We start from the raw sequence: 121896 nt of genomic DNA on the forward strand, positions 1-121896 counted from the left end.
ATAGAGTGCCGAAGGTGTATCGCGTGGAACCTAAACCGTAAAATGTGCTTTTATCGTCATGGTCTACCTGCCCACACTTCTAAACATTCGTTCTGTTGCACGTTCATAACTAGCACCCTTTAGATGTGCCAATATGTATACCTATATATACATATTAAAAGCGCTCGTATTTCTAAAAGCACTCGCCATCTGAGCCGGAGCAAAGCTGAAATGTAAATTCAAGCGAATATGGAAAAAAAGAAAATATTATTTTCCTTCCGTCGCAGTCGTCAGTACGAAACACCGTTCAAGACAAGAAACACACATCTTTCACGGATGAAAGAATGGAGCAGGACTCGACAAAGAGTCCCAGCCACTCACAGTTGAAAGTTTAGAAGGCGACCCGATTAAACAGCACACTCGAAGCAGGTTGCCGTTTGGGTTATGAAGGGAAGAACTTTTGCACAAATTGCAACGATACTGCCCTAGATAAAAAGCATACGGGAGTTAAAAAATTGAAGTATTATTCCTTGTCACGATCACGTGAGAAAAAAAAGTACACTACACGGAATATGAAAAAGATATGGACCCAGAAAGGTGCATTGCGCTTATTGTGAGCAGAAGGAATATGGGTATGCTGTTGCTAAATCTGGACGGGGATAACAGGACGTGTAGAGCTGATAGACCTGATGGTAGATAAAAGTGACGCACAAAAATGTAGTTAAATTTTTCGGTGCTACTGAATTGCTATTAGTTTTTTTATATCTTCTTATGGAATAATTTAGCAAAAATAGAATCTGTTATTACAATTTAGTTGAGTTGGGTGAGTAGCAGCATTGCTGATAGCTACTCGTCTTAACGCGCATTCCAACTGCATCAAAAACTGTACATTTTTGCATCAAAAACTGTACATTGAAAACTGAGCTGAGTAAATAATTATTAGAACGTGACCAAAAATTATTAGAATAGAAATAGAATTGCTATAAAAACTGTTTCTATGATAAATTCCTCCATGCCTAACTTGCAAATTTACATATACAAGTAAAACAATCCCTAACTAGTCCGAAAAGGCTATGACTAATTATACAATAAATTCCAGCACTAACAAGATAACCATGCCGACATTCATAAATATGGAAAATAAATCCAAATACGATACTGAACATTGGCGAAGGATCAACACAACCATATCTGTAGGAGAAGATGTGGTAATCAACGTCCAGACGCTAAAGTACAATATTCTTGATTCATTTCTTCCGCCAGTCCAATGTTTGTTTTTGTTTCTTGTTACTCCATCTTCCACTAAACCATTCCGTCCTAGCAAACGAGGGATCATTCGTTACCAAAGAGCACGTACCAATAAAACCACACAAACACCACGCACCAGGGATACCTCCTACCTAAATAGTATTGAACTCCAATCCAGCAGAGGAAAAGCAAAAGCCATTATCCAGATCCGCTCTAGTGCCACTGAAATATTAATCCTCATTTTGCTGCTGTTCGCTCTGCAATGTATTTTAGATACATTTCTCCACCCGGACGAAACGGGCGGACCACGGGCAGATCACAGTGAGCGGGTGCTAAATGAAATATGAAAACACGACCCACCCTCGAATGGGTTGGGAATACATAAATCGATATTTTGCGTCAGAATCTATTCATGGTGGTTTCGATTCAATAGGGTTGTGGTTTGATTGCGCTCAAAAGCACTCAGGCTAGCCACTGTTTGAGCAGCTAAGGATGTGCAAAACCAAGGAATCTTGGCCGATCGAATACAGTCCAACACATACACCCAATTGCCTGATGTCGATAGAGCTCGTTTTGTAGTATCGAGCTCTATCAGCATCAAGCAAGCAATACTGAGGCTCTAGCAATGATTATACAGCGGCTTTTAGAGCAGAATGTTCTGAAAATACTCGCTTTTTGTTGTGAAATACAAAATGTTTCTAATTTTTTGCCTATATAATTGAAGAAAGGCTATTCAAACCATAATAAAACTTTGATAATCAGTGGCGTAGCCAGAAATTTGGTTTGGAGGGGGTTTTGACGAAAATCTTAGATTTTTTTAAAAATGTTGGCGGGTCTATTGATGACATTTAATCTGTAGGCGGCGATCGACTGGGTACTACCGTGTTCTGCAGTAATAGCGAAATAGGATGGTGTGAGCGGGTATGGGCGCTATAACCCTACCGTAGGCTGAACTAAATACCTGTCGCAGGTGTCAGTTATATTGAGTGGCGGACTACGAGACAGGTTAGGTCAAGTTCAACGAGTGGCCCAAAAATACGACTTTACTAACAATCAAGCAGGAAAGGATGAGCTGAAAACTCGCAACTTCTAAACCGTAGCATTGGAGGAGCTTTGGTAGACGGGGCAGAAGGTGTGGAAACGCGGGGATCAAGCGACGGCACAAGAGCTGGGCAAAATGCGCCAACGCGTGATCAAGTGGCAGGCGATCAGCGAAAGGATGTGTGTAGTGTGGATCAAAGGCCATTTCTTCGACTAGAGAACTATCAATGTACACTGACCTCACGAAGCCGAGCAAGATGCATTTTATACGCAGCTGGAGCATGTCTATGATAGCTGTGATACGTCAGGGACCTTTTCTACGCTTTGTTCCAGGTACGGAGTTTAATCGGGTGAGATGGACCAAGAACTTCTCTTATTTCAGATGGCGAATCCGTTCCGTTGCAGATATATGCAAACACAGTAAGTTCACAGAACCGAACAGGTGGGCGAAATAAAACAATTTTATTATAAATTAATCTAACACAGAGTAGCTTATGAACCAACCGCCTATGGCGGTGGTCGCGATTTGACTTAAACTACAACTCAATACATCAACATAAAATCTTATATATATATAAAATATTACAATACTGATGGCAGCCCGGTTGATCACATTTGATTATCTATCTCACTTTCCTTTATGGTTTCTCACGACATGTGATGATCGAACGATGTGGAAAATAGAATACAATTAGAGGGAGCTTCCAAAAATGTTGCTATGCCGCAACAAGCTGCCTATGGCGGAATGTTAAACTCGTCATCGGTGACATAAACATCCTGATAGGCCGGGGGCATTGCATAAACCGGTTATCGCACAGGATAGTCTGTACACCTTATAAATAATGTGCAGAAATTCTCACGATTGATAAGTATATTATGACGAAAACCTAATTAGCGAAGCAGTAGACGACAAGAGTATTGCAAGAATCAGCTTGGAGACGCGCGCAATCGATGACAGATTACGGATCTACCTAAGATTCATGAAAAAGTAGGACGTTTGAACCGCTGGCAATGATCAACTGTCATGTGAGCTACTCAAACACAGAGTAGAGGAATTGGCTAGAGCACTCCACTGGGTGCTTTTGAAGATCTGGAAGGAGGAGATTTCACCGAAGTATAGGAGGTAGGAAGAAGTATGTCCCATCTATAAAAATGGTGTTAAGCGAGATTTTTGCAATAATTACCGATTAATCATATTACTGAACTGCCCTTGTATACAAGGTGATGCCATCGAGTACATTTTTCAGGAAATCAATTTTCAAATCTTGCATGGTGCGGGTAAAAGCATGCTTTCGCCACTTTGCTTTTCGGATTTCAACAGGTTATTTTTTTTTATTTGAGATTGCGCTGAAAGATGCGAATTTTCGCAGTGAACTTAAAAATACGAAAAAGTTAAATTTGACCAAAGTGGCTTTGAAGTCACTTTTGCATACTAGGATAGTAAACGTCATCTACAAGGTGTTCTCCCAAATTATTTGTTGCCGCCTATAACCGTTAGTAAGGGAATTCCTAGTGCATTATGGCCTATAATGCACAAATACGGGCTGCATTCATATCTTCAACCAAGCTATTTGCCATAACATTCTTGAAAACTTTGCTGAAGACACTAAGTCTCGACAAAATCTGATTGAAATTAGTAATGCATCCATCTGGAAAAATTAATCAACAAAATTATGCTGCCAAATACTAAACCTCCAAAAGCTGATGGTTTCTAAATTATCGAATCTTGGCGCCGTTCAATTCTATACCCAAATGTACATCATAAATAGCGAAAAACGTGAAAAATTTTCAATATTTTTTTATTACCAATCTTAGCTAGTGGCACATTATATAAGTGATAACCCAAAAAAATCAAATGCACATAAAAACCGATTCTGACATGTTAAAGACAAGTGTAAAACGCCATTTTTCATCAGTTTCTATGTAGGCGTTTTCATTGAGCTATTTTGTTTGATATTTACATGATTTATCAACTATAGGATCCTCACTAAAATATTAGTGACAAGTTTGTGAGAATGGTCACAATTTACAAAAAGTCCCCATAACGTTTAAAACATTAGGTTCTCAATGTAATGAACAGATAATAAATTTCCATAATTATTATTTGAATATTTAATAAATTAGTCAGCATCAAACTTTTTTTTCTTCAATTCAAATATTTTGGCTTGGAGGGGGTTTTAACCCCCAAAAACCCCCCTTGGCTACGCCACTGATAATACATAGTACATACGAGTGGTGGAATTGGATACGCGACGATATGCATTATTTACAAAAGGCTTAAGGATGCAGACCATGCAACTTTCAAAACAGTCGAATTCTTTTCATTAAACTAGTAATTTGCTCAAATCCTACAGAATATGAAAAAGGTAGGCCTTGCGGCAGGTAACAATCTCTTACCGGTTTATTTACGACAGTTTGTGGTGTCGTCACCTGCCGCTGCAAGTTGTAAATGTATACACTCAAGTTTTTTTTACGCGGTTTTTTTTGCGCGGTATTTTTTTACGCGGTTTTTTTTACGCGGATTTTGAAATTTACGCGGTTTTCATTTACGCGGATTTTGAAATTTACGCGGTTTTCATTTACGCGGATTTTGAAATTTACGCGGTTTTCATTTACGCGGATTTTGGAATTTACGCGGTATCCATCAATGAGGTTCCCTTTATCGCGGATTCTTAAATTTAAGTGGTCTTCATTTACGCGGATTTTGAAATTTACGCGGTTTTCATTTACGCGGATTTTGAAATTTACGCGGTTTTCATTTACGCGGTTTTCATTTACGCGGTTCGTATCCCCCGCGTAAAAAAAACCTGAGTGTATTTGTTTTAAACACCATTTCTCAAATCCGACCAGATAGTGGCTACAGTTCTTTATCGATTGCTTACAAATCTAGAGGGCTTTGATAATTCGGCAAACTATAAGGCTTATACTACGTTCACACTACGAGTTAAAACATGTTTTAACGCTATCTTGATGACATATTTCTTGTTGCTAATTATTATAACATGTTTTAACTCTGTAGTGTGAACGTAGTATTAAAATAAGTCTCAAACCACACTGGTTTTGACGGTTCCAAAAACCGAACGAGAAAAAATCCAACGTGATCTCTGACCATACTCACATAACAGTCCCATATGCATTTTCATCATTTTTAGTAAGCTATATTTACTACACTTCGAAAAATCACTACAAAAAATCACTACAAAATTCGTGGTTGTTACTCCGTGATTGACCAGAACAAGCGAAATTGCACAGAGAATCAACGTATGGGGCCTGGGAGTAGCTATCCATTCTCAATGTGCACGTTTCGAGAGCTCTATATTTTGAAATGCCAATAACGGCGCCGGTCACGTCCTTACAGTCATCGGGGAATGAAAGGAATGTTAGTGTAACAAACTTTGTTATGGAAACCGTGTATAGCTCTGCATCTCCACGTTTGTGGCGGGAAACAGTTTTTGTTAGTAGGATGGGGTAAAGAGTTACATAAATCTGGATTCACCTTGATAAGTGAAACGATCTATGCAACTATCAGAAGTATTATCATGTGTTCATTGCTCCGGATTGCCGACAGTCGGGAGTGTTGCTTATGTTTAATTGAACCAAACGGCATGTGAATGATTTTATTATTCCGACGAAACACGACATTCCAAAAACAATACAAAGTCATTAAAAACGATTACCTTTAGCGTCTCGAGACATCTGTCGAAAGAGATATCGTAATACCTATGTAATTGAAGATTTCGCAATACAAGTATTATTTATCGTGTATAAACGTTGGTATTTTAGAGCAAATAAAACTACAATTATGTATTGGTTTCTTTCTCCGTAAACAATTGAATAAGGGGTCGATTGTTTTGTTATTTGCGCGCGTTTCTAAGCTAACCAAAGCGTATTTTAAACGCACTACCGAAATACCTGAAACGACTAGCGTATGTATGTCCAATATACAACCGATGACGCTGATTTTTACACTAATTACTAGAGCTAGTAACTGGCTCATACATGATTCAACAATCATCACTTCACTCATCCAAGACCATGCGTATTCCCCACACACATAAAATGCGCAATGGATTAGTTTCCTAGTTGGTCAAATAAACACTAAACAAACAAAGAAATTAGTTTGATCAGTCCAAAGAAATGTCAGCTCGATTGACATCAACCGGCGGATACGTGTTCCCTTACAATGCCATCAAATCAAAGAATATTTAAAATTACATGCGACAAAATACGTGCAATTCTGAATATGACAAAATGAAAACTGCTTACTTATTTGCAATAAAATGGGGTCGGAAAAATTAGTTTCTTAACCAGGGATTATTCTCAAACATAGCACTGATGATGAATCACCTTATAAAACAGGTGGTAAGGGACACGGACGAAAATAGCTGACCACCGCCTACCAAACCAAATATAAGTCCCATATGATATTTACCAAGAAGTTGAAGGTTTTTCCTCCGCCATGATGTTTTTAGTGTAGCATAGTTATTTTTACTTCATCTGGATGTTACCGTACGGTAAAAGAACAATTTTCTCTTTCCAGAGTTTTCCTACCGGAGCTGTAGAGCTTCGATCTCGGAAGGGCTCCCCGTCAGAATCACTCACTAGAAATGTAAACGAGACGGGAAATGTCACCCACTAAAACACTGCTCAAAGGGTAACACCACTGTAGAGTATTAAAAAATATATTTTCAGGAATTTCTCTAGACGCAATACGAGATCTTGTCAAATGGGATTTATACTAATACTGATTACATTTCAAAGCAATTAAAAATCATTTGTTCGAGTTACGTTTCCGGCCAACTCGAAAAATATCAAAACTTCCAGTACGCTCGGGGTATACGTATGAGGCGCCGCAGCAGAATTGAAAATGTGAACATTTAGCAATCATTGTCGCCTGCGGTTTTTTAGGACCATAAAGCACATTTCAGACTAATAAAAATATTCGATTTTTTAACAATTTTACAGCGGTGTAACCCCTTAAGGCCAAATGCTGTCGGCCGTGATTCTGAATGTTATATTCATTGCACTGTTCAGATATGTGCGGGCGTAGGGACTTCGCGATCGCGTATATCATCGCGAAGGGCTCGAGCGTTTGCACGTTAACGTGTTCGATCGCGTGTGCGTTCGTATGTCGTGTGTGCGTTTGTATGTCGCGTGTGCTAACGTGTATGTAACTTCGCGTGTACAAATTCTTTTTTATAACCATGTGCCCTTTGATACATAATTTTTAGTTTAAAGTTCAGATGCTAGAAGAGAGTAAATTTCTCCATTTCACTAGAGTTCTCGGTCATATCGCCATGGAACGTGTCTACTAGATACGAGCGTTATGTTTTGATTGGTCCATCTGAATGTATAGCGTAAATTGCTAGGACGGAGGACGTAACCGATTCTTGATCGCGCAAGTTTGTGGGTTCGCGTTTGTAAGTTCGTAAGTACTAAAACGTTCGTATTTAACGTGTTTGTCGCGTATATGTGACTTTACGTGCATAAACTCGATTTTATAACCCTGTGGTCATTCGCATATTCGCGAATGCTCTTGGATGGTCGCGCAGACCGTCATTCTCATATTTAGTTTTCGGTGTACGGAACAGATTCTGACATGGAGTGAATTACACTATATCACTAGAGTTCCCGGACATGTCGCCATAGAACGTGTTGTCCAGTGGATATGAGAACTTTCTTTTTTAGAATTGGTCCAACTGAAGGCTTGGGCCAAAACTACTGGTACCAAGGATAGAGACTTGCGCAATTTATGATCGCGTGAGCGCTGGAGTTTGTAGGTTCAAGCTTGAGACATCGTTTGAAAATTTATAAATGCTGGGACGTTCACCTTTTCACCGGAGTGTTATCATGTTTGCGAGATCGCGGGTGTAGTTTGCGTGGATGATTGCGAAGGGCGCAAACATTTGTATGTTAACGTGCTAGAAGAGAGTGAGTTCTCTTATATCTCGAGCGTGTGTATGTTAACGTTTTTGTCTCGGGCGCTAGCCTGTATGTAACTTTGCGCGCAAAAATTTTATTTTATAACCATGCCATTCGCATATTCGCGTGTATTCTTGAATGTTCGCGCGTGAACCGTAATGTGATATATACCGATGATCTGAAAATTTATCGTTTGCTGCCAGTTCTTCAATAGCGTTTTTACCTTTACGACTTTATTATAAGTAGAGAATTGTTCAAATTCAAAATAGGTTTAAATTAGAATAGTATTTTAGTCTATATATTTATATATGATCAGAAATAATCGCCTTAATGCGAACCCTGAAATAGGCATTACTGATATGACCATAATTTGAATCCCACGATTTACAAAGAAACAACGTCTACTGTGTAAGAAATTCGCTTAACACAGCAAGGCTAATACCAGCGACACTCTGTGCGCGACTGGCATATTTTAATCATGCCAGCCATTCAGTTCTCGTCATGGACAAAACACTTAGACTCAAGAACTCCTGTTTTCAGTCGCCTCTTACGACATGGCATATGGAACCAAGTGGATCAATTCTTGGCTGAAATACCTCGAGAGATTTCAGACCGCCGGATATCATACGGCAGGGCATGGAAAGGTTTGTGGATAACACACGGCAGGGCATGGTTGTTTTGTGGATAAGAACGTCATTTTTTACTAGTCTAACTGAAGGGATGAACCCATACTTCTAAGCCCGAGGGTAGGGGCTTTCGGACGTGACCGATTCTTGATCGCACGAACAAATGTGTTTGTAGGTCCACGCTTGAGACCGCATTTGTCACATTATAAGTGCAAAAACGTTCACTTAATTACCGGGATGTTTTCATGTTTGCGAAATCGCGGACGTACTTTGCATGAATTAAGCACAAGCGTTTGTATGTTAACGTGTTTGTTGCGTCTACTAGCGTGTATATAACTACGCGTGGATGAATTGGATTTTATAACCGTGTGGCCATAAACATATTCTGGTGTGTTCATGAATTATCGCGCTGACCATTCAATGCTAAATTTTTAGCGATCGGTCAAATACGTTGTCTAGCGGATATGAGGGAAAATTTTATTTTTGGGTTGGTCCAACTGAAGCCATGAATCGAGGCTGGCAACCGAGGGTAGAGGCTTCCGGACGCGACTGATTCATGATCGTGTGAATGGTGGGTTAAATCTTTCACTTAATTACAGTAGTGTTTTAATGTTGGCGAGATTGCGAACATAAGTATGTGAGTATAATTAGAACTGCATGTTCGCCTTTGTGACCAGGTTTATTTTATCGTGAAGATCACGAGCGTGTGTACGTTTGGGATGAGAGAGATTGTGAGTGTATATAAGAGAATATGCAATTGATTGTGATAATGAGTGTTGGTATGAATTTAATTTGAGATATAGTAAAAAACAAGTTTTCTCATTAATCCAAACTACACGGAAAAAAATTGTTCCCAAAATCGTGAATAAACTGTCATGAATCCTGGAACAATCACGTTTTTACGTTATGAAAACAGCAACATGAACAAAAATCGTGTGTTTCATAATTATGTTCAATTTGTTTCAGTAACGCCCGCATAACGCGTATTTTAGTGGAACTATTTGTTTTTTTGTGAACTTCAAGTTTCCGCCAAGTCATTTCTAATGCAATTTTCAGTACGCGAACTAGTTCACAACTTTATGAACATTATTCATAAAACCAAAGGGATTGATGAGGGAAGTTGGTTTAGGGAAGGATGGTGTGTGATATGGGGATAGACCGGAATTAGGTTGACGATGTTCAGATTGATTGCATAACCTTTCTATATGAGAAAAACAAAAAAGTAAGGTGAACTTATAAATATGGGACATGACTTTTTTCACTTAAACTGCCATAATAAACGAACAAAACGCACCAGGACTTCTAAATTTCGAGTAACATCGTTGATTAAGCTTCGAAACAAGCGCTATAAAATTGCAGTTTGCTTGAATAGAAAAGTTTGTTTGAATAGAAAAAAGTTATTCTGAGAAATTAGGGTGAACGTATAAATGTGGGACGCACTGTATTGTCCCATGAAACCAATGTCAAAAACTACAAGCAAAGTGGGCGGAGGTCTAAAATTGACCAAATGATGTAAAATTTGGCATCTGAGCTTACTTTGCTACTTGTCACAATAGGAGGCCTTTTAGATTTCAAAAATGAATGCTTTTTTTGCAAATCCCTAATGCGGGTGCAAGGGTGGCCAAAGAGGGGGGAGGGTTGATGAAAGGTGGAGGTGTTAGGGAAAGTGGTCATCTCCTAGTAACCGATGCGCAATTGTTGGTCACACACAGACATACACACATACGAATACACACGTTTTCCGAACTCATCGAAGTGAGTAGAATGGTATAAGAGTGTCGGCCAACAATGTCAAGCAATTTGTAACTCGTTTTAATTATTTTTGCATCATTTAAACATATATTGATTACCATACTTCAACCCGTAACACAGGAACCAGAGCTCTGATTCAAAGGAAATTTAATAACATTCAATGGCAATATTTTAGCTATCATTTGAGACTGATTTTGTGAAAATTGAGTCAGACATTTCTATGAGCCAGATGTGAATTCAACCAAGGAACATAACCACTTTCCCGAAGCTTCCAGTTCCGCCGAAGTTGTCCAATGTGGTCAACGTGGGTTTGATTGGGCATCAGTGAACTTAAACTATAAATTCAAACATTTTCGAACACATTTTATGAAGTTTTGCACCTTTTTGGTACCATGCTGATTCCGATTTATATGGGAATTTCATGCGTGACCCCACTCTTCAACCTGTAACTCCGGAACCGGATGTCGAAATTAAATGAAATTCAATAGCAGCCTATGGGAACGTGGTACCTTTCATTTGAGTTTGGTAAAATCGGTTCAGCCATTCCTGAGTAACCTATGTGCTTATTTTTGGTCACATACATACATACACACGCACACACACATACGCACACACGCACAGACATTTGCCTAACTCGACGAACTGAGTCGAATGGTATGGCCTCTGTTAAAAAGTCGGTTTTCAGAGTCATTGCATAGCCTTTCTATAGGAGAAAGGCAAAAAAACGAAAAATAACATGCCGAATAAAGATAAAAAGATGGAACGAGATTAAGTAGAAGCGCATAAATTGACCGATATTGATTCAGTATACATGAGTATCGGAAAAGCAAACTAATGTCTTCAGCTAATTTGCTTAAAATGTGTTGTTCTACAATTTCGTTGAATGCATTCAATTAGAACTGCTCTAGCTTCTATTAAAACGAATAGAAGGGCCTTGCAAAGCAAAGTACATTAACTTTTAAGCAGATTATAAGGCTGATATTTAATTTTAGTGAAAAGTTAAAATTCCAGTTAAATTAACATTCTGGACCACTACACATCGTAATATAGCATCAACATCTTCTTGGAGAGTACAGTAACCGGGCGGACACATGATGGTACGGAACACCTTTAAATCGTCTGTGTATAGTAGTTTTTAGAGTCAATGGTGTTGCAAATGTTGTTAACGAATAATATGAATACCAAGGGTTCAATATAGCTTCCATGCGAGACACCGGATGAAATTTCGAATAGGCTACAGTATCAGCTCTGAGCATACGCAACCTCTAGTAGCGAACTAACATTCCCGTTCTACTTTAGTGGCGTGCGGTCAAACCATGCTGACATCGGAATTGACTATTGAAATTAGAATCCGAACCAATAAAATAAACTGTAAATTTTCTGTCGTTTGGTCATTCCTTCAAACATTCCAACTCAATTCACCGAACGAATCGCTAATTTGCAAAGTACATACTACAAAGGAACCGTTTCAAATGCAATTGGCCCGGTAATTATTGTCTGTAAGCTTCCAAAACATGCTCAGACTTCATAGTGATTAGCTTGCCGTTCGTTATTCGAGACGGCTAACAAACGACCCTCAAATCGCTGGCAGCATGGCACCTACTCCGATTTAGAGCATGCGTAGCCTCACAAGGCCGTTACCACCACGTGCCGGAGATGATATTATTGTTATCCTTAAAAGCATTCATTCGTTGCATGCACCACTTCCCACGTACATAATACATATATCGAATCGGGAAAGACGCCTTGCATTTGGATTCCATCGTAACTAGCCAGAGTTATGTTTGCAGTGCAGCACAATGCAGCGAGCGAAAAGGAAGGAAACCAGCTGAAATAATTCGTTTCGCTCTCAAACCCTCACCCTCCTAATCGACGATGACACTTGAATGGCTCAAAACTCGATTGTTCAAAATTCCTTTTGCTGCCGCATTCTCAACTTTTGCTCGCAATGGATTACTCAAGAATGAACAGAAACGGATGAGTAGGGGAGAGAAGAAAAAAAATATCCTACCCATAAGGCAGCTGACGCTCGTCAGACAGCGCAAAGTTGTGAAAGTCGTTAAAAGTTTAATCAAGTCATTAGCTAAATTCAAGACCGAATTGTGTTCGGTAAACCTCCATAGACTTCTTTCTTGTTCATCGAAGCTCCACATCTTCCTTCCACACCAATCAGACAATCGATATCCGTGTGGATAAGAGTACGAACTTGGAGTTGGATTTCTGATTCGTTCTCCGGCATCACACACCGAAGTGGTCAAAAGTTGGCAACCAAAAAATCTGCCAACATTTGTGCTTGCCACCGACATAATTTAAAACTTTTGACCAACAGTGTTGCGGTCCTTGCGGAGAAAGTCGACCGAAACAAAGAGAACCGTTGTGTGTGAGTCTGGTGTCCTGTTTCCCTTCCACGGCATTTCACTTTTCCACCCATAGATAATCGTTTTCTTGCGATGGATCTTCTGTTCAACAACTTTTCTCCGTCTTCCTGAGTTCCGTTCGCTCGTCCTGGCTTCCTTTGTCCTACCGTACCACAAGCACAATAACGCCCCATAATGGATTGAGTCCAATAGGAAACTTTGCTTTCCGCTCCAAAAGTGCATCAAGCCAACTAAGAAGCTTAGCTGTTAAATGCATCGTCGAGCCATACTCTCTCGCGCGGCAGTGCTGGCAATCCTGCGAATTTTCAACCTAGCACCAGGACAAAATCATTGCTCTTCTAACGATTTTTAAAGCCAGCCATTGCGGCCAGCTTAGCACGAGAACATACTAATCTATCTCTTTCACACCCCGGCAGCAGTGGACGGCATTGTTTTACGGTGTTCTCCTTCCACTCAGCAGTCTCAGCTCAGCACTGCCGTTCCCTGATGATGGTCTCATATATTTTAGAGAAACCGCAGCAGTTTGATTGATTTATAACATCTTTCTTCGTTTCTTGTTGCTTTTTTTGCACGCTCTCACCCTCTCCTCCTGTTGGATTGTTTTTCTTAACATTTCAAGTGGAATAAACATTTTAACAGCCGGACCACCCCTCACCGGAAGGGCATTGGGGCCCGCAATTTTGCAGCGAGGTTTTTCACTGATTGAAGAGTAAGAAAGTGGTCCGGTGGGAAGAAGTTTAAAGCGATGTGCTATAGCCGGGGTAGCTATATAGCGTTCTGGACAAGTTTATAACCTGGCCGTGCACACTGCATTTCAGGGTTTACCGGAGGAACAGAGTTAGCAGATAGATCCGAATGATCTGAAAGTAAGTGAAGGAAACAATACTTTCCGAAAAGTTCATATTTTTCTATGTTAAACGCGGAAGAATTGTTCGAAACTAAGAAAAAAAATTGAAAATAAAATCGTCGAGAATTGCTTTTTGTTTTTGTCGATTAACTAAGCACACCCAGATCTCCTTAATGGGGACGGGTTTGTGGAAACAAGAAGAACAAATCTCAAACTATGCTCTAATACAGAGGTTTTCAACTTTTTTCGTACACGGATCTCTTAGAAATCACCCTGTGTTGCTGCGGACCCCCAAAGTTAAACACCGATTTTGTATGCTATAGCTTTCAAGCTGTTAGGAAACAAGACTTGCAATTTCAATATCCACCAGAAAAAAAACATTGTTCCTCGCGAACCCTCAGCAACGACTTCACGGCCCCCTATGGGTCCACGGACCCCAGGCTGAGAATTACTGCTCTAATATGCTCAAATTGCACTTATTCGTTGCAATACTCAACCATACCATTGGTGATTTGAAAATCTCTACTTACTAATTCGACTTTTGAGCAAAAATCCCAGTGAATGAATTGGTATTTCTTTGAAATTAAGGCCAAATTCCGCCAAAGTAATTGAGAGAAGTTTTTAATTTTATCAATTAATTTTAGTAAATTAATTATGATTGGATTGATGAACAGAAAGTTCATTTTCAATTTCATAAAATAAGTTGACAATTTTCAGATAATTTTTTTTAATTCGTTTATTTGGCACGGCTCAAGGTGTTAGCTTCACGGAGCCGTGGGTCTTTTATATATTTACATGATGTAAACAATAAAAATAACAAACAATTAATGCTAAGATCGATCCCGTACGCGCGACTTGCCATTGCGCGCGGAGATCCGTTTTCGTGTCGGGGAAATCCTTGCATTCACGTCAACTATATCAAGGGGGTCATTTTTATCTTTGTCGTCTTCGCACATGTCCGGGTCATCATCGGGGTTACTGCCTTGGTGTTCGCGATCAGGTGTTGTTCCTAACTTCTTTCCCTTTCGGGTCACGACCGTGAACCCTCCGTCATTGCTAGTAGCTCCCTTGTTGCTAGAATTAGCTGTTGAGTTTGTGGTTTGTGGTTTCTCACCACAAAAACACCATTTGAAATACCTGGAAAGTAGTTCCTCCACGTATCCTCCGTGATTGATACCACTTCTCCGAAATACGATGTTGGAACTGGCAGCCCTTCCTACACCACTACAGTGAATGTAGTGGAAGTCAATCGCATCTGTCAACCTAGCAATGCTACACGAGCGCCAGAATAGCACGCGGTTTCTATTGAGGGAGAGTGAACGTGAGCCTATCTCTATACTTTAGTTCCTTTTGAATTTTCTTTGAATTGTACTTATGTTCTACGACAGTTTGGTTGAGGTAAAATTACAATTAATTAAGCCTAACTTAAACCTAACTTAAACCTAACTATACTTAAAATGAACTCTTACAGAACTAAATTCTAACCTAAAAAGCAATTGTTCGAGATGGAATGAAAAAACGATGAATCACTGAATTTGTAAGCCTTAAATCTAAAATATTGTAAAATGATCCCTAAAAATAAATTCTATATTTACAGCTTAAAGCATTACGCTGACAAGACTGGTGAATTATTATTCCGTTTCCGAACAAACTTTAAGAAATTCATTGCACCATGTCTGAGCAGCATGGAACACCGAATAACAGTAATAGCTATAGTTGTGTTGCGTGTCAAAGACCGGACTCCGACGATAACCTTGTCGCTTGTGACAAATGCTCTAACTGGTGGCATTTCTCGTGTGCCGGCGTTACAGACTCCGTCAAATTAGTTAAATGGATGTGCCGACATTGCTTGCCAAAACCAGCCAAATCAGTTTCCGTCGCCTCGTCAGTTTCTTCCCGAAGGGCTCGTCTTGAGCTAAACATGAAGCGTCTGGAGGAACAAAGAGCGCTAGATAAGAAACAAATGGAGCTAGAGTTAGAGAAAAAATATCTGAAAGAGAAGTATCAGCTGTTGGAGGAAACTTTGCAAGAAGAGGTCGAAACTCGAGGTGTTAGATACCGGGTTGACGAGATTGAGTCTCGTGCGAAGCAAACATCGCAATGGATAGAGGATCAAGCGGCAGTAGAATCGGTTGGCAACAAACAAGATGCTCCTGCAGTAGGAGTACCGAATCTAGAAGAGGGTGTTTCCCTAGATCCCCCGGCTCCAGTTTTTCAAAGCGGTACGGAAGAAGGAGCAGTAGGAGGAATCGATGGCGAGATTAGAGATCCGCAAATGCCTCCTGAAAACAGTGCTTACAGAAGGCTCCAGCAAACGTTGCAAAATTACGAGCAAGATGGTCAACCAACCTTCCAGCAACTACAGCAGTTGCAAGAGCAGCTGCAACTGTGCCAGCTCCAACTGCTGCACCAATCGACGCCTGTCTCTTCTCGATTTCCAGGCGTTTCAAGGGGAGCCGTTCCCAAATCGAATCGCCACCAAATCGCCACCGAGGATCATATGCTACGTACGGCCATACCTGATTCCATCCCGTTAGAGGCACCCGATAGACGAGCCCCACACAATCAAGTTCTGCTCCAGAATTTAAATCAGATCGGAAACATTGTTCCACCACGTCATGGAATTAATGGACCAATCCCTATGACTAGTTCGTCGCTCGTCCGTCAAGGTCCATCACCCGAGCAGCTTGCCGCCAGACAAGTTATGCCCCGTGATTTGCCAGAATTCACCGGCGATCCAGAGGAATGGCCGATGTTTCTGAGTAGCTACAATAATACGACGAATGCTTGCGGATACAACAATGCTGAGAATCTTTCCAGACTTCAGCGATGCCTTAAAGGTTCTGCACTCAAGTCAGTCAGGTATTACTTAATGTCACCGGAATCGGTTCCTGACGTTATTAGAACGCTGGAAACGCTTTATGGTCGGCCCGAAATGATAATCAATAAGCTCATTAAGAACGTTCGTGAAACTCCACCACCGAAGTCGGAAAAGTTAGAAACGCTGATTGAATTTGGGATGGCCATTCGAAATTTGACTCAGCACCTCATTGTCGCTGGTCAACAATCGCATCTTGCCAACCCAATTCTCTTGCAGGAAATAGTGGACAAACTTCCAGCTGGCGTCAAGTTGCAATGGGCTCAACACCTACAACACCACCCTGTTGCATCTTTGCAAATTTTCAGCCAGTTTATGACTACTGTTGTGGAAGCAGTTAGCAAGGTAGTGGTGTACGTAGGTGAACCAATGTCCAAAAGTGAAAAACCAAGAAGTCGTGAGAAAGGATTTCTTCATGCTCATGCCGAGGTACGTGGAACCGGTGAAACACGATACGTGCCGAAACGTTGCCCAGTGTGCGCTAAGGATGATCATCGAGTGGCAGATTGCGCCACGTTCAAAGGAAGCAGCGTGGAGAATAGATGGAAAAGCGTCACTTCCCTAAAACTGTGTCGATGTTGCTTGAACTTCCATGGCCGTCGAGCCTGTAGGAACACCAGCCGGTGCGGAGTCAATGGATGTGAATTTCGTCACCATCCAATGTTGCATACGTCACTCCCTCGGCAGGGAAATACCAGCAATAATCGGTGCACTAACACATCCATCGAAAACCATTCTCATCATCACTGTGGACAGTCGGTATTGTTTCGGATCATTCCCGTTATTCTTCACGGACCTACCAAATCTATTAAAGTGTTTGCCTTTCTTGATGAGGGTTCTTCGGCGACTCTCATCGAGCACGAACTTGCTGAGCAATTAGGAGCGCAAGGACAAACTTCTCCAATGTGTCTGACTTGGACGGCAAATATGTCTCGGTTGGAATCCAAATCGCAAGTAGTTTCATTGGATGTTTCTGGAATAGGTCAGCAGAATCGTTATCATCTTTCGAATATCAGAACTGTTGAAGCTCTAAACCTTCCTCGTCAGACTTTACGTTTTGAACAATTGCAAAGGCACTTCTGTCACCTGGCGGGTCTTGCTGTTGAAAGCTATGAGCATGCAGACCCTCGTCTTTTGTTAGGACTTCACAACCTTCGGTTTGCAGTTCCGTTAGAGACGAGAGAAGGCGACTATGGACCGATAGCGACTAAAACACGTTTGGGTTGGTGTGTATATGGAAGTGTCGATTCCCAACACGGACCCGAACACGTCAGTCTTCATATCTGCGAATGCAACAAAAATGAAAATCTCGAGACAATGATGAGAGAGTACTTCAATGCGGATTACATGGGAGTAGCACCGAGTGAACCACTGATGTCTGAAGAGAACAAACGAGCTCAAAGGATTCTTGAAAGCACAACGACTAGGATTGGAAACCGATTCCAAACCGGTTTAATTTGGCGCTACGACGAAATAAACCTACCGGACAGCTTCCCTATGGCAGTACAACGGCTAAAATGTCTGGAGCGACGAATGCAGAAGGACGCAGTATTGAGGGATAATCTTCATCGTCAGATCCGCGAGTATCAAGAGAAGGGATATGCTCATCAACTTACGAACGAAGAACAACTCACGGTCGATGCTAAACGCGTGTGGTATCTACCCATCAGCGCAGTGACGAACCCCAACAAACCGGGAAAAGTGCGCCTCGTGTGGGATGCTGCGGCCCAAGTGGCCGGAATCTCATTGAATAGCCTTCTTCTACCGGGACCAGATTTGTTAACCCCATTGCCTCACGTGTTGTTCCGCTTCCGTCAATATCCAGTTGCTGTCTCTGGTGACATCAAGGAAATGTACCATCAGATTGGTATCATTCAAGCTGATCGCCATTCCCAGCGTTTTTTATGGCGTGATAATCCTGACCAATCTCCACAAATCTTCGCGATGGATGTTGCAATATTTGGCGCTACTTGCTCGCCATCATCCGCGCAATATGTTAAAAATTTAAATGCAAAGGAGTTTGCGTCACAGTATCCCGAGGCAGTGAACGACATAGTAAAGTGTCACTATGTGGACGATTACCTGGGTAGCTATGAGACGGTCGAAGATGCGAAAAGAATTGCTGAGGACGTGAAGGTGGTGCATTCTAAAGGCGGATTTGAGATTCGAGATTGGGCATCGAATAGTGAAGCTGTATTGGAGCATCTGGGCGGAGCAAAGGTGAAAGGTGTGAAGGAGTTGACTTCGACTGGAAACGCCAGTACAGAGCGTGTGCTGGGAATGATTTGGCAGTCAGATACAGACGAATTGCGGTTTTCAGCGACGTTTCGTACAGAAATCGCTAAACTCATCGATGTTGAGGCCAGGCCAACGAAACGACAGATCCTGAAATGCATCATGACCCTGTTTGACCCGCTTGGGTTGCTGGCATCCTTTTTGGTACATGGCAAGATTATGATGCAGGATGTATGGAGGGCGAAAATTCAATGGGATGAACGCATCAACGACCAAATTTACGAACGTTGGAAGAGATGGATTTCTTTGTTTCACAAAATTCGTGAGCTAAAAATACCGCGCTGCTACTTTCAAAACTCTAACACAAGTACGTACTCATCAACTCAGCTACATATTTTTGTTGACGCTAGTGAGGATGCATACTCTGCTGTAGCATATTTCCGTGTGGAGATTCAGAAGGAAATCTTTCAATGCGCTTTAGTGGCAGCAAAAACAAAGGTTGCGCCTATACAACACGTCACTATCCCTAGGTTGGAGTTAATGGCAGCAGTGTTGGGTGTACGATTGGCGAATTTCGTTGTAGCTGGACATTCGATATCAATCAGCAAAACAATCTTCTGGTCCGACTCAAGAACCGTGCTGGCATGGATTAGTTCAGAACATCGCCGCTATCGACAATTTGTCGCCTGTAGGGTTGGCGAGATATTGTTGTCAACAAATGCAAACGATTGGAGATGGGTGCCGAGCAAACTTAATGTAGCAGACGAAGCCACTAAATGGGGTAAAGGTCCCTGTTTTGACCTTTTTAGTCGCTGGTACCAAGGACCTGAATTTTTATACCACGATGAACAGTCGTGGCCGCAACCAGCTGAGCAAAACATTACTACTGAGGAGGAACTACGTTCATGCTACATCCACCAAGAGGGCGCGATACCACTAATTCGTTTTGATCGTTTCTCTAATTGGAATCGTTTGTTACGGGCGGTAGCTTATGTGAGACGTTTCGTTAATGCGTGCAGACATCGTATCCAGGGAAATTTTTCCAGGAGAATACTGACGCAGCCGGAACTGCTGAACGCTGAAGTCCTATTATGGAGAATCGTGCAAAAGGACCAATATGCGGAGGAGATTGCTATCATCAGGAAAAACGAAGAATTGCCTGTCAAGAAACGAGTTCCACTAGAGAAAAACAGTGTTTTGCACAAACTGACTCCGATCCTAGATGCACAGGATGTTCTTCGCGTTGAGGGCCGCATAGGATCTCTACAAACAGTTTCTGTTGATATGAAGTGTCCGATCATCCTTCCCAGACATCATCGAGTCACGTACCTGCTTGTCGATAGCTATCACCGCAAGTATCTTCACGCCAACTCGGAGACTATTGTTAACGAGTTGCGACAACGTTTTTACATATCAAGACTGCGCGTACTTGTGAAAACTATTACTAACCGCTGTCAAATATGTAAAATTAAGAAAGCAAGACCATTTGTTCCGAGAATGGCACCTCTACCTCCAGCGAGATTATCACCCTTTGTTCGCCCATTTAGCTATGTCGGGTTGGACTATTTTGGCCCTATTACCGTGAAGGTCGGTCGATCGACAGCAAAAAGATGGATCGCGCTTTTTACGTGTCTCACAGTTCGCGCTGTACACGTAGAGGTTGCCTTCGACTTGTCTACGCACTGCTGCATTTCTTCCATTCGAAGGTTCGTCGCTCGACGGGGTGCCCCAAAGGAGATTTACTCCGATAACGGACGAAATTTTGTAGGGGCTGAACGAATTTTAAAACAGCAAATCGCGAGCATCTATGAGAACGCGGCTATTACCTTTACTAACGCTCATACCAAATGGGTGTTCATACCGCCATACGCCCCGAATATGGGAGGCTCCTGGGAGCGCTTAGTTCGGTCTATTAAAATTGCAATGACTAACCTTCCACAGGAGCGTAAAATGGACGATGACGCATTACATACCGCAGTCGTGGAGGCAGAGGCGATTGTTAACACACGGCCGTTGACTTATTTGCCTCTAGATTCGGCAGAACAGGAAGCGATCACCCCAAACCATTTTCTGCTGGGATCTTCTACTGGCGTAACTCAGCCCACTGTTGACTTAGCAGATGCCACTAAAGCAGTTCGGGGCACATGGCACTTGATCCAGTATAATCTTGACCACTTCTGGCGCCGTTGGATTCGTGAATATTTACCCACGTTAACTAGAAGAACCAAGTGGTTTGGCGATTCAAGGGCTGTGCAAAAGGGAGATTTGGTCGTGGTAATCGATGATACAAAGCGAAATGGATGGATTCGAGGTAAGGTATTGGAGGTCATCCCAGGGAGAGATGGCAGAATAAGACAAGCAGTAGTTCAGACATCTACTGGAGCATTTCGGAGGCCTGTGTCCAAGCTGGCGATTCTCGAGGTGAACCAGACAGATAAAGATGAGTCCAATACCCATCTTTACGGGGAGGGGACTGTTGGAACTGGCAGCCCTTCCTACACCACTACAGTGAATGTAGTGGAAGTCAATCGCATCTGTCAACCTAGCAATGCTACACGAGCGCCAGAATAGCACGCGGTTTCTATTGAGGGAGAGTGAACGTGAGCCTATCTCTATACTTTAGTTCCTTTTGAATTTTCTTTGAATTGTACTTATGTTCTACGACAGTTTGGTTGAGGTAAAATTACAATTAATTAAGCCTAACTTAAACCTAACTTAAACCTAACTATACTTAAAATGAACTCTTACAGAACTAAATTCTAACCTAAAAAGCAATTGTTCGAGATGGAATGAAAAAACGATGAATCACTGAATTTGTAAGCCTTAAATCTAAAATATTGTAAAATGATCCCTAAAAATAAATTCTATATTTACAGCTTAAAGCATTACGCTGACAAGACTGGTGAATTATTATTCCGTTTCCGAACATACGACATGAATCTTTTAATGGCCACTTTGCAAGTACGTTGTGCCAAATCATGTAATTTAACTTCCACGTTTCCGTTATCCATATACACAGGGATCTTGATTTTTGCGGTGTCACAATCCAAAACGTGTTTCAAGTTGTTTTGCGAAATGATTTTTTTTGCCTGGGTGAATTTATTGAACGTTATCAGCACCGCGTGTCTGACGTGCTCCAACTGAATGAAACTGACGTCTGAAAACCGAAGCTGCATTTTCTCATTCAGCAAATGTTCCACATCACCAATACTCGGTCTTATGCGGAAAGACCGGAAGTCAATGGCCACCGTGTTGGCCCGAAGAATCACATTTTGTTGTCAAGACTCAGTCATCTTGATAGAATAATAGTAACGGTTCCCTTTGTTCTTCAGACAAAGCACACAAGAAAAAAGCAAAGGCACAAATCCCCGACTATGTACGGGGAACGTGCCATTTGAGCCAATATATTCTGATTCCTGATTGGTGGTTGAGAATAGACTGTGATTTCCAGATAATTAGATAATGTTATCTGGAAACAGAATCATCACTAAAACGCCTGAAATTATACTCGCCAACGAAAAAACAAATAATTCATGATATGATGCACAGAATTCATGGTGTATTTTTATAACATGAAAAACACTATATTCCGAAAATCATGAGGTTTTCTTGAGGAACGGATTTGTATCTTGCCCATTTTTGCACCGAAATTTTTGTATCGATGTTTTTTGTAAATACCCATATGAAAACGTCCTGTAGCTCATAAATCTTCCTACAAATTGGTTGCCTGTTCAACATCATATTGCTAAAAAAATTGCGATTTTTACTAGTTTTGTCAACAATTTCTGCCATCCGATATGACTGCCTACTATTATTAACGTGTATATTATTAATTTAACGATCGACGCCTTCAAATGGCTTACATAAGAATAGTCGGAAAAAGAATTATTGAATTTCAAAATTGAATTTTTTTTTATAATTTTGTCACAGCTATGTATGGCTGTGGAGGGGTACCACTGTGCGCAGGCACAGTAAAAATTGGTCAACTTGTCAAGTCATCGGAACGAGAATACATTGTGACGACATTACCATGAAGAATGGAACGGCATTTATTTAGTGTTAACCGAAACTGCAAGGGAACAATTATGTGTATGCTTACGAGTATTATTTGAGCTATTTCAATAATCGCTAGACGCGCTGAATTTTCTGAAACCCACCATTTTTATTCAAAACATAAATCACTATCCCTTACCTTTGCATGATGCATAACGTATAATAAATTCACTGCCATCATCTCGAACCATAAAAATAAAATAAAATAAAAACCTCATGATGGATGAACAATCTGCTGTTGCCCGTCGGCATCTGTTCAGGGGCAAAATTAATTCGTACATAGGTCAAAGCAAACTCCAATTAGCCGCCCCAATGTTACCTTCAATGAAGCAAAAAGCAGCACAAAATAAAATCACAACCCCGAGCTAGTTTCCATTAGGTTTTTTTTCATATTCCGGAGATCATCAACCTGCATTCGACGAAAACCTTCCCTCACAAAAGATTCTGTTACGCACGGAGCCTCAGAATGCAACGCGACGCTGGACGGATGCGTCCTTGAAATGACTTGGCGAATGGCAAATCCGCATTGCTTTCATGCGCTGGAACTATGCTTCCCCCATTGGCCCCCACCGAGCCTTCTTCATTCCATCCTGTTTCAATATTGAAGGTGACATTAATCCAGCGCACCAGAAGCACCCACATCATTCAGAACTGTCCGGTATCGTGTCTCCGTCAAGCGAGACTATGTTGCGATACGACACGATACCCGGCGAGATTGCGCCACCAACCATGTGGTAACAAATCAAGCCAAACCCAGGCACGGCAGAATCATTCACAACACCGTATGGTTAACGAGTCCCATGGTGGCAGCATACTTTCCTTTGTCATGTCATATAAACCCCCTTAAGCGACATGCCAGAACAAAATGAATCTGCTGACTCGAACGGTGGAGATATGAAATGTGTTTTTTCGTCTTCTTCTTTTAGTTGTTTTTGTTGTTGTTGCTGTTGTTGTCTGCCGTCGCAGCCTCCCTACACAAAGATGACAGCTGAGTTATTATTGCTGGGCCCTGAGTGAAATCCGAGATTAGCTCTTTCTGTGTGATATGAAAATAATATTCACAACTAAATGTCGAACTACGGGGTAACACTTTCAATTAAATGGTTAGTGATACGTGACTAGCTATTTCGTTGATTGCAAAATCTTGAACCGCTGTCTATTCATTGACGGAGATACAAGCTTCAACAAAAGATTGTCTTTGTGTTCTTTTCTTGTGTCATGTATTATTCTCGATTGTTATAATTTTGCACATTATCCCTCAACAGGGAGTGATTTTTATTTTTGTAAAATGCACTATAATCCACATCGCCACCTTTCATGGAAACAATAAAAGTGAAGAAGCCAAATACATTTGTTTACATAATCATTCAGCTAACCAATAATATTACTTCTGTACCAAAATAGGTCAACTCTCCAAACGCTCCAGAATTTTGCCCTATCGAGAATCGTTGGTCTTCGCCATCATGATGCCCAATCTTCATGAAACCCAATAAGTGATTTAAAAATCAACTTGAAACAAATAAAATGTGGTTATAAGTTTCAAAACAAATTAGTCCTTACATTGTCCAAAATTTATAAAGTAATATACCCTTGATCTCGCCAAAATTTAGTATTGTATCATTTCCAAAGGTGGGTAAGAAAACGAACCGGTACGTACATTCACTGGTATGGTTCCCAAAATCTCAACACGTGTAAACGAGTGATGCGCATTGTATTCGGTTTGGATTTCGTTCACACGGTAAACGAAGGAAAAACCTCCACCGAGTCTTAGTTTCTAAAACCAAACCAAGCCACTCAGCACCGTTTACATGTGTGTACGAATTTCAACTTGTGTTGATGTATTCTCAGCAGCGGTTTCGGTTTGGCTTTAGAAAACCGAGCCTGGTTTTTTTCTGTACACGGTGCTTCGGTTGAAAGAAGAAGCAGTAAATTCGTCTGCAGTGCTGCCGAATAGACAACTGAATTGAGTTCAATTAGTTGTTGAGAGTCAATGGGGTAATATCGAAATGGCTGGTTCTGAGCAGTTGTTAAAAGTTCAACAATTGATGTTTGTTTCAATGCTGAACCATAAAATGTAGATATGTTTGATTTGACAAAGTTGTCTAGAGCATACAAAGTGATGTTAATGTCAAAATATTTAAATTGAAATTAAAGAAAACAATGAAATCAGCGATGTTAATAAAATAACAAAAACAATAAAATCAATTAAATTATGAAATCAATAAAATTAATGAAATCAATTAAACATGGAATCAGGAATCAGAACATATTGGCTCAAATGGCACGTTCCCCGTACATAGTCGGGGATTTGTGCCTCACGGCAGCCCTAAGTTTGCGCCGCTAAAACAACAAAAATGATCCATAAAAATTGAAAAACGATCCATAAAAAAGTTGTCCATGTTCCATAAAACAAAACTGAAAATCCATAAAAAAGTGTGAATGATCCATAAAAAAGGGTGATTTGATCCATAGATTATGTAAAATTGAACCATAAAATAATCGCAAAAGAGCACTAAAATAGTAATAAAAGAGCAATTAAAATGAACCAATGCCCCATAAAAATATTGGAAATGCTCCATAAAATGATACATTTTGCGCCATAAATTAACTGACATTGATCCATAGAATATTAACAATTTACATTAAAACACGTCGATATGTTCCATAATATCGACAAAAATGTTCCACGGTATTACAAAATGGAGCAATAAAATGTCAGAAAAAGTTCCATAAATTTGATGAAAATGTTTGCTAAATAATTTTTCTTGGTCCATAGAAGATGTAAAAATGAACATTAGAAATGATTCATATATCGAACGTTAAATTATGGTTCATGGATATTTACAAAACGATCCATAAAAAAATAAAATGTTAAACGATCCATTAATATGTGCTTATGCACCAGAAAAATTAAATTTAATGAATTCATGCGAAATTTTTGCTATTCGAACTAATAATAAAGTTTACTACATTTGGTTGTAATGTCAAACTACAACAAACAATGCATACATTATAGTTAAACTTCAGCTTCCGTACCCAACTAGTCAGCTAACTGACCTTAGCTAACCTGAAATCATTATGGCAACTCTTTAAACGTCAGGGTATTTATGATATTAGAGCGCTGAGTGTTATTAGACCACCTATGCAGGCTGGCATGAGTCGCAAATACTATCTGAATAACTATCTGAAGCGAAAACGGACACTTTATACACGAACACTGACTAATGTGGCTACGCCACATCGCTTCATCGTTCATTTTAATTGCTCTTTTATTACTATTTTAGTGCTCTTTTGATACCATTTTATGGTTCAATTCTACATAATCTATGGATCAAATCACCCTTTTTTATGGATCATTCACACAGTTTTATGGATTTTCAGTTTTGTTTTATGGAACATTGACAACTTTTTATGGATCGTTTTACAATTCTTTATGGATTATTTTAAATATTTTATATGCAAAAGTACATTTTCCCCATTAACACTCAATCCATTCAAAGTGGCCTGTATTTATATCACCAATAGTCGTATCAATGAGGTCTAATCCACGTCTGATTGCGCTGGTTAGACGATTCTCGAATAATCTCGAGCACACACTCGCATTTTGTATACATATACCCTAATTATTATTGCTACGGCGCATCGTATTGATGCATCTATCCTTGCACAGAGGCAATTGCGTGTATACGTGTGTTATTCACATATGGTAAGTAACTCAGACGCAAGTGGGGGGAAACTCACGATTATTTACTCACCTTATTTACTGAGTGCTGGTAATACGTATTTCTGTTATTTTTGCTGTTACTGTACATCGTTTTGAAACATCTAGAAGGTTTGGTCGCGGACATTCAAGATTAGAGAAAACTACCACTAAATTATTCAATTACAAAAAAAACTTAATTCATTGAGAACAGCAACCAGCTAACGAATACAACAAAAACACTTTCATTTTATAGACCGCCGTTAAAAACTAAGTTTCTTTAAGGAATAAATATTTCCTGCGATACCAGTCGATGTGTGAATGTAAATCTACTGCAGAACAATTAAATTTTTAAAAAATGTTGCGCAATAATTTGAATAAAAAAGAAATTGTTCACATTGTGTCCAATCACGAAGTTGTCTGTCTCATTACAACAAAACATGTAAAACGACCTACAATCATTAATGTGGATATTGGTCCACAATGTAACCATTGCTAGTTGTTAAATCATCATGAATAGGCCGCCATTTTGAATTTCTAATTTACGACGCAATTCAAGTTGCGTTTCCTTGTAAATATATACCTATTTAAATATGCATGCTTTTAAATGCTAAATCTTCGTGAAAATAACACCATATTGGAATGCAAAATCACGACGAATAACAATTATTAATCTCTACACGACTTTTCGATATCAAAAATACCCTTGTTTCATGATATTTTTTACCATTAAAACGTTATTGAATACCAGTAGTATTAAATATAGCTCGCCATTTCAGATTTTAAATGACGGCAGGCATCAATTTGCGATCTTTTGACATATTTCTTATATTTAAAATGTCCATGTCGCGTGATTCTAGATGACAGAATTTCTTGAATATACCGCCATCTTATATTTTGATCTGCTATCATAGGTATAAAAATAGCGGAGGCTATTAAATTTCCTTTTACTTTCGATTTTTGGGCAGTTTCCCATACCAAACATACCCATATTGCAAACTTCCTGATGATAAATCATTATGAAAATGTCGCAATATTGAGTTAAGGAACGAATACCTTATATTATACCCAAAAGAAACTAGCAGCACTAGCATAGCCGATAAACGTCAACCCGAATACACAACCGCAACACAACCGAAGTTTGGTTTCGTTATTCTCGTGTTTCTTTCCCATACTCGTGCACCGGTAAACGAAAATCAAAACCAAACCGCGGTGCTGTGTAAACGAAACTCGGTTTGGTTTTCGTGTCTCGTATAAACACAACCAGCGATAAGACCGCACACAATGTAAAGGAAATATAAACACTTGTGGAAATTTGGTTTACCGTACCGGTACTCAACCGGTATTTTCCCACCTCTGCATTTCTTAAATGGAAGGTATAATATGCGGTTGGATGTTGAACTTCCATCAACCTCTCCCCCTCCCCCTCCCTTCCCCTTACATCACAACCCCATCTCACACCGCGCATTTCCATAACCCTTCCCGCATACCAAAATATGTTAACAAGACAACGTTGAATGCATGCTGATTAAGCTAAATATTATATTTTTTTGTTACAAGTGTGTTAGTATCGACATGTTGCTCATCAGGTTCGTGGAAGTCGTGCACTTTTATATACGTGCCAAGTTCAATGTAATAGACATTACCATAATTATTAGCGATTAAATCATAGTTTGGACAAATGAGAAAGGCAAAACGACATACTTTGGCATGAACCATTGTAGGTAGGGTCCTATATTGAATTTTTTTTTCTGTCATCTAGTCTGATCAAAAGTAAACCGCTGCAAATAATGATCGGAAAAATCTGTTTCCCGAGATTTCCCGAGGTAAGTTCCAACTTGTAGCACTAGTATAGATTCGTAAATTTCAAAGAAATCCTACTGATACTAAGGTATCAAAGTTCTTCGAATTGTCTCAGGAGTCTGTTCCTCATCGTTACGAGATTATATGACGATTTGACCTCGGAATGATCACTTACGGAAAATACCCTGCTAGGATTCCATTAAGATTCATAAATAGTATCCCGGTACTGGAACATTCCTCCGAGCTTCTCGGGAAACAAATGAAATCATACGATTGTTTTTCAAGGATTCTAAAAATTTAATCCAAAACATTCAAAATGCTCAAATCGGTTATAATTTTGAATTATCAATAGGTACCCAAATAGCCCATTTAGGATTTTGAACTACTATTGAAAATTTCGAAACATTCTGGTCGGAGGAAATTTTAATATCGCAAACTGTTTTGTTCGTTTCCCTATACTAGTCAGCGACCCAGAGGTTCTGTGTTAACAGGGACATAATTGGGTACCAGCCAGTTGCTTTAAACGTTCACACATGTTGCGTGACCTGTTTGGATTTAGTGTCAAACGGACGCCAATTTGGTGTTAATTTTGATACATAGTCTAACTGACAGCAAGTTGGTGTCAGTTACTGACGAGTGGAACACGAAACATTAAAATCCAACTTTACAAAAATGACATTTGACCGAATTCCGTCACTCCAAAATTCTTATTCTCATAGGATTCTGATGACATGCTTCTCAGCATTTTGCCGGAAACCAGCATCCTATGGAATCCTTACTCGTAATTCTACGTAATTCTGGACAGATGAATTTCGTCTCAGGATTCTGTTAAGGTTCATCTCAAGATTATTGTGGAAAGATTCGGATGATATGCTGCTCAGGACTGCGATAGTATCTTTAGCAGGATGCTGGAAAAATTCTTTCCAGAGTTCTGGTGCACCCTTCTCAAGAAAGAAAACTACTGAAAATTATGATTTATTCAACACACCTTACTCATTTTCGCCTTCTTCCCCACGGAACTACATTGCACCTCTGCTCTATCTCGGAGTATCACTTGGTCCATGAAATGGCTCGTCCTTTGAGCTTTGATTTAACTCTCGGCTCTTCTATTGCTTTTCGTTTCCATCTATTACATCGTCATTGTGATTTCGTCCCAGTGAGTTGCTTAGTAACTGATTCCATGAGCCATTTAGCTCCTGTTTTCGTATGTCATTTAGCTCCCAGATCTACTCGGATAGTCCCCGGCGGCGAATTCACCCTACTCTGACTGAGAGTTTCCCGACGGAGGAATTACTCCCGGCATCGATACCCGCTTCTTGGAGCCATTTAGCTCCCAGCTTTAGCGAGCTTTACTCGAATATTATCCGGCAGCAAAATTTCTCTCGATACCGAGAGCTCCCATAAACGTCACAATATAGTCAGATAGTTCACGGTTGTGAATTTACCCTACTGTGAATTCCCCGGCGGTATATTTCTCCCGATACTGATGTTCGTTTCCGTGAGCCATTTAGCGCCCAACTTCGTCCCGATCTACTCGATCTAGTCCCCGGCGTTGAAACTAGCCTACTCAACGGGCCAGCCAGTAGGTGCTGATATATGTCCATCGATACCGCAGCGCAGAGTTCCCCGGTAGCGAAATTTCTCCCGTAACTCGATTTGTGGTTTCACGGCGGCTTTCTAGCCGATGGCGCTACTTTATTGGTCTTTTCGTCACTTACTCTGCAGCTCGAAGATGCTATAAGTATGCTCGTAACCACTCTGTTGACACCGTCTCAGACATGCTTGTAGAGGCACATCCGACACCGGACTAAGTCGCAAAACATCAAAAAATAAGATAATGATAACACTGGGTAAAGAATTTCTTCAGCTACATTCGACTTTTGCCAGATTTGAAATATGTAACCATAAGCAAGAATTATGGCAAAAAAATCCAATTATAACGTCGAGGATAGCTTTCAAACTTTAAAACCGTTTTTCTCGAAATCAATATTTTGTCACTTAACACCGACCATCTGTTCGACGATATTGTCAACTGTCACATCAGGCATACCCCTTCGAACTTCTTCGAACCTAAGACATTCAAGTCACTTGTCCCGGTGTCTCTTGCACGTACACACACTCCGGGCAAAGGGGTGATGAAGTGCGTCCAAACCGATGCAGGTACTTCCGGAAGCATCCGTGCCTGGATAAAAACTGCATCAAATGGAAGTTCACCTCTCCATGCTTCCTATGCACGCAAGCAGACACACTTCCTATGCACCCAAGCAGACACTTTTGGGATGAGTCGGATCCACCTTCCTTTCTCTGCGTTGTCCCACTCTTGCTGCCACTTAGCCAACGCGTCCGCTTGTACCAGTCTCCTTGCATTTCGCGCATTTCTCCGCTGGCAGTATTTCACGTCCTCAACAGAGGCGGATCATAGCGGCAATTACGCATACCGCCTCCGACGAAATCGTTCTGTACACACTCGCGACACAAATAGACATTAGGCGAAACGTGCTTGTCAACTTCGTCCGGTTTCGTGTTGAGTTCAGCGCAGCAGCCCAGGTCGGTACGCTACAGCTCAGTATTGAGTATGAGACACCCATCAGAAGACGTCTCGTGCTGTATCTTGCTTCTCCGTTATTCGGCATGATCATTAGTTGTCCTCGTAGCTTTCTCACATACATAGTCGACATGACTGTTGTAATTTAACCGATCGTCGACCATCACACCCAGTTAATTCAGCGCACGCATCGATGAAATGGATTGTCGCCCGACGCTGATCACGAAACGGATTTTTCTGCGGTTGCTGACCAGCATTACCTGCATCTTGTGGTGAGCCAGCTGCAACTTGACGTCAGCCATACAGGTTTCCACGAGTGTTAACACTCCGTTGTACATCATATTCCAGAGCGTTGGGCCGAGTATGGAGGCCTGAGGTACTACCGCCGTGACTCTAACCGATCTAAGTCCCTTGCTCATTTCGTAGACTAGTACTCGGTTCTGAAAGTAACTTTTCAGAACCTTGCACAGATAGTCCAGAACCCACATGCTGTGCAGCACTAAGGCGATCGCCACTCAGTTTGCACTGTTGAATGCGTTCTTCACGTTGATCGTTACCACGGTGCAGTAGCGATTACCACTTCTCTTTTGCTTCGATGATTTCTCCGCGCTTGCGATGATTGTGCGGATGGCGCCCGCCGTCGATATCCCTCTCCAGAGCCTGAACTGTGTCTGCGATAATCCGCCTCACTTTCAGCGTAGGTCGTCAGCCTGTTGAGGATTACCCGTTCCAGAAGTTTACCAAGTGTATCCAGCAGGCATATAGGCCGATACGATGCTAGATCTCCTGGTAGTTTCCCTGGTTTTGGCAGTAACACCAGCTTCTGGGTCTTTGTGTTTTATTTCGTGTGTGTGTGTGTGTGTAGTGTGTGCACCATTACAGACCTGAATAATTGGGTATCAAACATGCGGGGAAAATACGTATTACTATTTCTGGACCGAGCTCCACCCGGAATTGCTAAACAGACCTCAGCACCTATTTGCTGGCCCATTGAGTAGGTTTGTTCGAACGCCGGGGACTAGATCGAGTAGATCGGGATGGAGCGGGGAGCCAAATGGCTCACGTAAACGAACATCGGATTCGCGAGAAATATACCGCTGTGGCATTCACAGTTGTGTAGATTCACCGTCGTGGACTATCCGATTATATTGTGACAAAAATGGGAACCAATTGGCTCTCGAAGTAGGCATCGATACCGAGAGAAATTCCGCTGCCAGGATACTTTTAAACAGAGTAGGGTAGTTCACCGCCAGATGATATCCAAGTAGATCTGGATCAAACTGGAAGCTAAATGGCTCAAGGAAGCGGGTATCGGTGTCAGGAGAAATTCCTTCGTCGGGGAACTCTCAGTCAGAGTAAGGTGAGTTCACCGCCGGAGACTTTTCGAGTAGATCGTGATAAGGGTGGGAGCTGAATGACTCACGGAAACAGGAGCTTAATGGCTCATGGAAGCAGCAACTAAACAACTCACTAGGACGAGATCACCATGGCAACGTAATAGATGGAGGCAAAAAGTAAGAGAAGAGTCGAGAGCTAAATCAAAGCTCAAAGGACGAGCCATATCATGGACCAAGTGAGGCTCCGAGATAGAGCAGAAGAAAATGGTGCGACGAAAGCATAACGAGCCCCCTCACGAAGTAATACCATTTTCTAATAGGTAATATTTAGGTAAATGAAAATTAACGGATCCGTATTTTTGAAACTGAATAATGGTTATCTTTGCGTTCCAGTTACTATGAGGATTAATATCCCCACTTTTAAAATGACCATCCAAACACTCCGAAAGCTGTAATTTTCCCAGTGAGCTTCCCCACTGCCGGATGTTTAATGACCCCAAATGTTCTACTGTCTATAGCTGTGAATATTCCGAAAACTCAATTCGATGTTTAGTCGTTAGTAATCTAGAATCCTAGAATAAAAATCTCATATGTGCTAAAAACTTTATCTTCCCAACCTTTTGTGCCATTTTCAATGTATGAGTTAATAGTGACCAATTCATTCTTATATTACACATCCATGATTACCAAGTTAGAATGTGATGGATTTATATATGACATGCAAACTTTAGATTTAACCAATGTTTAATTCCGAACTATATCATTGTAATACCACATCAAACTCAAATCATTTAATTGATTTCTCCAAGCCCCTGTCAACAGCATTATTTATATCCAGCTCTTCTGAATTCAACAGAAACGATATATCCACAACAATTCTTCCTACGGATCCGCGCACTGCACTGGGGAATCAAATGGCGAAACCTTACCGAATGTCAAACATATATTGAAAAAGTTTTCACGAAAACAATGAAACTGTACCGAATGTCCTTCCAGCAAATTCTTCCGCTCAGGTGAAACGGAGTGTCTGTCAAATTGGACATTTCATTCGAATTGTCTCTCGCGGGACCCATTCCGTTAGGTCCGATGTGTTCCATTCGTATATAAGGATAATTTACGACGCAAGAAGGAACCGGCCGGTGACGATGCTTTTTCTTCTCTCTCTCTCGTTTGGCAGGACTTACCGGTGCCAACGACAAAAAAAAATACATTAGAACCCACGACGGGCGGGTTTACGGAACAATAAATTTCGGGGAGATCTTTTGTACAATATATGCGCGGCCGGAGGTTGAGCTATTATGCAAAATGAAAGCATTGAAGCATTCAAATGATATGAATTTGCATGATAATGGCTTGCTGGGCATGTTGGACACAATGGTTTGTGGGATGCAGCAGCCGTTGATATTGATCTACAATAAGTCACAGTTTGTTTGAAATGGCTTATTGGTGCATCGAACGCAGTATCGGATCACAGCGGTGGAGCACAACGTACATAGCCAATTAATCTGGGACTAAAACGTCAGTCTAGTTAACTTATTTGATAAATTATAATAGTTACTGTAGGTACATTTTCTTCGTTGGCTTATCAATAATTCGATGCTATTGTTCTGACATAACATCACTATATCTACTGAACTATTAAGCCCTAAATTTAACTTAAGCTTCTCAACTGTTCAAGAAGCTAATTAGATTTTCCCCTCGAAACAAGCCCTCAGCAAAGAAGCACCTGAAAGGTCGAAATCCATACTGGGTTGGTTACTCAACGGAAAAGCCGATTCAAGCACAGCAAGCCAAAGCCAAATTATCGTAAATTAAAACCAGATACTAATACATTAATTTAGTCTTAAGTATATTGCTTCAATAATCATCCCATCATACCGTTAAGCCCGGACTAGGTTTCAGTCCGCCCTACCTTCTCTCACAACAGCATGTTGTTCAAATAGTCTTGTCGGGATGATAACGCTGATGTTAGCTGAATTCTATCGACCGAAGTCGGGGGAAAACTTTACCGGAAACGCTCTACACAGGCATGGAAAGTGTAGTCTCGCTCAGTTTCCTTCTTTTCCCAGTAGCCAGGTGTGGCGGAAAGACGTTCATTGTTATTCTGGCTGCACCAAAACGGCGACTTGTTCGGCATAAATCTCACCTTTGCGCTCGCTGCTCCACGCTGCTGCCGTGTGGAAAAACCAGCATCCGTTTGTGTTATGCCATATCCATACGGTTTCGAGGGGCCAAGTTATATTTGTGTTGATTCCATTTTCTTGGGTGTTGAGCCAACTGATTACATAGTCAAAATTAATAAACTAACTTCTGTTGAAGAGAGTAGCCCTAATAATACAAGAAATACATATGTTACGAAATTGTACGTCCATGCCATGATCCAGAGAAAGTATATATTATGTTCTCGTTTTAAACTTTTGAACTTTCCAATGAAACGGACATGCTAGATTGTATAGTAGTCAAATTCGATAAAACTCATTGTGAAATGATTCATAAAATGAGTTATTAAAGAGCCTCAATCGTGATAATATGACTATGAGACTATGTATCTATCTGTTGGTTTTAATAGACATAGGACATTTAATAGGAGTTCTCTATGATATACCCCTGAAAATCACATTTTCAAAATAAATTTTCTTGGAATTTTTTTAGAATTTCAAAATGTTTTAACATTTTGTCCGGTATGAGAAAATACACCATTTTTGTTATGCAAGTTTACGTCCATCTCGTATATGTTTATAGTTTAGTGTAAAAAAGCAAAGTTTTGGTATGAAATAACATTTCAATCAGCAAATTTCTGCAGACAAAGCCATATTCTTTTAAATCTATAAGGCAAACGCTATCAAATCCAGGGATAACAATTTGTCGCATGCTGTCTCTTTCATGCATATGTTCAAAAAACGACTATAAAACTCTGTTATTAGACAATTCAAAAATTACATCACATATTCAAGGGTAAAAGGAGGAAGTATGAAGCATGTTTTACATGGCGGAGGGGGGGTAGGGGAGATTTAACATAGCTTACCATTTAGAAAAAGGAACTAAACATTAGAAATAAACCAATTCTATTTTTCAGATCTAATATCTTTTAGTTTGGATTGAAATTATAATAAAATGTCTTCGTCTCCACTTGTGACGTTATCAGCGACTTTGTTGTCATACGTTCCGAACAAAAAGTTCTTCGCATCCTCCGACATTATGCTTTTGCGGAAATCATATGATTGATGAAATGGGGGGATCAGATGTCGCCAGCAATCGGTGTACTATATCTGTATTGGGTTCTACCCTGGAGAACCTTCGAGTATGATCCTCTCTGTAATTTTGAATGTCTTTGATCCTAGATTCCTAGATTTGGAAAACCAAAATCATGTTGTGAATTAGGATTTTATGGATCGACGCCGGCATTGGGTACCATTCATATAAGTCAATGACAATTTGCGCAGTTTTAAACGCATATTCATCGATTTTTTATTGTCAATTTCACATTCTGAAAATAATAATATGTCTTCTTAGTATTAACACAAGGAGTGAAAACATATCTTTGCTAGAGGCTAATGTTTCAAGGATTATTTTGCGTGTGGAATGTTTTTTTTTTAATTTCCTGATTCATTAGGAAAAAATAACACACTTAAGTTGCCATAAAAAAGCTCGTGGTTGCCACCAAGGCTTAGCGTAGTAGCTATGTTTTGTTTAATTCATTTTTCCAACAGCAAAAAATAGATAATATATGTTAAATCTTCCTGTCTGTGGAATAGCGCGGATTGAAATGTTCTTTCATACCAAAATGTTGGATTTTCAATTCCAAAATTTTTGATGATTCCTTAGATATAAAAGAAATGTAAATAAACTTGAACAACAAAAATAGAGTATTTTCTTATGCCGGACAAAATCTTCAAGAAAATTTATTTTGAAAAAAGTGATTTTCAGGGGTACATCATAAAAAACTCCACAAATGTGTATTAAAATTAAAATTATTATGAATTAGATAGATACAAGGTCTCATCAACAAACTTGTTTATGTCTACATTCCCTACAACTTTGCTGAAAACAGTTTTTTTTTAATTTTCATAAATGATCAAAAAAAATTTGCTTCTCAGTTTTAGGAGAATCACCAAGCTAAAACATTTATAAAATGGGAAATATTTTATAAACAACCTTTGTAGAAGGTACTATAGCTCAAAAATCAATTTAGTGGTCAAAACAATTTCGATCACGTTTTGGCCTATTTGGAAACACTGTGCGCCGGTCATAACATGGTGCTACAAAATACAAAAAATTGAATGCACTTTTAATGTGGTCTATTAAAGGTTGTAGATCTCGTCAAATACAACACAAAACCACGTTTGATCAATTTAATATACCCTCAAACTCTTGATTTATAGCAAAAAAAACATTTTTCAGGATTTTCAGCACCGATAATTTTTCTGCGCTATCATTTATCTACATATTTTAAATTCTCTAAGTGTTTTGGAAAGAAGAAGAAATGATCTTTCCAACGGTATGCTAGGCTATGTATTTTTGTTAAAATTACTATGCGGTTTTGGGACAACAATATGAAAGTACCCATTATTTTGCGATTTTTTCATTGAAAATATTTTATTAGCCAGCACCTTTATTCAAATAAAAATTTAGAAAGAACATTTCATTCCGCATCCAACGACCTATTTATGATCCAAATCGGTTGAAAAATGGCAGAGTTATGAATTGTAAATTAGTAGCTTGCTCGCATGATCTTTTAAAGGGACAGTAGAGTGATAGAAAAAAACCTGTTTTAATCCACCTAGCGGTGCAATTGTGCCTTTCTCATTTCTCTAAACTATGGCACGGAGGCTTTTTATGTTCAACATACTTGTGGAAATGTCCATTACATTCTTAGTACACTTTGCACTTATACACAATGGAATGCCAGCCACGAACTTGATGAGCTACGTGTCGACGGTGAAACACTTGAAACAAAAAAATATCATACTCCATTAGCCTAATCAGCATTAGATCAATGTTATCTGCTTGCTAATTCATTTTGTTATGCGGGGGTGGGTATGTGAGGAGGACGAAAGTCCCATGAACGAACGACTCTCCAGCTTAAATTGGTATGCTTTGTGATATAGTGGTGGTTTAAAGATGATGGGGTTGAAAGGGAGGGGTATGAGGGCTGGATGGGGTGGTGGTCTGAGGGCTGATTTAAGGAGATTTTTAAAGGAGGGGAGTGAACAGTAGAGGGAGGGGGGTGCAACCCCTCTCCGTAAACCATCAACTAAGCCCCTGTTAAAATCCAGAAACCTTATGCGAGTCGAAAAAAAATTTGGCCCTCCGGGATTAGGTTGAGGTTTTTCAGAGTGATTGCATAACCTTTCTGTATGAGAAAGGCAAAAATGTGCCAAAATTCAAAAAAGTGAATCGTCGTCAAATTTTTTTTCGAGTTTGCATCAAATCTGGACGTTTCATGCACCTTGAACACATTTAGCATCAAAAATAAAAATTCTTTTTTTAAATTTTTCCTATAGTTTATATGAGAAATTTCTGTGTGGCCGCGCTCTGAAACCCGTAATTCTGGAACCAGAATTCCGATCGATCTAAAATTCAATAGCAGCCGATGGGAAGGTTGCACCTTTCATTTGAGACTAAGTTTGGGCAAATCGGTCCAGCCATCTCTGAGAAAAATGAGTGACATTATTTGACACATACGCACATACATACACACACACATACACACACATACACACACATACATACACACACACATACAGACTTTTTCCGATCTCGACGAACTGAGTCGAATGGGATATGACACTCGGCCCTCCGGGCCGAGATTAGGTTGACGTTTTTCAGAGTGATTGCATAACCTTTCTATATGAGAAAGGCAAAAATTACCTCTATCGGCCCACCTCTATCGGCCCACCCCACTAGTCGATTCCTAGTCCCACCAGGAGTACTTGCACCAAATTTGAAGCAAATCGGACAAGTCTAGCTACCGGACCAACGTGCCTGAAATTTGTATGGGATTTTTCAACAATTTACATGGGGAAACCACATTAGCTCGCATCTTCGCCGCTAGGTGGCACTAAATGCATTGTATTAGCACTGTAAGTGAATATAAGAAAGATAATTTAATTGTGTACAACTTTGTCGAAGACTGCTAGTCAATCCGGCTTCGTTAAAAGAAGTTATTAAACTTTAAACGAAGTGATGTCTGAGCCAGTTTTGCATGGGGCCTAACAGTACATGGTTGAGTATCAGTACTCGATTCGTACGAACTAAACATATTTGTGAAATAATCATTAGGTTTGACTCAATGGTATGTTCAGAAGAATTATAGTAAATAATACGAGTCATGTTTTGATTAGAAAATTTTAGTTCCAGTTGTTATAGAACAGGCAGTTTTCAGTATTTCTTCTGAACATCTTGATACTCTATCTCTCTTCTATAAAAAGTTAGTGTTGGCGCCCTCTATACGGTCACAGGTGGAACTAAAATTTTCTAACCAAAACATAACTCGTACTATTTATTACAATTCATCTAAACATACTATTCAGCTAAATCTTACCATTATTTTACAAAAATGTATAGTTCGCGGGACTCGAGTACTAATACACAACCATATGCAATTGCTTGCCTTGCTAATTAGGATATCACAAAGATAACACGGTGAGTAATAAATATCAACATAAGATATAAATTTGATAGCTTTCTGTTATGTCGTTCTGATCGGGATGCCCTGCTAGGCCCCATGCAAAACTGACTCAGACATCACTTCGTTACAAGTTTATTAACTTCTTTTAACAAAGCTGGATTGACTAGCAGTCTTCGACAAAGTTGTAGACAATTAAATTATCTTTCTTATACTCACTTACAATGATAGTACGATGCATATAGTGCCACCTAGCGGCGAAATTACGAACTAGTGGGTTTCTCCATGTAAAATGTTGAGAAATCCAATACAAATTTCAGGCACATTGGTCCGGTAGTTAGACTTATCCGATTTGCTTCAAATTTGGTGCAAGTACTCCTGGTGGGACTAGGATTCGACTCAAGGATGGGCCGATTGAGCTTTCAAAAATTTATTATTTTTCTGGGCAGTCTAGAGGACAGTCTCATAAATTTTATTCAAAAAAAAGATTATTTTGCTTGATTACGTATACATTCAAAAGTATGTGTGTAAACTTTGAGCTTGAAATTGGAAAAAACAACGTAAGATATAATTATAGCATCTTATAGTGCGAGACAATACCTCACTAACCCGTTAAGAGTTCATGCGAGATTGTTCCTAATTTGGGAAAAAATTGATAACTCTGCCATTTTCAACCGATTTTTTGATAAATAGGTCGTTGGATGCGAAATTTAATACTCTCTTTAAAATTTTACTGAAACAAAGACACTATTTTAGAAGAATGTTAAGTAATGTTCACAATTTTCGTGAAAAAATCTCAAAATTAAAGTTGTTTTCATATTGTTGACCCAAAACCGCAAAGTATCTTTGACAAAAAACATAACATAGCATACCGTTGGAAAGGTCATTTCTTCTTCTCTCTAGAACACTCAAATTTAAAATCGGTTTAAAAATGACCGCGCAGAAGATTGTTTAATGCGGAAAGTCTCGAAAAATAGTTTTGTTGCCACAAAGCAAGATTTTGAGGGTATACAACATTCAACATTGTCTTGTGTTGCATTTAGCGAGATCTACAACCTATACTAGGTCACTTGAAAAGTGCAAAATTACTGTAGCGCCGAGTAATTGACGGCCAGAACGAGAATCTGTTAACAAATCGTACAGGAGTAACTGCCAGGTAGAAGGAGCACTTTGCGTTGCTATTGAACGAACAAGCGAGTAGAGAAGAAACATAGATGAAGATTGAGGATAATGACAAGCTCTGAATACACCCATACTAGGCGAAGTGCGAAAAGCTATTCGGGGGCCGTTAGGAAGGACACAACTTCTGACAGACGGGAGTGACCGGCTATACAAAGCAATCCACTAAGTGATCGGGATGATCTTGGCTGATAAATAAAATGTCTTCGGATTGGATGGCCTCATATGCCCTATCTTCAAGAAGCGCCACAAACTCGAGTTTAATAGCCTTTGAAGTATAACGATCCTTAGTGCCGCTTAATGGGATCTCTCATGTTCTGTTTAAAAGACTGCGCCCATTGACCGATCATAGCATACAGTTCGAAAGGTCATTTCTCCTGCTTTCTAGGACACTCAAGAAACTAAAAATTGACGGTGTAAAAAAAATTTAGTGCCAAAAGTTCTGTAAAATAGTTTTTTGCAATAAATGAAGATTTTATGGGTATATTAAATTGATCAAACATGGTTTTGTGTTGTATTTGACCAGATCTACAACCTTAAACAGATCACTTGAAAAGTACAATATTTTTTTTATTTTGTTGCACAGTGTTATTTTTGAAAATTCTACATCCTTCTATTGGATGCTTTTCCAAACATTAATTCTTGTAGCAATAAAACTATTAATATTGATATAACAATAATTGACTCAATCACCATAATAAGTTATTTCTATTGAAACGTTCCCAAATTAGCACAGTTAAAAATAGTATTAAGAACTATATAAACATATCGACAAATAGCTTGTTTGACCAACTGCTTTTTCAGCATAGTTGTGCAAAATAATATCCCTTATACTTATAATACAGTTCTGTTTCTTTACAATTTTCAAGGTGCATGAGCTTCAGATAAAATAAACTTTGGGGTTAGGTACTTTTCAAATAGAATCGGTTAAATAGTTGTTGAATGACAGGTAACACCGCAAATCGTTTTTTTTGCTGATACGTTCTACAAAAAGCATCATCCCTTGTGGACATTTTCGCATGAAAAAATTACAGAATGTTATTGAAATGATACATTATAACACAAAAAATTTTTGGTCAATTCGCTTTACTCGAAGTTTGAAAAAAATTCACGAAAAAGTGATTTTTTTCTTGCTGAAACCCTTCCCCCCCCTCCCCACCATAACTTTGATATTTGAAAACACAGTCGAATTTTACAAAAAAAGAGATTGAGCATTAGACCAGCCAGAAAAAAACCAATTTTTCAATACCCAACCGGCCCACCACTGAGACGATTCCCAGTCTCACCAGGAACATCTATTCTTAGCTTAGTAGCTTAGTCGTAGCACTAAGTTAATGTCAGATTCTGATGAGACGTAGTCGAAACGCAAATTCCATAACTAATTTAAATTTTCACAGTCAAGATCATATAATTTTGAAACTACCAACTTTGGAGGCTAGGTATTCTCGGAGAAATTTTATAACATAATACAGCGCATATTTTGAAAAAAAAAAACCTTGGTGATTAATCCACCTGGAAGTAATTATGAAGCATCTACTCTTCAACAAATATCAGCTAGAGAGTTCATGTCTTCAGTAAAGTTTTTGAGAATGATATTAGGCACAGGTTTGTTGTAGACGTGAGAGCTCTATGTGTGCAACATGTTGAGATATAGAAAAATATTTCTGTAATTTTATTGAAACCAAACTTGGCGGGGAAAGATGCACAGAAGTTTTTCAAAACGATCAATAACATGAGCTAGAAATAGTTAACGCCCAGAGCAGAAATCAATCTCACCAGCAACATCTATTCCAAATTTCAACCAAATCGGACAAGTCTTGCTACCGGAACAATGTACTTGAAGTTTGCATGGAATTTTTCAACAATTTAGCTCACAATTTCACCGCTAGGCCGCATGGTATACATTAGTTTATCACTACAAATACAAAATAAAGAGAATAAGTTTATTGCTTACAACTTTGTCAAAGGCTGCGAATAAATCCAGCTTTAGTAGGGAAGTTATTAAAATTTCAACGAAATCAGTTTCGCATGGAGAAAAATGTAAGGTTAGCACAATTTTTTCTTCACTTTTCTTATGGGATATCACACAGGACTAGAAGTTTGCTCAAAAACACAAATAGTGTATTAGTTTTTTGGAGCTAGCGTCAATTCGACGCTTGCGTGGACCTGACACTAATCTTGGTTGTGATTTTTTCCTGTTTGACAACATGATGAGATAAATAGCAGAGAGTGCTTCCTCATCTTGTCATAAATACTGTTCAACTAGCTACGACTGTATCTAGTGGTTGAAAAGCAATAACTACCATAACAAAAAAAACGGTTTTACGACATAAATCCGCGAACCGGAAAATTTATTTTTGTGAATTGGGACATTAAATATTTTTTTTTATTTATGTTTCTTTGGCAACACATCCAATTGAATACTTGTTTTGTTTTCAAATATCAATTTCAGCATCCCAATGAAAGTTTAATTTACTCACACTGATAGTAGAAAAAAGTGCCATGTTTGATGTCGTTGAGTATTTTTTATTATTAATCGAAAGTTCCCTGAGAGTAGGAAAAATTCTTTGAGAATTACAGGTTTTTCCATGTTTTTAAGAATGTTCAGTTAACGGAAATTTTTTGGATAGTAGAATTTTACGTCATCTCTATTCAATTCCATCATTTATGAATCTTATAATAAAATAGAAGATTTTTTCAAATAAATCATACAATAAATAGGTTCTTTTGGCTTTCAAATGTCTCGAATTGTATTTCCTTGTCCTGACAAAAGACCAATCCTTCAAGTTTTTGTTATATTAATAAATTACATATTACAAAAATCATAGAACCAAAAAAGATATACCCCCAGGACTACAGCAACTCTTTCTAAACATCTCCTTTAACAGTTGTATTTAGAAAGGAGACTGTAAAGATTCAATTCCCAATATTTTGCTATGAAAATTTAGAAAAATATTATTCAAATGTTACGAACTTCCTGTGTCTATCATCGAATTAAACTTTTTATGAGTGGGGGTGGGATGATTACAATTCAATAAAGCTATAGAAAAACAAATATGAAATAACAATTTCCACAGAAAAATCTATAATCAATCGTTTACCTTCTCGACCTGGTGCTGGACAATAAATCAACAAACTTTCGTAGATGCAACTTTACCAGAAACACTTGTTAACGGTTCCAAAAAATCAGGAAGAATAGTAACTCTTCTGCTAAGTACTTCCTCAGCTAGCCCGTGAGCAGTGAGCTTTCCTGTAACTCAATCACACACAAAATTCGAAAATACAGCAAGGCATTAATTACCTTCGATCACATTCACTTTTTTTCAACAAATTTGCCCTTCGTCGGGCTCTCGGAATCAGCTTACTTCGTTTGAGCTGCTGCTCCCAACATGGGCTTTCACTATCATTAATCACAGAATTTTTGTCGCATTCTTTCCTTCCTTTCCTCCTCTTCGCCTAACAATCAAACTACCTTATCTTTTTCCGAGGGCTTCTTTCACCGCACAATCTATTCTGTTTTGTTATCTCTCACACTTTCCACTTTTGATCTCTCTGCTTTCTGTGGCTGCTCGACTAACAAACCTACACACACACGCGCACAGACCCTCTTTTTTGCTCTACCGTAGTAAATATTGATTTTCTTGTTTTTTCTTCTCTTCGATATTTACATTCTTTCCACTTACTAGAGAGTGCACTGACTGGATGGGATTCTGTGGGAATTCTAATTCGACTATCCACTGCACTAGGCCATTCTGGCACTGGCTGGTATCACACTTCAGGCTGGGACCGATTATGCTTTTCATGCAAATCAGGATTCTAAGCAAACTGGTACAGATTCAACCGGACCCCGAACTCTCAAGCAAATGCGATCGATTCGCCGAAGATGGAAAAATGCGATTTTCCTAAATTAAAAACCTCTTCGCCGGACCGGAAATCGTTACCACACGAAGCAGAGGAAGCTATTTTTACGCAATCTCCGGTGAAAAATAGGCTCTGCCTGAAGGGTTTTCCATTTTCGCACCCCTTTTTTGGTGGCTCTTTCTTGTCACTTTCCAAATTTTGATTTGAAAATGGTTTTCTTCGATGGTGCACAGCGGACGTTCTATGCACGGGGGTACCAGAATTTTTCCAGTCAACCCAGGATCTAGCTTCTGGACAAACTTCACACGGAACACACAGAAAAACCTAAAAATCCACCGAACACACTAAAAACGGAGACCACGATTGCGACGGACACAAACGGAGGACGCGGCGAAATCGATTCGTGCTGTTTGCGAAACCCGACTAGAACTGAACGCACCGAAATCAGTCTGGCCAACGCAATCAACCGGCTGCGGAATGGCTGGATATTTTCCGTTCCCTCGGTCAGTCCTCCGCACGGGTAGACATTTTGAATATCACACAAAATCCGCAGTACAAGACGACGACGACGACGATGAAGGCGAGGAGCGCAATAACATTGTACTTCGGATGATGCTTCTCTCTCACTATATGGCGTTGGGATTCTGATATCTCGTCTACCGCTACGGCTTGCCGTGCTAGAGACGGACCAGACCAGGCCTGCTCGCTCTCCCGATGTTGCGCTTTCGGGAAAATCAATAATTTTATGCTCTCTTCCCTAGCGGACATCAAACAGCATAACATACAACATGCGTTCGATCGCTCTCTACCCCGGTAGTTATGCTCATTTCATTCATCTATAATGAATTCTGACAGTTCTCTCACCCTCCCTTGGTTACGTTCTCGCTCATTCTTATGTTCAGTCCCGTTAGTCGATAGTTCTTTTTTGTTGATGCTTTCCGTGCTTGCTGCCGCAAGAGTTTGCGTGTTTTGATGCTTTTGCCTTTGCCTCTCTCTCTCTCTGTAATTTCTCTCGACGTACTGTTTCGTTTGTAGTAGTAACTGACAAAGCAAACAGTTAAACGATATAATTTGACAGTTCACTTAAATACCCAAACGATATGTATGAATTTGAACCAAAAGTGTTCGCTTTACACGAGAAATTTGTTATACAAACTAGGAGAGTATATGTAATCATATAACTGAGGCCCTTGAAATTTTCCTATTCGTGAACAGAATATTTCATATAGAAAAGCAAGGAGATGACTTCACGTTTAACTTTTCGCAACAAAGAAACATTCGATCTCAATTTTCACGGTATAATATACAATGATATTTTCGCGCCTAAAAGAGCTGCAAAATAACTAATGTTTCGGCTGAAAATCCCGCAAAAGAGTACATACTGATTCGTAGGAGAAAACGTGTGCTGAGCAGTTGTAAAAAAATAATCGGCATAATTTAATATTTTGTTTTTATTTTTGTGTTTCCTGCACTTAGTTTATCACGAAGTTTATCTGCAAACTTATCTCGCTTCAATTTTGCATTTATAGCAACTTTTCGTAAATTCTTGAATGGTAGTAAGTTATACTTTAAAAGAAAAAAAATGTTTTTAGAGGAACACAAAACATTTAATTTACTTCTAACGATTAATTTCATTCTTTCAAACTATATTAATGCATTTAACCCTTTCATGCCCACTTTTTTCTACTGCATGTACGGCTTCAAAACTATTTTTATTTTAAAACGGTGGGATCAAGCAACACGAAAAGCTCTTTTTCATAAAGATAGGTGCTTCCCTCGCTCAATTTTTTCCTTCCAATGCTCAATACAATTCTCCTAGAATATTTACAATAGTCCACTTGCGTGGAAAACGTAACCAAAGGCACTATAAATTGATAAGTTTTTTCAGTTTTCAATAATATTGCAACACAACGAAGATATATGAAAAATTCATTTTTCGTCGTCAACGTAAACTGTCCGAGCAAATCTTGCCTCAATCAAAAGTTATAGCAGTTTAAAAACGTTGTTGTCCACAAACAACTTGGGCATGAATGGGTTAATATGTTTCTTTATGTTGCTTTGTTGTATGCTATGCTTTTTATGACTCATAAGTGCATTACACAAAATAACGATCAGTTTATCAATTTAAGCTATCAAATTAGTCAAACAGTAACAAATTGCCCCGACATACCTATTTGACTCCGTGAAGGCTTCTCTGTAAATATATTGATATGGCATTCTCTCAGACTCTATGTAGTAGTAATATTCACATAAATTGTTTTGAGAATTTTTTGGAATGACGTATTTTTAAAAAGTACGGTATTGTTAAAAAGTACGGACAGTACTGTTAAATAGTACATGCGAAAGTTAAGAAAAAGCTGAAACAAGTATATTAAATAATTTTTGCTTGCCATCTAGTATTAATTTAGCCATCGACGACACATTTTTCTATCTGCCTCTCTTTTCTTCTTCTGTAAATGTTATGCATTGAACATATTCGATCTGTCCTATCATTAAATAGGTACTTACTAGAAGTACATACTAGAAAGTACACAAAAATCACAACAGAATAATTGACGGAAATAAAAAAAAACATGCAAACTCTGTATATTTTTGTTTCTCAGTGTATACCTGGTATAATATCACTACGGCTTACATACACGGAAAACCGATTCATTACAATTTCAATCCAAAAAGTAGTTGATGTTTTAATTTCGTCTAGTTGATATTTGGGCGAACTGACTTTGTGTTGAAAACAATTATCTAGCACTATTGTCAGCCATAGTCTATATACGAACGTTTCAACCTCAGTACAAAACTAGATAACTTTACCTGGGCTAAAGCATAAAAAGCTTGTCTCCGCTTGTAACGTTTGTTTCAGCCTGGACACAAACGCATATGTCGTTACGCTACCAGTTCAGACACAAACAACTGAAATTTTCTGATCACATTGCTGATTTAAACTAGTTCATCGTAAAATACAACATATTTCAACACGATAACAAATTTTGATTGATAAAAATACTCCGGAGGATAGTTATTGCGTACGAAAATTGAATATTGAATTAATTTTTCTCATGATGTTATCTCTTTGGGAGTGTGATCTCAAAAGAGACGAAATGGTAAAAGGTAATTAAAGATTGTTTGTAACTGATTAATGAAATTAATTTTGGTTATAATTTTTATTCTATTCTATTTAATCAGCCAGCACTTCAAAAAAACTTATTCCGCATCTAGTTTGGCATCTCAAAAGATGAAAGATAATGATCATTTTGCTTATTACAAAATTCGTTCACGATTTAAATTTTATGATATATTCTGACAATTTTCGATAATACTTTCAACCTATATGTTGAAACAAAAGGTCAAGGAAAATCATCTCTTATTTTCAAATATGTTTAATGATAAACTAGTCAAAACCGACAAAAAGGTCAGTAGACGTTCTGTTGTTTATGTAAATTAGCGTTTAGTTCAAAAGATTTCAATATCCTTTGAATACTTGGCAGGACAATTTTCTGTTAAGTTTATTCTGAATTGATTGTATTAACTTGATTTGGTCATCAGCTCATTTTACCCACAATTTCTCTACTCGCATTGCGTCGATTTGAGCATTGATTTTATGAAACTGTTATAAAAATCATTTGTGAAGCCTAAGTTTCAGTGGCGTAGCCTAAAATTTGGGGGGTATGCTTCAATATAATGTAATTTTTATAAAATATTGAAAGTTCAGAAAAAAACAGTTCAGCAGTTACCATTCCATTCTACAAATGAGAAAAAAATAAAGAATACCTTTCATATCTTCATAGATAAGTTTATACTCTTTTAAAGTGGAATATATATTCGACAACTTTTCTTACGGTCAACATCACATAATTTCGAAAACATCAATTTCGAAGGTTGGTCGTCAAATGGTGAATACTTCCCAGTGTTCACAAGCTCCTATCTCATGCTTCCCCATGCGTCTATTGATGACATTTAATCTGTAGGCCGGCATTGACTGGGTACTACCGTCTTCTGCAGTTGAAGGGAAATGAGAAAGTGCGAGTGGGCATGGCCGCTATAACCTTACCGTAGACAGAACTGAATACGTGAGCTGGCAAAGAAACACCGCGCGGCTGTCCTTCGGCGAGACAGGAGGTTGGGTCAAACCCAACATGCCTCCCAGAAAACACCACGTCACGAAGAATCAGGAAGAAATGGCTGAATGGAACAATCGGCTAAAGTCCAGGTAACGAAAAAAAGAGCTACGATCAATACATATAAAAACTGACACAATTTTTCCAAATTAAAGATCCCTATTGAAAACTTGGCATATCGAACTGAAAGTTACTTTGGTTTCTTGGGTTCGAACGAATCCTACACGATGAGCTGAAAACTCGCAACATCAAAGCTGTAGCATTATAGGAACTTTGCTTGGCGGGACAGAATGAGTGGAAAAGCGGGCATCTAGCGGTTACATTCCATTAGAGCGATGGCACAACATATCAGTTGGGAATCAGCTTCGTAATGCTGAGCAAGATGCGCCAACGCATAATCAAGTAGCAGACGATCAGCGAAAGGATGTGTGTGGATCAAAGGACATTTCTACAACTACAGCATTCAACGTGCACTGCCCTCACGAAGCGAGAGCCGAGAACGAGAAAAATGCATTTTACGTGCATTTGAAGCCCGCGGCAGAATATGAAACTTCTCGTCAGCGACATGAACGCCACTCTGATTAACAAACTGAGAACCAAATCGACTACGTTCTAATGAACGAAATTTCTTCTCCGGCATCACACATGTTCGCACCTTCCGCAGTGCGAATATAGATTCGGAAGATCGGGATACCGAAGCGATGGAGCATCTGTACAGAGTTACGAAAATTCTACGAGTAGGTAAATAGCTCGAGCAAAGGCTATGTGCCATAGGACGACATATGAAGAGATACTAATGGAGACCTTCTCACGACCAAGTGTGAACTGATCGATAAGTGTATTATGAAGAACATCGAAATAGCAGTAGACGAAGAAAGGAATTGCAGCAACCGAACAATAACATTGCTGAAGGTGTTCTCCCAAATTCTTTGTCTCTTTGTTTTTTTTTTTGAAAATTGGCATATAATGCCCAAATACGGATTTCCAGACAAACGACAAAAGATGGTTATAGCAAAGCGAATTGAACTGAGTAAGAAGTTACGTCCCCCACCGAGTATATCGGTCGATGGCGGTGATATTGAGCTGGTTGATGAGTTCGTGTATTTAGGCTCACTAATGACCGCCAATAACAACACCAACAGAAAAATTTAGAAAAGTATTCTAGCAGGTGAACATTGTTACTCCGGAATTCGAAAAACCCTTCGATCGAAGAATGTACGACACCACACCACCGGTTGTCCTCTACGGTCAAGAAACCTGGAGTATGCTGATGGGAGCCTAACGCGCTCTTAGTGTTTTCGAATGGAACGTGTTGAGAACGATCTACGATAATATGCAAATTAAAAACGGAATGTTAAGACGGCATATGAATCACGAATTGCAACAGTTGCTTGGACAACCGCCCATTGTTCGCTCAGCGAAATTTGGGCGGCTGCGGTGGGCTGGGCATGTCGTCAGAATGGTGAACGGCAGGTACAATAGTTCTAGAAACTGATCCGACAGCTACACGGAGGAGAGATCGACTAAGATAAAGGAGACCTGAGCAGTCTTCTTGTCCTGCGAGGCGACAAACAGCCATGGACAGAATGAACTGGAGATACAGCAAAAGGCAAGATGGCCTTAGACTGATTGGTAAGTAAGGTGTTTCAGTGAAAGTTTAGCAGCAAGCTTCCTAACATAAAAAACATCTTCTAATATAATCATTTTAGTGATAAATCCTCCTAGAAATAATCAAATAATCATCTTTATTGAAGATGTGAAAGCTCTCTGTATGTAGCATATCGAGATATAAAACGACATTTACGAAATTATTCTTAAATACAGTTTTGTTCAATATTACTATAAGCTTCAGAGACAAATAGCTTGGATAATACATATATTTTATTGTTCATTAACAGCAGAAGAGATAAACCATATACAGTAATATCAGAGTAACTTATTTTGAAGGTTCATTTTCGCAAATAGCCCAATATATCTCGCCACCCTCAATGTATGGAGTATTCATGTCTTCAGCCACGTCATTAGTAATAAAATTTTCGAAAAATTTTCTGAAGACGCCAAGTTTTTCAAAACTAAATTTGTTTGAAGAATTAATGCATCCATCTGGGAGGATAATTCACCAAAATTATTTTATCAGAAGATGTTTTACGTGGCGAAATTTTTCGAAAATGCTAAACCTCCAAAGCTAACGGTTTCGAAGCAATGTGATATTGACCATAAAAACTGCTCTCGAGCATTTTTTCACTTTTCTTCGCTATTAAAGTTCATAACAAAAGAACGAATCCCCGTATACGAAATTGTATTACGCCATTTAATTCAGTATTCAAATGTACAACATAAATAGCCACTAACTTGGTAATATTTTTAATTTTATTAATTTCGAACCCTACTTAGTGGGCATTCAAATAATTGACAGTACAAAAGATAATTAAATGCTCATAAAAACTTATCCTGACTTACTAGAGGCCAACGGAAAACGTCACTTTTCATCAGTTCCTATGTGGATGTTTTCATGCAGGTATTTTTTTGATGTTCACATGATTTATCAACTATAAGATTTTCACTAAGAGATCAGTTACAGGATCCTATTCCCACAATTTACCAAAAGTCCCATGGTGTTTAAAACATTAAGTTCTCAATGTAATGATCAGATAATAAACTTCCAAAAAATATTATTTAAATATTATTTTTTTTTCAAATTAAACATCCGATAAAAAAATTTTCAATTCAATTAATTTTGGTTAGGGGGAGGGAGTTTAACCTCCAGACCCCCCCCCCCCCCCCTCACTGGCTACGGCACTGCTCAGTTTGATTCTGGTTTGCTTCTGAAACAGCTCATTTGGCACAATAGCAATATCGTCAAAAGCAAACGTGTGCGCATAATAGTGTTTGTTCTGGCATTCTGGTCATAATAATGTCATACGATTACGCACCTCTTGCGGTGAGCACAAAAAGTAAAGGGCATGATGAATTAAGGGAGTCTTCTGGTTGTGCGGTTTCAAAGAATGGATTTTTACATTTTTGGAATATCTATGAATCTATGGAATACCTATAGCGCTTACACAACTGCTTATATCGTAATTTTTATTATTCATATTTTATTTAAACTTTTATCTTTAAATGCGTTTTCCAAAAGTCGCTTTATCGTTAGTGTTGACAAGCTCCTGTTCAAAATATTTAGTATACCGGGTGTTTATGAGTTTTCATTTATTTATCGGAAATGTCGCTATTGCCTGACACGAGATTTCTGGGATTTTTTTTGTCAGAAAAATGGCAAAAAAAATTTTTTTCTTCGAGCTTTTATAATTTTGCGTAATATTTATTTTTTACAAAAAACTCGCTAATGGAATTATGAGTATAAAAATATTTTTTTTTTTTCAGTTTCAACCATTCAAACCGTAAAAAGTACTTTTATGTGGAGTTGTTGTTACAGGCTCATCAAAATTAAGATTGTACATAAATAAATACTTTAAATCTCAAAAATATAAGAATAAGAGATGGCTAAGAATACAACAAATGCATCTAAATATCGTGAGTATTTTTTGCATCCATTCTATGCATCCAACTACGCTCAAAATTCGAAGTCACATCCAGTAGACCCTATTAACGTTTGAAAAGGTCGTTTACTTTGGTAACTTTGAATGTCATATCTGGTGGGTCAATGATTACAATGTGATTTTTATTAACTACAGACAATATTTCCATAAGTCGGAAAATAGGAGTACTGTTGAGGAGTAACACAATCAAATGGCGAATATAAAGTGATGGTTCCGTAGTTTAAGTTGCCAGTGAATGTATAATGCAAAATAAATTACTTACTCTATGCAAAAAATAAGATTTTTTAGTTGAATTTGCTTGTTAATTCCAAAATTGTCATAGTACTATTTGACTATTGTACTAAATATTACAAACTAAAATAGCGCAAAAAGGAGGAAATAGATAATATCCAATACAATAAACATGAATTACAATATTTTCCGATTATTTTATCGAGATAACATTTTTTAATTCGCAGAATATGAAAATATTTTCAAGTGACCAGCACTGAAAACCATTCGATGAAGAAAATAACAAAACCAATCCTTGTTTTCCTAATTAGTTGATTTCAACAGAAAAATGATAAACGTAACTAAATTTTCTCTGAATTTTGCGAGATTCTCAAATAATAGCTATTGAAAATTATTATTGATTTTGATTCAAGACGCATATCATACGAAATGACAGCAAAGTAGTCAAGATTCACACCTTACTGAAATACATCAAGGCAGCGACAGTAGCTATGTTCATACACGCTGGACATAACGGTTATGCACATAGGTAGTTGTCTCAGCTTGGAAAGCTTGTTTTAGCCTGGACGCAACTACCTGAACCAATACACAAAAAAAACAGAAGTTCAACTGACCTCATTTTGGTTTTACTTAGTTTTTCTTTAAAATCTTTTCAATAAAGGGATGGTTTGATTGACATTTTTTTCAATACACGTATACTGAAATTGAAAGCATTGTCGAAAATCGTCAAAATCATTCTATTTCGGATTTAGTCGATTATATAGTAAAATTTCAATTATTAACAAATGTAATATGCAATATGATTCATCTTTTGAGATTCCAAACTAGATGTGGAATAAGTATGATGTTTTCTGAATTGCTGGTTGACTAAATAGAAAAAAACTACAAGGGGCAGCCCTATGGGGTTGCACGAACTGTAGACGTAGGACTATACTACTTAATGTAAAATATTTATTTTCTTAGTACATTAAGAGTAATAATAAATCAAATATATTTCTTACAAATAGTTTAGGCACAACCAATGAACATTGAATGTTACATATTGAATCAAACCTTCTTGTTTATCAAGTTATTTCATTTGTAGTAGGCGATCGAATCCAATTAAACTTATTTGAGAAGATCTGACGAAAGAAAACCGCGACCGAACTAATATCTGAAACTAAATCTTTATAGCACAAGATCCGCTTTTAAAAATTGTAAAAACTTTTCGATTTTACGTGGTGAAAAACCCGGACAGGTGAAGAAAAATCAAATTTTAGACAATATAATCGCATTTCATGTATAGACCAAGCTTTCCAGTTTTATTTTGTCATCATTTTAACTTTCCTTGTAAGTAGGGGTTTGCCCACTACTCGGGTTCTTGTTTGCCCGGCGTACCCTTCTTTTCAGGGCGGCCTAGGTGCTCCAACCGGAATTTCGGATTTTCGTATAATAACAAACGAAAAGAGGAAAAAACAAATAAATTCTAACTTTACCGTTTATTCTCCCGAAACTCTCCTCTGCTGGTCGTTCCTTACGGTCTGCTGCTGATGACGGCGGGAAGGCGACGGTTTTTTCCGACCGGCCGGGACTCCAACGGCCGAGTTCTCCTGCTGGTATCGTTGGCTGCTCCGGCAGCGGTCCTTTGCAATTAGCCAGGGAGGTGAGCAAGGCTCTTTTGTTGGAACCTCCCTAGCGACGGGGCGAATAATCGCCGGGTCCACTCACTCCCCGTGAATGGCCCAGGTAGGTTCCGCAGAAACCTACCTCAGGGGGAACCTTTGTCCGCCCTGCTTCGTTCTCCTTTACGATTAACTGTGGAGGAGAGCTAGGCTCGTTCGGCTAATCCTCCACAGTGAGAACGGCACTGTGTTACCTGGGTCCTTTTTGTTTAGCCGAGGAAGCGAGTGGCTCCTTGGTAGTTAGCTTCCTGTTTCGGCGACCGTACACCAGGACTTTTCCGAATGCCCGGACCACAAACCGATTCACTGACGGCTTTAATTTGCCGTCGCACGCGCGCACTGCACTTTTATTATGGTGGCGGGAAACTGTCCCGAAAAAAAGAAATAAGTTTTTCGAACGTCTGTTCGTGGCTGTGGTCCGTCACTATCTCCCTCTTCTCACACGATGGCCGCCTTCCACCTCGACCGAAAACACCAACACAAAAAAAACCGTACCGCTGCATAGCTATCATCACCTATGTGCAGCATAGCCAGTACACGTATTTCAGCAGTAGGAGAGCGGTGGCCTATCTAAGCCCTATGTTAACTATGTACAATTGTCAAACAAAAATTACTACACCTATCTAAACGCACAAAACCGTTCACAAACGCGAAACTATATAAAAATTTACAAGAAAAAGTGAACGATATCGAAACAGCGGTGAGCATAAATTTTCGTAAACAATACACTCTACGGAGAGAGTACGTACGAAAGGGTATATTTCCACCCAGTGCTAAATTGTTACCCTGACGGGTTACATCCTAAAGTACGTATACAAATGTAGCGAATGCAGTGGTCTCAATCATATATCTGTGCGTTCCATCGATCCTCGTAAATTTGTTGCTAAGAAAGTTTTCGTCTTTGCGCAATGAAAGCACAGATTACTTATCATGCAGGTTACGCATGCATCCGTTAACAAACAGGGATGCCACATTTATAATGTGTGTTTCGGTCAAAAATATCATTTTACCATCCGTGATAATTGAAACAGGAAAAAAAATCTGTGATAAATTTCCGAAAAATCTGTGAAAAATCACAATATTTCCAAAAATCTATCAAATTTTCACCAAAATGTCAAAAATCTACCATATGTGATCAAAAATTGTAAAAAAAAATTCTGACATTACAGAAAAATCTGTAAATATAGCAACCCTGCCAACAAATTAGATATACCTATCTTCGCCTCAAACATTGAACCCAAGCGAACAAAGCCAAATGAGTCAACGCTGATGATGATGGGTAGAGCGAAAGAGACAACTAGTACCGCTACACTATATTTACCGTGTTTGCAAATGGAGCTCGAATGTACAAGCGATTTTTTCTCACTCAGCTGAAAACACAGTAATCTGCTCCGCCTGCCGTTCAACAGGCAACTGAACTTATCCGGCTAAATCCGTTCTTTAAATAGTCAATGATGACGTCATTCATAGAAGCGTAGCGCGCTGGGTACACAAATCTGTCGTACCGGGCTTGGGAAGCGCTATCTTCTGTGTGCAATTGTGCGATATTTTGACAAGGTTGTATATTATTTAAATTTTTAATGCCATGATATCAAAAATCTTTGGGTTTATCTATTGCAATCTATTCTTAAAAGTATTTCGGGGCGATTCGTGCAAAAAAATCGAAAATTTATCGTGAGATGGCTGAATTATATGCGTTTGAAATTGGACCACTTCTCGTTACATACCATTTTTGGAGAATTTGCATAGTGCACCCCCATATCGAAAACAAAGACGTAGTCCTACGTCAAAAATTATACATTTCATCTAAAATTGAAATCATCAATCAAGTACCAACAATCCTTAAATACCTATGGCTATTTTGTCTCATTTGAGAGTGCAGTTTATAAAAAGATTACATTATGAGAAATATAACTCTATATTATATTTACGTGTGAATTACTGGCATACGGAGTATTTCAACAATTCAATTCCATACCTTCATCCGTCGATCGATGAAACAAAACGTTTGAAATATCCTATGTTGTATTTTACGATGAAGCAGTTTAATTCAACGATGAGATTAGTTGAACTCCAACCGTTTGTGTCTTGGCTGAAAAGGTAGTATAATGACATATGCAATTGTGTCTGGACTAAAACAAGCGTTACAAGCTGAGACAAGCGTTTCAAGCTTTAGCTCAGGTAGGCTTTTAAAGTTTTGTGCTAGGCTGAAACGTTCGTGTCCAGACTGAAACTGACAGCATCAAACCAACAGCGTTGGATTATTGTTTTCAACAAAAAATTAGTTCGCCCAAATATTAGCTAGACGAAACCAAAAACTCAACTAATTTTTTAGTTGAAATTGTGATGAATCGGTTTTCCGTGAGTGGTTTCGGTTGAAATTTTAGCTCGAATTCAAAGTGGACTACATTAGACGAATTTAATGAAATTGGGACTAACGGAAATAGACGAATTGGGTTGTTCCAATAGAAAGGTACTTTCTCGATAGCAGATATAAATCAAACCATATTAATTTTTAGATTTCAGCCTTAAATTTTTTACTTTATTGTAATTCTGGCACAAGATACTAAAATTCTACGGGTTAGTTTCAGTTGAACAAGTTTAAAATATCAAGTTAAAATATATACAACTGTTACAATGTTAGCTATGAACAATTGAATTTAAGAACTCTTCAGATATAGTGTAAACACCCCCACCATAATGGGATGCCCTTAAGTAGCATCACATCATTACAGACTACAATTTAATACTGTCTTTTGATTTAAGTTTTTCCTTCTCCTTCAAATTAGCTGATGAGCTTCCTCTAATCAGTTGCAGATTGAGCGGTGGCAGAGCCGTACGCATGTTCTTCAAACGCTTACTTATCTCCACGCGCCTGTTCGGAGTGGTTATGATCGAGTTGCTGGAAGTAGCCAGGGCTGCCTCGTCCCGGTTACTCTGATCGCCACGATTGACGAAGAGGTCCGATTTACGATAATATCTTGGCATTGTGTAGTCAGCCCTAGATGAATTCACGCTAGCAGTTTGAATCGAGTACAGGCTAACCGATTCGCGGTACTTATCCACCGTAGGGGTCTCCAAGTAATTTTGAGGAAGATTTGAAAACGAGACTGCGGGAACTTCCGGAGTCATGCTGATAGCATTGTAGGTGCTCGGAGAGGAAATTGTAAAGATGTCATTCTCACTGGCGGGACGGACGGTAAAATAGGGCAGCGTAGCCTGCAGTTGGGAGTGATTTTTATTGATGGTCAAGGCGGAACTGGAGAACGAAGCAGACGCTTCGGCCAAGGTTCGTGGTGGCCGCAGAACAATTTCATCGTCGTTGTTCTCTTCGACGATCTCTGGAATGACGAGGTGATTTTTTCGAATGTCCTGTTGAGAGCCTAGAAACGAAAAAAAGATTTATCATTAGTTTCAGTGCATGTCAGATATAATACACAGGCGAATGCATGTGTTAGATTCATGAAAAATGAAGTTGAGTTATCATATAGCGGATGACGGACATAAAAGAACTTTCATTTAAAATTCTTCAGTACTAATGAGCCTGCTGTAGATAATGTTTATTTCACTTAAAAATAACCACAAGGCCTCTTTCAAATGCTGCTTTTGATAAATAATTTATCATAAACGGATACCTTTTGTTATACCTCGATTGAAAGTTTGAAAATCAGAGAAAATATCCTGAAATCGTCCGTGATGGGCAATCGTGTAGTATTCATCACTACATGTACATTTGCATATGTATTTAGATGATATTATTAGTAGTGGCATAAATATAATTCCTTTAACTTCGTGCAACTTGAGTCTAATATTCAGGATTTTATGAAAAAATGTGTGCTAGAAGAACCAACAAATTTACAAATATATGAACAAAAAGTTTTCGTTAGCTACAAAGTGTGAACATTGTGAAAATATGGACAGTTTACAACTGGACAATATTGACCGCCATTATGATACGTAAAAACCTGAATAAAATGAGCATACATAAAAACTATCAAGTTTTAATGGTAATTCATGTTTTGTTAGGTGAAAGGTGAATTGAGAACATTGATTCTAGTTATGTACGGAATGCAAACTAGTTTCAATGGCGGGACCAAGACATGTTGTCTTCAGTTATATACATTTCGAACAACATCAGACTTGTTCCACGCTGTTCTCAACTCCTATACGACAGATTTAACGACGCAACCCGCGTTGCGGCTTGGTAAGGTCAAACTGGTGTCAATTGTGGTTGTTTGTTGTTTACATGTTGGTAGATGTGACCGATGCGTTGGCATTTCGACTAAAAATCGGTAGATTACCTCAATTGATAATTAGAATAGAATATTCATAAAAATGAGGAATCAATTTCATAATCACTTTAGGATGCTGAAAATTGTGCCCTTCTTAGAACGGTAAATCATTGGTCTACCTCTAAATCAAATGCTCGAGGACACATAATCATAGAACCCATCATTACATTATATATGAAAATCAAATAAATACACCAAATATGCACATAAATCACCCCAAACCCACACCTCATTTTCATTCCTATACGATCGTTTGTTTATTCGTGAACTATGTCACGAAATACGGAATATTATTCATGATTCATTTCAATCATCATGAACAAATTCATGTATCCTAACAATATTAGTAACGCTTCGGTATCCGTGCTCGTGAAATAGTTCACAAAATTATAAATTATTTATATTCCTTGTTTTGACGCGAATCAGTTTTTGTTTTGTTTTTTGATGGATTTTGGGAACGTGTCCAATAGGAAATAGACAGTGAAAGAATGACCGAACGGTGAGTATTAAGATACGGCGAAAATTCACCTTTTTATTGCACACACTGAGAAAAGACATGTCCTCAAGCAGAAATCGAACCTGCGATCTCCCAGTCTCTAGTTGGGTGCGTTAACCACTTCGTAAACGAGGAGCTGTGAAGAAGCTTCTATTTCCCATTGAACACTTTCCTAAAAACCATAAAATATTATTCATGGCTTCGGGAATTGGTTCATGATTCCTAGTTGAAGATTCACGATCTATCTTAATTGCTTGTGATATTTAGAACATATCCCTAATCATTGCCAAATTCGTGCAAATCATCACTTGGTCATGAAATTTTCACGTTAACTATTTCACAAAATTTGGGTTTTTATATATATTTATGACCAGTTGATAGCGACTAGTAATAGGTGTGAGCAGCAGACATAAAAAATCTATTAGAACCTTGAATATCGCCACTCATTGAATGAGGTTCAATATGTTGTCCGGACAGAAAACGAAAACTGCGCGGAGTACCAAATGTGTATGTGGAAAAAAATGTCACCTCTGTTTCTCAGAGATGGCTGGACCAATTTGCACAAACTTAGTATCAAATGAAAGGTACAACCTTCCCATCGGCTGCTATTGGATTTTGTATTGATTGGACTTCCGGTTCCGGAGTTACGGGTTGAAGAGTGCGACCACACAGCAAATTCCCATATAAACTGAAATGAAAAATTCTCAAAGGGGCGAGTAAGGGAAAATTTCAAAATCGAATTTGCATTTTTGATGCCAAATGACTTTAAAATGCATGAAACGTTGAGATCTGATGAAATCTCGAAAAAAAAAAATTTGACAAAAATTTACTTTTTTGGACTTTGGCATATTTTTGCCCTGGAAAGGTTATGCAATCACTCTAAAAACCGTCAACCTAATCCCGGCGGAGGGCCAAAATTTTTTTGACCTATACAGGCTTAGGTAGGAGTATGCAATGAGGGGTTGCTACTTTAAATTTAAAACTAGTTTAAAATTTCTTAACAACTTGAAAATTTTCGGCACGGTCCGGACAACCGGATCTTCCTCATTGATCCGCCGCAGGTTTCAAGTGATGTTTCAGTATCGACACATAGTATCTCAAGATCTTGCCTGTCGATCCATTGTATGTATGTTCAAATCGTACTGAATATGTAATAAACATTTTCACCATTGTATTGAACATAACCAGCCATCGGATCGTAGTTTGGACAAATGAGAAAGGCACAATTGCACCACTAGGTGGATTAAAACAGGTTTTGTCTCTAAAATGGAGATAATGCATCAAACATTCGAATAAAATTCAGAGATGTTGCCAATAGACATGAAAGGGCAGATCATACCAAGTGTTCTATTTTGCAGGATCTACCTACATCAAAGCAGTAAAAAATGAAAACTAAAAACACTGCCAACTAGCCCCGGTCTCCCCTACCGAAGCTCTAACTTTTCTAGTTAGAAATTTATATATACTTTTTAGTAAAAATAAACTAAATATTGCAACATATAAAAAATATCCCATTTGCCATTTTCTGGTGATCTATACTACAAAGCATGCTATTCATATGAAATAGCAATGGTATTCAATGTTGAGGCTGTAATCGAAGATAATGTGTTTGAAAAAGTTATATATATTTTTTACATTTTAACGACATTCAATTAGCTGGACTAGAGTGATTCGTAGTTATGCTGCCTAAGCTCGAGCCCCATCAGCAGAAGACAAAAGCTAATCCCGTAAGATATTAAGCCTGTTCTAATGACCCTGCTACTTCTAGTTTTCCTATCTGTATACTTCATATCCTTGCTCTCACTTGAGTACTATGGCTCTGACTTTTTACAACTTTCCCTACCCAATAATCACTAGCAAATTGAATACCGTTAAAATGTAGAAAAGAAAATGTGACTACATATAGTGCATATAGCAAATTATGCGCCTTAAAATAATCATCAAGTTGTCCAAAGATTACTACTAAAGTAAACTAAAACTACAAAAGTAATAGAAATAAAACCGTTTTTTAAGGAACACCCTAAAGCTTACATTTAGATTCCTCGTGCAATGGAAAGTATAAAAGCTAGGGCTCGCGTGTTTCAGCAAATTTGTATAAAATGTGTTGTTCTACAACTTCATCGAAGATAGTCAAGTTAAAATTCTTGCTAAATTTACATTCTGGACTACTGTGCGGTGTTAGCCGTATAGTAGAAATGCGACCATGAAGTTTGGTAGGTCAAGAAAACAGACCATCGAGAGCTCCATCGAACGAGGATTCAGTAGGTCAGATTCAAAATTTGGTGCAAACATTCCTAATATGAACGGAATCGCATCAGGTGTGTACCGACGGGGATCAAGTTTTATGTGTCACTCTTGGCACCAGAGTTCGATCCCAGCAATAACCGTACTAACGAACAGTACTTCAATCTAAAAAATAACAATTCGCGCAGCTCTGTTGCTATTAGAAACATGAAGCCCAATAAGTTATATAATAACAATGAGTATTATACTGCATTTAATGTCATAATTGAGTCATTTTTAGTCATTCGCACCAAAATGTATTAAAATAACGCATAGATTACAATATTTTAAGTGTTGATCTACATATAAATTGAAACGTTTTTTATTTCGATTATAGGGGTCTTTTTTCGGATAAGAAATATCTCTAACCCATTGGGTTTGTGTTGGATATTGGACCGAGATGAGCTGCGCACAAGGCAATAAATTTACCAAATATACTATGCCCGCTTCAAAATTGATACTTGTTTTGAAAAATAATGGTTAATTTTGGCCACAAATGCAGAAATTCTTGCACTGTAATGATAGTAACTACTAGTTAACTGTAACCGTGGAGCATGAAATTTGCTACCCAGTTCTGTTTTCCACATCGGTAGCACTGGGCGAGGATATCCTAAAGTCAATAAGAGTGCTATATGTATATGGATACGAATATGCATGGCGACAAATGACAGTGTAACATTGAACATCTTCCGAACTCCCTTCTCAGGCGAGTATTTTGCTTTACATGACAGTTCGCTTTCAGAAAACCTCTTGGTTCATAGCATTCCGTTGCGTACCTATCCGTCTACTACCAGAACGTTCGTGGAATGAGAACAAAAACGCAGACTTTCTTGCTTGAGCACACTTTCTGCGACTACGACATTATCGTTCTCACCGAAACCTGGTTACGTGATGATATATTAAACACCGAGCTAACGACAAACTACGCAATCTACCGATGCGATCGCAACTCTTCTACCAGTCATCTACGTCGCGGAGGTGGTGTTCTCGTAGCGATAAAGAAACATCTAACTGGGACTATACTAAAAATGCCTGGATGTGAATGTTTGGAGCAAGTTGTCGTACGTACGTCGTTTCACTGCCAGGTCGATCGCTATATATTTGCTGCATTTATCTAAGGCCGAACAGTGATCCTGACTTGTACAACGTTCACTCCTCTGCAGTCCAAAGCATCCTGGACAACTGTAATAGGCGCGACAATGTACTTGTTGTAGGTGATTATAATCTTCCTAATCTTCGGTGGATTTTCGATGACGATTATAAGTGCTACCTTCCTGAAAATGCAACCACGGAACAAAAGGCGGCCATCACAGAAACGTTAGTGGCTTGTATCAAATCTGCTCTCTTAGCAACGTGAATGGACGGCCCCTCGATTTAGCTTTCGTTAATGGCACGGACGTGCTCGAATTGATTGAGCCTTCCACATCTATACTGAAGGTTGACCCTCATTATAAACCCTTCGTTTTAAGATTTGATATGCGATCTGATGACGGTGAAGCTTTTGATACAATTAACGACGACTTCAACTTTGATTTTACTCGATGCAACTTCGATGAAGTCTTGATTGGTGCACTCAATTGGCGTGAGATGCTGGTTGGAAATGACTTAGATCAGGCAGTTGTGGCGTTTTATGAGGCCATATATGCGATTCTTCGTCGTAATGTTCCTAAAAAACGTGTCAGCAGAAAAGCAGAATATAAATTTCCGTGGTGGAACGCTGAGCTTGGTCGCCTACGCAACGTACTCCGGAAACAACGAAAGCTATATTGCATCATAGGACCGACGACAGCAAAACTATTCTTCGTCAAACTGAACTGAAATATGAAACAGCCCGGAACAGTGCATTCGGTGAATATCTGAACCAAGTTCAGCGCAGCCTTCGAAATAATCCTTCGACATTCTGGACATTCATAAACAGCAGAAAACGTTCCGGGGGTGTATCAGAAAATATCTTCGAGACAAAAATTCACAGTGCGCTGCCGAGTCAGTGAACCTTTATGCAGATCACTTCCGAGATGTATTTACCAGCCCTCCTGTCTATCCATCCAGTACCTTGAAACAGTGCCTACGCATAATATTAACCTTCCTCTTCCTAACGTAAATGATTCTGATGTAGCGAGCGCTCTGTCCAGCGTTGATCTTTTGAAAGGGCCTGGTCCGGATTGCTTGCCTCCTGTGTTTATAAAGCATTGTGCCCAAGTGCTTTCTACACCAATAAGTATTATTTTTCAGCGTTCAATCTCGGAAAATATTTTCCAAATTGCATGGAAGGAAACTGAAATATTTCCTATTCATAAGGCTAGAGATAGGCACAATGTTGAAAACTACAGAGGAACCTCGCTGCTGAACTGTCTAGCTAAAGTTCTGGAAAAGTTTGCGTACAATGCGATGTACGCTGCTTCTTCCAACAAAATCGACGAACGACAACACGGATTTATGAAAAAAAGTTCCGCCACTTCAAACTTGATGACGTACGAGCTATCTAGTTCCAGCTGTAGAGAAGCGTCAACAAGTGGACGCTATATTTGGATTTCGCAAAAGCATTCGACAAGGTGCCCCACAAAAATGCTGTTTTGAAGCTGGAGCGACTAGGTTTTCCTGAGTGGGTTACCAGATGACTGCATTCTTACCTCTCACAACGATAAGCCTTCGTTAGAATTAGCGCTACACGCTCAAGCGCATTCGTAACGCCAACCGGTGTGCCTCAAGGAAGTCACCTAGGGCCACTGATCTTTCTCTTATTCATCAACGACCTCGGCACCCGCATAAACTCTGAAGAACTACTCTATGCTGATGATCTGAAAATCTTTCGTTCAATTGCTTCAGCACTCGACTCTGCTGTGCTCTAAGACGATATAGGCAATATAGAGGAATGGTGCTTGCTGAACGGTATGCAGATCAACATTGATAAATGTAAGATGATAAGTTTCGGACGCTCGGCAAATATAAGGCGTTGTGAACATACTCTTCAAGCCTGTGCGAGTGGATTCTATCCGTGACCTGGGGGAGTTATTCGACAGAAAACTTTGTTTCGCCAACCACATCACGGCAACAACGGCGAAGGCTTTTGCAACATTGGGTTTCCTAAAACGGAACACAGTCGATTTTGTGGATTTCTACGCACTGAAATTTTTATACTGTGCACTGGTCCAGAGCACTTTGGAGTATGCTGTACAAGTATGGGCGCCATACAACGCCGTTCAAAGTAACCGACTGGAGCGCGTGCAGAGAAGTTTTGTACGATTTGCTCTCAGAAAATTGTCTTGGAACGACCCTATCCGTAATAAATGATAAATGCATGTTGCTAGATTTGCCAATGCTGGAGTCTCGCCGCACATTCTTGCAAAGAATGTTCATTTTCGATATGTTGTCGAACAATATTGACTGTCCCGACATTCTCTCACGGATTCATTTATTTGTGCCCCCTCGTGATATAAGGAATCGTCTGCTACTGTGGATTCCCAGGCACCGTACAGCATATGGCCAGAGCAATCCAGACAGATGTTGTAGCAGATTCAACGAAACCGTTTTAGTTTATGACTTCCATACCACTAAATCTAATTATACTTTAGCAATTAGAATTTTTTAACATTGACACTAGTAATAGCATTAAGTGTTATCTGTACGATATATATCGAAGATGTAATAATAAATAAACATAATTCAGTTCTTATCATAAAATAAGTTAGAGTTAGCAAATCTAACAGACATAGGAACTCTGATGATCAGCTGATTTTATTTCACCATACCAAATATATTCCTTTGCATATAAAAAATGAAGAAAACTTTGGAAAATGATCTATAAAACATACTCTTAATATCTATAAAATGAAACTGACAATATTATATTAGAATTTATGGATCATTTGTTCAATTTCATGGATAGTTTCCTATTCTTTAAAAATCTTTTTAAAATATCGTGCGGACCTGGTACTTCAGTGGCTAAGGCGATGGTCTCAAAAGCCACTCGTCGTAAGTTCAAGCCCAAGCCAGGAAGGACGCTTAATGGTTAGAAAGATCGTAGCACTAGCTCTGTAATTATTCTGTACACAAAGAATCAGCCACACAATTTGTCGAAATAGAAGGTTATGTTCCGTTGTTATCCGTTTGCTTTTTTCCGTTTGAATATTAAGGATCATTTAGTCGATTTTTCGAAACGTTATCCATGTTTTATGCAACATTTGAGCTTTTCATCATCATCTTTTGAGATTATTTTCAATTTTGATGAAACATTTAAATTTTTGTATGGGTCATGTTATCAATTTACTCAAAATTTATGATGTAACCCATACAAGAGTTAAAATCAATGCTTTGATGGATCTTTTAAATTTTTTAAATGAGCCATTATTTGGAAGTCTAATTTGAACTTTTTTCTGCTATTTTATACATTTTAAGGATCCTTTGGTCAATATGGATGGTCTAGTTTATATAGGGGTCAATCGTTAAAATGTTCCGTTGTTATATATTTTTAGATCCAGCAAAAAACTTAGCGGATATTTTAAATGGAATTATGGGATATTTTCTATGTTTACTGTAATGCTGTACATGTGGCCTGCGTTAAGCCACAACGAACTGAGCGCCATAATTTTTTTCTTGTATTTTTCGTGCCAAAATTCATTTTGCGCTAACTTTGCATTCACATAAAAGTTAAAGAACACTTACTTGCTTTCGTTAGCTATTTGAGTTCCCAAAAAATAATAGATATTGAAGTTCCTAGTGTTACATTGGATTCTATAGCGATTTTAGAGCATACACCTCAAAATGGCTCTTGGTTCTCTTTGGCTTAACACAGGCCATGTATAGGTTAGTTTAAGGAGTTGAATGAATGGACAACTTTTAAAATTTCTTAGTTAATTTTGTGAATTTAAATGCTACTTTTTCATTATTTTGGCGAACTATATTGATATTTCTGTATAATGGAGACCTACTCATACTTCTAAATTGATCATAATCAATTTAGAAGGTTTTATTAGATTCATTTTATGGAACATGAGTGCATTGAGTGTGGAACATATGCCGTTTTCTTATGGATCGCTTTATAGTTTTAACAGCACAAACCATTATTATCGAAGTATACCTAGTGCGTACAGCCTTATTTTTTTGTCAAATGGTGAAAGTTTCACAAAGATGACTAAGCAACACAAAAAACAACAGTATCACTCACCTTGTTAGTGTAATTTTGAAGACATTAGTTGAAACATCCAATTCGTTACTTTGAAACGTTTTTATTTCAAACAACATACCTTACTGTTCATAGTAAAGTTACTTATCTTTGTTTGTATCAATATGATAAAAAAAAACCTTTCCTTAACATATACAAATGATTAATTTATACAATGACAGCTATCCTCATGTCCAGGTGCCCATGCATATTAATCCTAATGTCTTGTATTTTTTGATGAAACCAAATTCGAATATTGCTCATACGTGGTGGTCGGCATCTGCATGAGTGTGTTGTGGTGATTGTAGTAGTAGTAGTAGTAATAGTAGTTTTATTAGTAGTAGCAATAGTAGTAAAAGGAATGCTTGCAACCACCGGTGAGTGTAGATTTTTTGTTCAATTTTGCATGCAGTACTAGTTGCAAACGTTACCTTCGAGACGCTTCAAAAGCTTATCGGAGTCATCCTCCCGCTTCGCATCAAAACTAGCTGTATCTGGTTTGGCCAACGGTGGAGACACGCTCGTGTCCAGCGATGATGAATCCGGTGATATGGCAAACTTCACCGATGCTGGACTCTTCAGGGACGTTTTCGATGGAGCTTGCTCCTGAAAAATTTGCGAATTGGCGAAAACGGCCATAACCTCCGGCGCCAGCATTGGGACGTTGGTTTGAATCTCGCGACGCAAATCATCCTCATGAATCTTCGAGCTGAAATAAATTTCGTAGCGATAAACGAAAAGGAAGAAAATTAAAACATAACAGGAAAACGAATTTAGAGACAATAAAATTATGCAGGATTCTGAGTAGAAGAATGTGGGGAAAACGAATTCTCAGGTTGCCTATATTCAGATCAGGCACCGAAAGTCAGACAACCCTTTTCTTTCAAGCGCCCACCTGCAAATATAAAAAGCACAATGTAGCGCCAACGTCGACGGAAAAAAAGTCCTCGAGTACGGTTTGGGATGCGATGTGTGCATTCGGTAGACGCTTCCGGCATCAGACCTTGGTGAAAAAAGAAGTCCCAGAATAAATATGAAACAATAACGAAATTTGCTAGTTATTTTCCCTTTAACTGCGTAATAACGCTTGGCTCGGTACGATGTATGGGAACGAACGGTTTTATATTTTATACTGCTTTGAAGCACACAAAATTATAGATTTATTCCAAGTCAATGCATTTTACTCCAATCATAGAAAACGGCTGGCAAGTGTGTAAATATTATTTAATTCGATATAGCGGCAAGAAACGCGTAGTTTAACATGTGTGCGATCCCTATGAATGACTGCGATGTAGATTTTGCATTTAGAGTAGCGAAGACGTAATGGTTGAGTATCGCGTCATGAAACAATTAATGAAAATTCCCACGGTAGATCCGCTGAAAGTAAGTTTGCCGACACATTTGGAACTCTGATGACATACACGTCCAGCATTGTCTCTACTCACCTCATAGATATATTTCGCGCCAAACTCCCAGGCTGTCGACAGATTGGTGCATTGTTGTTTTCCATCGACTCTTCTGAGTTATAAAATCCATTTTTGGCATTTTTTTCAGTAATATATTCATCTTCATCAGGGTCATAGTTTGCTGTAAATAAAAAATAAATTAAAAATCGAATCCACACTCCGACATTGGATACAACTAAAACAGTAATCAACTAACAATAAAACATTACAAAAGGACCAACAACAGATCCTTTTGTAAGGCTTTATTTATAGTTAGAAATAAGAATTACAACTCTGATATTTAATGCAAATGGTTTCTATAGAGGTAGTGCATTGGAAACGGAGTAAGATGGATAAGCCTTCATTCATATTACATGTACCCGTACAATAAAGCCTTCCGAGAAAAAAAAATCGTTTTTCATAATATACTGAGTGTTATCCAATAGAAAAATGAATCGTACCTATTGTTTCATCGTAGCAAAACCGTTCCTCTATGCAGCTCCAGTAAAAATCCTCCCAACAACTGTAAAAATAGAATGAACATAATTAATTCAGCTTAGGTTACAGGTGTAAACAGTTCATAAATTTAAATAGGGGTTTACCCACACGGTCGGATTTGCCCCAACTTAGCAAATCCGACCGTGTGGGTAAACCCGACCCCCCTCTGTTACCGAAAATCGGAACCACTACGCAAACTAATATCAGTGTCGTCGTGTAGAGCATCGAAAATAATCATAATGGTGGTGTGACAGCATTTTAATGGTCAACATTGAAATGCTCAAACGACAAGTGTTTTTTTACAACTTTTGGTTTGATTTTTGTGCATAATTGGCTACAGGATATTACGTGATCACATTAAAAAGGTAGAGAATTTAGATTCTTTGATTAAAGCTTAACTTAGCTTAGCTTAGTTGACCGACCGTGAGTTTCCCGTGATTGATCAAAGCCCGACGAAATTGCATATTGAACCAACTGCATGATACTTGGGAGTAATACATCATACTCCACGTGCAACCTAAAGAGACTAAGATTATGATATGATCATCAACGTAAATGGCCACACCCATGCAGGTCAATTTTGGGATGGGAAGGAATATTAGTTCAACACTTGTGACTATTATGACCGAGGAATTCTCTGCATCATCCACAAGTGTCGCTGGATAGGATTGGCGCTTGTCTTTTCCTTTTAGATCAAAGTTTTCAGGTATGCGACCTATAGTAGAAATACGAATGCCGTTCTATTAGGCATTTTAATAATTATTCTTCTACGGGGCGTTACACGAAAGGATAAAGCCGCGTGAAATATAATAACTCTGAATGGGCCGTAACGTGGTCCTCTGATACCTTTATTGAAGTCTTAGTTACGCGTCCCCTTGTTGTTTGCATTAGTGTTTTTTTTCAGTTCGACTTTCGAACAATAATATAGTGTGAACCTGGAAATGGCACACTTATCCCGACTTCTTTTATAAAGCAGATCAAAATTTCAGCGCGAATCGTTTGTTTTGCACGCAAAAGAACTTTATGCTGGACTACTGCACGACAAAACCCTACAGCTATAAGATAGGAGGACATGGAGAGACTTTACCAGGTTTTCAGCTAAACTTGCGTAAATCTGTAAAAAGTTTTCAATCCATCAAATGTCATTGAGATGTAGTGTGCAGATGTTGTGTGAAAGTGAACTTTTTTTGGTCAAGTCTCCCCACTGCGCGTAGACTTTCCCAAGGCTTGGAGAGACTTGACCAAGAGAATCAGAAGAAAAAATAATTGCGTAAAATATACTTTAATCATTTTTTCCACATTGTCAAGATCCTTAGATAGCATTAAAAAATATAAACGGTTTGCTTTTCATAAATTTCGATTTTTTAAAACTCATTTCTTTTTAAAGATTAAGTGTCAGCTATTTTCGTCCGCGTCCCTTATCACCTTATTATTTTATAAGGTTGTTCATCAACATTGCACAGTGGTCCAGATCGCTAATTTAGGAGGAATTTTTACTTTCTGACAAACCTGTATAACTTAGCCGTATCATGTCTTAGGATGAATTTGTGTACTTTAGAAGATGCTTCTTTTTATTGGAATAGTTATTAGGGTGGTTCTAATTTATCTAAAATACGAAAATAAACTTTTTACTGATGAAAGATAGAGCTCCACAGTCTTCCACAAAGTTGTAAAGTAACTTATTTTGAATAAATTTGTTGAACATATTAAAGCTCTATCTCTTTTAGTTTTTGTTATACAAGAAATTTAAAAAAAAAGATTAGGGTGTTCCTGAAAAAAACGTTTTTTTAGTATAACTTTCGTATCTTTTACTTTTTGTTAACACAACCTTTGGACAGCTTATTGAAAACTTCAAGCCGAGTATTTTTCTCCAAGACACCGAAGGTCTAACTTTTTTCTTTAAAAAGTTATGGACACTTTTCGTTAAAAAAATAGCCTATTTCAAGGCTCAATATCGCTGATGCGGGCACCTAAAATTGAATTCTGTTTCCACCACATGAAAGACCATACTTATTAGTATATTTGAGCAAAAATTGGCGAATACGATATTTTTTTTAAATTTGCAATTTAGATTTAAAGTTTGTAGTTTTGCAGGTTCAACGCATTAAAGCATTTACACACATATCGTTGTATTATGAAAAAAGCCACTTTCAAATATCATTCTCTCATCGCAGCAAGCTTTGCATAAGTGAAACGACTGTCAAAAAAGGTTTCTGATTTTATTCGTTTTAAATAAAACTAGTAAATATGGATATTAGTCGAAAAGAGTTGGCGAATTTGCTTATTGCTGGTAAAAAGACAGATGAACTGCTTAAGTTCATTACAAGTAGTAATCCAAATGTAAAATTGAGACTTGTTAATGTTCGAAAGAAATTTTATATTTTGTTAAAACAACCTTTGAACAGCTTTTAGAAAACTTCAATCCACGTTTTTTCATAACTCTGAAAGTCTAACTTTATACTTTCAAAAGTTATGGAAACTTTTCGCTCATAAATAGCCCTTTTTCAAATGTCATTATCTCTGATTGGGGCAAATAAAAGTAAGTTCGGATTGAACCTTAGAAAAGAACATACTTTTAAGTATATTTGAGCAAAAATTGGAAAATATTATTTTTTTTAAGCATGTAATTTTAAATTTACTAACCAAAGTTTTAAATTTTATCGCATAGCGACATAAAAGAAATTGCCTAAAGCCTTTGTATTTCCTTTTCTGTTTTGCTTACATATCAACAATACAGAATGTGTTCATTAAAAATAATTTGGCTATGACAACAATTTATGATTTATATAAGGAGAATTTATTCAATGCCAATTAATTCAAAAGTAGATGCATTGCATTTTCAGGTATATCCAGCGGTGCTCGTTGAATTCGACGTTTACATTTAAGAGAAATTATAGGATCTGATGAAACAAGAAGTCTCTTGAAAACGTCATCAAGATTGACGAGTCGATCGAATTTGCGTGCGTGGAATTCTCGGAATCTGCGAATACTTTTATTCCTGGTTTCTTGAACTTCTTCACTGCACATACCTACTGGCAGCATGTTATGTTGAATAATGCTTCCTCCATGGACCAGGAGTTTATGCACGGTTGGTGAGAGAGCGTACCAACCATACAGGCGTACATAAAGCAATCGTGTATCTTCGGCGTAACTCCGGTAAGCATCCGCGTTAATTCCCAATTTGCTGTTGATGATTGTTAATAGCACATACATACGTTCTAGCAACAGCTCAAACCGAATTTGCGTGCGCTTACTCCGAATCCACAACCTTCTAAATTCCAACATGAAGATTTTTATTTTCTTCCGAGCACTAACAAGTCTCAATTTTACATTTGGATTACTACTTGTAATGAACTTAAGCAGTTCATCTGTCTTTTTACCAGAAATAAGCAAATTCGCCAACTCTCTTCGACTAATATACATATTTACTAGTTTTATTTAAAACGAATAAAATCAGAAACCTTTTTTGACAGTCGTTTCACTTATGCAAAGCTTGCTGCGATGAGAGAATGATATTTGAAAGTGGCTTTTTTCATAATACAACGATATGTGTGTAAATGCTTTAATGCGTTGAACCTGCAAAACTACAAACTTTAAATCTAAATTGCAAATTTTAAAAAAATATCGTATTCGCCAATTTTTGCTCAAATATACTAATAAGTATGGTCTTTCATGTGGTGGAAACAGAATTCAATTTTAGGTGCCCGCATCAGCGATATTGAGCCTTGAAATAGGCTATTTTTTTAACGAAAAGTGTCCATAACTTTTTAAAGAAAAAAGTTAGACCTTCGGTGTCTTGGAGAAAAATACTCGGCTTGAAGTTTTCAATAAGCTGTTCAAAGGTTGTGTTAACAAAAAGTAAAAGATACGAAAGTTATACTAAAAAAACGTTTTTTTCAGGAACACCCTAATCTTTTTTTTTAATTTCTTGTATAACAAAAACTAAAAGAGATAGAGCTTTAATATATTCAACAAATTTATTCAAAATAAGTTACTTTACAACTTTGTGGAAGACTGTGGAGCTCTATCTTTCATCAGTAAAAAGTTTATTATCGTATTTTAGATAAATTAGAACCACCCTAATAACTATTCCAATAAAAAGAAGCATCTTCTAAAGTACACAAATTCATCCTAAGACATGATACGGCTAAATTATACAGGTTTGTCAGAAAGTAAAAATTCCTCCTAAATTAGCGATCTGGACCACTGTGCATTGCTATCTTTGAGAATGATCCTTGGTTAAGCAACAAATTTTGCCGACCCTATTTTATTGCAAATAATGAAGTAGTTTTCATTTTGTTATATTCAGAATTGCACATATTGTGTCATATGTCATTTTAAATATTCTTTGATTTGATGGCATTGTAAGGGAACACGTATCCGCTGGTTGATGCCAATCGTGCTGACATTTCTTTGGACTGTTCAAACTAATTTCTTTGTTTGTTTAGTGTCTATTTGATCAACTAGGAAACTGGGCATTTTATGTGCGTGGGGTTTACGCATGGTCTTATCTGAGTGAAGTGATAACTGTTGAATCATGTATGAGCCAGTTACTAGTTCTAGTAATTAGTGTGAAAATTAGCGTCATCGGTTGTATATTCGACATACAACGCTAGTCGTTTCAGGTATATCGGTAGTGCTTATTTTAAACCGTTTGAAATACGCTTTAGTTAGCTTAGAAACGCGCGCAAATAACAAAACAGCCCCTTCTTCAATCGTTCGCGGAGAAAGATACCAAGACACAATCTAATTTTATTTGCTCTAAAATACCAACGTTTATACACGATAAATAATATTTGTATTACGAAATCTTCAATTGCAAAGGAATTACGATATCTATTTCGATAAATGTCTCTAAACGCTAAATGTAATCGCTTTTTATGATATTGTATTGTTTTTGGAATGTCGTTTTTCGTCGGAATAATACAATCGTTCACATACCGTTTGATTCAATAAAACATAAGCAACACTCCCGACTGTCGGCAATCCGGAGCTGAAGTGGCTTTTTTCGCAAACCGAGCATTTCCAAATTCATTCATTAAACTATCTATCGAAAATTCTCGGCAGCCGGCTACCCAGAGTAGTGAACACATAATACTTCTGAGAGCTACATAGATCGTATCACTTATCAAGGTGAATCCAGCTTTATGTAACTCTTTACTCCATCCTACTAACAAAAACTCCTTCCCGTGACAAACGTGGAGATGCAGAGGTATACACGGTTTCCATAACAACGTATGTTACACTAACATTCCTTGCCTTTCCCGATGACTGTAAGGACGTGGCTGGCGCCGTTATTGGCATTTCAAAATATAGAACTCTCCAAACGTGCACATGGATAGCTACTCCCAAGCCCCATTCGTTGATTCTCTGTGTAGCAACTACGATTTGTACGGTCATCATGCTCATGCTTATGCTCATGCTCATGCTCATTAACTGTACTGCTTATATTGCACACGTCACGAAATAAGTCATATTACTGCTAATTTTAGTTTGCTGGTACTAAAAAATATAGACTGATGATTGAGGTGGAATATTGTTGTGACGTGATTAACATTATTAGTTGGTACTACAAGATAGTAAAGATTATTTCTATCTTTCTTCAGCTTGTTGCCATTTGGTCAAGTCTCCCCATAAATTCTTGGTCAAGTCTCCACAACATTAGTTATTGTGTTAAGGAAATTATTTTTCGCTGTTGTAACTTATAGCAAGTGTGATCGAAGAAATCAAAGGGGGTTCACTGATTTTCATGAAACCACGCACAAAAGTCAAGTTTTACAGAAATCATTTATTTATCGACATCGCCTAATCCCAATACGCGTTCACTCTGATCAAACTGACGCTAATAGAACCAAAGAACGTGCGTATCAGAGTGACTCATGAATCTCTTTACACCATGGAAAGGGAGAGTCTAAAGATAAAATAACGTATGCGGAATGAAATTTGGACAACGCTTCCAGCATTAAAACAAAAATGCAACCCTGTGCAAGATACCATACTAAACGTCATGCTCTAGGCACACTTATTTTAAACATTCAGTGTTAATTTCGACCCGCTAGGAGATACCATGTGACCAAAATGGCAGCGAACGCCTAATCTGGCACCTAGCTATTATGCCAAAAAGAAGTTTTGGCGCATTGGAGGATTATGGCATACTTTTTGTACAAAAGGCTGATAACCCTGAGGATTTGTGGAATAATTTGAAGCAGAGAGTATATGCCAATAATTTTCGACATAAAACTAACAAACATGATAGTCAAAATTAAGAAAGAAATTAAGAATATGCCAACATCAATTTTTTCAACTCCCTTGCAAAAAGATCCTGCAAACTGTCATAAACCTTTTCGAATGGGCTCAAATTTTTTTCTACATTAAGTTAATAAGCTGACAAATGTTTTCATATAGAGAGAACATTCAATAAAGAGTTTTCTACAAAAAAATTGCCTTTTGGACTTTGTCCAAATTTTATTCCGCATACGTTAATGCAAAAAGCCCTTCGGATGGACAAGGTTAGGTATATTAACTAGTCAACAAAGTAATAATGCTCTTTAGCAAGTGCGCGGAATACGAGTTTTTGAAAGTCTGTCTAAATTGTTGGTTTCATCGAAAACGATACTATCGAGGCTCAAATCTTTAATGCGGAGTGGTAGAGTGTAGATACATAAAAAGGGCTCTGTGCAAGAACGGCCCAACTGCAAAAAACTTGTTCTGAGGTATAACGGAAAATGAATAACAGAATTTGTTTTTACGTTTTATTTGTGGCCCTTTTTCCCTGCATTTTCTTTTCATAAGGCTAAATGGTATAATGCCAGGATAGTTTTGAATACAAATTCAATGTTTTTAGTTTCGTTTATAAACAAATTAAAATCACTTGAGCCGTAGCGTAGACGAAAAACGAAATTCCCAAAACGTGAACTTAGGCCATTAATTATTATCGAGAAACTTATCAACATCGTTATCATCCGCTGTAGTACATGCCCTCAAATTTTTGTAGAAACTGTGCATAACGAATACGGTACATATGGTCGCAGCTGCTGCAGGTCATTGTATTTTTGTGATCTATTGGGCGCCCGGCAGGATACAGAGACCTTAATGAAATTTCATTCAAGTTATGTGAACGCCGAGTTTTCTCCCTATCTACATTAACCGAACTAAATTAAACTAAACTACACATTCTCGGTGAATTTTCAACGATTGGCTGAAATTAAGTTGTAATTGAAAATCCGGAATATAGTTGGATTTGAATCTTTTGGAGTATGAACGAATTTTCATCTTGAATATTACGGCATTCAGAAACTTCCAAGGCCAAATTAAAATCAGAACTTTCCGAAGAATCAATGGGGTGGAGAGGAGAGAGGTCAAGAGAAAGTCCGTGCTTGTCCACGGAGACGGGGGAAAGGGAATGTGAAATGTTCACCGGGACTTTGCATTTCATTTTCGTCTTATGTAAGAAAGTGAAACAAATTTACATTTGAATTTTGAAAAATTTTGAAATAGCCAAAGTGCTTATAATTGCAGAGTGTGTGAATGTGCAGGCATTTATTTATATTGAAAACATTTGAACATTTATAGATTTGAAAGCTTGTTAAGGTTCAAGTTACCTTTTTTAAGCATGTGTTAGAATTGAACGCTTGGTAGTGTTGGTAGGAAAATTTGTGTTCAGCTTTGCCACCGGATTATCCATTTAAACCTTTTTAAAACTCTAAAAGAAGAATATCAGTCGATTTTTGAGATCACAACGATTCAAATCATGCAAAATACCTGCTGGAAAAACCATCGGCTTAGCTGGATGGTGCTTTTGAAAAAGTGGCTGGGGTTTTTTTATTGCGCAGTTGTGTTGCGTACCCCAGCTCGGTGTGGTAGTGTGACAAAAAATCACAGCCACTTTTTCAAAAGCACCATCCAGCTAAGTCGATGGTTTTTCCAGCAGGTATTTTGCATGAATTGAATCGTGATGATCTAATAAATCGACTGATATTCTTCTTTTAGAGGTTTGAAAAGGTTTAAATGGATAATCTGGTGGCAAAGCTGAACACAATTTTTCTTACGCATACTACCAAGCCTTGAGGTAACTTGAGCCTTAAAATTACGAGCCAACTCAATAATCTGACCATATCAACTTTGTGCTATTATGATGACTCCTCAAAACGTAAATCCTGTAGATTACAATGTCGTTCAGAAATGAACCCTTTTTAATGGAAATTCCTCAAAGAGATTCTATATTTTGTGGTTAAAGCTAACATATTGAAAAAATTTCTCCTAGAATTGAATATCCATTTCTATTTATGAAGGTAGGGGTACAGGAATTATTCTTGTTTGTCCACGGTGGGAAATGAGGAAGTCAAAAATGAAGATTTTATTGTTCACGTGTTATATGAACGGCCCCATACTGAAAATCCTTCGAACATAGTTTAGGACGAATTATTAAATATAAAAATGCAAGTATCGAATAGTGAACGTTCTAACTTTAAAGTTTGTCATGATGCACCATCAAATCGTTTTAAATATGTTATGTGTAAAAGCCTTTATGTAATAAAAATATGTACTCCTGTACAAAAGTCGTAAAAAAATTACTTTTATTACCATATGTACGATTATTTATCCCTCACCAGGACTAAAAGGAAAAACGGTCCAATTCGACTTGGGCCGCTCTTCCTTTGTAATATTTGAAGATTTTTTCTAATGCTGAACAATATTTTATTTAAATAAATACCTTCAAATTAAGTTTTTTGGTCATAAGTCGGTGTCATTACATTCATTACATAATATCATACAATAATTTGTGATTAACCCACTTTTGATATTTTTTGACTTGGGCCGTTCTTGCACTGAGCCCTTCATATGTCCGATTAAAATGTACCTGCCAAGCTGCGTACGCTCCCGTATGAAATTAACCATTTGTAGTGAACCTTCAATGATATCCGCTACCGTCACAAATCCTGGACTAGGACGACGAATGACCCTGTGCTTTCAAAGGGAAGGCACAGATTACAAATCAAAGATAGAGCGTAAAGATGTATGTCCACGAAATGCAACACCTTCACCAACGCATAGTGAAATTCGTCTGAAGTGGTTTTTCAAACTATTCTCTTCAGGCGCGCATTCAGAAATTTTTTCGGGGGGACTGAACTTTCGATTTTGAAATAAATATTGTACAATACGTAATACGCAATTGAGGTTAAATTAATGAAAATCCGTTTTGGTGGCCAAACTTGGAACGATTTTAAGTTTGGGACGATTTAAAAATTGAAACTAATTTAAAATTTCTCAACAAGGTCAAAAATTTCAGGCGGGGCGTCCGGACCCCCAGGACCATCCCCCTGGATCCGCCACTGATTCTTTTACAAAACAATTTAAACTCACCTTTGACAGCATCGGCACATTTTAAACAGTAATAAACGTTATCTACGGTACTCTAAATCATACAGCAATAAAATTTAAAGGCACAACGTAACACTTTTCTTAAGCGATAAAAGTAACGATCTATCACAGGCAGGATCAATTTAAGCACTAGCACAAATTAGCACACCATGGCGTCTCATCAGAGTTGGTCACATTGTATGAAAATGCCGATTCGCAGTTTATTGTTATTTTCGTTTTCTCCGATTGTGACTAGCTAGTCGCATCGTATCAGTTTGCTACATTGTACCAACGCCCCACTTCCATCCAGTTTTAACAGTTCTGAAAAGAGAGAATTTGATATCCGATGTTATTTGAGATAGTACTCATCAGTAACATAATCAATATGCTTGGGAAAATATGGATTTAACATTTACATTAATCATTGTTTCTATCACTTTTGCTTAATCTTTATTTTACAAAATACCCTTTACCTTAATTTTATACATTTAATTACTCTTTGTGAATTTGGGGAACTAATTTCAAACAATCCAGATCTCCTGGGCCATCGTACATGGACAAATGACGTTGGTTGTTAATCGTGTTTTTCTTTTTGTGGCTCGCAGGGATAGCTTTGCGTAGTCAAAAACGATAACAAACTGATACGTCCTTTTCAGAGTTATGTGTGATAAGATAGCCTAAGTGATACCTGTGCTCTACGATAAAACTGTACATGCAGTTAGTATCAGTACAATACATACGGAAGGTCAATCACAAATGAAAAAAGCATCACGCAGCTCTGACGTTGTCATTGTGATGAGCGCTTTGAAATGTTCTATTCTGCAGCCAATAAATGACATCCACAAAGAGACTCTAATGTGAAAAGTCTTTGTCCCTTATGTGTAAGAAAAAAGTTGGCGTTCAAAAGGGGCTAACCCACATTTTGCATTTTTTTACAGGAAATGGAACAAACTTCCGCATTTCCAAATTAACATTTTTATTGTAAAAATACATTTTTTTATTAGTAGGGGAGACCGGGCTGGTTGGCCGAGTTTTGCTTTCGAAATTTCGGTACTTATTCTGGTTAAACTTTTTGAAAACCTGTTTGCGCTGTCATGAAGATACAACCCTTGAGCACATAGTATGTAATTTTTTCATTAATGAAAAAATCAGAGAAAAAGTTATTAGCAAACAAATGCCGAAAGAAAAATCGGTAAACCAACCCCAGGGCTGGGGTAGGTTGGCCGAGTTTGGTAAAATAAGTTAAACACGTCAAATGTATCAGTGGAAAACTTTTAATTCAAAAAAATATCGTTTTTTGGAATATAGGTAAGGAAAATAAAATCCACTCTTCACTTTTTAATCTTTTTAACCCTTTTGGACTTAGTTTTGGCAGCTTTAGTGAACTTTTTACCAGCTCTCGCTGATTTTTTTCTTCCGCCAGTGTACGCTTACGTTTGATTTCATTATTCTGCTCCTCCAATAATGCTTTTATTGGGGAATCGGTCAAAATTTGAGACGATCGGCGTTTACGACCTTGCCACTTCTTCGAATCAGATCGTTCACTCGCCTTGGGAAGCGGTCTGACGTCTTCAGAGAGGCTTACATCTGCAGCAGATTCTATGATAATGGACGAGTTTTGTTCAAGGTTGGGTCGATCTGTGACAAATCCTGCCAGAAACTCCTCAGGAGGAAAAATTTCAGGATTGAAGCGGCGCACGCCAGAGACTCTGAAACCTGCTTGGCATTTAATTCATAAAATATCGGAATCAACTTTTTTATAAACAATTTCCGACTTTTAATGATTCTAATCTCTTATTTCTATTTGGTAATAATACTAAATTATTTTTATTACGTATTTCTCGTGTATATTTTTCCTTATAATCATCAATATTAGCATAATATCAAATTTTGCTTTTGAAAAAGCAATTTCACAAATATCAAAGTGCACATTACTCTACACTAAATTTACAACTCGGCCAACCAGCCCCGCACAGAACTTGGCCAACCTACCCCACTGTATATTTTCGAGAAAAATCACGATTTACACAAACAAATATAAGGTTACTAACCGTTATACCATTTTGATGGGTTTTGAATACCCTTTCCAGCAGTACAAAGTTATTGGAAATCGGATATAAATTGATTCGCGTTACACATGTTATTTTTCAGAAACAGAAATTTACTCACCAGTGCCGAAAAATGAACAAACGTGCTCCCGTACAAACGACACCACCAAAACACCTGAAATTACGACGGTACATTGGTGACCTAATACCCCACCAAAATCACTATAGATGTCGCTACTGCGCATAATAGCCTTTTCATAAAAGGCACTCGGCCAACCTGCCCCTTCGGCCAACCAGCTTCGGTCACCCCTAGTTCATTGACCCATGTTGTCTAGAAAAAGTAATATCATTACATGTACTTACTACTTTTCAATTCAGGAGCATTTTCGTCATTCAGGGGAGGGGGTGGGGCTTACCCCGGAGGTACCTAGAGTCCAAAAAGGGCTAACCCACAATTCACACGTCCTTTCCTTATCTTTCGTTTTAGATTTATAGTGTATTTGGTAAAGTTGTTGTGTGACATCAAGCGCTGTATTTGATCATTTCATATTAGTTCGGAATTCAGGCGCTAGTGCGGCGCTATTATCGCCTTTTTAATGAAACGAGATAGAAAGAATGGTGTATACGGCAAAGTTGTATGTCAGATAATTATAAATAATCTTTTTTTTATATTTCGATTATAGAGGTTTTAACCTTAAGGTCATTCGCCTCTTCGGGTTAGAAAAATCTCTTATGAAAAATTTCCAACCCTATGTACGGGGTCGGGACTCAAACCCAGGTGCGCTGCGTACAAGGCAATACCAACTACACTACGCCCACCCCTCATAAATAATCTTCTGAAGATACCAACATTGTCTTGCAATGCAACTAACTCAAAAATAAGCCACATAGTCTAATGTTTATTACCTCAATTGAAAAACCAACCACGGAGTACATGAAATAAGTAAGCAATTGAAAACATATGTGTAGCTATTCCTGCATAATATTCAACATTGACCTGCAGTTGAAAAATAGCAATAATAAATGGAATATTTATTACTAATACCATCTTTGCAAATTGTCCTCAGTGTACTGTATCGGGTACAAACTGACAGAATAGATCATTATCAGTGCAAGTAAATATTGTAGGACCATATAGAGCCTTTTGGCGACGTGAATTCACCTATTTAATGAACATGTATGCATGATGATGACCCTAAGTATACATCTCGACTCGTTAAACAATGGTTTTCTGATCAGATGGTTATGGTTCTTTCATGGCCTGCACAAAGCCCAGACCTAAATCTACTAGAAAATCTGTGGAACGATATGGAAAAGTACTCCAAAGCGAAGAAATCTAAGAATCATAGAGGCGATGAATTAGTTTAAGTCCGACTGAGCGGCAGCGACTCTATTCGGTTTATTCGTGTGTTCATTTGGCCAAATGACGGTTCGGCGTAATGACCATTCAGCCTAATGACCATTCGGCCTATTGACCATTCGGTATAATAACCATTTGACCTAATGACCAAAAAAAATGCTTATAAAAATTTTCATTTCGGCATGAAAGCGATATCGTAAACCATTTAAAGCTATATGAACACAATAAAAATATGAATTAACTAAATAGTTCAATCATCAGACCCTATGATTCAAAAATATTTTGGATGTGAGAAACTTATGAAAACAAGTTTCTCCATCTATAAACTATGAATATAACAAATAGTTTGTTTTTCTTATTAGAGAACCTTATTACCTTATTAAAAATAAAGGAAACTAGGTGAGGATGAGAAAAGCACGAGATTTATTGATGATGAGATGAAAATTTGATTTGGGAGGGGATGGTGCTCACGCGAGTTTGATTCCCAATCCTGGCACCAATTTAGTCCACAAAAGTGATTTTTCGGGCCAAAAAGAGGCATATGACTAACGTTAGAATCTCTAAAACAGAAACAAAAATACTTGATTTATCAAGCTCCTAAAAAAATATTGACCATGATAATGTAGTCGTGATATTTGCTGAATGATAATTTTTACACATTTCATTATACCCTCAGCTCTACTTCTCATTCTTATAAATTTTACGACATCAATTATGTGCAGACCGAGTTGATTATCATTTATTCAATATCAACATCAGCCTTTTCACGTGTTGTTATGCAGTAGTTATTAATTTATTTAACAAAATTTAGTCTTCAGAATTCGTTGTCATTGGGAAAAAGTTGACGCAGTACAAACCAGTAAATGAAAACACGAAAATTCCCATGCATAATTAATAACTGTAATTAATTATATGCATACCTTTATTTAACAGTGATGATGTATTATTGTTATTGTTATCCCTGTTGTACGCATACCCGCATATGTTTGTTTGATTATTCTGCGGCATCAGAAGTTGGTCGCTCTCCACAATGAGCGCAAATGGGCTCCCGTGCACTCCGACCGGCTGATGGCTGGAGATAGGTGTCCCACATGGCCCTATACATATATACCCACATATCAATGCGGACCTGAGCCACTAAATATGGCGAAAGTAATTCACCAAAATGTGGGACAGTACAGTCCGTCCAGACATGAATGCTTTTTGGTTCGTTGCTCTTATGGCAAAGTGCAGCTCATCTCACGTGAGCCGGACGTAATGTGCAATGCAACCCAAATTAAACAAGCTACAGCAAATTGAGCAATAAATAAACAAAATGCCCTTGTTTGGCCAGTCGGTTTGATGCTGAGGACACTGCCAGCAAGGGCCAGTACATCCTGTTTATACGAACTAATGTTTCAGCTAATGGTATGGTGCGATATCAGAGTGGGTATTTATCTAGATTTACAAATGTATGTGCTTTAAATTTTTTTTAACTTTGTTTAAAATAATATTGAAGCTACTGCTTTAAATATGCAATAGCAGATGACTGTAACTGAAACGGTAAAGTTAATTTCATCATTATTTTACTAATGTTATCTCAGCCATGTTTTATAGTGTTTCTAGATATAGAATGTTTCGCAAATATTTTTAAACGGGATACATTGAACAATTGTCATGCAACATTTCATTGACCATAGACGGCTCCAGACCGTTTGGAAAAAGAGAAAGGAGAGGTGTAGTATTCGCAGACAAAAGATATTTTTACTGTCACCTGAATTTTTTAATGAAATATGCATCGTGTGAATATTCAAAAACATAATTATGAAATTATGATAGTTCACACTAAAATAGAAGAGCCTATGGTGGCTTCGGCGCAGTAAAGTAATCGATATTGCAGAGATTTTCTCTTGAAATGCTGTGCAGTATTTACCGTGCGAATAAGATAGATCTAAACAGATGTTACGACAGTAAACATCAACATTGACTCGAGTTTCCAACAACCGCTAGTGCAGGCCCGTTTGATTTTTTTGATTTCTTATAAAAGAAAGGTATAGAAACCTTCAAACTTTGAAATTTTTCCCGAGGCCTAGAGGGCCAAGTCCTGTCACCTATGTATTAATGAACAAATTGGGTCTATATCGGTTATCGAGAAGGAATCTTCAACAGACACCACTGCCTGCTTGTTCGTGGTAGTGTTGGATTCTTGCTGCAGTGGTTTGTAGTAGTTAAGACTAACGACTAAACTGAAGCCTCTTCTTTCTCCCAATCTCCTTCTCTTCGGAACAACCGTTGGGGATTACCATAACCAGGCATTATCGCTCATACTTTTTTCCATTGCTGCTATTTCTTGCTTGCCGTCCAATCTTCATGGTATAGCTGACCTGCTCGGGCGTGCTGCGAATATCGTTTCCTGTCGAGACGCGAACCGATCCGGAGATGCCGACCATAACGACTTGCATGTCTTTACAACCCCTTTCGCGGTGTTTCTTCTTCTTCTTGACACTACTCGTTCCTACTAGCTGGTGCTGAGTCATTCTAATCGGCGCACATAGGAGTAACTGGGGTCGAATCCTGGCCAAAATTATTTACTGCTGCTATTGCTGTTACTATGCCTTAATGTGACTAAAAATAGACAATAACTAGTTTTTGGAACAATTTGGCATATATCCATCTACCAGTGTAGAGGTCAATTTTCGATATCCTTTCGAATACCAGTAATCTCGAGAAGATCGTTGTGAATGCATTTGTTTTTCTAGTTGCATAAACATATAATCAGTGGAAAAGGGAGAGGGGAAGGGACGCCTGCGCATGTATTCATAGAGAAACATTTTTCCAAACATACTATTTGGCTCTTCAGCATTTTGGTGTACCTCAAATCAGAGAAAAAAAAATCAATATTTTCAAATCGCTTGGAATTTGTGGATCGGACAAGTCCGGAAGAGTTCATATGTTTTTTGGATAGCTGGAATCTTTTTTTGTAATACTGTTTCAGCAACTTTGCCGGATCTCGCCGTTTAATATAATTTAATATAATAATGAATAAAATGTTTAAAAATGTATTTTTTTATAGTTAGTGCAATGCACAGCAACACTAATATTTTCAGTTAGTTTTAGGCTGAAATTATACAATGGTTGTGTTCCATTACGTTTGTAATAATATTTTCTTATTTATTACACTCATCATTACTAGAAAGCAAAATTTCTGGATATATAATGAAAATGATTAAACAACCCCCTAAAAATCACTATTTTGCATCCATGCAAAAATTCTTTAACAATTTTTGACATGCTCTTCATTTTGACAAATTATACAGTAGGTTTTGAGGTATGTAAAAAAAATATAACGAAACAAAAAGTCGAAAAAAAATATTTTGGTTATTGGCTAGGAATTTGTTCTAGTTACTCCTCTGTGCGGCGTGGGAATGGAGACATCGAACCACTAAAATGCACCAAACCCTGGAGCCGCCACGTGAGCAGCAAGTAAACCAGGATCGAGAACTAGATCGACGACCAAAAAGCAGCGACAGAAGGGAGCCAGAATCAACCGTTGGTGCAGCACGACAATCAAAAACGAGGTAGGAGTAGCCCAAGGAAGAGGATAATTAGTCAGCGATTCTCAACCTGAGGTCTGCGGACCCCTAGGGAGCCGTGAAGCATTTACTGGGGATCCGCAAAGATTATTTATCCCCGCAATAACCCTGGATGATTGCGAAGGGGTCCACGGAAGGAAAAAGGTTGAGAAAAGTAGAAATAAAGTGATATTGATATCTGGAATATGGTGGGTTTTACTTAAAGGTGAAAAAATGTTTTCTTTGCAATGATTGGTTCGCGATCGTAAGTCTTTTCTGAGGAGAGTACAGGGGGTTTCATAAGTACTGGACAGTAACGCAGACCAGGAGTTTTATGAGAGCAAACTTAGGTACATATATTACATGCCGCATGTAACATCATTATTTGCTGTGGATTTCTTAACGTACATTGACAAGCAAAACGACGGAGCACTGTTCCCGATCTACGCCATAAGCAGCAGTAGTATAATCCGATGGGCAATCAAAAACACTAGAATCGTAAATCTTTGAAATTACTAGGAAATATTGGTGTTGTGTCTAAGTAAGACGAACTTAGAACTACTACTGCTGTTCAAAAAAACAATGTTTTGAAAATCATTTTCTCACTAGATCCTCATCCACGTTAGGGATCATCCATAAATGACGTAGCATTTTTTGAGTCATTTTGGTCGACCATGGAAAAACAACACTGGTTATGTTCGATATTATACTAAGCAATGGTTAATCTATTGTTGAACGAACTATATTGAAAACGGGTTTTTAACGTTTGATTTAATGGTTGGCATATGGTACAGATTTATGCGGGATGTTTCCTTTTCAAGTATAGTCTTTTTCATTAAGAATAGGGCCCATAAACAATTTGTTTTGTTGTTTGGTGTATATGAACCGTAAATTTTTGAGGAGAAGTGAAAGGGAACATAAAAAAAAACAAGCTATTTTGCTTATGTGCCTTTTCGATAATCTATTATTTCGCCAATAGCCAGGCTTCAGAATCGGCTTATTTAAGGTGTGTATAAAGCTTTGTTAGTGTTCATTTGAAGTAAGTATTAACCGGAATTGTTTACGTTTTGTTTATGGGCCCATTTGAAATGTTCTCGTCGACTTCTGACTATTTGACTTGACATATTACACAAGAATGATGATATAAGATGACATTTCATTCGTATCCAGCTTTTTACGGCGGTATACATTGATTAGTTCGTAATACGTTTAATTGCCCTTTTTGACAGTACATATTCGTTTAGGTCAGCTTGACAGCAACGCCAAGTTGAGGATGTCCGAAGATAATGGGGTAATTCAAGTGTACTGAGGTGCCCTCTACAAAAGTTTAGAGAAAAATCAGAAAAATGTAAACAAACATCGTGCATTTTATTCACATTTTTCAGCACGGGATTTGAAGCATTTACTTTATGAAAAGCTTAGTATTTTCTAAATAATGTCATTGATAAATTGGTCTTGAATCATATTTTGCAATCTATTCGTCATTTCAACACGAAACAAGCGCACGATAACGAAAACTTATCATCACCTTAACTAGAGTCGCTTAATATTTACAATTTTCGATATGGTTTTTATGAATGGCAACCGACTGTAAACGGTGGCAATTCAGACTGAGAAACATTTTCGAAATATCTATTATCGGCTTCTTATGGCTAAAATGAGGTAGGTCCACGGAAAGTTTGCAAATTAAGAAGATTTTGGTAAGGGGTTTTTCGGCGATATTTTAACCTCCACGTTCTTCTCTCGCTCGAGAATCTATATACAACTATCTCACCCTGCACGAAACGTAACCTTCCTCATTCCGACTAACGCGCGCGCGTATGGTGCAATTCAAATGCGATTCTCGTTGGTGTGAGGAGGATTTTCCTGACAGTTAAATCCATATTAAATTTGCAAAAGGGCGAATAAGATTTGTAAACAAACTTGTATTTTGATGGTTTCTCTTAATTTACTATAATTTCAAAGCAGAAAACAATTGAAATTACTTCTACGAAGGGTAAAAATTTACATTAACGCATATTTTTCATGAAATTCCACTCTGCAGCAGACTAATGAGCGAAATAAGTTTGTTTACAAAAAACACTTTCGCCCTTTTGACGAATTAATATTGAAATGACGCTTTAATTCCCCTATTGAATAAACATCCAACCTACGGAAACTGAACCGAGAGCGACTCGAGGTCCGATGACTTTTGAAGGATTCCCCGCAGGTCCGAAGAATACCACCCGCCAATCCAACCTACTAGACTGAGGCGCTAATTGGTTTCGCTGATCTCCCGTTTGTCCGAAAGTTGCAAGTTTTGCTCTTCTCTCCCGGTCACCATCTACGCCTTCTCTCCCCTGTCCTTGATACAACTGCTTCTACACCGATTTTGGAAATAATCCCCCCTCTGAATATCTTGACCAAGCATAAGTCTCCGATAAAAAATCAAATTTGTATTCCGTATTTCTAGTTTTAAGATATTTGTAATTTTACCTCTTTGTTAAAACTATTGTTCCCCATCTTGTAAATAGAATTGTATCCCTAGTTTTAAAACACCGGTGAAATTTTTCATAAATATTTGTTCCCCCTTTTGTGTACCAAACTATATTGTTAGTTTTAAGATAACTGTAAATATTTCCTAAAAACTATTACTATTGAATTCCTTGTTTTAAAAAATTTTCATAAAAAAATTTTTTTTTGCCCCCTCTCTTGTATATAGAATCTTATTTCTAGTCTTACCTCCTAGTTTTAAAATATCCAAAATGTAAAAACAAAAGAATTTGGCACCGCCAAGCTAACGCATATGTGCCTATCAAATAAACGAAATGAATAAAAAAAAATAAACATCCAACGCATTGGACTAACGTAGGATTACTTCCTCTCACTGGGCGGAAGACGTAAACAACTATTGTCAATAAAATGGCTATTGACATATTACGAACTGGACGATACTGGCCGCTCTTATAGCACGTAAACTTTGACGAAATTATATCTGTCAAAACTGCTGGCAGTATATTTTTCCCTGATCAGGAAGTTAAGAAATTTTTAAAATGTAATTCAAAACTGCGCATGGGCCAGCGTTAGTTTTACAAACTGTGCATTTTTTAAGTGGTGGTTCCATGCAGTCAGACAGCCACTCCTCGCGAGAATTATTCTCACATTGAAGGTTTTGAAATATAAGTGAAAGATTACAAGTATAGCCATCCCAAGTAATCATTTCGGGTCACGATTTCGTGATCTCTTAAATTACTGTTCTATAGCCCAACTGCACAAGAAAATGCATTTTTTGTATAAAACACATACAAATGTTCAATGTTCAATTCAAACCACTACAACAGCGATTTGGTATTGGTTTCTATATATCTTCTATCAGCAAGTTGGTTTCAGTTACTGACCAGTGGAAAAAGAAATATTAAAATCTAACTTTTCAAAGTTATGTCTCTATGTGCAAATTTGGTAATCCATTTTTTTCCTTTGGGAAAGAAGTAAAATTTGAATACTCCCAGGCGTTTGGCTCTCATGCCAAAAAACAGTCCGTTTCTTATACTGATTGACTGAGACTGAGACATCACTCGGTACCAACCAGTTGCTTTAGGCGTTCACATACGTTGTGTGAATTGTTTGGATTTGGTGTCTAACTGGTGCCAGTTTGGTGTTGGTTTGGATATATCGTCTAACTGGCAGCAAGTTTGTTGTCAATTACTGACAAATGGAATATGAAACATTAAAATCCATCTTGTGTTAGGTTAAGTTTGTTAGTTGGGTCTTGTGCCCTTAAGCGCAAATTAGTTAATCCATTTTCTTTCCTTTGGGAAAAAAAGGTTTTAACTTAATGCTTTTTTCATTAAATAAACCTGCGCGCCCCTCGTTTTAAAGATGTATGTGTGTAGCATCAAAGCTCCTTTTTCGTGGAAAATTATGCTCACGCATCGCGAAAATCCAACCTACTCGCATGTCAAGTTAGCGAAATTTTTTAATGTACCCAAATCAACTGTCACCAACACAAAACCAGAAAGACTGCATCGGAGGGAAATCGAAAGCTAGAGACCGGAAAAGCGACGAAAAGAGTGGCCAGCTGTTTCAAGTGGAATCCCAACCTCTCTGACCGAGATGTTGCAAACTGAGAGTGTCGTCTACAACCGTGCATCGAGCTAAACAAAAAGAGCCGGACAGATCATACGTCTCCCAACCTTTGAACGGAACGGATCGTTATATTTCACAGTGGTGCTCGGTGTGTAAATTTTAGTGAGTCAAGGTCATCCTTTGTTCGTTCGTTAGCAGCCGTTCTGCTGGTGCCGACAGTAAATCCAGTACATTGTTTTCGCTGGTGCGGAACAATCGACGTTGTTTGCAGATAAGTTTTGCTTTATTTTTTTTCCTCGTTTGCTTTCTTTCCTTTTCCCTACTTTTACTCTACCTTGTAATCAAATAATAAGACACATTCCCGTTTATATAACGCTCTGCCCTCGTGCTTAAATGGCCGAGGGCGAAATACCATCTGATGCAATCATGGAAGTCCCTGATCCCCCTAATACTCGCATTGCTCCCCGTATAAAGCAGTACCCAGAAGGTTCCTCTGGGCCATGGGTGGTATATTTTCGGACCGGAGAGAAACCGGTTAATATATTAAAACTTTCTCGAGATCTGACTGCTAATTACCCGGCCGTAACTCAGATAACACGTGTTCGGGCAAACAAGATACGTGTTCTAGTGAGTGATCTCGGCCAGGCAAACGCGATTGCTTGCTGTGAGCGCTTTACGCGGGAATTTAAAGCGTACGTGCCTTGTGTGGCCTGTGAAATCGATGGGGTAGTGTCCGAACCGGGCCTGAAATGCGAAGAACTGTTGGAGCACGGGGTTGGCTGCTTTAAGGACCCCTCTCTTGAACAGATTAAGATCTTAGAATGCAAACAATTGTATACCGCAAACACCGAGGGAGGTAAGACTACCTACTCTCTATCAGGCTCGCTTCGGGTGACATTCGCCGGGTCCTCTCTTCCCAACTACATCCTCCTTGACAGGGTTCGCCTACCAGTTCGCCTGTTTGTACCGCGGGTCATGAGCTGCAGCAATTGCAAGCAGTTGGGCCACACAGCCACATATTGTGGAAATAAGAAACGATGCGGCAAATGCGAAGGAGAGCATGGGGATGACTCTTGCGACAAAGAAACTGAAAAGTGTATTTGCTGCGGGGGCCCTTCACATGCTCTTAAATCATGCCCTGCGTACAAGCAGCGCGGGGATAAAATTAAGCGCTCCCTTAAGGAACGCTCAAGGCGTTCTTATGCAGAAATGCTAAAGAATGCTTCGCCATCTGTCCTGTCCGAAAATCCCTATGCTGGTTTGGCTAACGTTGAGCAAGAATCTGACGACCCACGAGAGGGAACATCTTTGGTTAACCCAGGGGAATCCAGGAAGAGGAGAAATCCAGCCTCCCCTACATTGCCTCGTAAGGGTGCCAAGGTGTCGTCCACTCAGAGTGCGCCATCTACAACCAATAAATCCAACGGAAGTGATGCACAAAAGCCGAAGCAATTTGCTCCAGGACTTGGAAATATTAATTCTAACAAGGAGTACCCACCACTTCCAGGGACATCCAAAACCCCAAGTGTCCCCTTTTTTCAAACAGATACTCAGTCCAGTAGCGGACTAATGAAATTTTCTGACATAGTGGACTTAATTTTCACAGCTTTCAATGTTACTGATCCTCTTAAAAGCCTTCTGATACGTTTTCTCCCTATAGTGCAAACATTTTTGAAGCAGTTGACTACTAAATGGCCCCTCCTTGCAGCGATCGTATCCTTCGATGGCTAAGTCATCGAACGAGGTCACCGATTCGATCACTGTTCTACAGTGGAACAGCAGAAGTATCCTCCCGAAAATCGATTCCTTTAAATTTTTACTAAATAGTTTAAAATGTGATGCTTTCGCATTATGTGAAACTTGGTTAACTTCCGATATAAATCTCAACTTCCACGACTTTAATATAATTCGTCTGGATCGAGAAAACCCCTATGGAGGAGTACTTTTGGGGATCAAAAAGTGCTATTCTTTCAACCGAATTAACCTCCCTTCGACACCAGGCATTGAAATTGTCGCTTGTCAAGTTTTAATCAAAGGTAAAGACCTTTGCATTGCTTCCATCTACATTCCTCCTAGAGCCTCGGTAGGGCACCGAACGCTTTGTAATATCACGGAATCCTTACCGGCACCGCGGCTAGTTCTGGGAGACTTTAACTCGCACGGTACGGTATGGGGCTGTCTTCATGATGATAATAGATCAACATTAATCCAAGATCTTTGCGATAATTTCAACATGACCATCTTAAACACGGGAGAAATGACGCGGATTCCTACACCACCAGCACGCGCAAGCGCGTTGGATTTATCGCTTTGCTCGACATCGCTACAGTTAGATTGCATGTGGAAGGTGATCCCTGATCCCCACGGTAGCGATCATTTGCCTATCGTGATTTCAATTGCTAACGGTTCAAGACCATCGGAAACAATCAATGTATCGTATGACCTCACACGGAACATTGATTGGAAGAGTTACGCGACCGCGATATCCGTTAAAATCGAATCCACTCAAGAACTTCCTCCGGAGGAAGAGTACAGGTTTTTGGCTGGCTTGATTCTCGACAGTGCGAATCAAGCTCAGACTAAACCAGTACCCAGCGCGAATACCCATAGACGGTCTCCCACCCTGTGGTGGGATAAAGAGTGCTCAGAGCTGTACGCGGAAAAGTCCACTGCATATAAGGCCTTCCGGGAAGACGGGTTACCCGCTAGCTATCAACAGTACGCGTCGTTAGAAAGGCGAATGAAGAGTCTAATGAAAGCCAAAAAACGCAGTTATTGGCGCCGGTTCGTCGACGGGTTAACGAGAGAAACAGCGATGAGCACTCTTTGGGGTACGGCTCGACGTATGCGTAATCATAATAGTACCAACGAGAACGTGGAATATTCAAACCGTTGGATATTCGCTTTCGCCAAGAAGATCTGTCCGGACTCTGTCCCGGTACAGAAAACGTACCGCGCCGCGTCTTCTCACGATACCGCGAACGAAACACCGTTTTCGATGGTGGAGTTCTCACTTGCTCTCTTATCGTGCAACAATAACGCCCCAGGGTTAGACAGAATCAAATTCAACTTGCTGAAGAATCTGCCTGACACTGCAAAAAGGCGCCTGTTGAATTTATTTAACAAGTTTCTTGAGGGTAACATTGTCCCTTATGAATGGAGGCAAGTGAAGGTCATCGCCATCCAAAAACCAGGAAAACCAGCCTCCGACCACAACTCGTATCGGCCGATTGCAATGCTGTCCTGTATTCGGAAGTTGTTCGAGAAAATGATCATGTTTCGCCTCGACAATTGGGTTGAAGCAAATGGCTTACTGTCAGATACACAATTTGGCTTCCGCAAAGGCAAAGGGACGAACGATTGCCTTGCGTTGCTTTCTACAGAAATCCAAATGGCCTATGCTAACAAAGAGCACATGGCATCAGTCTTCTTGGATATTAAGGGGGCTTTTGACTCAGTTTCTATCAACACTCTGTCAGAGAAGCTGCACCAGCATGGTCTTTCGCCAATTTTAAATAACTTTTTGCTAAACCTGTTGTCTGAAAAGCACATGCACTTTTCGCATGGCGATTTAACAACATCGCGATTTAGCTACATGGGTCTTCCCCAGGGCTCATGTCTAAGTCCCCTGCTCTACAATTTCTACGTGAATGACATTGACGATTGTCTTGCCAATTCATGCACGCTAAGGCAACTTGCAGACGACGGGGTGGTCTCTGTTACAGGGCCCAAAGCTGCCGACTTGCAAGGACCATTACAAAATACCTTGGACAATTTGTCTGCTTGGGCTCTTCAGCTGGGTATTGAGTTCTCCACGGAGAAAACTGAGTTGGTTGTTTTTTCTAGGAAACGTGAGCCGGCGCAACTCCAGCTTTTAATAATGGGTGCAACGATCAACCAGGTTTTCACATTTAAATATCTCGGGGTCTGGTTCGACTCTAAAGGTACCTGGGGATGTCACATTAGGTATCTGAAACAGAAATGCCAACAAAGGATCAATTTTCTCCGAACAATAACTGGAACATGGTGGGGTGCTCACCCAGGAGACCTGATCAGGTTGTACCAAACAACGATATTGTCGGTGATGGAGTACGGGTGTTTCTGTTTCCGCTCCGCTGCGAACATACACTTCATCAAACTGGAGAGAATCCAGTATCGTTGCTTGCGCATTGCCTTGGGTTGCATGCACTCGACCCATACGATGAGTCTCGAAGTGCTGGCGGGCGTTCTTCCGCTAAAAAATCGATTTTGGGAACTCTCATATCGATTGCTCATCCGATGCGACATTCTGAACCCGTTGGTAATTGAAAACTTCGAGAGGCTCGTCGAGCTTAATTCTCAAACCCGATTTATGGCCTTGTACTTCGACTACATGGCACAGAGCATTAATCCTTCTGCATATACTCCCAACCGTGTTCGTTTGCTAGATACTTCTGATTCTACTGTATTCTTCGACACATCCATGAAGGAAGAGATTCGTGGAATCCCGGACCATATACGCCCGCAGGTGATCCCCAATATATTTTATAATAAATTCCGAGAAGTCGACTGCGACAAAATGTTTTACACTGACGGATCAAATCTCGATGGGTCCACTGGCTTCGGTATCTTCAACAATACTATCACCGCTTCATTCAAGCTCAATGATCCCGCTTCAGTTTACGTCGCAGAGTTAGCTGCAATTCAGTACACCCTTGGGATCATCGACACTCTGCCCACAGATCACTACTTCATCGTTTCGGACAGCCTCAGCTCTATCGAGGCTCTTCGTGCGGTGAAGCCTAAAAAGCAATTACCGTATTTTCTGGGGAAGATACAGGAGTCCTTGTGTACGTTATCTGAAAAATCTTATAAGATTACCTTTGTTTGGGTCCCCTCTCATTGTTCTATCCCGGGCAATGAAAAGGCCGACTCATTAGCAAAGGTGGGCGCATTAAATGGTGACATATACGAAAGACCAATCTGCTTCAATGAATTTTTTAGTATTTGTCGTCAGAGGACGCTCAACAGTTGGCAAACCTCGTGGAGCAATGGGGAACTTGGACGATGGCTACATTCGATTATCCCAAAGGTATCAACGAAGCCTTGGTTCGGGGGGATGGATGTGGGTCGGGATTTTATTCGTGTAATGTCCCGACTTATGTCCAATCACTACACCATGGATGCGCATTTGCGGCGTATTGGGCTTGCGGAGAGTAGTCTGTGCGCTTGTGACGAGGGCTATCACGACATCGAACACGTTGTCTGGGTGTGCGCCGGGTATTGTGACGCCAGGTCTCAGTTAAAGGAATCCCTTCGGGCCCGAGGTAGACCACCCAATGTACCAGTCCGAGATATGCTGGCAACTCGTGATTTCCCCTATATGTCCCTTATTTATACCTTCATAAAAACGATAAATATCCCAATTTAGCCCCTCTCTTTTATTTCTCGTTTTTAGAGTTTCCTCCTGCCTTGTGGAACCGATCAGCTCCAGAGTGCCACTATGTAACCGCCGTCGCCCTTACCACTACGCCTGCATAGAAGGAAACTGAAGCGAGAGCGACTCGAGGTCCGATGACTTTTGAAGGATTCCCCGCGGGTCCGAAGAATACCATCCGCCAATCCGGTACTCGACGACTTACTAGACTGAGGCGCAAATTTGATACGCTGATCTCCCTCCCCCCCCCCCCCCCCCGCCGTTCGAGCGAAAGTTGCAAGTTTTGCTCTTCTTTCCCTGTCTCTCCCCTGTCTTTGATACAACTGCTGCTACACTGATGCGGAAATAAGTCACCCTTTGAATATCTTGACCAAGCATAAGTTTTAGTTAAAAAATTCAAATTAGTATTCTGTATTCCTAGTTTTAAGATAGCTATAATTTTTACTCTTTATTGAAACTCTTGTCCTCCATCTTGTAAATAGAATTGAATCCCTAGTTTTAAGATTTCTGTGAAATTTCTCATAAATATTTGTTCCCCCTTTTGTGTACTAAACTATATTGTTAGTTTTAAGATAACCGTAAAATATTTCGTAAAATACTATTACTCCCCCTCTTGTATATCAAAGTGAATCCCTTGTTTTAAATTTTTTTCATAAAAAAATCTTTTGGCCCTCTTTTGTATATTGAATCTTATTTCTAGTCTTAAGATAGCTGTAAACTTTCTTTTCCTTTGTAAAAAAAAAATATTTCAACATTGTAACCTCCTAGTTTTAAGATATCCAAAATGTAAAAACAAAAGCATTTGGCACCGCCAAGCTAACGCATTTGTGCCTATCAAATAAACGAAATGAATAAAAAAAAAAAAAAAAAAAAAAAGAGCCGGACTGTCGGCTTGCAAGAAGGTGGTGACTCCAAATCGTGACGATAAGCAAGATTAATTACGTGATACAGCATGACGAAACCTACGTCAAGCGAGACTTTAAACAGCTTCCTGGATAGAAATATTATACGTCGACTAGACTACGAAAGGTGGCAGATATTTCCAAATATATTAAGTTGTCGAGGTTCGTAAAAAGCATCTCGTAAGGCAGACCATCTCTTCTTGTGCCTTGAAGAGCGATATTTATATCGCAACCAGGAAATTTACGTGCAGAAGTGCCTGGAATAACTTCAAAGGTCTTTGCCCAAGCAACACATTTATTCCGTTTAGTTTTGACCGGATTTGGCATCTTGCCATTACGGGAAAAGCCATGGAGTGGTATGCCGCCCAGGTGATGCACAAAGATACGCACCCTTCCAACATGCCAGAGGTCCGATCCCAATAGAATCTCAATACAAAAATATTGGAAAATCGCCAAGCGGGACTTCGAGAAGACGCGAAGGACAATTCTCAGCGAGATGCAGCTCAAGACAAACTGGCGTTCTGCGGTCACAGAGGCTGTACAAAACTTGGAAGAAGTCAAACGAAAAGCCCGGCAATTCGCATTCGCTAAAAAGGAAGCTTGAGTGAATACTGTTTCTTTATTCTGCATAAATTGAACTTACAAAAGAAAAATAATTTGAATTTTAAATAAAAAATTTGACCGATTAACCGATTCATACACATTATTGTTTGACCAATGTTTGACCGTAACACTACATACAATAAGAATTCGTACAACTTAATCAGTTCATCAATTTGAAGCCTCCCAAATTGATATCTGGGTGACCATGCGTCCGGGTTTCCCAGGGCATGTCCTGGTTTTTCACTGATTGTCCTGGGTAGTCGAGGAAAACGCTTGATTTGTCCTGGTTTTTCTCCCATAAGCCTAATATATTTTTAGCAACAATAACTGCCTGGTACTAATTTTTAAATCAGGAATAGTGTAGGGAAGCTACTTGGGACCGTTTATGTTTATGTTTTACTTCACTGACGTATGTTGAGTGCTGGTAACTCCTCGCCGGTCCTGCACAGATGATTTCAAAATATTTCCTCTCATCCGCTAAATTTATGATTGCCGATTTTCCCAACAACATCATGTAATCTTCGATGATGGATATGAAGCGTGTTTGTAAATCCGAAAAAAAAGAGCTCGGTGCTCATTTTCTTATGAAAGAGTTTTGGTTGAGCTGTACCTTTTCTGACCCAGAACTGTTTTGCTGGCGAAGCTTTGTCTGCCAGAACCTAGAACTTTTAGCTGCCGAGATAAAAAAAAAATAACATTTATCATCGATTTTTAAGCGATGACTCTGCTGCCTAGTATTAAATCCTACAATGTCTTCTCAAAAGGCCACATATTTGCACATTTGTTTACATTCCAATTTTGAGGGTGGCACGAGTTGTTTTTGTGATGCTATGGCAAAAACTGCGAAAATGCTTCGCGTCATGATTTGTACGTTTTACAATTTGCACCCCAAGGTAAACATATGCAGACATAGTGTTACAGTGCACACTTTTGTTTCGATGGGTTTGATCAGATCAAACATTTATGACTTTATTGATTCGCTCTATGGGGGAAAATCGCTCGAAAATACTGGTTCCGGTAGCACGCGATATTAAGTGACTCTAGAATAGTATCAATAAATACTGAGAGTTCAATCGGCAACGTTTTTTCATTCGCAAATTGTTAGATCCGAATTAACTGTCGTAAAGCTGTCAGAATTGGCAAAAAACAGATTTCGCAAGAAAAGTAATAAACGTTAGTTGCAAGCCAAGTTTCTTTGGCACGTTTCAAAAAAGTCTTCCCTCGCTCAAACGTTACTGTAAGAGAGATAGCGGACATACAGTCCAAAGAAACCAGTTCCAGCTGAAAAGTGTTTTTGTAGAATGTTAAGTGATCTCTACGTAATCATTCATTACCGGTGTCGTGTCAATTGGTTGAGAAAATTGACATTTCGTGTCGAAGTTCTAATCAGTGACGAAAGCGACAATTGTTAAAAATAGAATATTGTAAATGCGCATTGATTCCTGGGGTTGTTTGTAGCAAGTGCTAATTATAGTATGGGGCTGTGCCACTCTTTGTTCGCGATCTGGTTCAAACCTCTGCAACGGCGGTAAGCTTCTGGCTTTAGCGAAACGAAAAGTAAAGGAAATAAGAATAGGATTAAATTTGGAAACGTTATATGTGATACAGATCTATCGTAAGATACCACTTATGCGGTTGGTTTCGAAACCCTTTTAACGTAACTGGACATTGTAAACAGGTCAGAAGAATTGTAATGAGCACCCGACGGATGAAATCAAGCTGCTTCTTGCAATGTGAGGGAAGCAAGTTTGTGTTTCCTGCCTCCAACAGGGTGTGCAACCACAGGTATTAGACATCCAGACTACAATACAATTGATTCAAATTGATATAAGTTTGAAATCAGAGTTTCACTATTTTTATCTACGCAACTGTACATGTTTAACAGTTACACTCCAACTGCATAGTAACGACGCTGAATCTCTCTGGATAAAGACTCGACAAATCTATCGATTGTTTATCATTTATCTGTCAGTGTCATTCCAATCGAGCACGAGACCTGTGAATGGCCTTCGTTTCAGAAGATTCGAAGCGATTTTCTTCGGATTAAGTGCTTTTGACAGGTTTCGTACTCGATTGGAATGATACTGACCAATAAATAATAGGAAAAAAATTGAGATGACGAGTCTTTATCCAGAGGGATTCAGCGTCTTTACTGCATACCATCGATCACTGCGCCACCTACAAAGGTTACGTGTTGCTGAAATTATTTTTCGAAATTTCAGTTGCGGATGTTCAGCCACATTTTAAACGTCTTTTATCTGTAGTTTAACACTCCAGAATATTCATACTACCTCTCTAAACACATATGTATTGTCTATAAGGGACCATTCATAAATTACGTAACGCAAAAATTACCCAAAATTGACTCCCCCCTCCCCCCATGTAACAAATTGTCACAAATTTTTCTAACCCCACCCCCTACCTTATTACGTAACAAATTCTTCGAAATTTTTTTGTTCAGTAAAAACATGTTACGTAACGGTCTAGCTTACTCCCCCTCCCCCATCTATCACAACTTCTCGGACCCCCTCCCCCCCTGAACGCGTTACGTAATTTATGAATGGTCCTTAAAAGGAAGTAGTTAGGTGTTGTCGTAGAATTTTACCAAAGTTTAAATTATTATTTTGTTATTAACATTTTACAAAAACATTCACAATTATTGTTACAAAAAACTATATTTAATATCGCAAAAATCTTAGTAATGCGGACAAGGGAAACTAATTAGCAGTTTAGTAACATGATAATTACAAATAGTGTACCTAATTTTGAATTTGCGTGAGATTGGTGCCTACAACAAGTGCCAGATTCTGAAGAGATGCGGCCGTTTCTTGAATAAAAAGAAACATCATACCGGTTCCGAAGGTGGCATTATCATTCATAATGTATTTATTGCTTTACTACATCAACCCAAACCTATAGCAACATTTTAAACGACATGAATTTAATTAATCTGAAGTAAACATGAACGTCAACGTTTACCATGAGCCAGAACGTACCAATGTTATATGGCAATTTCTAATCTGAAGCGCCTTCACCCGGCAAACTTACCAGTTCAGTCGAACATGAAATGCACTGTTTTGTAGTTCAACAAAGCTAAAGCGCATAAAATGTATTGTTGTTGTTAGCGTGCTACCTTTCAACGCAATCCTACTTAGAACGATTTTACTATACTCGCTTACCTCACTCAAAAGAGCTTTGATCATTGCTCTAGAGAACCTTGAATTTCTATTAAGGTTCATGCAAGTGCAACTCTATTTTTGTTGCAGATCGTGCATATACGATTGAATTGCAAGGTTTTCTAAAACACCGCCTTATTTTGAAATGCCTCCATCATATCGGGCAGCTTAAAGACAGTGATAGTGCGAATCTCGTTCCAATCTTCAATTATCCACCTGTGCACAGCTCGATCTTTGTAGTGATTTATTCCTGGTGATAATTGATTGTTCCTAACTGATATGCGTATATAAGCGTTTAGCATTTCGAATGCGCTTAACACGATTGAAACGATCGAAACGAAAGCGATTACACCATCGACCGCTCGACTGCTACTCCTTCATTGACTAACTATAGGTATTACATCAAGATCAAGTTCAAACGAGTTGTATGTTGTAGCTGTAAACATGCACATCGCATTTTATCGGTTGCTCAGCGTCTAGTAATCACAGCTGATATGAGGCAGTGTGAGATAAAACGATTCGAGGTTAGGTTTTTAAAGAAAATTATTTTCAATCGTGTTCGCTTCGTTTTTGCCTTTCTCAGGTTCTTACTAATAAATGGGTGAAAAAATAATGTTTCATGTGTCTAATTTATTATACCTTGATCAATATGTATAGCATTTGTAGCTGCCATAATTTGCGTATCATGCTTAGGGGGACCCGGGGCTATTAAGACCTTGGGGGTAATTCAGACCCCCTCGATTTCTCAGAAAATCGTAAGACTTTCTGACTGTCGTACATATTCGTGGAACCGCATTCTAAAACATTAATTTTGACAGTTGAATCTAATTATTTGTTTTTTTTTAGAAAGGAGATACAACGTGTTTCATTTTTTTGCCATCCTCAAAACAAAACTCACTATAATGGTAAAACCGTGATTAAAGTATCAAATTAAAGTGAAAAAAGAGAAATGTCAGTAGTATATAGAAAGCTTGAGGCTCTTATTCTATGGAATGATTTTTGTTTGGGTGAAAACACAGATATTTTCAAGATGCGCACCACTTTTGTGCGAAATGAGCGTACGGGGCTATTCTGACCCCTATTCTATAAAACACCGTTCAGCGGCTTGCGGCTACACAAGCGATTGCATACGCCACAGCAAAGAAAATACATGATGCGCCAATCGATAACTGTGACTAACCAGATTAAGTTTTTGTAACTTTTTGTAACGGAATTTATTTTTTTTGCTTCTTAAGGAGTTTCTCTAATAAAAATTTCATAAATAAACATTGTAAAATAACTAAAAAACTGACGGTCTGAATTGCCCCGTAGGGAGGTCCGAATTACCCCTGCATTGTAGAAGAGTGGAAAAATGTAGAGTTTTGCAAATCGCCACCTAGCGCTGCCATGGAGTGGTGCAAATGAACTTTTATGGCACCAAAATGTAGCTCAGGTTTCAAACTAACAATTAGGACCTTTGACCGATTTTTTTTTTCACACCTATCCACCTAAAAATGCGATTTGCTTAGGTAGGTCCGAATAGCCCCGGGTTCCCCTATATGTGTTAGTGACAAAGCGCGGAAAAAATCAATGTTTGTTCTGCATTTCAAAATAAATTAGTCTTCAAGTAGCGAGCTCATGATTTAGTAAGGGTTCAGGATGCGTAAAGCAATATAAAACGTTTCCGAGTATGTTCCGAATTTTAATGATTATAATTCATAATCGAATATTCAATTTTTATTCATCAAAACTCTTCCCCGAACGACTTGGAGTATGAGGAAGTGCCGGAATACCATAAAACTGACTTCGAAGAAGTCAAGCGTAGACTATGTAGAATAAATTGGCAAGCTGTATTGAGTATAGAAGGAAATATCAACGAAGCAGTGACTAAATTCTATTTAATTGTAACGAATTTAATCTCTGGAATAGTACCAGTAAAAAGAAGAAGAAGAACTCATGGCAGCCTGTATGGTTCAACCAACATCTGAAAAATTTAAAAAATAGAAAGCAAAAGGCACATAAAATTTACAAGAAAGAACATAGCATTACAAATCGGCAAAACTATCTGGATAGTTGCTCCCAACTCGACATAGCCATTAACACTGCACATGAAGAATATAATCGTAAAATCGAGACTGAAATCAAGACCTATCCAAAGAATTTCTTCAATTACGTGAAAACGAAATTGAAAAGTAGCAACTTTCCATCCCAAATGCATTTTGACGGACATGTAGGAAATAACAATACTGAAATTTGCAATTTATTTGGAAAATTCTTTCAAGAAGTCTATACTTCATATTCCGAAACAGACCGCGACCGCGACTACTTTTCATTTATAGCTGAATTTTCAAATGACATTGCCGTCCACGAACTATCTGAACACGAAATTACCACTGCACTAAAAAACTTGGACGCATCAAAAGGACCTGGACCGGACGGAATAGCACCAATATTTTTAAAAAATCTAGCAGAAGAATTCACTCTACCACTACTACATATTTTCAACATGTCACTGAAAAATGGTACATTCCCAGAAATATGGAAATCATCCTTTTTAGTGCCAATTTTTAAATCAGGCGCTTAATCGGACATCCGAAACCATCGTGGGATTGCCATTATATCATGCATTCCAAAATTATTCGAAAAACTAGTAAATGACAAAATATTTCAGCAAATCAAAAATCAAATAACAAGCAAGCAGCATGGCTTTTATAAAGGCCGCTCAACAACATCAAACCTTTTAGAATTTGTAACATTTACTATAAATGCTATGGACAATGGCAACCATGTGGAAACACTCTACACAGACTTTAGTAAAGCATTCGACCGTATTGACATACCTTTATTACTCTTCAAACTGCAAAAATATGGCATAGAAAATAAACTATTGAAATGGCTCGAATCATATTTAACGAAACGTCAACAAACAGTTCGCTTTCAGAATATACTCTCGGAACCAATTTTTGTCACTTCTGGCGTACCCCAGGGTTCCCACTTAGGCCCTCTTATTTTTATTTTGTACGTTAATGACATTACCTTTATACTCAAACATCTTAAAGTGCTTATATATGCAGGTGACATGAAACTTTTCATGGAAATAAGAAATGTCAAAGACACTGAAATATTCCAAAACGAAATAAATATATTCCACACTTGGTGTAGCAAAAGTCTACTCCAACTTAATGTAAAGAAATGCAACTCAATAACCTTCAGCAGAAAAATTTCAAATGTTCCCATAGACATACACTTAGGCAACCAACTTGTAGAAAAATGCAAAATTGTACGAGATTTAGGCGTAATCTTAGACTCCAAGCTCACATTTGTTGAACATTATAATACAATAATAAATAAAGCAAATAGTATGCTGGGTTTTATTAAACGTTTCACCTACAATTTTGAAGACCCTTACACAATAAAATCATTATACAATACATATATCAGGCCAATTTTGGAATATTGCAGCATAGTATGGAACCCATACACTGTCCTGTACGAAGAACGCATCGAATCAGTCCAAAAACAATTTATTTTGTACGCGCTTCGTAAACTAAACTGGACGACATTTCCTCTTCCATCGTATAAAGCACGTTGCATGCTTATTAATATACAAACACTCAAAGAACGCCGCGAATTTGCCATGCTTTACTTTATCAACGACATTATTTCTCAACGTGTACAATCCGCATCATTACTTTCGCAAATAAAATTTTATGTACCTAGCCGACAACTAAGAACTCGTAATTTATTCCAAGAACAATCTTTTAGGACAAACTATTCTAAAAATAGCCCCATCAATAGAATGATGCGTGATTATAATGAAAATTGTGTAATAATTGACCTTTCCATGTCTAGAAAACAAATCAAATCTGAACTAAACCGTAGAAATAATGTATAGTATATAAGTAAATATTGTAAAACCATTCTATGTAGTCTACATATGCTTGACGAAAAAAATAAATAAATGAAATAAATTTGAAAATACACTAATTTGTATTAACTATATTGACTAAATGAGTCGAGAATAGGCGATGTTGATGATTTCAGGAAGTTAATGATGATTTTTGTAATGACTCTGTGCGTTATTGTGATGTTTTAGTCATTAGTTTACATTTTTCTGGCAGAGTAATGTGCTTCAGGTCAACGATTTCAGAAGATTTCCGAATGACTTTCGTCTTTTATATTTGCGTAATTCTGATATTGTAATGGTGTGTTTTCTATCGGAATCTCATAAGAATTAACACAACTCATATTCATGACCTTAGATCACGATTTTCGTAATTTCTCTGTTCGATTTAAATATTTTGTTATTTTATTCATAAGATTACTATCGGTTTTTCATGGGAAGTAATCTGACTCATTCTTAATCACTATGAATGAATTCATTGATTCAAAATCCTTGACATGTCTTATGTAATTTCTCCTTTCGTTACCGTGGCATTTTGTTCTTGAGCGTGCTATCGGACTTTACACGTGGAGTAATGTGACCCTTGTCCATGATATCAAGAGCTTTGTCACGATTATCGTAATTTCTCTTTGTGTCATATTTGATTCTGAGTGTTCTGTCGGATTTTCACGCTTACTCATGCTTATGATTTCAGGAACTTAGTTAGGATTTCTATAATATCTTATGGTTTCATGAACAATTTCATGAATGCGATTTGTAAATCTGTTGGCGCTCAGCACAGTTTTCGTCTGGTTTCTGAACATCACAATTAATTTGATCAAATGAATAACGTTTCCTTTTATCTGCTTCTCGAGCATACGACTGCTCTCTAGCAGCTTGACAAATTGTACGGTATGGCCTGAAGCATATACTATCAGCCATGAATCAGTTCACGGATCAAGAATGTATCCATAAATCATATTCCAAATTCTGTGAATTTTTTTTTGAATGAAGGATAAAATGCATGGGATAATTTTTAAGTTTGTGGACTTATTTAGTAGCACGTGAAAAATATAAACTCAGAAGCAGTTCGCGAAGCTCGCAATAATGAGCTCAATGAACTATATCGTACAAATATTAGTACCATGTCCTACAAAATTGCATACCACATTAACCAGATTATGGTAGAGAAAACGTCTTTTATGGTTTTGTGAAGAAAATGAGGATTTCAGCTAATATACTGTTAATTAGGAATCAGTTCATGAGGTAGGAATGCATGCATAAATTTAATTTATGCATCTATTCCTACCTCGTTAACTGACTTCTGATTAACAGTATTCCGAATTCCAATAATTCAAATGCAAATATTAAAACCAAAAATGTATTATGTTTGAACTGGATCATGAAAATGGAATCGATCTGCGATATCTTTTGGTTACGTGAACTCTATATACTATAAATCAAGAATCAGTTCACGAAACCAAATTTAATCCATGAACAATATTTTGTGAAGTTTACGTGAGATTATCTAAACAATGAGCTGAACTTGATCTATTAACAATCATGAAAGTGAAAATGATCTAAATTCGTGAACTTTTACGCGAGCACGTAAAATAAATTGTGATTTAAATGCTGTAAGCTAAGAACACGTTCATTGGGGTTAAAAACACTTTTTTTGTGAATTTTTGTAGAACTTTGCGTGAATCGAATTGATTAAAACTTTTGCACATTGTAGTATATCATTTCAATAACATGCTGTATTATTTGTATGCAAAAATATCGACAACCAACTCGGTGACGAAGCTTTTTGTATAACATCTCTGGAAAATCATGATTTGCGGTGTTACCTGCCATTCCAAAACTACTTAATCGATTTCTTTCAACCTTTGCATACACATTCTATGTAAAAAAATCTAATCCCTACGTTGAGTTTTTGATTTAATTTTAATTTAGGGATTTTTTATTCATTTTAAATAAAAATTACTATTTTTCATGAAAAATACAGCCGTTTTATGAGTGAACACCCCTTAAATGAAGATTTATCTCGAAAACTCAACGTAAGGATTAGGAATTTTTAATATAGAATGTGTTTGCAAAGTTTAAAATAAATCGATTGAGTAGTCGGATCAACTAAAATTTCAATAGCAGCTTTTGGGAGCGTTATACTTTTCAGATGAAACTAAGTTTGTGAAAATCGGTTCAGCCATCTCTAAGAAAATTGTGTGAGTTTAAATGACACATACACACACATACATACAAACAGACATTTACCGATCTCGACGAACTGAATCGAATGGTCAATGACACTCGGCCCTCCGGCCTCCGTTGAAAAGTCGATTTTTCAGTGATTGCATAGCCTTTCTTTATATGAGAAAGCAAAAAGGGAATTTTTTGGATTGCGTCAAAACTGTTGACTTTAGCAATGTGATGTCTTTTAGAAAGTATCTTCGAATAGAACTCCCCTTATTTCTTTCGGATTGATGATTATTCCCCATAATAGTGAGTTACGAAATTTATTTTCTTCTATCACTCAGATAGAAAAATACTTACTTCAGAAAAGTAGAAGATAAACTCGTTACAAACATTTTACCTGAAGACTTCAACTCTTTATCTGTTACGGTTTCTGAGATAAGGGGCATCATTTGTGAAGGCCCCTTAAAAATAGTTTTTTCTTCATAAGTTTTCTTCGCGATTTTTCCCATTATATAAATGTTCTAGAACATTTTTTGAACTGTTAAACTGAATTACTTTGCCGAAGACGGAAACTTTCTATCGCTAGTATGTGTGGAGATATTCACATTTCTTGATTGAAAATAGCCTTAGGGAGATCTGATTTTTTCAGAATTTGTTGTGCTTTTCTTGTACTATAATTTGTTTACCGTGTGGTTCGCCCGCTTTAGACCTTTTAAAAGTTATCGACATGGGAAGAAGAGCTATTTTCAATCAAGAAACGTGAATATCTCCACAATTGCAATAGCGCTTTTGAGTTTTCCATTAACCTTACATTGACGAAACATAAGGCGACTGGAACTTCGAAACATATATATATATATATATATATATATATATATATATATATATATATATATATATATATATATATATATATATATATATATATATATATATATATATATATATATATATATATATATATATATATATATATATATATATATATATATATATATATATATATATATATATATATATATATATATATATATATATATATATATATATATATATATATATATATTCTCTTCCTAACAAGGCACAAGTTACCAACTACATACGGAGAACATGTCAGTTGAGCTAACATATTTTGATTCCTGATAATGTTATGCAGCACACCTCCAAAAAAAAAATATAGACAATCAAATTGCTTACAGCTGTCTCGTCCTTCGAGGGGATCAAACTTGCCAATCCTATACAGAAACAGAATAAAAATGTACAGTGGTATTAAAAGACAGTCTACATTAGAAATGAATATCAAATAAATAAACATTTATTTGAATTTATTGCGGAAGTAGCTAGTAGAATTTATCATCACCTAAGGAAGCAACGCATTATGAACAACAGCACCATTTGCGATACATACTATGAGGATCGAGAACGGGTCGAGTAGATACACAGTGACTGTAATCCGGATTAGGCACAATTCTGCTGGGAAATGGGTCCTTATCGAATGGACGCAGTAGGCATAAAATAGCACAAATATGGAGTCAGAATATACTTTTTCAATCTTGCTCTTGTTTACGTTGGATTGGGAGCAATCTAGAGCGCTACGGTCAGAAAACACAACTTACTAGATGACTGGCGGCTAATCTTTTAAAATTCTAAAAAAGTTTTGTCAGATAGGGAGGTAGTTTTTTTAGTAGCTTTGAAAGATGATAGATGATGATTTTCTCTTGATATTAGGTAAACTGGGCCCTGTGCGTAAGACAAAACCACGCTGTTTTTAAGGAAGAGATTAGAATTTCGTGACGAAATGCTACAAAGTTTCTCAAAAAACCAAATGTAATTTTTAAACAGTTTGAGTTTAGTATTTATTGCCGAAATTTTAAATTTATTTTTAAATTAATTAGGAATAGGAGTGTGCATATTTGTCCCCAATGATTCAAAATATGTTTGTCTCTTTGTTATTCTGTAATGTTATGAAGTCCCTGAAAAATTTTAAGAGAAAAATAATTGTCTTATTATTTATAAGCATGTGTAACAAGTTGATGGAGCTTTTTCTTTTTTTCGATTTGACGGAACTTTTATCTCGGCGACTATTATGTTTAACGAACCGAAAAGATTCGAACAAACTGATGGTAAAATGGCTTATTTTGTTAACGACTGTGTAATAAAACTTGTCTGCTTTCGAACGTACACTGGAACACGGAACTTGGGCTCGAGTCCGAAATATCCTTATCCAAGATACAAACTAAATCAGACATCATAATACAATACGGTTTGGTGAAAATTTTAGTGTAAAGGCATGCAGGTACGGTTTTTTGTGAAAACACTTTTCTTCTCAATGTGGTTTGGTGTCGTCTTCATACTCTGAATATGATGTTCAGAAGGCATCATGGATGTATTGATAAAATGAACGAAAATTTTTGATTTTCCGATGACATCCTGGGATGACACGTTGGATTGATGCTTGAATTCTTTAGTGATTAAATATTCATTGTTGTAAAATTTGTTGCGAATAATGGTAAGTCATGTTGCACAAACATTACACTCAATGGATTGTGTAATGGCCGAATTTTCGAGAAAAGTGGCAATTTTAATTTCAAATGAGTAAAAACCTCATTAATTGAAAAAGGATCTCGAAAATTCAACGTAGAGGTTAGATATTTTAAACATAGAATGTAAAAGCAAAGTTTGAAATAAATCGAATAAGTAGTTTTTGAATGGTAGATGACACTGCAAATATTGCTTTTTCCAGAGACGTTCTAAGCTTCGTCATCGAGTCGCTTGTCAATATTTTTGCAAAGAAAAATTACAGAATGTTATTGGAATGATACATTATAAAAGTTTTGATCAATTCACTTCACCTAAATTTCGCAAAAAAAAATTATACATTCCTTTGTTTTGATGTGTGTCTTTGTTTTTTCCTTTCTTAAGGATTTTGATTCCACTGGAAAACAGACAGAGAAAGAATGATCGGAACAGTGAGAATGAAGAAACGGTGAAAATTCACCTTTTTATTAGAAACACCGAGAAAAGATATGTCCTCAAGCAGGAATCGAGCCAGCGATCTCCCAGTCTCTAGTTAGGTGCGTTAACCACTCCGCCATCGAGGAACTGTGATGATGCCATCACATGTTCCTAACAGTTTTTGTGATCACCGCCGCAGCCTCCAAAATACCTCCTAATTGACCCATCGACTCCCAATGTCTCCTATTAGCAGATCGTCACCTCTCAAAAAAATGGCTGAAACCCTGACCCCTCCCTTAGCTAGCATTGAAAAAACTGATACTTCGCAACCATTGGAGAACCCAGACCACACAAAGGTTTTTCTATTTCAGTCCCCTGTTGGTTTCATCGAACAATCCCATCACATCTGGGACCATAGCCCCGTTAGATGGAATATGTTAATTGGAGTGTGGTTCAAATGACCAGGTTCTGGCCAATCGACCACAACAGATTGATCTTTTTGTGCATCTGAATGATCTCGACCTACCAGCGTGACTCAGCCAAGCGTGCAACAATAATTGCTATTTATATCAACCCGCCAATAGCCGTAGCGTAGCGGCATCACGTTGGTCAGGACGATAATGAAATTCGCAGATCGGAATGACGAAATTGCACGGAACCGCATCGCATTTAAAATGTATTATGTGCACATCCACCCGCCAAAAGTCACGAAAAACGGCGATTGATATAAAATAATGAAACAATTTTACCATTGCATACGAAGTAAGTAAGGAAGGAGGTCGGATGGTTATGCACAATCGAAAAAATAAACGCTTATTAAATAATAATGTGTCATCAAAAAAACGGCGCCATCCCAGAACCTACGTGGACAATTCTTACCAGATCCGTGGAGGATGAGGGTAAACATTACCACAAAAAAACTGGAAAATGGTCCATGTTTTCCCACAATACAGCCAGGAAAAAATGCATCGCACATATGACGCAGCAATCAAGTATTATATTTGTTGTTTATGAAATTAAATTTACAGGGAAATAAAAATTTAAAACCAGTTTTCATTTTTCGAATGGCTGCTTCCTGCATTCACTGACTGCGCACAACAAAACAACAAATGAAGAAATCATTTTAATGAGTAACAGCATAAGTTCATAGATTGTACATTTAAACGAATGTAATTTCCCTATAATCATTACTGTTTACAAGTATAAAATGCTATATTTAAACACAAACAAGCGCTTATACTTCGCCAAACGTTCTAATTCCAACTGACATTAAAAATGGAGATTCGAACTTACAACGACTGACTGACGAAACCAGAGCCGCAGCTCGATATCATTAAAAAATCACAAACTGTAAATATATTGCAAACTGTTCAAATTATTATTAACGTCAATTGAAAAAATCGAGATAAATAACACTGAAAGTTGTGATTATTGCGACAATGCAGGACTAATCAAGTTTTCCTAGTTAACGATTCGTTTATTGTTATGTGTATTGGAAAAAAAGAATGGAAAAATCTGCTCCGGGTCAACGAAATTAACGCAGGATTTCATATGGCTGCCGGTTACAATCAACGCCCAATAAACTCATTGTCGGTGTGTGTATATTCAAGTGTGTTACTGACTACAAAGGAAAAACTCAATATCCGCGATCGATCCGGGTTATTGGCGTTCCACCGATGAGTAAAAAATTATTCAAAAATTAGCAAACTGCGCCATAATTTAAAAACGCCAGTACAGTACATGAAATATATCCAACTTTAATTGACCGTCTAACAACAATTTTTTGCGCAAACTAGTAGGGTAAGCAACCATTTTTGGATCCCTAGAGGTAGTGGCAACTTTTTACTTCTATTCTGAAGTCAGATAAAAATCCATCAGAGACTCCAGCAGAATCTAGTTATCGACCAATTTGTTCATCCTCTTCTATTAATAAATCAATAAATAATTCATACTCTTCTATTAATAAATTCAAATACTCACTAACTTGTTAGAGTAAGTAACATGATAAAGGCAAATATTCCAGAGGATTGTTTCACTGGAGTTGCTCTTCTAAACATTGAATAAACTTTCGACAGTGTTTAGCACAATTGCCAAAATATGGAACTTCAATTTTCCAACTAAAAAGCCCCCTTTCTGTAATGATACTAGGATGGAATATTTTCAATGGTTACTTTAGAAAATGGGAAATGTCCACTAACGCGGCAAAAATACGAATAATTGTGTTCTTGGCTAAACCTTCTTCTCTTAAACCAATAACCAAATAATATTCATATTATTAAATTAAATTGTTTGAATTTAACATGGTCAGATGAAGTTAAATACTTGGGTTTAATCACGATGAAATGCATACTTTTAAAAATCACATTGAAATGTTAGTTAGTGTGGGGGCTCGCTAGGTAGTGAAATTTAGAACTAAAATTTGCTAGTTAAAAGATGACTCATACGTCTTTCAAATATACTATTTAGCTAAACTCAATCATTATTTCACAAAAAAGATCATGTAAATCGACTACTGATTCCATGCAGTGTTAGGCATCATGCAAAACTAACTCAGACATTAAAAGTTTAATAACTTCTCCTAAGGAAGTTGGATTTGATTTGCAGTCTTCTACAAAGTTGTAGACAATAAATTTATCGTCATTATTATCATTTTCAGTAATAAACTATTTACTACAGTGCTACCTAGCGGTGGAAATGCCAGTTAGTAGGCTTCCTCCATGAAAATTTATCCGATTTGGTTCAAATTTGGACCAGGCACCCCCAGTGGGACTAGGAATCGAATCAGGGGTGACCCGAAGAGCGTTTTTTTCTCGTCACTCTAGAGGGCACCGTGCTTTCTTCTCTTCCGCAGTCTGCAGATTGGTTGTGGTTCGCTAGCGCTCGTTGCGGTCCCCAGCACAAACTGCTTGATATACTCCATGTTGGTAGGCATTTTCCACAAAGCATTCTGGCAGTCGTAGCATCTGCGCTACTCATAGTGCCTGGATGTCGACTACTTGTACCTTGACAATGTGAATCTCTCCAGCGCCGACTGAGGATGACGTATTCCCGCTTGTCTAAACACCTTTCTTAATTTTCTCTCACGATGTTCCAGGTCAGTCCGGCTCAATTTGATGACGCCGAAAATTTAGGTCTACACGGGAACAGCAAACGTATTGATTGCTCTGACCTAATTCCCGGATTCAGAAAAGAACCATATCCCGAATCATCCCGCCTTCGTCGATCTCGAAGCCTCCAGTGTCGACCAATCGCCCTGGTAGTAGCTGAACAGATCGGAATTTCTCTAGACCAAACGCCATACCGATATCGCCACTAATCCTTTCGACTAGCTTGATGACTACATCATCCATTGAGTCAGCATAGATTTTAAATTCGTCTATGTGGAAGGTATGGGTCATCTCTTCCGGTGAGCTTTCTTCATATTTTGCCTGTTTCGATTGAGTGTCCTACTGAACGTTCTAGACTGCAAAACGTCTTTCCCACTTCTGAGCTGCAGAGTTGTCGTCCACCTCTCCATCGCCTGCCGCGTGAACCTAACGACTATAGAATCAACTTTATACATTGCCAATACCACATTTGTCTCTACAACTTTTTCAATTGAAAAAGAACTATGTGAGATATCAGAATAATTTTGATTCCGGCTAGGACGAAATTCAAACTTTCGTGACACAAAGTATCTCTTGACTCACCATCAGTTTACTTTGGCCGGCCCAGACAGGACACCTTCCGCTCCATAAAAAAGTTTTGATTTAACGATTTTTTCTAATCGCTGTAATAAAACTTCTCAATTTCGACGACAACGCCAATAGCTTTAGTATCTTCTATACAAAGATACATTCGATCATTTCGTCACATAATCCGTTAACGTGAGTACTTCTCATAAATCATAAGAGCTGAAATTTCCAGGAAACCGACATCCAAACTATTATTTTCGGGGTACAAGGTTGGAATTCACAGTCTATTTTACCAGTACATGGATAAACATTCCATCTAAGATTGAAAACGAACCGGGAACGTGCGCAAATAAAAACAACCACGTGGATGCGGGAATTGATTGATTGAGGGTTTATCAAATGATCGCTATTTGTAAACCTAAGCTGTTGCACACATGTACTTAGGTATGCGGGTGTTCATGAAATGTGTTTTAAAGAGTTGATATATATTTTCCTAGGATTCTCGGTACCAACAAACTAGGCATGCTGATTCCAGCATTTTAAGATTCCATATCACGCGATAGAGTGGTATAACTTGGGATATTTAGGTTTGTGGCAATTGTAAATCAAATACAGAATTGTGGCATGTTTGAGAAGATTAAACAACTACTCGATAATCATATTCGTGACTTAAGTTGAGAATTTTAAAAGCGTTTCTGAAAATGTTTATTTCGCATGAAAAATGTACGAGCAATTTGTTACTGTTTGAAGTTGTATAATATGTAAACATTGGCCACCACAAAGCACAATCGCACCCGTTCAGGGTTAGAGAAAATAATGAAATTCACCACCACGCATTGCGGTGCAAATTCTCCACTAAACTTTCACGACTCACTCGTCGAGCGTTCTGAAGCGGGATGATTAATTTAGCCAATAGCCAGTGATTTACGCTCACCGCTTAGGCATTATGATTTGTAAATACCGGCGAAAGCGAGCGACAATGCTAAATTACCCTATTTTGCCCCCGATTGTAGGTACACTGCTGTTGTGTAATCGTGGCGTCCTCGGTCAATATTGAGCGCTTCGTCTAAAACGCTATTACGCTACGATTTCTCTCAGTACTACAGAATATATGTCTCCGATTGACGCACGTGGGTATTTAGATACAGAACTTATCCAATAACGTGTGTAATCTTTATATCGTTGTGCGCTTACTATCGATGCTTGAGAAGGGTATAAATTGTTTTGATGTAATTGCGGGGAACATGAGCGAGGTAACCGAGTGCGGACTAGCGAAATTATTTCCATCGCCACGTGATAAACTGTCAGTGGAGCTTGCGCTGTCGATGAGCAATTTTTAATCTCGTTTTTTTCATTCATCACGTTACTTGTTTAGAGAATCCGTTGCAGTCGGTGGGGTGTTTGTTTATTCTTCTACCATAGAAGGTAACATTATGCTTGGTGCACAAAATAATTGAACTACCTGTTATTAGTTGGAACTTTCCTGACTATCGCAGTGTTTCATCTTCTTTTTATCACAACGAATTGATGATTTATCCTCATGTGTTACGAAATCTGTTTTCTTCAAACATTTTGATATAAAGATATTCTCTTTAGACAATTTGTATTGGGCATTATTAAACACATTAAACATTAAACAGATGGTCGGTTTTATTTTTTTCCACGCCAAACCCAACCCATATTCAAGAATATCAAAAATCCAGACTCGATCCAAACCCGAAATTATAAACATTGAAAAACCTGTGCCCGAACTGATATTCAATTCCGACTTTTTAAATAAAAAAAGTCAAAACCAAAAATTATACCAAGATTTTGAAATTTGTAGAACCAGATGCTTTGAAATTTTTAGATACCAGATTTACTCTAGGCTTATAAAAAATAATAGAATTACTAAAACCTGAAATATAACGATACGCCTCCACCTTATATTAGCCTACACTCTCAGAAAAAAATGTTGCTTTTGACGCAAGCAACCTACACACTTAGAAAAAATGAAAATTACATGTGAAGTTAACAACATTGCGACGTATTTTACTGTCTAATAATAAAATTTTACATGTTTTGAGATGTGAAACAAAATATTGTGTCTCTTTTGATGTAGATCTCGGCTCAATGGAGATGGAGAATTATGAAAAAGCATATTTTTACATGTTCTTGAATGTAAATTCAAACGAATTTTAACGCTCCTTTTATGTGCATCTTTTGAGATGTAAATATTTTTAAGTGTATAGCAACGTATTTTTCCGTTTGACAATAGGAATTTATATGTACTGATAAAATAAAATATTTAATTAAACTTAAATATTGTGACTCTTTTGATGTAAAACTCAGACTGAATGACTTAGGAAAAGCCAATCAACTCACATATTTACATGTGAGTTGTTTGGCTTTTAAATTTATCAGAATTGGGACGCTCGTTTTATGTGCATCTGGCAAGACGTAAAGTTACAAGATTTTTTTGCTGTGTAGAATAAAGTGAATTTGTGACGAATGGTATTCGCATGTATCCATGTGTCTACTTTCGTCATGTTTCTATTATCACCTTACCCATGTGAAGCCGTTGGTTTGAACAGTCTCTGTGTTCAACGCATTGGCATTGGTAGTGCAATAGTTGGGGCATTCGCTTCGAGTTTCGTTGCGCTCAAACAGGAGAATTTCAGCATTTTCAGGCCATTTTTGTTATTATATGGGTTCTTAGAACCGAAGCAAAACTGCTGATGCCAATATATACGCAATCCATCGATTGTAGGCCGCGTAATTGATGATATAGTGCCGCACTTTCCCTAATAGGGCTAGCATAGGCACTTTATGTCCTGTATTTTGATGGACAACTTGATCTCTTACAGTAACTATGAATCTGTCCCGTTTTCAGCAGGAAGAAATAACTTTCATAGCTCAAGAATCGCTATTTCATGCATCATACTTCTATCTTGGGAAATTACGAAACTATCTCTTCGTTGCTTAGAAACAAAAAACGGCATACCACATCCACGTGAAATGCCTTGTGCATGCATAGTGCATATTTACAAGTAGTGTTATAGACGAATGTCTTAAATCTGACCTTACGATTCGGTATGTTCGATGAACCACGCTTGGCAAATTCGTCGACCACTTCGTTACTACTAATACTTTGATGGCCCGGTACCCCGAATACCATTACCTTATTCCGAGTGGCCAATTGTTGTAAAGAGGTAATGTACTACCAAACCAGTTTGGACTCACAAGTCGATGACCTTATTGCCAACAGTGCTACTTGGCTGTCCGTGAAGGTTGCGATTTTCGCATGCCTGAAGTTTCGTTTCCTACAGACCTCTGAGCGGGTGCACATTGCATATATCTCTGTTTGGAAAATTGTAGGCGACTTTCACATTGATATCGCTTCTTTAATATTTGTTCCGTAGACTCCCGAGCCAGTCAGGTCACCCATTTTAGAGCCATACGTATAGAATGATGTTGTATCTTGAGGTAATATGAGACCCTTTGCATCCCATATCAGACGATCCACTATGTTGACCTCATCTGAGATGTCGAAGTTCGGTTTAGCCACCGTTTTATCTTGAACGGTGCTCAAGACAGGATTTAGTTTGAGTTCCTTTATTATACTCAGGTGACCATTTAAATCCCCCTTTGGTTAACCCTTTAGCATTCTCAGAGAACCAAGTCTCGCCTCCCCCATAACATGTTTATGCAATGAAGGTAGATGCAGCATGGCTTCCATAGCTATAGTGGGTGTTGATTTCATAGCGCCTGTGATAGAGAGGCAGGCTAGCCTCTGAACTTTAGTTAAATTAATTTTTGTTTAACTTTGGGTCACCATACTATGGAGGAATAAGTTAACGGTGGTCTGGCAATGATTGTGTGGGACTAGTAAGCCAACCTCGGTTTGAGACGCTAAGCTTTCCCGAAGAGTTTACTGCACGCCCACAGTGCCAGAGTTTCCTTTATTATAATTATAACTATAGTTCCACTGAGAGTTGGGGGAACGTCAAGAAAAGCGCAAATTGCTGGTTTTCTCAATAAGTGTCAATGTAGATATGTAGGGCGGAATTCGTAGATTTTCCGTTTTGATATGGTAGCTGGTACTTGTTTAGCAGAACTTTCGATAAGTGCTCCGTTTGAATATAGTGGTTCAATAGTTTTTTCATCAGTTTCAAAAGTGTTGATGTTAAACTGATAGGTCTATATACCTTGGATAATGTCAAGTCTTTTTTATCTGTTTTTGTAGTAAATATTACCCTAACATCTCCAGTTTTTAGGTGGGTACCCAAAAATAAGACAGGATCTTAAGATATTTAGTAGACCAAAAAGAATTATGTCGACCGATTTTCGTAGAAATTGGGGCCAATCCTCTTTAATTTGTCGACGGCTGATGCTGCTCGACGTTCCAGTAGCCTTCTTGTGCCCAGTATTTGCTTCCCTTTGCGCACCTTCGCCTACAGGGAGTTTTCGGTTCTCTCTTTACGTATCAGTTCGTGAGCCACATACGATAGTGCTTTTGTGTATAGCTCGTAAGACAGGCTTCCACCGATGCACTCGTTTCCGTTGCAGCAGGCTTGTAATGATTAGAAGTCCGTCGTGAAGTGTTTCATGTTACACCGGAGCTTTTTTAGTCCATAATTACATAGAACTAACACGTGCGACGAAGAACGGGACTGGCGCATTCTAGAATTTCCGAATACGTAGTTCAGTTCATTGTGTTAGGAGGTTGTCAGTTTCACTGAAGCCTTATCTACCGCCAACAGGAGCTCTACCGTTTTGAGGACCGTGCTTCTCTTCACGATCCTCCAGTGTTCTCTGCAGAAATCGTCGTTCTGATTCTGCACCAGGATGTTCCCATCGGACCTGTCGATGCTTTCGGGAAAATAGCCGATGTAAAGCGCCTGTTTTGGAATCTTCGATGCTTCAACGGCTTCCAATGAATGGCCTTCCCAGGACTTGGTCGCAGCCATGGCATCTTGCAGCCACTTAGCTGTATCTTTGTCTGCACAGGCGATTTTGAGATACCCTTGTTTGTGTGTGCACGTCCTAAACTTGAGTCTCGTATTGCTTGAGCTCTACTATCGATCAACGTGCATCGAGTAGCATTCAGCTATGCATAGCAGCGTAACCAACCGGAATGATTGTCATCGAGTATGATTTGGCCATTTCGTTAAAGGTTGGAAGCTGCTCTGTTTTTAGTAATTATCTAAGTATCCTGCCCCTTGATCTTTTCGGTTGGGGTTCCTTCTTGCACTCACTATTGTTCAACGACTCAGTATCCGTCGAACGCTGTTGCTTGGCTGGTACCTTCTCTATGGTGATTTTTGCCAACTCTAGTGCTTCAGCGGGTTTGTGGCCGTTTCTCAGCAGCCGCCCATACTGGTCTGTGTCCTCCTTGATCACTTGCCGATCCTCGTATCTAGCTGGAGACTTGAGAATGGACGAAGTGCAGGACACAACATCCTCCAATGAACCACTATACAGCACCTTCCACCTCCGTCTCCGCAATCTCCACCAAACTCATGTTAACAGTGTTCTTAGTGTTTTCCGTTTTGTTCCTCTAAATAGCTCGAGAAAGAAAGACAGAGCCCCGCTTGCGAGGGTAAGGGCAAAAATAGTGTGGGGTGCGTCCTGGTGCCTCACAGGCTCCGTGCCTGGCTTAGTATTTGTCGTCGCTTCGAATCCTACTCCTAGTTTAACGTAGGGTTGGGGTTCGAAGTGTTGAACTCCTCTTCCCCTGCCATTCATCCCTCGGCGCGGGTCATGTGACACTCAAGGATTGGGGCATACATTTTACGATATGGGTTTTGAGGCCCGCCCGTTGACACCCTCTCATTCCGCTGCTACAGCTACTAAAATTTTAGAAGGCTGTTAGTACCCAGCCGACGCCGGTCTAACGATCAAATGTCATCAATGGACTCACGTGGAAGCATGAAATAGGGAAATTGTAAGTACTATGTTAACTGATCATTTGACGGCCAAAAGTTACTTGGATGAAGTCGTGAATACGACAAGCTCACTCATAGTAATACCATACGAAGAAGCAAATCCATCAAAGCATTTCAGTCGACTCGCAAGTACAGAAATCCTCTTTGATTCTCTAAGCGAAGTGGTAGGAAAACCTTTGCACAAATGTTTCAAGTTTCAACGTTAATTATATCAAATGGCAAAGGTGAAGTACTCAAATATATTATCTAACTAACACACGGTGACTCGTCATATAAATATTGCCCCTGTTCGTAGTAATTTCGTCGCTGTTGTGCTATCTTATGACAAACGCCATTTTGGGGTAAACTGAGTTAGATATTCCACTTTACTTGTCTGAAAAATCTCTACAAAGTGGTGTTTTTAGAATTTTAAAATTATACTTGGTTACGTAGATAGAGCGAGAAACATAATGAGAAATTGTCAGTTTTTTGCTTCAAATCACTGTATCTAGAGATTTGCTCTAGTTATATTGAAGTTTTAGATGTTTTTATGTGTAAAAATGCCTGAGGAACACAATGGCATAAAAATTTTCAAAAGAAAAATACACGAGTTGTGAGAAAAACACAGTTTAAGTTTTAAACTGGAAATATAGCATATTTGGCAACACTGTAACGAAAAATAACTATTTTTTCTAGATTCCCTGACTCATTTCATTCAAAATGCATCTCACTGATGGTTTAAAGACCAAATGAAGCCAAAGATATGAATAAAAATTAAAAATTGATGATTTTTTTCTATGGAAAATTTTCCATGCACGATTATGACACGTCATACAAATAAGACATTCAATTTCAAACTTTAAAAATCGTTTTTCTCGAAATGTGCTAAATGGCGCTTGTCATAAGATAGCACAACAACGACGATTTCTCTTCTGGTAGTTTTGAATCTTGCTCATAGATTCGTGACGACCGAATCGATCACATTGGCGGTTGAAAATTTAGCTTCAATTAATTTTCCAAGAAAGGATGGGAAAATTCCAGCTTTACTACAAGGGACCCATTCATAAATTACGTAACGCAAAAATTGCCCAAAATTGACTCCGTCCTCCTTCCTTGTAACAAATTGTCACAAATTTTTCCATTACCCCCTCCCCTATTACGTAACAAACTCCCAGAATTTTTTTTTTCTTCGTTGAAAACATGTTACATAACGATCTAGCTAACTCCCCCTCCCCATATGTCACAACATGTCGTCCCCCCTCCCACCTAAAAGTGTTAAGTAATTTATTAATGGTCCCCAATGAAGATATTAAGACTTAACAAATATTATGTAGGAAGCTCTCATTTGCAGTCTCGAAACAGAATACATGTCATAATTGTAGTGGGAATTAATTGTACATTTCATTCCCAAAAGTAGCCCCATAGTCTATTAGGAGACAAACAACTCCTCCCTTCCTACATAAGCGTTTACGTCATCGACGACGTAATTCGCATCTCAACAAGAGGATCAATTGTTTACACGCTCCAAGATTCATCTCAAATATATGGTAATATCTATAAAGGCTGCTATTCTATTCCTTTCCGTACGGATTGGAACTATGATACCAGAAAGGCCAGGTACACAGATTAGTCTGTGTCTCACAGATTTTTAATGTTCTGTTTTAATTCGCAGATTTCCACAATTTTCTGTTATAATCCACAGAATAGCACAGATTTCTCAATTGTTGACCTATAGCTTAATTTTTGCCTCGAGCAAAAACTAAAAAAAAAGGTCGCCACTTCTTGTTTTGATACAAATTCGTATGTTTTCCTTGACACAGATTTACACAGATTGTTGAATAGGCTGCGCACAGATTTCAATCAATGTGACCTGGCATCCCTGGTAAATACGGAGCTCTCCATCGGAATTTTGAGTAAGTTTGCCCTTCCGTGAGTCTCAAAAATGTATCTTGTTATTGGCTTGCATATACTTTTAAGAGTGAAGAAACAAACGGAGAAACAACCGAGTTATGTTATTTTCAATTTTTTTTTGCAGATATTTGGCATTCCAAACATGAATTACAAACACATAGGTGTGTAAATACAAATAATTGTGTCAAGATAAAAGGAAGGTCTCATCTCAGTGTTAGGTGAATTCAACTGGATTTTGTTGAATATACATTTTGCCACATTTTTGTTTGCTGAATTCAGTATTAAAATAAGAATAACAGCTAAGGTATTTAAAGTTCGGATTCTACTTACATTAACTGGTAAACAATAGCTTAACTAAAAGATGGCACAGACTTTAGCTATAGCATTCTCAATGTCCCTACAAAATTCTAAACGTAAACGTTTTAAAATAGGTTTTTGGTCAATTCATATATTTCATACAAGTATATAACTACTCAGTGTAGGTGAAAGCATCAAACTTTTCAAAAAGTCTCACAGCCCTACAAAAAATTTAAATAACCACTTCACACTGAATTAGTTATAGGAGATGCGTTTCGAGATCCTCTCATCAGAATCCGACACTAAACTAGTGACTAAGCTAGCTCAGAAACACAGATAGTGTTTTCGTTTTTTGAAGTGTCAATCCAGCGCTAGCTTAATTCTATCACTAATTTAGTATCAGATTCGGATAAGAGGAACTCGAAACACATCTCCCATAACTAATTTGGTTATAGGTTTTGTGCCCGTTACGCGCCAATGTGGTTTAAAACAATTGTCTCCTTAGTGGAGAAAAAAGTTTTTACTTGATTTGTCTCCACTAAGGAGGAATATAGCATAGTGCACTTTACACTAAAATCAATGTATTTTCTACTGTCATATGCTCTTATCCGTCAACCAACTTAAATGATAGATGCTGTCTATGACTCAACTTCACTGCAGGTTGTTCAAACCCCATCAAATAAGCTTTCCGAACCACGTTTCTTATAAAAACATAATTAGGTCTCGACAAAACCCTTAAACCATGCCCAGATCTCGTCACAATTGATCAACAACCACGTTCCAGAGCCAATCAGCTGCGGTATTTTTTCAGGTCATGTGGTCTATCATCGCACAAATAGACGCATACACTGAGCCCTCTTCGATACAAACGCCACTGAAACAAAATATACACTTACCATGTAAACAAAATCCCCTTCGGTAGCTCAAGCAGACCTATTCGGAGGAAGCCGTCGTTTGTTGATCTAACAATCTGGCACTCGAGTGTCGGAATTTTCGTACGGCTCACATCAGCCGACTAACACTCGGCAGTGTGCATAACAGCTCGAAGACACCTCATCAAAATGCTATGTTCTACAAAAAAATCACACAGCTATTGTCACAGCACTTTTGTTTCGAACTGAAACATACGTCAAGTTTTACGATAGGCAGTTAGCTTAGTTGCGATGAGATGCCGCGGCATGTACTGTCGGCTGCTTCAAACAGGCGATAAAGCGCTTATCTAGGTAGCACTTCGCCACCACTCGATGCAGTCACATCGGTTAGCAAGGGCAGAACAAGTTTGCTATTCAGTGAAAGCAGAGCAACCACCAACACTAGCTTGGATGGGCTTGTGAAATTTGGATATGCACTATATTCACTGTACACCACCCAGGCACAACAACAGCTCGATCTTTTTACAACGCCTTCAATCATACGATGCAAACAATTTTGGGCACTTTACACACACTCGCCGAATCACAAGCTGGCGCGAAACACCAACGTTATCAATAAAAAATGGTTGCACACCGAGTAGCACATATACAGACCATCACATTTAAATGGAAACCCCAATCTCTGTCACTATTGACTACCTGCCAAGATATTTGCAAACCCCTACGATGCCATAAAGAGGTAATAAAACGGTGACGAATCCCAACGTATAACACAATACAACAACAATAGTCTGAGCCCGTTTATTTTGTTTCACCTTCTAATCCGCACATAAACTACGCGACAACCGATTAAATGCCGGCACCACCGACGAGACGACTCAGGTGAATGATCCGCCTGATCGCATGAATCAAGCGCGTTTTGGCACGAAAGAACACCACTAACCCGCGATCACCGCCTGTGAACTCGATCAACGCAGTCAAGATACTGAATACCCAGACGAGCTGAGGTTTCATGTGCGCAAACAATAATAGCCGAAGCTCGGTATCCCTCCTGATAGGGTTGGCACTTTAAAATATTTAATCACTTTATAAGAATAATACAAGTTCTATTCCAAATCAATGGTTTTGAGCGAGCGACATATGCCAAATCTAAAATCCGCCACCCGCCAGGTTAAAGTAGTTTTATAATCAGCAGTATGTCCAGAGCAAGCCTCACAGTAAACAGGTTTGTAAACTCAAAACCCCTTCAATTTAAAATTGTCAAACCTAGCTGACAACCCTCAACGCTTCCGACGCTGGCTTGCGATGGCGATGCGTATTATAAGTCCCATGGGCGGACATTCTCGAGCCGTCACTTTGATTGATAGTTCTCTTTATCGCTCATCGCATTTTCTGCTCACTCGTGCATTTTGCCAGCAAGCCCACTCACGCAATATTTAGTAGCTCTCGCTCTCTCAACACTTCCCAGCACCTTTAACATATTGCGCTCAACATCACGTTTATGGAAGCAATCAGGGATTTCCATTTCATCCGCTCGCAAACACCACACCCGGTGCACAGTGAAACATGATGAGGTTCGGAAACGAGACCCACTCGATCATATTCGATCACATGGGACTGTCGTTAAATAATGCTGAGAAGGAGAATCATTCTGTTTACTTATGTTCGCAAACTATTTCAAGCGGTCAAAACATGTGATGTGATATGCTTTTTATTGCCTCTTACGTATCAGAATGTTTTCTTGTTTGGTTTACGCTTTGTCTAGATGTCGCGATTGGCAAGATTACCGATTATAAGCATTTCAAGGTTGCATAGTTATTTATGAATGAATGGAGAACAGGTTGTGCGCCTTGAGTCACCCAGTTTGGCTTTTTTTCGTGTAAGGCGGCGGTTGGTGATGATGACTCGACAGTGTAAAAATTAAGCAAGCTGGGGGTCTCATTATGCCTCCAAGACCAGACGACATTTTCATACAAGTTTGTATACAACAATCC

The 121896-nt window shown here is 38.4% G+C and overlaps 3 protein-coding genes across 9 annotated transcripts in view; 1 reads left to right on the top strand and 2 right to left on the bottom strand.

Moving 5' to 3' along the window:
• LOC131682572 (semaphorin-1A) overlaps window positions 1-44661 on the bottom strand; it is a 531458-nt gene extending 486797 nt beyond the window's left edge. For 3 of the 5 annotated variants that reach the window (XM_058964157.1, XM_058964152.1, XM_058964153.1), the window contains exon 1: window positions 43253-44661. The gene's annotated coding sequence lies outside the window, so the exon portion shown is untranslated. The remainder of the gene's footprint in view (window positions 1-43252) is intronic. The other 2 variants (XM_058964155.1, XM_058964154.1) reach the window with 2 other exon arrangements.
• LOC131679973 (uncharacterized) lies at window positions 15466-21477 on the top strand. Its single transcript, XM_058960715.1, has one exon. The coding sequence runs from the start codon at window positions 15466-15468 to the stop codon at window positions 21475-21477; it is 6012 nt and encodes a 2003-aa protein (XP_058816698.1).
• An 11422-nt stretch (window positions 44662-56083) lies between the features above and the next one.
• Window positions 56084-120880, bottom strand: LOC131682575 (uncharacterized). 3 transcript variants are annotated; one of them, XM_058964158.1, is made up of 6 exons: window positions 119927-120880; window positions 77115-77432; window positions 67715-67776; window positions 67254-67395; window positions 66240-66517; window positions 56084-56959 (listed from the first exon to the last, which is right to left on the bottom strand). In XM_058964158.1, exons 2-6 carry the CDS (start codon window positions 77132-77134, stop codon window positions 56313-56315), a joined length of 1149 nt encoding a protein of 382 aa, XP_058820141.1. In that variant the 5' UTR covers window positions 77135-77432; window positions 119927-120880; the 3' UTR covers window positions 56084-56312. The 3 variants fall into 3 exon arrangements, with proteins under 3 accessions (XP_058820141.1, XP_058820143.1, XP_058820142.1); XM_058964160.1 differs by lacking the exon at window positions 119927-120880 and adding an exon at window positions 105485-105506; XM_058964159.1 differs by lacking the exon at window positions 119927-120880 and adding an exon at window positions 77585-77665.
• Between the last annotated feature and the right edge of the window lie 1016 nt (window positions 120881-121896).

This window comes from Topomyia yanbarensis, chromosome 2, assembly GCF_030247195.1.
Source record: "Topomyia yanbarensis strain Yona2022 chromosome 2, ASM3024719v1, whole genome shotgun sequence".
NCBI lineage: Eukaryota > Metazoa > Arthropoda > Insecta > Diptera > Culicidae > Topomyia > Topomyia yanbarensis.

What these genes read in the sequence shown, in the direction of transcription:
- LOC131679973 (XM_058960715.1), top strand. Translation starts at nt 15,466, where the DNA reads ATGTCTGAGCAGCATGGAACACCGAATAACAGTAATAGCTATAGTTGT.
- LOC131682575 (XM_058964158.1), bottom strand. Translation starts at nt 77,134, where the DNA reads ATGTGCCGATGCTGTCAAAG. An exon ending in ATGTGCCGATGCTGTCAAAG is followed by an intron (nt 67,777 to 77,114) that starts GTGAGTTTAAAT and finishes CTATTTTTACAG; the next exon opens with TTGTTGGGAGGATTTTTACT. An exon ending in GCGCGAAATATATCTATGAG is followed by an intron (nt 66,518 to 67,253) that starts GTGAGTAGAGAC and finishes AATTTATTTCAG; the next exon opens with CTCGAAGATTCATGAGGATG.